Genomic DNA, 141,488 nt, shown 5'->3' on the forward strand with positions numbered 1-141,488 from the left:
ATTGTACTCAATACGCCACCAGATTTGGAAAACTCAGCAATGGCCACAGGACTGAAAAAGATCAGTTTTCATTCCAATCCCAGAGAAAGGCAATGCCAAAGAATTCAAACTACTGCACAATTGTGCTCATTTCACGTCCTAGCAAGGTAATGCTCAAAAATTCTTCCAGCTAGGCTTCAACAGTACATGCACTGAGAACTTCCAGATACACAACCTGGATTTAGAAAAGGCAGAGGAACCAGAGATCAAATTGCCAACATCTACTGGATCATAGAAACAGCAAGGGAATTCCAGCAAAACATCTATTTCTGCTTCACTGACTATGCTAAAGCCTTTGTGCGGATCACAACAAACTGTGGGAAATTCTTAAAGAGATGGGAGTACCAGACCACCTGACCTGCTTCCTGAGAAACCAGTTTGCAGGTCCAGAAGCAACAGTGAGAACCGGACATGGAACGATGGGCTGGTTCAAAATTGGGAAAGGAGTACGTCAAGGCTGTATGTTGTCACTCTGCTTATTTAACTTCTATGCAGAGTACATCACGTGAAATGCTGGGCTGGATGAAGCAGAAGCTGGAATCAAGATTGCCGGGAGAAATATCAACAACCTCAGATACACAGATGACACCACCCTTATGGCAGAAAGTGAACAGGAACAAAAGAGCCTCTTGAAGTAGGTGAAAGAGGAGAGTGAAAAACCTGGCTTAAAACTCAACATTCAAAAATGAAGATCATGGCATCCGGTCCCATCACTTCATGGCAAATAGACGGCGAAACAATGGAAACAATGTCAGATTTAATTTTCTTGGGCTCCAAAGTCACTGTGGATGGTGACTGAAGCCATGAAATTAAAAGACACTTGCTCCTTGGAAGAAAAGCTATGACAAACCAAGACAGTGTATTAAAAAGCAGTCATTACTTTGCCAACAAAGGTTCATATAGTCAAAGCTATGGTTTTTCCAGTAGTCATGTATGGATGTGAGAGTTGAACCATAGAAAAGGTTGAATGCCAAAGAACTGATGCCTTTGAACTGTGGTGTTGGAGAAGGCTCATGAGAATCCCTTGGACGGCAAGGAGATCAAACCAGTCAATCCTAAAGGAGCTCAACCCTGAATATTGCATTGGAAGGACTGATGCTGAAGCTGAAGCTCCAATAATTTAGTCACCTGATGTGAAGAGTTGGCTCTTTGGAACAGACCTTGATGCTGGGAAAGATTGAGGGCAGGAGAAGGGGCGGCAGAAGATGAGATGGTTGGATAGCATCACTGACTCAAAGGACATGAATTTGAGCAAACTCCTGGAGACAGCAGAGGACAGAGGAGCCTGGTGTGCTGTGGTCCATGGGGTTACAAAGAGTTGGACATGACTTAGTGACTGAACAATGAGTGTGGACTTCCTGGTGGCTCAGCAGTAAAAAATCCATCAGCAATGCAGGAGATGAAGGTTTGATCCCTGAGTTGGGAAGATCCCCTGGAGGAGAAAATGGCAACCCACTTCAGTATTCTTGCCTGAAGAATCCCATGGACAAAGGAGCCTGGGGGGGCGACAGTCTACGGAGTCGCGAAGAGTCAGACATAGCATATGCGCGCGCGCGCGCGCACACACACACACACACAGTGTGTGTATGTTAATTCCACATTCCTCATTTTATCCCTCCCCCCCCTTTCCCTTTTGGTAACCATCTTTGTTTTCTATGTCTATGAGTCGGTCTCTGTTTAGTAAATCAGGTTATTAGTATCACTCTTTTAGATTCCACATATGATATTTGCTAAATGCTTTTCATATGTATCGGCTCAGGTATCCTAAAACCAAAACCAAAACTCCCCTTCCCAAAGAAAAACTCACAAGGAGGGAGCAGCAATGGCACCACTGAGATGGGGAGAATGAAACAGAGAAAGGTTACGTAACTGGCTTGAGCACAGCGAGTGGCCATCTTGGGGTTCAGAGCCAGTCCACCTGGCAGGGGAGCTGCATTCCTCCCAGCTAACCACACTCCACTGCCGGTTCACCGGGTTATTCATTCTGTCCTCGCAGAGCCCGACACACAGGTGTCACTTTCCATCCACTCACTTTTCTCCAGCGAGATGAGACAGACGCTCAGAAAGTTCAAGCAGCTTGCTAAGGCCATGCAGGGAGCTGGTGGCAGCCCAGCTAGGGATCCAAGTGCCGGGGCGCACTGTTCACGCCCCTGGGCCTCGGTGCTCGGTCCGAGCTCGCCCTGGACCACAGAGCATGCGGGCGCCCTGGACCACAGAGCATCCTGGCGCCCCGGGCGCACCTCACCTGCGGCGCCCCCGGCCCGCCAGCCCGACACCGCCCCCTAGCGCCAGGTGGGTGCCAGCGCAGCGCTCGCCCGGGCGGGCGCGGCGCGCTGATTGGCCGGCGCGGATTCGGGCTCCCGGGGGCGCGGGTCGGGGGCGCGGCGGGCAGCCTCGCTCCGCCTGGGCTCGGGACCGCGGGCGCGCTCTCCAGGGGCTTCCCCTTCCGTCCCGTGCGTCCTGGTTCTGAGTCCCAGGGGCCAGGATGACTATCCGACACAAAGGCCAGCAGTGCAGGCCGAGGATGGCGTTTCTGCGGAAGGTGAGCGCAGTGCCATCCGCCGGGCCCGGGAGGGGCGCGGGGACCACCTCGGGGAAGTGCCGGCGGGGACGTGGGCTGGGCTGGGGGCGGGCCTCGTGGGGTGGGGGGAGTCCTTTGTAGTCTTAGTAACCTCAGTTATCTAAGCTTCCACGCCGCCTCTTGGTCCATGTTGGAGTACACGGGCCCGACTGTCCTGAGGATGTCTGCACGCCACACTTGCTCCGAGAAGCTTCCAGTGACCCAGGGGGGGAACCTGCATAGGAATGCACCTGGCATTGCGCTCCTTTCTTTCCCTGGATCGGGCCCCCAGCCCTTACGGCCACTTCTGCGCATCAGACTGCCCACCGGACACTATAAAGATAGGTGTGACTAGTGTCCCCATTTTACAGGGAAGGCGACTGAGGCGAGTGAGGACCAACACTGGAAGAACTGTCGGTGTGACACAACAGTCTCCTTACAACGGTAGGAACATGATGCAGTGTCTGCTGGGAAGGGGCTTCCGGTTCTACTCCAGGAGCCGGGGAGCGCCGCGGAGAAGCGTGCCTTGAATGTGAGACCCAAGCATGCTACATCGGGCTCTGCTGGGCCCAGGAGAGGCAGAATGAAGACCCAGGGGATGCGTCTTGTCTGTAGGGAGCCCTCTCGGGTTGGTGGGAGCTCCCCCTAGCTAAGATCTCTGTGGAGAGTGTCAGCCACCTAATGTGAGAAGCATTGTGAGCAGTGGGGGGTGGGCGGGATGTTGAAGCCACCCCTTCTGATACTTTTGGTGACTGTCTGGATTCCTTGAAACATTTGCGGTCACACCTCGGTGAGCCGGAATCAGGGAGTGGTAGTGCCAGGGCTGCCTGAGGGGTCAGACAGGCCAATGATGACGTCTCGTTACAGCTGGGAAGCTGTGGTCCGGTCATCTCTGTGTGTCTGCCTGTCTGTATGTTGTGGAAGGGGTCTTCAGGAGGGATGGCACAGGGCACAAAGGTGATGGGGGGGCCCGGAGAAAGGCCGCAGCAGCAGCCCCTGTGGAGAGCTTTAAGTCTAGGCGGGTTTTCTGTTGTTGGTGGACAGTTTCTGTTTAAGAAAAGATCAAGATGGCTCTGAGATCCTAGGCGTCAGTCATATATATGTATAATTTTTTTTTGCGCTTCGGATTGATAACTTTTTTATATGTTTTTGTTTATTTCCAGGTCTTAGTTGTGGCATGCAGAATCTTCTAGTTTGCATAGGAACTCTCTAGTGGAGGCATGTGGGATCTAGCTCCCTGATCAGGAGTGGAACGCAGGCCCCTGCATTGGGAGTGCAGAGTCTTAGCCACTGGACCACCTGGGAAGTCTCTGACTAGAACTTTTTAAAGGGAACCATTTAAGTGGTTCCTTTAGAGTTTGGTTGGCATGGGTGTGTCCTCTGGAGCCAGGTTATCTCTGTGGGAACTGTGTAGGTTTCTGGCCGTACAGGATGGAGGGGCAGACAAAGGAACAAGGACACAGTCATGTCTTGTTACTGTCGTCCTTTGACAGGTCTTGCTTGAAAGTGCAAGTTTAGTAACGTACTATTAATAGTAAGTCACTTCAAAGCTCCCCTTGATAGAGGTTTGGGCCAAAACTGCCTCATTGATTCTGTTGTTATTTCAGTATCTACATCATCGTGAATAAAGCTGAAGAGGTTCCTTGTACCCAATTTTATTCTATAACGTTAGGGCAAGTTTCCAGTGAAAGTTACTTCATGCACACATACAACAGTTCTTGAGTGTTTCTTAGCAACCTTCTATTTATCAGAGGAAATGTTAATCATGTTTTACTAAAGTAGGTCCTTGAACAAATTTCCGAGGTTTGTCATTAAGAAGCCCTGAATTGTTGAATTTCCACTTGGAACAATTTGTATTTTTTCCATGTAATTGTTTCTATATTTTATAAATAATTCATTGATAACACTGGCTCAATGATGTTGAGACGGTATCTATTCATGATACATGTAGGAGGAAGGGCAAGGAGGGTCCACTTCCTTCTCCAAATGCTAACGGCTCGTAGTACTTCATTATTTATGGACTGATTTCTCAATCGTCTGTAAAACTGAAACCATCCTACGGAAATCCAGTCAGATGATTTTCAAAACAGGGGTTTCAAAATGTCGTTTGAGAAGTGAGAGTGACTCTTGCACAGGTCTGTACTCAGGTGAATGATTTATGTCAGTGTCCCCAAAAGTGTGTTCTGGGAAAAAAACACCAGTTGGTGGTGGGGAGAGAGGTGGCTATTAACAGGGTGTTACCCCAAAGTCTCTGAGGTCAAATGCTTGAAAACCACTCAGCTAAACAAAGTCAGCTGAGCTCCATTACTGCAGAGCTTCTCAGAACAGTTTAATATTCTATCAGTAACTGTGGCAAGAGACTGGAGCTCAGATCCCAAACTTACTTGTCCATCTTTTATTGTCCCCTCAGGAACACACTGTGTGAAAGCTTCTTTATGTGAAATATTCCCCAATGCAGCCTGACAGTGTCAGAGAAGGTGAATCTGGTTCACTGAAGAATGCATGCCGCAGTAGTCACACGCAGCACGACAGGGTCCCATACAGGAGGCCAGGGTCACACAGGACAGGGTCAGAGTAGGACAGGGTCTCATAGGAGGACAGGGTCTCACAGTAGGGCAGGGTCACATACAGGAGAGGGGCACATACAGGACAGGGTCACACAGTAGGACAGGGTCCCATACAGGAGGCCAGGATGACACAGTAGGACAGGGTCACACACAGGGCAGGGTCAGAGTAGGGTAGGGTCTCACAGTAGGGCAGGGTCTCACAGTAGGACAGGGTCTCACAGTAGGACAGGGTCACACACAGGACAGTGTCACACAGTAGGTCAGGGTCACACAGTAGGTCAGGGTCACACACAGGACAGGGTCACACACAGGACAGTGTCACACAGTAGGTCAGGGTCACACACAGGACAGTGTCACACAGTAGGTCAGGGTCACACAGTAGGTCAGGGTCACACACAGGACAGGGTCACACACAGGACAGGGTCTCACAGTAGGGCAGGGTCACATACAGGAGAGGGGCACATACAGGACAGGGTCACACAGTAGGACAGGGTCCCATACAGGAGGCCAGGATGACACAGTAGGACAGGGTCACACACAGGGCAGGGTCAGAGTAGGGTAGGGTCTCACAGTAGGGCAGGGTCTCACAGTAGGACAGGGTCACACACAGGACAGTGTCACACAGTAGGTCAGGGTCACACACAGGACAGGGTCACACACAGGACAGTGTCACACAGTAGGTCAGGGTCACACACAGGACAGGGTCAGAGGAGGGCAGGGTCTCACAGGAGGACAGGGTCACATACAGGAGGCCAGGATGACACAGTAGGACAGGGTCACACACAGGGCAGGGTCAGAGTAGGGCAGGGTCTCACAGTAGGACAGGGTCACACACAGGACAGGGTCACATACAGGACAGTGTCACACAGTAGGTCAGGGTCACACACAGGACAGGGTCACATACGGGACAGTGTCACACAGTAGGTCAGGGTCACACACAGGACAGGGTCAGAGGAGGGCAGGGCCTCACAGTAGGACAGGGTCAGAGGAGGGCAGGGTCTCACAGTAGGTCAGGGTCACACACAAGGCAGGGTCACATACAGGACAAGGTCAGAGTCGGGCAGGGTCTCACAGGTGGACAGGGTCACATACAGGAGGCCAGGATGACACAGGAGGACAGGGTCCCACACAGGACAGGGTCTCACAGTAGGACAGGGTCACACAGTACGTCAGGGTCACACACAGGGCAGGGTCAGAGTAGGACAGGGTCTCACAGTAGGTCAGGGTCACATACAGGACAGGGTCAGAGGAGGGCAGGGTCACACAGGAGGTCAGGATCACATACAGGGCAGGGTCCCACACAGGACAGGGTCAGAGTAGGACAGGGTCTCACAGTAGATCAGAGTCACACAGTAGGTCAGGGTCACATACAGGACAGGGTCAGAGTAGGGCAGGGTCTCACAGGAGGACAGGGTCTCACAGTAGGACAGGGTCACACACAGGACAGTGTCACACAGTAGGTCAGGGTCACACACAGGGCAGGGTCACATACTGGACAAGGTCAGAGTCGGGCAGGGTCTCACAGGAGGACAGGGTCACACAGTAGGTCAGGGTCACACACAGGACAGGGTCAGAGGAGGGCAGGGTCACATACAGGAGGCCAGGATGACACAGTAGGACAGGGTCACACACAGGGCAGGATCAGAGTAGGGCAGGGTCTCACAGGAGGACAGGGTCTCACAGTAGTTCAGGGTCACACACACAGGACAGGGTCACATACAGGACAGGGTCAAAGTAGGGCAGGGTCTCACAGGAGGACAGGGTCTCACAGGAGGACAGGGTCTCACAGTAGGTCAGGATCACACACAGGACAGGGTCAGAGGAGGGCAGGGTCTCACAGGCGGACAGGGTCACATACAGGAGGCCAGGATGACACAGGAGGACAGCGTCTCACAGTAGGACAGGGTCACACAGTACGTCAGGGTCACACACAGGGCAGGGTCAGAGGAGGGCAGGGTCACACAGGTCAGGGTCACACACAGGGCAGGGTCAGAGGAGGGCAGGGTCAGAGGAGAGCAGGGTCACACAGGAGGACAGGACGATAAGACTGCAGGAGGAGGCCACACACAGGAGGCCAGGATGGCTACGCCCACGCTCCTCACAGCTGAGGGCACTCAGCCCGGGCGGTCAGCGGTGCCGGCGGCCAGCCGCTACCCGGAGGAGGAAGAAGCTGGGTTCCGAACGGGTCTCCCCGCCAGGCCCACTTCCGGGCGGGGGCTCGGTTCTGAGCGCCAGCCCGCGCCGAGCGGGGGGCCCTTCCGGGGCGCCGGCAGGGCCTTCCCCCGACACCTGCACGCGTGTGTCTGTTACTTGATGCGTTTTACACGCGCGGCCGGTCCGACACAGCACGACGAGCCCTAGCTCGCGTCCTTTTAGGTCGGGTTTTCACCCTTCTTGTCCACAAACCAGTCGCCTCGAGGGGCTGAAACGAGGAGACAAGTCCACAGCGCTGGGGGTCGACGGGCCGACCCCGAGCCAGGCCCTCGGGAAGGGCCGCGGGAGCTGGGGGGCAGACCCACCCTCTCTAGCGCGCCCCCCAGGCTCCGGCAGGCGCAGGGAGGGGCCGGGCCGGAAGTGGCTGCCGCCGGAAGTGGCCGCCGCCGGAAGCCCGCCCTTCCTCTCTAGGCGTGGGGCGGTACCCGCGTCTCTGTGGTCCGGGCGCGGCGGGCGGCGGAAGCGGACGCGGCGCGGGGCTCTGCGTGGGGCCCTTCCCTGCCCTTTGGCACCTGTGCGCGCCTGGCGGCGCAGCTGGCAAGAGTCGGGAATTGCCCTCATCACGGCGTTAAATGTGGAGCTGCGGGAACGCGCCAGGGCCCCGTTTCTCACAGCGCGGCCATAGGGGCTCTATCGAAGTGAAGTCTGGCGCCCATTCGCTCACACTTGACTTGTTTTTTTTTAAAGCGGTCTCACCCTTGAAGTAAGTTTTGGGCCTGAAGCCCGGCCTGGCCGCTGGACCCGCGGCTCCTGTGTCCCTCCGGGTTCGGCCCTCCGGCGCCCTGGGTCTGCGGGGCCCACAGACGGACCTTCCTTCTCTTCCCCTCGGGCCCGCTGGTTCGCCTGGGTTCAGAGGCTCCTGTTAGTACCCTCTTACTTGGATTTTCTGGTCCAAGAAGAGAACAGAAACGATACAAATACAGAAGCTAGGAAAAGTAGAATCGTCTAGGTTTAAAAAACTTCACAGCATCCAACACAAACATCCAACATCTGTGGAGGATTCATCCTGGGCAGACAAGCAGAGAAGTGGAGGGGAGAGGAAAACCTGCGTTTCTGAAGTGATCCTCCCACGAACGTCTGTTGGGTTTGCTCGCCCAACACCCAGTTTTGTTTGTTGCAGTTTTAAAGTGATGATTTTTCTGTGGAAACCAGCTAGCTCTCAGTCGTCTGAGGTGGGCGCGGCACCCAGGCGTGCCGGGTGGGAGCGCCCCAGCACGTCAGGGGGGCGAGGTTTGAGGTCAGAGGCTGGGCTGCCCAGGTCCCAGTCCTGGGTGCTACCTCATAGGGGTACTAAGAACCTCAGCTTATTATTTGTCCTCTACTCGTTTTTTAAGAAAAACCTTGTTTTAAATTGTAGTACAGTTGGTGTGCAATGTTGTGTTCATCTCAGGTGTACATCAAAGTGAATCAGCTAAACACATGCATATACCCACTCTTCCTCGGAGTCCTTCCCCAGGTAGGCCGTTGCAGTGTTAGAGTTCCCTGTACTATACGGTAGGCCTGTGGTCATCTATTGTGTTGCTTTTATTTTGAATTGGAGTATAGCCACTTAACAGTGTTGTGATAGTTTCAGGCAGCAAAGGGACTCAGCCGTACACGTACATGCGTCCATTCTCCCCCAAACTCCCCTCCTGACCAGGCGGCCACAGAACACTGAGCAGAGTCCCTTGTGCGGTACAGCAGGTCCTTGCTGGTTATCTGTTTTATATGTAGTGGTGTGTGCATGTTACTCCCAACCTCCTAGTTTACCCCCCATTTTCCACTCTGTTTACCCATTTGTTCACTGGGGGTATTTTGTTTTATTGGAGTATGATTGCTTTACCACACTGGGGGCATTCATAACAGGCATCTACTCCGATACTGTACCACACACTTGGGGGATAGGGCAGGTGTGCTAAGGCCTGTTAGTACAGACCATGATGAGTTCATCTCAGCGCGCTGTCTTCAGCTTTCTGTTTTTTCCTTTTCGTTTTTGCCTCCCACGATCCCACATCATCCACTGCATTGCCCCAGAAGTTTATTTTTCGTCTTTTTTTACCTACGGGAGACACCCTCAAGACAGAACCATGTCTTCTGTGCATGCTCAGTCGTACCCATCTCTTCCCGACCCCATGGCTGGTAGCCCACCAGGCTCCTCTGTCCGTTGGATTTTTTTTCCCAGGCAAGAATCCTGGAGTGGGTTGCCATTTCCTTCTCCAGGGGATCTTCCTGACCTAGGGATCGAACCCTCGTCTCCTACTTGGCAGGCAGGTTCTTTACCACTGAGCCCCCTGGGAAGCCAGGACCGTGTCTTACTCACCATTATACCATGCGCTTGACACAGTTCCCACCCCAGAAATGGTGCTCGGTCAAGTCTGTCGAACAAAACTGAATACTCCCTGACACAGAGCGGAGAGCACTGGACCAACGAGTGAAAGTGTAGTGAATCCTAGAGGAGGGACAGCGGGGAGATGGTGACAACCTCATGAAACTGGGGCCACTTTCTTACCGAAAACGCCACGATCCCTGGAGACTGCAGACTCCATTTCTTCGTGCTCTGGACTTGCTCTCGTATGGAGGGCAGGTGCTGGTGATCAGCAATCTACTGGTACCCAAGCCTGGCTTTCTGAACGACTGCTGCTTTTTTTCTGCCTTAGAACCCATTTCTTCTCTTGGGGACTGGCAGGGAAAATGACCACTGCCTTCAAAGAAATCAAATCTACCCTCAAGATATCAGATATTGCCCTGTGAGCCCAATAATCAGGTGTGAACGTTTGTTCACACACATGATGCAGAGTGGGGAGAGAGCCTCCTTAGGCACGGACGAGATGGATCCGGGCAGCCAGAAAACCCCTTTTAAAAAAAAATTAGTTTTCTTTATTTGTATTTGTTTTGGGCTGTGCTGGGTCTTCGTTGCTGTGCAGGCTTGTCTCTGGTTGCAGAGAACCGGGGCTGCTTTCTGGTTGCAGGGTGCAGGCTTCTCGCTGCGGTGACTTCTCTTGTGGAGCGCGGGCTCAGTGGCTCCACAGCATGTGGGCTCTTCCTGGATCAGGGATCAAACCCGTGTTTCCTGCATTGGCAGGTGGAATTTTTTTTTTTTTCTTTTTTACCACTGAGCCACCAGGGAAGTCCCCAGAAAACCCTTTCTCACGGATGATTGCCCAGCCTCCAGTGGTGATGCTGGGTGAGTGATATCACCATCTGTTTCTCTGTTGAACAAGACTCACGTGGAGCCACATGGTCTGAGACTCAGTAATTCTTAGAGTCAGAACAGACGCAAGCTCTGAGTGTAGATCTCATTCACAACATCCAGTACCATGGCCACTTAAGCTGTGAATATTCCCGTGACTCCCGGTTCCCTGGTCCATGAAATAACCTATGTAGTTTATGGAATATTCTAGTTGCTAGAAAGTTTTTCAAATCTTTGGTGAAAGATTTCACCAAATCTTTATGCAATGGTGCCCTAATTCAGATTTTGCTAGTTCTTAGCAAGCTTCGGTGCTGCAAAATGAATCCAGCAAATACAAAGGACCTTCACCTCCCGTCCAGTAGCCCTGTGGTCACTGATGGCACAACAGTAGGGTATTGATACCACGGGAATCGGCGATGCCACAATCAGATCTGCCTCCTGCCAGAACCAAAGCCCAGAACCCGCTGCTCACAAGCTGCAGGCTGACCGTGTCCTCGGCGAAACTCAGAATACGAGGCGGTGTAAGGTGTGCAGCAGTTATCTCCCCCAGATCTGCAAGGAAAAAGTGCCACATGGGTGGCACCTACTCCGTGCTGAGGGAGGAGGGTGGAGGGAGACGTGAGCAGAACATGCGACAGGGGAGAAGATTTGGAGGGGAGAAAACCCACCACGTGCTGGAGAAAAAGTAAATTTCAGGGCTGGTGAGAGGGAGAGACTCCATGTCGAGGGGCAGTGAAACTACAGCTGACAATTCAGATCAGGCCAGACTGAGGGAGGATGAGCCTTTTCAGGGAGCTGATGGAGCCACTGATGATTTTTAAGGAAGGGAGGGGGCCTTATAAGAGCAGGACCTGGGGAAAACTTTCTCTGACCTTGCACTTTAAAAATTGAGATATAACTCACATACTATAAACTTCACCCTTTTAAAGCACACCGTTCAGTCATTTTGTCTACTCACAAGGTGGTGCGACTATTAACTTCTGTCTAGTTCCAGGACATTGTCATCAGCCCCGAGAGGAAACTCAATACTCATTAGTGGCCACTCTCTCCTCCACTAAATATGTGTACTTTTTACAAAACACCAAATTTGGTAACCTGTGAAGTGACTTGAATTTTGAACCCAGGAGGATTTATGTGTTCCAAACATAAAGAGGAAAAGGGACAGTGGCTTTTCTGAAAAAAGTGGCTTTTCCAAGGTTGTGTTGATATAACCAGAAATTATCTATCTATCCAATCATCCAACCATCCGTCTGTGCCATCAATGTTCTATCTAACTAGTCTATCTTTCCATCCATCCATCCATCCATCTATCCATCCATCCATCCATCTATCCATCCATCCGTCCACCTACCCAGAAAGAGCAGAGAGAGTGAGAGAGAAGGCAGTATTAGATCCACATATGGGAGCAAAGAGCGTGGGTGGAGCTGATCCTCAAAACCAGCATATGGGAGACATGGCAGCTCTGGATGTTAGAAAACAAGTCTTGCAGGGATCATGTTTTTACCTGCAGGCATCTCCCGTATCAGCTGTCTTCCTGTACGCTTCCAGACACTGCCATTCCTGGGGAATCCAAGAGAGAGCAGAAGGCGCAGAAACTTGGAAAATCCCTTGCTCTGGAAAGCCCTAAGGAAGACCCTTGCTTTCCGTGGCCCTCTGGGCTCTTCTTTGATGACAGAGGTGGCGGCTGGGGCCCAGGCCTGTGGAGCCTGAGCGACCCCACAGTCAGGGGTGGCATCTGAGCGTCAGGAGTGGGGCTCCCTCTTGCCCCACCCCCCATCCCATGTGGCAGGAATGGTTGGGGCATGTCCACGATGGCATCCGCTCTTCAGCCACGTGGAACCTTGGGCTGGCTGGTCTGAGGGCAGCAGGGCCTCGATTTGTAGGGAGTGCTAAATCCCACCCTGTCAGCCTTCGGGCTGATTGAGCTGTGTATTTTCCTTCACATGTTAGAGTCTCGAGACTTCAAGACTGGAGAGTAATTCTGAGTTCATTGAGCCCGACTCTTTCTTATTACTCCTGAGAAAACAGAGACTCAGAGAGATTATGTAACTTGATCAAATCCACCTCTCCCACTAATCGAAGTGTCAGAAAAGCGGGCTGGGGGTGGGTGGGGGGTGTCAGCGAGAGGGACAAAGGCCACAAGGAGATTTTGGGGGGTAACGTGCTCCCTGACTTGACTGTGGGTGTAGTTTCCTGGGTGGATACATACACTGAAGCCCATCAGGTTGCTCACTTTAAATTCCTGCACTAATGTATGTCAGTTCTCACTCAGTAAGGCTGCTGGAAAAGAGTCACCCATCCGGGGAGGGGCACAGCAGGGGCTAGCCAGGAGGTTCACGCTTCCCTGAAACCCAGCGCTGTCTAAAAAGCAAAGCCTATTTGAAGTCGTGAAAATGCCTTTTCCCATAAAGTAATTTTTCCCTTTTTTAAAATTAAAAAAAAAATTTAAAAATTGAAGTGTAGTTGCTGAACAATATTATATAAGTTACAGGTTGCAGTATAGTGACACAATTTTAAAGATTACACTCCAATGGTAGTTACTATAAAATATTGGCTATATTCCCCGTGCTGTGCATACATCCTTGTTTTACACCTAATACTTCGTACCTCTTACGCCCCCCTTCTCCCTCTTCCTCCTCGCCCCCCGCCGCCCTCCGCCCCCCGCCCCCCACCCCGCCACCCGCCCCTTGTTTTACCTCCCAGCGAAGTCCCATCCTGCCTAAGGGCTCGCCCCGGACCACAGAGCATCCCGGCGCCCCGGGCGCACCTCACCTGCGGCGCCCCCGGCCCGCCGGCCCGACACCGCCCCCTGGCGCCAGGTGGCCGCCAGCGCAGCGCTCGCCCGGGCGGGCGCGGCTCGCTGATTGGCCGGCGCGGATTCGGGCTCCCGGGGGCGCGGGTCGAGGGCGAGGCGGGCAGCCTAGCTCCTCTCGGGCTCAGGGCCGCGGGCGCGCTCTCCGGGGGCTTCCCCTTCCGTCCCGTGCGTTCCGGTTCTGAGTCCCAGAGCCAGGATGACCATCCGACACCAAGGCCAGCAGTACAGGCCGAGGATGGCGTTTCTGCGGAAGGTGAGCGCGGTGCCATCCGCCGGGCCCGGGAGGAGCGCGGGGACCACCTCGGGGAAGTGCCGGTGGGGACGTGGGCTGGGCTGGGGGCGGCCCGGTGGTCGGTTATCGCTCCTTGATGTTATTGAGTGACGGTTTGCCGTGTCTGTGTGTGTGTGTGTGTGTGTGTGTGTCTGTCTGTCTGTGTGTCTTAGTCTGTATTGGTTAGGTTTCCTTGTAACCTGTTTATAGTGGAGAGTGCAGCGGGGCGGTGATCAGCTGGAGGCTGAAAACAACCTGTTACTCGGGAGAGGAGGCGCGGCTGGGTCATTTCTGAGACAGTCTCCAGACGTTGTTGGAAGGCGCCCAGAGAGTAAATGAACATGTTTACAGTTTTCTGATTCAAAGCGGCAGTATTTAAAGTGTGTGTGTGTTTGTGTGTGTGGTTAATGTGTACATACAGAAATGGTGTGATTTGTAAGCTAGAGAGACACCCTGCTTCCAGCATCCCTGGGTTGCTCGTTCAAGTGCATGTATTCGTGGCTCTCGGCTCTCTAGGCCGGCCGCAGAAGTCAGGACCCTCCTGTTGCAAGGGCTTTCTCAAACCAGGTGGCCAGGCACTGGGTGTCCGTCCTGGGGACTTGTGCCAGGTGGAGCGCATCTTGTGGGGTGATATATTTGGGGATGAAGTGGCTCATTTTGTTCTGGGCTCTTAGATAAATGGTATTGGAGGAGGTTGGCAGAGGCTTCTGTCCTGGGTCACTCGCCCGCACCCGCTCCCATCTGCAGTGAAGTGTCCTCTGTCTTAGGCTTATCCTGAGGAGAATTAGCTGAATCCTTTGTGACGGTAAGAGCTGCCCTGAACCCTTGGAGCTCAGCAAGCTATTGTTGTCAAAACTGCCCTGATCTGTCTTGCAGTGTTAAAAGCTGGGCAGTTTGGGCTACGCTGGGCCACTGGTCACCCCTGGTCCACTTAGTTCAGTAAGCTGTGCGTCTGCCAGGTGTAGAGGTGTGAGGGTATACAGCAGAGGTGCAGCGTCGTCTCCCTGGGGAAGATCATACGTTAGAGAGTTGTTTAGTCAGTGGCTCAGTCGTGTCTGACTCCTTGCGACCCCATGGTCTGCAGCATGCCAGGCTCCTCTGTCCTTCACTGTCTCCTGAAGTTTGCTCAAACTCAAGTCCGTTGAGTCGGTGGTGCTATCTGGATCCCCAGGTGGTGCAGTAGTCAAGAATCCCCCTATGAATGAAGGAAACCAGGGTTCCATCCCTGGGTCAGGAAGATCCCTTGGAGAAGGACGTGACTACCCACTCCACAGTTCCTGCCTGGGAAAGCCCGTGGACAGAGGAGCCTGGCGGGTTGCAGTCCATGGGGTCCAAGAGTTGAGCACCACTGAGCACACACACGCTGAAGAACGGCATTTAGGGAAACCCAGGGCTTGGATGTGGGAATTGTGCGGGGACGTGGGGGAGCCCTCAGGGAGTGCGGAACTAGCTTGGGCGGCGAGAAGTTGATGATGGAAGGGCTGGTGGTGAAGGACGGCTCAGGGTCCGCACACGTCTTGCGGAGGTTGGGGGTTTGATGCTTTCTGTGTTCAGTGAGGAGCTGCTCGACAGTTTAAAGTTGGGGAGGAATAAAACCCGTTGGTTCCCATGTTAGAAAAACGATTCTGGTTAGAGGGGAGGAGGGCCTCTCTACTCTGGTGGCACTTTCAAAACTATGGCCATCAGATCACCAGCCTTAGAGTTTCTGATTTACTTAGGAGGTAATTAAGTCGTTAAATCTGTGGAGCCCAAACATCGGTGTTTCTGAAAAAAAAAAAAAGAAGAAGAAGAAGCTTCCCGGGTGATTTGAATGTTCGGTGAAGAGAAAAGGCCACAGGACATTGAGTGACATCTGGGGACGTTGTGGGGAAGGGGCTGCTCCTGGCATCTCTGGGGGGAGGCAAGTGCTGCCAGACCCCCAGGCGCACAGGGCCTCTGGCCCCGCATGTCAGCAGCAGCAGCGCTGGAGGGCGCCCTGGAGGCGGGGGACCTGCCAGGCGCAGGCAGAGACAGGCGGCCAAGCCTGGGGGTCGGCGGAGGTTACACGTTTCCCGGAGGCCAGGTCCACTGGGAGAGTGGGAGACTCGGCAGAAACAAATGCAGAGCCCGCAGCAGCTGGCGGGGCCCTGGGGGTGCCTCCCAGGTGTCTGTCAGGTGGGCAGAGCAGGTTTTGGGGAGGGGCCTGTCTGGGAGTGGTGCCCCCAGGGGTTGGAGAGCCGTAGGCGACGTGATCCAGTGTCTACTGGCCCCTGGCGGGAGGGCTCCTTCGTCCCCTGTTGGCAGACAACTCCGCGGTGCCGCTGACTTGCCCGTTGTCTGTGCAGAAAAGGGCTGATGATTATCGTCCCCTGGGGAACCTTCTCGGGCTCCGAGGAAAATTCCAGCTCGTGATCTTGCCCTGTGAATGACAGCTCCCTCCTGCAGGAGTGGCGTGGGTGTGGGAGGTGGGCTGCCATTCCTGCCCCTGGTGACACTGGAGTTCCCTGTCACGCCTGCAGTCACGCCCAGCACGTGGCCTCCAACTCCCCCATCCTGCCTCCAGCTTGGGGTCACCCGGGGTCAGGCGAGGCCCGGGTCCCCCTCCAACTTCTTGCTCCCCAGGATCGTGGGGGGCTGAGTCTGGGGGGCTTGAAGGGGGCTGATGTCTGGGGTGCGGGTGGCCATCCCCTCTGGCCTCTGGGCTCCCAGGCATAGGGAGGAGCAGAGGGGAGTTGGCAGCAGTTGAAGCTGAAAGGTGGGGCCTCTCACCTGCTGAGGACCTGGGGTGTGGCTCAGATGGCCCCATCTGTGATGGGCACGGGGCCTTCTTGCCGGAGGCAGAGCTGGAAGCCGGGTCTGCACGGCTGTGCTGGGCCACGACAGCAGAGGCGCGGCCCGGAGTGCACGCCCCGGCTGAGGTGTGCGCAGTGGTCTCTGGGTGGCTCTGCGGGGCCCGTGGGGCCGTGCTCTGCTGGCGTCCTCACGTGGCGCCCCGTCCCCCCGGCCGGTGTGTGTGTGTGTGTCAGTCGCTCGGTCGCGTCCGACTCTTTGCAACCCCGTGGACTGTAGCCCACCAGGCTCCTCTGCCCCTGGGGTTTCCCAGGCAAGAATACAGGAGTGGGTTGCTGTTCTCCTTCTGAGAAGATCCTTCTCCAGGGGATCTTCCCGACCCAGGGATTGAACTTGTGTTTCTTGAGCATCTCCTGCATTGCAGGCGGATTCGTTACCGCCTGAGCCACCAGGGAAGCCCCTCTGTGTGTGTCTGAGTCCTTACCTCGTCTCTTCAGTGGACACCAGCCAGGCCCGCCCTAATGACCTCCTTTTAACTTGGTCACCTTTGCAAAGACCCTGTCTGCTGATCCAGTCACATTCTGAGGTCCTGGGGGACAGGACCTCAACCTATGAATTTGAGGAGTGGTGCCATAAGAGAGTCTCTTGGAGATGAGACCACCAGCCAGAGTCCTGTGGTTTCCTCCCTGGAGAGACCCCGGGGGGACTTCCCTGGAGAACATCTGAGGACGGTGGACCCAAACCCCAAATGTTCTCGAGGTCCCTTTGCTGCTCCCCCTCCCACCAGCCCCCCTTTCTGAGAAGTGTGACACCTGCCAGGGAGAAATCTGACTCCCCTCATTGTGTTTTTAAAATAACTCTCATTATTCCTCCTCGGAAGGTTATTTTCAAACCTTTTGTAACTAGGTTTTTTTTTTTTTTTTTGATGCAAAGAGAAGGAATCAAACCCCCTGACTTTCTGCTGGAGAAACTCAGGTTTCTAACTCATACTTTGGGTTTCTATTCTCCAATGCTTGGGCGCCTGGACTCCATGAAATGTTGCTGTTTCATCTCATACAAGTTTTGGGATAAATGTGGACTTTCTTCTGGGAGCTAACGTGGGAAATGGGGCCCCGGGCTCTCACGTCTGAATAGCAGGCAGCCCTGGAAGGAGCAGGTGTGTCCCAGGCTAACGGGCGGGTGTGAATGCAGAAGTGGTGCCTCCTGCAGCCCGAGGCCCCTCGGTCCCCACCCGTGTCCAAGAGAAGCACCCCCTCCACCCCCATCCCGGGGCGTATCCTCGCTCCCCTCTACTGTGAGCCTCTCGGCTGGCCCAGTGGCCTGAGACAGCAGTGGGCTCCTGGTTGTAAGCTCCCCATGTTCCTCTTGGCATCTTTTGCTCCCTCGGTGCCACTCAGCTGAGCCGGGCTGTTCTGTCTTGCAGATCGAGGCCCTTGTGAAGGACATGCAGGACCCGGACACAGGGGTCAGGGTGCAGAACCAGAAGGTCACGGTCGTCAGCATCCCTCACGCCATGACGGGTAAGGTGTCTGGCTATTTGGTCTTGGCTTGAACAGACCACACACAGGTGTTGGCAAACTAGAGCCCACGGGCCAGAAGCAGCCCCTGTTCTGTATTTGCGAATAAAGTTTTATTGGAACAGATCCACGTCCCCATTTATGTATTACCGGTGGCTGCTTTTGCACTGCAGTGGTAAACACACACTCTCCCCCTCCATACACACACGAGTCCAGTGTCCAGCCTCTCATCCCTTGTCTAGGTGTGTGAGACACACTGTCCTTCCTGGCACCTGGGGCCCCCTCGGTTCCCGGATTTGGGGCACTGCCCACTCAGCCACGGTCCCCCTCGTTTCTCCTACATGGGTGAATCCCAACTGCAGTCGGAGCCCCTGTCGTGTAGCATCGGCACTGATCAAAGCAGACTGGGTCAGCGCTGCTGCCCCCTCGGAGGGCAGGTGACCGGGACTTAGGGGACGACGGGGCTGACGTGCGAGCTGAGATCAGCACAGATCATGTGGTAGATGCCCTGGGAGCCCCTAATCCCATCTGGTCTATTTCAGGAAGTGCCCAAGTGGATGCGAAAGTCCTTGGCTCCGTGGCGGGGAGCGCTAACCCGTCTTTTGCTGGGGGCGGGGGGACTCCTTGGTGTGCACACCTCTGTGTAGAGACGTGGGGTGGACTGTCTAATAACACACCCAGTCCTGGGATTTTAAGTTGGGTTTTAGGTGAAGAAGTCTGCTTTTGAATAAGCAAGGGGCTGAATAAAGACGAGAGCGACAGGGGCCCCCCCGGGACCGTCACGGTGGGCACGTGGACGTGGGTGGTTGGACATGCGTGCTCCCAGGACGTGTGTACGAAGGGGCGGGTACGGGCCGTCCCCCCTCAGCCGTGCTGTGCCCCCCACCCGAGGGCACAGGCAGTGGGGTTTAGACCCTGGCTCCCCCCCTGTGGTGTGTTTCATGGGCCAGTTTCCACTCAGGCAGGGCACCTAGCTCAGCCCTTGGGAAGCAGGCTGGGGTTGCTAGAAAGAGTGGTGCTTGGCATTTGCACGATGGCTTCGGAGCTGGGGTGCATCTTTGTTCTGAGATGATGCTGCCGCCTCTGACGAGGAGCATGTCCTGCTGAGGGGCCGGGGACCTGGCCGAGCAGGAGACACGCAGCTTCCTTGAGGTCCCATGTCCACTCTCAGCTGGCTGGTGGGGCTCAGCTTGTCCTGGCCCTTGGATCAATGTGAATCCTTGGGAGGGGCTCCCCGTGCCCTGATCTTGTCCCCGTCTGCCTCCCCTGCCTTCTTGCTCACTGGCCTCCCATCTGCGTTGCCCCCGGGGCCAGCCCTCAGATGTGCAGGGCTCAAGGGCAGGCAGAGCCCACGTTCCACGGTCTAAAGTTGTAAACAAGACTACAGAGTGTTCCTAAGAAAGTGTCTCGTCCTTCTGCTTTGACAGAAGCCTTTATGATGACCTGAAAAGCCAGGCTTGGATGTACCACTGGCCATCAGAGTTTTGCTGGGGAATGTAGGGGCGTCAGAGACCCAGCACCCCGACCCCCTTGCACCCCCTTCCCCTCCCATCCGGGTTCTCATTACTGCCAGGACTGAGCTCCATCCAGAGCTCCATGGACAGCTTGCTTTGGGGCTGTTTTTTTTCCAATGGTCAAGACTTAGTCTGTTTACTTCCCTCTTGATGGATGACAGTCCAGGCACCCATTATTGTATCAATAAGAAAAGAGAGTCAGTACCTCTGAGAGGTGAAGGCTGAGGGGGTGGCGGGGACATGGGGTGGAAGTCTGGCTGGACTTACATCATGGGTGGCCCTGAATCATGGGCTGGGGGTTCAGACTGGACATAGTTGGGGGGTGGGGTGCAGGGAGGTCCCTGGAAGATCTGAGCAGCAGGACGAGATCACGGCTGGACAGGGAGGCGGCCAGTTGGGTGGCAGCATGTGGGTGGGTGTTGGGGAGGCTCTGACGTTGGCCAGACCCTTCTGCTTTGCAGGAAGTGACGTCCTCCAGTGGATCAGCCAGCGCCTGTGGATCTCTGGACTGGGTGAGAGTGCCTTCTGTCCTCAGCCCGACTGAGGGCTGCTGTGGGCATCACCCTGGGGCGTATCTGGGTGCAGCTGGGTGGGGCTCAACCCGTGTCTCTGAGAAACTGACCTTTTAATTGGCGAGTTGAAGCCTTTGTGAGTAAAACAGCCAGATTCAACATGGAAGTGGTGATAACCGGGGGGACACAGTTGTTTTTTCGTACAAAATACTGAGATGTGTAAGTCACAGGCTTCCCTGGTGGCTCAGATGGTAAGAATCTGCCTACAAGGCGAGAGACCCAAGTTTGATTACTGGGTCAGGATGATCCCCTGAAGAAGGGAATGGCAACCCACTCCATTCTTGGCTGGAAGAATCCCATGGACAGGGGAGCCTGGCGGGCTAGGGGGCTAGTCCATGGGGTTGCAAAGAGTCAGACATGACTGAAGCGACTAATATGACGACTGCTACTACTAAGTCGAAGGAGTAACTGGGGAGGAGTCAGTCAAGAAGGACTTCCTGGAGGGGGTGATGCACACGTACCCTTGGTCTGGAAGGACATGATGCCTGTGAAGTGTGCAGGGGAGCTCGGAGGGCCTGGACCCTGGGGGCAGGCAGAGTCCAGCTTGGGGCAGAAGTCGGCTGTGAACTGGGGGCAGAAGTTGACCGCCCCTTCCTGCCTCTCACGGGGTGAAGAAGGGTCTGTTGGTCAGAGACACTCTCCCTGCTCCTGGGTTTCTCCAGACTCAACGGTGTTCCTCCAGGAAGTCCCCATCTATCACCCCAAACCTGGCCCCCGTCAGCCCTGGGATTCACTGGCTCCCCTCCAGACGCACTGAGTTGTCTCTGGGGCGACCAGGCTGGGGGACACTCTGGGACCGTCTCCCCAGCTGGTACTTGTCCACAGCGAAGGTCAGGAACCGTGCTCCCACTTCTTGGCGAAAGTGCCGTGAGGATGGGGGTGCCCGTCCTGGCGTTTGGGGTGCTGTGTGGGGGCGGGCGGTGAGCTTCTGCTCTTGGCCCCTGCTCTTAACTTCCTTGTCTCACCTGCTCCTCCCCAGAGGCCCAGAACTTGGGCAACTTCATTGTCAAGTATGGCTACATTTATCCCCTGCAAGACCCCAGGAACCTCACTCTGAAGCCCGACAGCAGCCTCTATCGATTCCAGGTGAGCCTCGGCCTTGACCTGGGGTCAGTGGGGCAGGATGTCATCTGGAGGTTTAACGGTCAGCTTCACATCCTCCCAGAGCTTTAGAAACGGTGGCAGAGGCCGAGGCATGTTTCAGGCTACGGGGCGGGGGGCCCGGGGCGCACAGCCTGTGTCAGCCTGGCCGCCTGGTTTCTCTCGCAGACGCCGTACTTCTGGCCCACCCAGCAGTGGCCGGCTGAAGACGTCGACTACGGTAAACCGCGCCCGCCCCCGGCCTGGCGAGGGCTCCCCATGCTGCCCAGCTGCACGCTGCGTCTTGGCGGCGTCTGTGGCCGTCACGACCTTGTCTGTGTTAGGAGTGGCTCCTGGGGGCGGGAGCGGGTCCCGGAGTGTCCTGTCTGCTACGCTGAGCATGGCAGCCTAGCTCATAGGGGGGTTTCGACAAGCGATGAGGGTGGAAAACGGTGTCGTTTTCTTTTCTAGCCATCTATCTGGCCAAGCGAAATATCAAGAAGAAAGGGATTTTAGAGGAATACGAGAAGGTATGGAGACGCTTTCACGTATAGGTCCTTGTCATTGAGTGCAGTGCAGGCTTGAGCTGCTCCCCCCGTCCCCCCGTTACTCCATTCACACATGCGCTCGTCACCCCTCCCTCCCCCATCCTGTGCCCATCCATCATCCGCCCTTATATTAATATTTGGAAGCAGCTGGTTGGAGTAGTCTCCCCCATGTTGTGCTTCGGTTTCTCCTGCTATAGTTTAAGCCTTTGTCTCATAACTCCTGGGCTCACAGTAGCGACTGCTTTCCTTTCTGTCCCCAAATAAGAGGAGTTAACATGTGTGACGATGCACATTATAGGAGGGACAGATTTTTTTAAAAACACTTTTTATTTTGTGGTGGAGTATAGCAGATTAATGCTCTTGTAACAGTGCCAGGTGGACTGCAAAGGGACCCAGCCACACATACACATGTGTCCATTCTCCCCCAAACTCCTCTGCCGTCCAGGCTGGTACACAATGCTGAGCAGAGTTCCATGTGCTGGACAGGAGATCCTTGCTTATCCACTTTAAATAGAGCCGTGTGCACAGGTCCATCCCAGACTCCCTGACCAGCCCTTCCCGGCATCCTCCCCACCTGCAACCATAAGCTCCTTCTCTAAGTCTGCAAGTCTCTTTCTGTTTTGTAAACAAGTTACATTGTATCATTTCTTTTTAGCTTCTGCATATAAGGGGTGCCATACGCTATTTCTCCTTCTCTGTCTGATTTACATCACTCAGTATGACTATCTCTAGGTCCAGGATGGAGAGATTTGAACCTGAGTGTGAGATGGGAAAACAGCAGTGCAGGCTTTTGTTTTGGGCAGAATAAGTCAGATTTCTCAGAGAACACACCCTAATCCTCAAAAGGCTAGGTTTCTGGGCAGATGGCAACAATCTTGCTGTGTTTACTTTTTGAAAGTGAGAGTGTTAGTTGCTCAGTTGTATCCAACTCTTTGCGACTCCATGGACTGTAGCCCTCCAGGCTCCTCTGTCCATTGAATTCTCCAGGCAAGATACTGGAGTGGCTTGCCGTTCCCTTCTTCAGGGGATCTTCCCGACCCAGGCCACATTGCAGATTCTTTACTGTCTGAGCCACCAGGGAAGCCCCAAACACGTTTTTAGAAGGGCCAGCATCACACACAGTGTTAGGTTGTAGCTCTGTGGGTTTGTGGTGCTCTGCTGTTGACTGTTAAGTTTCCACATTCTTCTCCACACAACTCCCATTTTCGTAATCAGACTAGGATACATTTATTAAAAAAAAAAAATCCAAGCCCACCTGTGGCTTCTGTTGTGAAAGCTTGTTGAGGATTCGGCATCACCCTGTGAATGAAGCCTTTGCACAGCAAGTGGGGAGGGGGCGTTTGGCTAGGTCTCCTGGTTGACTAGGGCTCCCTGCCCACTGCACACAGCAAAGCTCCTGAGGCTCAGTGTTCTCATTTTGTCTTCCTCCTCTAGGAAAACTACAATTTCTTGAACAAAAAAATTAACTACAAGTGGGACTTTGTCATCATGCAGGCCAGAGAGCAGTACCGGTAAGTCGGCGCTCACCCTGGTCCTCTGGTATCCCTCTGCCCTCCCCTCCTTCCTTGTTTCTTTAAAAAAAAATGAGCTTTTATCAGGTGTCTGTGTGTTAAACAGCGGGCTAGGCCTAGGCGTGGGAAAAGGAGAGGCATTGTCCGGGGAGCTGGAGGCAGCGGAGAGGGGTGTCCGGAGGGGGCGGGGTGGGAGGACGGTGGCGGGGCAGGGAGGGAGAGGAGTGGGGTTGGGGGGACGGTGCGGGGGGGTGCCCACCTGAAGCGGAGCTGGCACAGAGAGTGGCAGGAGTGAGGCTGGAGGTGTCGCATCCAGACTGGGAGAGGGTACTCTGCTCAGCACTGCCGGATGGTGAGCCGCCTCAGTTCACGTGTCATGAGCTCAAAGAAGTTTATCTTTTTTAAAAAAAATGTTATCAGAGTGTAGTTAGAGAAGGAAATGGCAACCCACTCCAGTATTCTTGCCTGGGAAATTCCATGGCCAGAGGAGCCTGGTGGGCTACAGTCCACGGGGTCACACAGAGTCAGACGCGACTGGGCGGCTACACAACAGCAGCAGTTGGAGTGCAGTGCTGTGTTGGTTTTGGGTGTCTGGCAAAGTGGATCACCAGTCACACATACACACACGCCCTCTCTTTTTAGATTCTTTTCTCACGTGGGTCACTACAGAGTACTGAATCGAGTTCCCTGTGTATACAGTAGGTTCTTATTAATTACCTAGTTTATACACGGTAGCGTGTGTCTGTCTGTCCCAATCAAAGAAGCTTTTCTGATTAGCAGTTATTACTGCACACAGATCACCCCGAAGCTTCATGCTCCGAATGGCAACAGTTGTTTTCCGCTCACGGAAGTTTCCGCAGCTCTGGAGTCGGGGACGGCTTGGTTGGAGGTTGTGGATCAGAGCCTCTCGTGTGGCTGCAGCCATGAAACAGTCACACAAGTAGTCAGGAAGTAAATATAAAATGACATGTTGGGTCATGAACTTTAAGGACATGGCCTGTGCACTCGTGCAGAACCCAGGATGGCCCCTGTGGTGCTTTTAAATCTGTCTGCAGTTCTGAGGGCTTCCCAGGTGGCTCAGTGGTAAAGAATTCACCTGGAGTACAGGAGACCCAGGTTTGATCCCTGGGTCGGGAAGGGCCCCTGGAGAAGGGCATGGCAACCCACCCCAGTATTCTTGCCTGGAGAACCCCATGGACAGCGGAGCCTGGTGGACCACAGTCCATGGGGTCACAGAGAGTTGGACACTGAGCGCCTGAGCACACACGCCCGGTTCTGTGACCCCTGTCCACCATGAGGGGGACGGCTTGGCATTCACCCCTTCCTCCCCTCGGGGTCTCTCCAGGAGGTCACTTGGCCTTCCTCACAGCATGAAGCATCTCACCGCCTACAGGTGGTCCGAAGCTCTGAGGGCAAATACCACAGGGAAGGAGGGTGGCAGCTGCCCACTCTGATGGCCCAGCCTCAGAAGCTGCACAGGGCCGTCTTCCTGACGTGCTCTGTTGGTCAAAACAGCCGGAAACCCCACCCGGTCTCTGAGGGGGAGGACACAGACCCTCCTTACAGCAGGGGGAACCGTAGACAGATTTATAAAGCGCCACAATGGCCACCCCTGATCCTGCATGCAGTATACGGAATGTGTCCTAGAGCACACAGCGAAACTTGTGATTTTGTATTTATTGCTTGACTCTTTCTGTAACATTTAGACCAGAAGCTGTTCAAGGGCAAGACACATGTTTGTGTGTCATGCCGGTGACTTAAACAGCAGACGTTCATTTTCTCACAGGCCTGGAGGCGGGGAAGTCAGAGTTCACAGTTCCGCCAGGGTTTGGTTTCTGATGGTGCCTCTCTTCTCGGCTTGCAGATGGCTGGTGGCCTTTTTGTTGGGGGAGGGTGGTGGGGAGAGGAGAGAGGCTGTCCAGTGTCTTCTGTACCCAGGGCACGAATCCTATCCTAAAGGCCCCACCCACATGACCTCATCTAACTGCTTCTAAACTCTTAAGTGCTTCTTAAAGAGCCTACCTCCAGGTACTGTCACACCGGGAGCTAGGGCTGCAGCACATGAATTCTGGGGGAGAGTTGCTAACGTTCAGACCTCCACAGTCTGGTTCTCCCAGTGCTTGGATCAGAGTGGAGATCAATAAATACAACATCAAATGACTGTGGGAATGAGTGCATAATTGATCAATTAAGGGATACTTTTGCTTTAAAGATCATAAAGTGACAAACTAAGATAATTCCTTGCTCAGGGTTCTCTTGAAGCCCATTCCTCACGACTCTCCTCCAATAAGCTCCGTCGCAGACAAGCAAAGCCAGAGAGGACACAGCAGTAAATTAGCCCTCGACTGTATTTCCAGGGCTGCCAGCATTATGGAAAGTCCCCAGTGCCCCAGGCCATCTGTGGCCTGTCTGCCTGGCTCGTTTACCCAGTAGAAGATCCACTTAGGTTGGCAAGGGGACAGTGTTTATAGTTAACTTCCAGAGGAGGTTGCAGAGCGCCCCACGGGAAGGGCCCTCCCCGCCTACCTTGCTTGCTGGGTGTCCTGAAGTTACTCAAACACGTGAGCTGGCACACAACCCCGCCGACCGAGTCTTGAGAGGGTGTGTGCGTCATCCTGCGTTGCCTAGGAGAACGAGCCTCCCCGAGCAGAGCTCAGGTCGCCGTGGAAACAGCGCTGACGGGTCCACGGTGGGATAATGAGCACAGCCTCGTTTCCTACCTGTGATGGAGGGGGAGACTGGGATGGGAAGGAACACAAGTAACCTTTCCCAGGAATCAGCTGGGGGGCTCAGGAAAACTCTGACTTGGCACAAATTCTCTGAAGCCGCAGAGTGGAAGTGACACTGGAGAGAAGCCGGGACTCCCCATGCAGGCTCTGGAGTTGCTTGCCACGCCCTCCCTCAGATGTTGATGATTTCGTTTATCAGAGCAGGGAAAGTTCGGAAGCCGGGTGGGTGGATGTCAGCCCCGCAAGTCCTCCGTACTTCTGCAGGGGTGACGTGGGTGGGGATGGTCAGACCCTCAGCTGGTCATGGGGCCTACATCGCCTTGCAGCCCGTGCTCCTGTGGGGAGCTGGACTCTGGGACCCGTCCCCAGTTCAGCTCCCGCCGCTGCCCCCTGGTGGCCCCGTGACCCTCAGCGGGGGCTCAGCCTCTCTCTGCTTCAGTCCCTGGGCTGCAAGGTGAGGCTCGCTCACCGGGAGGATTCGATGAGTCAATATGTGTAGAAGTTCTGAGCAGGGTACTCAGTGTGTAAGTGTGGTGTTAGGGTTCGCTACTTTCATCATCGTCATTATTATTATGGCAAGTACAGCTTATCTGGGCAGATCCGGAGAGTGGTCCGGAATGGGGTCCATCAGGAAGGGGGGCCATCAGTGAGCAAAGCATGCAGCATCTTCCTGGCCTCCAACGTGGCTTGTGGCTTTTCAGGGCCGGGAAGGAGCGGAACAAGGTGGACAGGTGCGCGCTGGACTGCCAGGAGAAGGCGTACTGGCTGGTGCACAGGTGCCCTGTGAGTGCCCTCCTGGCCCACCCGCCTCCTCTCACACCTGCCCGCCCCACCATGCTCCCCACCCCCGTGCGGCACAGGTGCCCTGTGAGTGCCCTCCTGGCCCACCCGCCTCCTCTCACGCCTGCCCGCCCCACCATACTCCCCACCCCCATGCGGCAGAGGTGCCCTGTGAGTCCCCTCCTGGCCCACCCGCCTCCTCTCACGCCTGCCCGCCCCACCCATGCTCCCCACCCCCGTGCGGCACAGGTGCCCTGTGAGTCCCCTCCTGGCCCACCCGCCTCCTCTCACGCCTGCCCGCCCCACCATACTCCCCACCCCCGTGCGGCTCATCTGTCTGGGGCTGGAACTGAATCTGCAGGAGCTCAGTGTGGGCTCGCGTCCAGGGTCCTCTGGCTGGAAGAGGAAATGGACTGACTGGATGGAGTCTGCCCGCCGCCCGTCTGTTGGTGTCAGGATGGAGCGAAGTTCCCTAACGGAGGGACCGGAATGAGTCTGCCTTGTGTGAGGGCTGAGACTCGATGCCTTGGAAAAAGAATATGAGAAGAAAAAACTGTACTTCTCTGGGGGTCCAGTGGTTAAGACTCTGCTCCCGGTGCAGGGGCTTAGGTGCAGTCTCTTGTCGGGGAACTAAGATGCCACGCATTGCATGGTGCGGCCAAAAAATTAAAAGAAGAAGAAAGAACTAGAGCCCAGGCCGCACGGCAGAAGCAACCCCGTGTTGCGGAACGGGAGTCGCCTCGCGGTGGCCACGCCCCGGCGTCCCCGCGCCGCCTCTCCCTTCCTCGTCTGCGTCCCGCTGGCGGGGGCGGGAGGAGGGGGTGAGCGTGTGCTCAGCCTGGGGCTTTGAGCGTGGGGCTCGAGGGCGCTAAGAGGCCGAGAGAGACCAGCCGTGCCGGCCACGTGCCCTGTCACTCATTCCCGGGAAGGCTGCCCTCGCCCCCAGCGCAGCAGAGGCGGTGTCTGTTCACGCCTGCTTCGGACCCGATCGCTGCAGGCGAAGGGATTCGGAGAAGTCAGCTATTCAGAACCGAGCTCCTCCTCTGGCGGGAACCAAGTTCTCAGAACCAGAGTGACCTGCGTCCCCCACGGTGTCCAAGCTTCCGGATTCTTTGAACTTGAAGGCATCAGGGTTTGGCCGTTTCGCTCATTTTCTTTCTGGATTCAGAACAGACAGCCCATAGGCGTTCCCTCTGTGAAGGCGTTGGTGTGGACGCCATGCTGGCCTGGGCTCCGCGCTAGGCCTCATGGTGCGATTTCTTTCTCCTTCAGAAAAAGCTTCTTCCTCTCTTTGGCCGTCTCAGGTCCTCGATGCGGCATGCGGGGTCTTTGGTTGTGGTGTGTGGGATCCAGTTCCCCGACCGGGGACTGAAGCCGGCCCGTGCGTTGGGAGCACGGAGTCTTGGCCAGGGGAGCACCAGGGACTTCCCTGCGTGGACGTTCTTACGTCACTCTCGGCCCGTGTGGGAGGCACAGTCAGGGCTGGTGCTGACTCCCTGTGGGAGCTGGCGCCCGGCTCTCCTGGAGAGCTCTTCTGCCTCCCACGACAGCGTCACGTGGTGTCACTGGGCGTGTAAGGCCTTTGTCACCTCCTCAGTCATCAGAGCATCACGTGATTGCTGCTCAGAGTTACCTGCCCCCTCATGGGTGGCCCTGGGGAGCTGTGTTCAGAACACGGCCTGATGTGAAAGAGCAGCCGTGAGCAGATGTGAACAGACGTGAGCAGATGTGAGCAGACGTGAACAGATATGAACACATGTGAACAGACGCGAGCACACGGGAACAGATGTGAACACATGTGAACAGACCTGAGCACACGGGAACAGATGTGAACAGACACGAGCACATGTGAACAGACATGAGCAGACGTGAGCACATGTGAAAGATGCAAGCAGACGTGAACACACGCAGACATGAACAAACGTGAGCAGACATGAACAGCATGAGCACATGTGAACAGACATGAGCAGATGTGAACAGATGTGAGCAGATGTGAACAGACGTGAACAGCGTGAGCACATGCGAACAGACGCGAGCAGACATGAACGGATGTGAACAGACACGAGCACACGTGAAAGACACCAGCAGACGTGAACAGACGTGAGCAGATGTGAACAGATATGAGCACATGTGAAAGACACGAGCAGATGTGAGCAGACGTGAGCACACGTGAAAGATATGAGCAGACCCGAGCAGATGTGAACGGATGTGAGCAGACATGAGCACACGTGAAAGACACGAGCAGACGTGAGCAGACGTGAACAGACGTGAGCAGACATGAAGCCGCTCTCACACCCTGGCCCCCTCCTGGCTGCCTCTCTCCATCGGAACTGAACTGGGAGTTGGGGACGAGACCAGGGTGTCCCTGAGTCTCCGCTCCCTGAGTTTTTTTTAAAACTCTCAGCCTCTCGGTGGCCTGGAGTGTAGGGATGAGGGCCGTGTCTTGTCTGAGGAGCATCCGCTTTAAAGTCTGTCTTGGGTGGGGATGGAGCGATCCAAGTGACAGGCCAGCAGCCCAGGCCGTCAGATGGTCTCCGGGAGCACTCATCCAGAGCGTCCGCCCTGGGCTGCACGCAGCTGCGCGGCTCCCCGTCTGCTGACGGCCACCGCCGCCCTTGTTTCCTGTGCCCTGACGTCAGCTCTGAGGGGTCTCCATTCCAGCTGCCTCTGGGGTCCCAGAAACTGCATCAGAGTGTGGGTCAAGTGTGTATGTATGTGTGTGTGTGTGAGAGAGAGAGAGTGTAAGACTGTTTTCCATCTCCCTGGGATGGGAGGTCCCAGATGGTTGCCTGCACCAAACAGAGGAAGTGAAAGACCTCAATTGCTGGCCCGAAGGAGTTCAGAGCTGGAGCAGGACTGGCCGGGGAGGCGGCCTGGTGGAGGCGGCAGAGCCGAGACCAGCTCTGGGCCAGGCCTCTCCACCGTGATCTTAGGGTGAACCGAGGCCTTGCCTGGTGACAGCGACCCTCCGTTGTGAGCTTCCATCGTGCTAAATCCTCACAAGAACCAGACAGACAGGAGGGGTCATCTCTGGTTCTCAGCACAGAGAGAAGTCTTTTCCAAGATCCTCCCCCCAGCTGGGAGATGGCAGAATCTGGATCAGAACTTCTGGGTGCTTGACTGAAGCCCGGACTCTCCAGAGCAGTGAACCGTGGAGCGCAGCAGTTGGAAGGCCCCTGTGCCAATCCCATGAGCTCCGATCCAGTCTGCATGTTTATCCATCTACCCACCCACCCACCCATGCATCCATCCACCCACCCATTCATCCACCCACCCACCCATCCATTTATTTATCCATCTATCCACCCAGTCCCTTGGAGTGCAAGGAGATCAAACCAGTCCATCCTAAAGGAAATCAACCCTGAATATTCATTGGAAGGACTGATGCTGAAGCTCCAATGTTTTGGCCACCTGATACAAAGAGGCCGACTCACTAGAAAAGACCCTGATGATGGGAAAGATGGAAGGCAAAAGGAGAAGAGGGTGGCCGAGGATGAGATGGTTAGACAGCGTCACTCAGTGGACATGCAGATGCAAACTCCAGGGGCCTGGAGTGCTGCAGTCCATGCTGCAAGAGAGTCCGACCTGACTTAGTGACTGAACAACCACCACCACCACCCACCCACCCACCCACCCACCCATCCACCCTCCCTCCCTTCCTCTGGGGATGCTATGGTGGTGGAAGACGCCCCCACCTGAGGAACCTTACACACCCCTGTAGCTCCCCACAGATGGGCCACAATCCTCAGCTTGGTCTCATGATGGGCAGCTTGGCCAGAATCCAGAGGTAATCAGAAACCGGAGACTCTCCCGGTCCTTACACTGAGTTTTTCCTCATTCAGCCAGGGGCGAACAACGTGCTGGACTACGGCCTGGACCGAGTGACTAACCCAAATGAAGACCAGGTAAACCAGGTCAGTCTGCTGCGTACGTTGGGCGGGGCCTGGGCCAGGGGGGTCTTAGGCTGGGCAGGTGTCTGCGTGCCGTTGTCTGTCTGTGTCTGTAGGGCAGTGGAGCCTCTGCTCTGAGACGGCCAGGGAGAGGAGGCCTGTGCACGCTGTGGTGTCAGAGAGGGGAGACCAGGGCAGGGGTTCTGGTTAGGAGAGTGGGTGAGGGCAGGCCAGGGCAATGGGATCTAATGGTTGGTTTTCAGACTCCTGAATCACTTCCCTCTTTGAAAATCTGATGAAACTTATCAACCCGTGTCAGCCAGAGAGGCACAGAAAGGCCTTTTGCACGCCGCTTCCACCAGTTCCCTTCCCCCTCAAAGACAGTAGGCCCCAGGCTCACAACCCCTGAGTCAACTTTGGGTTCAAACCTTAATCCACATGACAGGACCTGGTCCCTCCACTTTCTTTTGCATCTCAGTCGGCTGGGATCTTTGCTTTTTTTTTTTTTTTTAAAGGACCCCTTTCCTTAATAGGCCACCGCTGATGATGAACTGTTTCCTATAATAGATTTTTATTTAAGGAAATGTGGTTCAGAAGCTGCTGAAACACAGGGCACCCCGATTAGGGTTTCCCAGGCATGGCACAGTTATTTGGGGCAGATAGTTCTGTGGGGCTATCCCGTGCCTTGTGGGGTGATCTGAAGCACCCCTGGCCTCCCCAACTGGATATCTGTAGCTCCAAGCATCTCCCTGATGTCTCCCAGTCCTGACGATCAGAAGTGTCTCCAGACATCATCTGGTGGTCTTGGGGACCAAGACTGTCCAGGCTGAGAACACGGGTCCCAGTAAACCAGCCTGTCCCCACTTAAACTAGCTGTGGACGGCTCCCTTGCTTTCTGTCCACCGCTGTATCTGGCAGCAAGCAGCCAGGGGCCTCGTTAGCCCCGTGTATCACCTGTAAGCCTCGGCGGTGCCTGGAAATGCTGGCAGGAAGTCTGACTTGTTTTCTTAGCCCACGGGGACCCGGAGCTCCGCATTACTGTGGGGACCCCCACCAGTGCCTACACGTTTTGGGTGGGGTCCACATGGAGGGTGTCCATACACAGAGGACACCCTGGGGACTCCGCTGGGCTCTCTGCCCCTAAATCAGAGCCCCCCTCCCTTGATACATGTTTGGCACCGTCAGCGGCCTTTTCCACATTCCCTGCGTCAGATGACAGGTAATTGCCCAGGCCTTGGCGGCTTGGTTGCCATGGATACAGCATCCTCAAGGAAAATACTGAACAGGGCTGGAGATTTGCTTTTTTGTGGATGCTGGCAGCTCTGGGACCTGTGTGGCCTGGAGGAGGGGGTGTGGAGGGGAGGCCCCCACTCAGCCTGACCAGCCACACACCGCACATGTGTGTGTGCATGTGTGCATGTGTGTACCTGTGTATCGTGTGTGTATCTTTCTGTGTGTATGGTGTGTGGATATGCATGTCTCTCTGTATATATTGTGTGTGTTTTATGTATCATGCATGTGTGTGTATGTTTGCATCGTATGTGTGTATGTGTCTGTATGTATTGTGTGTGTACATGTATATGTGTGTGACTCTGTATGTGTGCGTGTATGTGCACGTGTGTGTTATGTGTACATGTGTGTGTGTTGGGTGTGGATTGTGTGGATGTGTATTTGTGTACATGTGTACGTGTGTATTGTATGGCCACCCCCTGATGCACATACACACATACACACACACAGACACGTACACACACATGTACATACACACTGTGTGTGTGTGGTGTGTGTGTCTGTGTGTAGTGTATGTCTCTGTGTGCTCTGTGTATGTGTGTCTGTGTGCATGTGTGTGCATGTGTATGTGTTATGTTTGTGTGTTTGTGTGTGCATATGTGCGTGTGGTGTGTATATGTGTCTCTGTGTGTTATGTGTGTCTCTCTGTGTGTGTATATGTATGTGTGTCTGTTTGTACTTGTGTGCTGTATGCATGTGTGCATGCATGTGTATTGTGTGTATGTGTGTCTCTGTATTGTGTGTATGTATGTATGTGTGTCTCTGTATTGTGTATTGTGTGTATGTATTACGTGTGTGTGTGTGTGTGGTGTGTATATGTCTCTGTGTGTATGTGTGTGTGTATGTATGTGTATCGTGTGTATGTGTGTGTGTGTGGCAGAGGCGGGCCCTCTGGCTCCGGCCTTGGCAGGATGGCTGAGATGCTGAGTGAGCGGCTTCACGGGGGTGCTCTGTGGGGTGACTCCCCAGGGGGTGGCCAGCCCCTTCTGGCTGAGGCAGGGTCCTCAGGGCCCCTTTCTGGGCAAAGGCAGGCAATGCGCCCCTCCAGGAGCCCAAGCCGAGGCTGGGGAGGCTGCGGCCACGGTGCCAGCAGCGGGGGCATAGGGGGTGGTGGGGGGGTGGGGGGCGCCGGGGGGCAGGGGTGACCGGTGGGCCGGGGGCGCCGGTGGGTGTCACAGCCGGGTACCCACTGTCTTTCTGTTTCTCTCCCACCAGCTCCCCTCCTCCGTCTGCACTCGGGCTGCCCTGGTGCCTTAAGAAGAACAAAAACGTGTAACTCTGCTCGCGGGCCCGCCCCCAGCCCTCACCCAGCCCTCCCCCTGGACCTGGGGCCCCCAGCCCTCCGCCTGGGCCCAGGGCGGGTGTGTGTGTGCCCTCTCCCGCAGCTGGACCCAGTGTCCCTGCTTGTCTGGCCCGAGCGCAGGGTGCAGGGAGCGGGCAGCGTGTCCCGGGGGCTGGGTGTCCGGAGGTGTCGGATTTCTGCGCAGTGCTGGTTTGAAGAGGGCTCGTTTCTGACAGTTTGTAAATTCTTGGAAAGACCTCTTTTCCTTAAACAGAGGCAGATGACCCGGAAACTGTAAACACCATGGAGAGAGGGCAGAGGCTGGGGTTTGGCAGGTGCCCGGGGCCCTGGGGGACCCTGTGCCTCAGGCTGGTGGCCGCGGGGGCTGCCCAGCCCGGGGAGGAGCCGGCCGGAGTGGGGTGGCCCAGGAAGCGGGTCCTCTTGGTCCTGCCACCCCGGCAGGTGGGGCGCCCTAATCTCAGAGGGCACCTGTCCCCACGGGGAGCAAGCTGAGTGGCGGCCAGCCCCAGCCTGGCTGTAGGCAGTGGTGCCAGGGCCGTGCCCCTCCCCTGGACTCCAGCAGGGTCTCCAGGTGGTTCTGTGACAAGGGCTGGTGGGAGCTCTGACATCAAGGTGAGGCCTTGCTCCCCGCTTCTGCAGTTGTGTCATCTCGGACAAGCTGTGGCTCAGGCAAGCTCTTGAGCTCAAAGCCTCAGTTTCCTCGTCTGTAAAATGGGAATAAGGAGAGTGCCTCCAGGGGCTGAGTGAGGTCATTTATGCCAAGCGTCTGGAGTGGGATTGGTGTGTGCGCACACTGGCCACAGCAGTGCTCACTGTTGTCATGACCATCTCTTTGCTGCCAGAGAGGGAATCTCTGGGGCCTGGAGACCCTCTGCCCTATCTGGGGGGGCTCTCCCTCACCCCAAGTGTCCCCCTTCATCCTCCTTTCTTCTCATCCTTCTGCCCTGACTGTTGGTGGCAGAGGCAGGTACACGGCAACGCCACCACCCTGCCTGGCCCTGTGGACGGCTGCGGAGAACAGCGCCGTCCACACCGGTGGCCACTCCAGCCTTTGGGGGAAGGGCAGACACATGGCTCCACGGTCAGGGGCTGTGCCCTGTGGAGCTCCGGCCAGGAGCCCTCCATGAGCAACACCCCTCACCCCATGTGTCCCTGCCACCTGGGGGCAGACAGCTGTCTTCCTCTGGCTCCTGTGCGACCGGCGGGCGGCCGGGGCTCCATGCGGGCTCAGCAAGCGGCTCGTGACGCGGAAGCTCTGGCGTCTGTGTTCACAGCTGGGGACACAGGCGCTGGGGGTGGGCTGCCCGTCCCGGACACACTCGGGGCTGGTGAAGCCGGGTGAGAGCTGACGGGCCCGAGCCCCCTCGGGGCCGTGTTGACATGTCCCGATGTCCGCTGCGCGGCCTCTGGAGGCTTTGCTGGAGTTTATTCTCTTCTCCCAGCAGCGTGGTGAGAGAGGTCACACCAGTTCCGTTTTGCGGAGAGACTGAGCCGTCTGTCTGCTCAGGCCGGGCCAGCCGGCGGGCGTGTGGGTCCTCACGGTTCTGTAGCCGCTGCCTCTCCGGGTACCGCCTCCCCAGCCCCAGCCGCACCCTGCGGTCCTGCGCCCGGCGCCCCCTTCATGGCAGGGTCTGTGCTCAGGCCCCGAGCTCTACGCTCAGCAGGCCCGCGCTTGCCTTGATGTTCTGCTGATCTAGAACCTTCTCCAGGTCCCTGGTCCCCTGAAAGCTGTGCGGTCAGTCCCGCCCTCATCGGGACAAGGACTCCTTCCGATGCTCACAGCCTCGGACTCGCGTCTCCTTGGACCGCTGACCGCACCCCTCTCTTTTCCGGTCAGCTTTGCCAGAACTGCTTCCGCTCTCGGATTTCCGGTTTCCGGCGTTTGACTCCTCTCTGCTCTCGCGGCCCGTGTTCCCGGCGTCCCTGGGGTCCTCCCCACCTTACGTTTCACTCCACGGCTTGCCCGGCCCTCACCTGTTTCTGCACAGAAACCTGCCTGATCGCCTGACCCCAGGGTCGCTGCTCTTCCCTCCCCGGGGTTGCCCAGCCTCTGCCCCCGTCACCCCAGGGCACAACCTTGAGCCCTCCTGCCCTGGACCATCGCCTGCAGCCTGCGTCTGGATCTCAGGGCTGGCACGCGGGCCACAGGGCTGTGTGTAAACAGGCTCTGGACGTGTCCCTATTTGGGCAACTCTGGAAAAATCCCAAGCCAGAATCCTGGGAATGCAGAGAATGCTAAGATTCCTTGAGTGGAGTGCTCCTCCTATAACAGCGTCTTCTTCCCTGGGCTGCGGGATAAAGAGGTGACTTCACCCCAGGAGGACTAGCTGTGGAGACAGTGGGGTTTGTGCGTGCCTTCCAGGGTGCAGGACGTGTTTTAGCCTTACCATGAGACGGCTTTCTCAGAATTGCTTAGAAATATGTGTGTGTGTACTTTTTAAGGGATTTCCTGGTGGCTCAGATGGTAAAGAGTCTGCCTGCAATGCCGGGGTCCCAGGTTCAATCCCTGGATTGGAACAATCCCCTGGAGAAGGAAATGGCAACCCACTCCAGTACTTTTGAATAACTGAACTTTGATTAAATATTTCTTATGACCTTTTCTGCTTCCCTGGTGGCTCAGAGGTAAAGAACCCACTTGCCAATGCAGGAGACTTGCAGGAGATGCGGATTTGATCCCTGGGTTGGGAAGATCCCCTGAAGGAGGGAATGACAACCCACTCCAGTATTCTTGCCTGGAGAATCCCACGGACAGAGGAGCCTGGTGGGCTACAGTCCACAGAGTTGTAAAGAGTTGGACACGACTGAGCGACTGAGCACACACACGCGTGGCCTTTTCTGTATTGATAGTAATAATCATATTGATAGGTTTGTGAGGCTTTGAAGCCCAGTTAAGTTTATTTTATTTTATTTTATTTTTCCCAGTTAAGTTTAAATTTCACGTAAGCAGCAGATGACTGTGTCCCCAGTATTGCCTGGGCATCCTGATCTGCCTCCTGACTGGGGCTAAAGCGGTACCTGCGTGTTCTTGGCAGAAGCATCTGAGCCCTCGTCAGCAGCCAGTGCTTAGGGTCCCGCCCCACGCCAGTCACTCCAGCTTATGTCCCTCTTTACGGATGAGAAGGCAGAGGCTTTCAGCTGCCGGGTAACTTATCCAGAGTCAGGGAGCCAAGAGGTGACAGACCGGGATTTTGACCTCTCTGACCCAGAAGGTCGATACTCTTTTAGTGACCCCCATCCTGTCAAATTCTCTCTCTGTCTTTTCAGAGAAGTCCAGAACCCTCTCCCTACTGCCAAGATACACACTCTCCAGACAGGAGAGAGACTCCCTGTATGTTAACCTAGAGGAGGCAGGTCCCATGGACAGAGGGTTGTTTTTTTTTAAATGATATATATATATATATCATTATTAAATGATATATATAGATATATCATTATTAAATGATATATATAGATATAAATCATTATTAAATATATATATATATTTAATAGTTGGGCTTCCCAGGTGGCGCTAATGGTAAAGAACCTGCCTGCTAATGCAGGAGACATAGGAGACGTGGTTTCTACCCTTGGGTCGGGAAGATCCCCTGGAGAAGGAAATGACCACCCATTCCAGTATTCTTGCTCAGAGCTTCCCACGGACAGAGGAGCCTGGTGGGCTACAGTCCATGGTGTCACAAAGAGTCAGACACGACTGAAGTGACTTAGCATGTATGCAGTGGCTTTACAGTGTTGCATTTGTGCTGTACAACGAAGTGACCAGGGTACCTGTATCCCCTCCCTCTTGGACCTCCCACCACCCCACACTGGACATCAGTATTTAAAGTTAGAAATAAACGCTGAAGTCCATGTGGGTGATCCAGGGTGGAGGTGGACAAGCTCTTAGACCCCAAGGAACCCACTGCAGTCCGATTCCCAGGAGATCGCTGGTAGTTTGGGGGAACCAGAAAGCCCACAGCAAGCCCAGCGTCCTGAAAGGATAGTAAAGTGAAGAAGGGAATTAAAATATAAAAAAGTTTAACACCCTGAAGACCGAGATAGTGGCCCCAGAAACAGCAGTATTAGGCCGGAGACCATGCCGAGTAGACTAGAGGTGGGAGTGCTGGTGGCCGGGGCTGTGCGAGGACGGCCCCCGGGGGCCCAGAGACGGTGGACAGGCTGGGCTGCGTGCCCACACAGGGCGCAGGGCCGGGGACACCGAGTAGACTAGAGGTGGGAATGCTGGTGGCTGGAGGCCTGCGAGGACGGCCCCCGGGGGCCCAGAGGCGGTGGACAGGCTGGGCTGCGTGTCCACACAGGGTGCAGGGCCGGGGACAGCGGCTCATCCTGGGGCCTGGGCACCGAGGGAGGGTGTCTGAGACCCTGCCCACCGGGCACCCCGAGCACAGTTGCAGTCGTTACCACCGTCAGCGTGTCCACGCTCCAGCCTTGCTGAGGTATTGGCGTTATTACGTGTGCAGGTTTCAGGGGTATAGTGGGTGGTTAGATGCGAACAGATATGGCAAAGTGAGTTCCACCAATGAGTTCACACCTCCACCCTTGACTTTGTGGTGTAACAGTTAAGATCTGTGCTCTGAACAGCTTCTAAGCATGTAATACAGCATCGTTAACTATGGTCACCGGGCTGTGTCAGGTCCCAGGTCCTACTTCTCTTCCAGCTGTGAGTGTTTTATCGTCGTTAGTGTTAATTAAAGAGTCAGTCAGGTGTGTGCTTCCTCTTGGACTGGGGCTCTTGCGTTCTTTCGTGCTTCTTGGTTTGTTTTTGTTTTTAATTTTTATTGGAGTGTAGTTGATTTACAGTGTTAGCCTCAGGTTTACAGCGAAGTGAATCAGTTAAATATACACATGTCTCCTCTTTTCTGGATTCTTTTACCACTGCAGACTGCTGAGCAGAGGTCCCTGTCCCGTGCAGCAGGCCCTCATTCTTTATCTGCTTTATACGAAGTAGTGTCTCATGGCCAAACAGGGGCATTCCATTCAGCACTAGCCTCAGCCTCGGGGCAAGCGAGGAACAGGTGAAGAGAACACACCATTTTCCAATTCTCCTGGATCACTGCTCGGAATTTTTGTTTTTGAACAGCCTTTTTTGAGCCTTTCTTGCTATGATTCTTGTTTTTTCTGGCCCGCACTGTGCTTCCTGTGGGATCTTAGCTCTCTGACCGGGGATGGAGCCCGAGCCCCCTGCAATGGAAGCACAGTCTTAGCCACTGGACCACCAGGGAAGCCCCACTTCTCCGCTTGCCAAGGTCACATCTGGGTTTGGATCCTGGTTCAGCCAGTTACCAACCAGGAGATGTCAGAGCCTTGGTTTCCTCAGCCGGAAATTAGAATAATAAAACCTCCCTCCCTTAAACTTTCTAAGGGCTCAGAGAGGTGTAAATTGCTTTGTATATAGCTAGGTGATTATTTTCACACAAAAGTCCAGCTTCTCTTTTGAGCAGAAGGCATAAACCAGTAGATACTCTTCTTAATCCACTTCCGCATGACTTGAACTGAAGCCTCTGATTATATTAGATTTGAATGCAAATCCACCCTGGCCCTGGGGTCCTTTCCCACCTGAAATGTGTGTCTTCTCACACAGCCCGGTGTTAGGAGAACATAGGAACAGATAATTAGCGTAACTGCCAAAATGTTTGGGTCATTTGGAGAGTGTTCTCAGTTTTTTAAGAGAAAAATATTCTCTTAACCTTAAAATGCATCTCCTTTTTTTTCAGCCTCCAGGCACACAGTGGTCATCATTTGTCTGGTATTTAGCGAGCATCTGCTCTGTGCCACAGGTTATGCTCCGGAAGATTAACGTGGTCTTCCTGCTCCTAGTAGCGCCTGATGGGTGCTGCATAGATTAAACAGAGAGGTGCACAAACAGTGTCCAATTATGGTTGTGATGAGTGTGACGAAGGCGGAAGCATGTGTGGGGATGAGGGTCAAATCAGAGAGCTGTGCCTGAGCGTTCCCTTCCTTGGTTAAAAGTATGTACTTTTCATCTTTGACTGTGTCTGGTCTCAGTTTGGCGCGTGGCCCCCGGAGCGCACGGACTCTCTAGCTGTGGCGCGGGTACTCGGTTGCCTTGTGGGGTGTGGGATCTCAGTTCCCTGAGCAGGGCAAGCCACGTCCCCTGCACTGGAAGCTGGATTCCTAACCCCTGAACCACCAGGGAAGTCGCACGTTGCCTTTCTGAGATCACTTGTCTTAGCTTCCCGCCGCCCCTCCCCCGCCCCCGCCCCCGCCTGAGAAAAGCAATCACATAAAAACAATTCCTGATGCAAAGTTAAAAAAATGCCGCAAAGTTAAAAAAATGCCGCAAAGTAGAAAGGAGACTCACATATGACGTTCCAGATCAGACCCTCCTTCCTTCCTTGTCACTGGGCTCTGGCCCAGGACTTAGCTCACTAGCTGGCCAAAGGAGATCGTGTCGTCCTTGGGCTTTCCCAGGGATGCAAACCCGGTGGGACTCAGCAGCACGGGTGTTAGCCGCCAGGAATGGTGCTCAGCTTGACGCGTAAGAGGCACACCAGGCGGTCCTTGACACAAGCAAACCTCGGAAAACTGGTTTGGGAAGCACCAGCTGTACCCAGCCTCCCAGAGTTGGATGGGGCAGACAAATGGTACCAGGGGCGCGTGTCAGGTGGTAGGAAGGTTCAGGAGGAGGCAGGTCTGAGTGGTTTCCGGGAGCTTCCAGGATCCTAGACATGGGGCTCCTCTCCAAGTCGCCCTTCCTCTGCTGTGAAAGTCCAGACCGAGGAGGGAGCCCGAGGTGAGAGCGTCCGTGTTACGGCTCCGCTCTGGGGCTCAGCTTGCAGTGGAGGCTGCTCTCGAGTCTTTGAAGCATGTGCTTTATTTTCGCTGGCATGGCTTTTCCCTGAAACATCGGGTACTGGTCAAGTGGCTAGTTCCCCCAGTGGATGTTATGTGGGCGCTGTGGTGGATTGGGAGCAGTCCTGAAATAGTGGCAAAGCAGCCCCTTCTGTCACCAAACCTCCCAGCTGATCTAATTCTCCAGTAGTTGTAGAGAATAGGGTGGAACAAGTAATGGGGAAATTCTGTCTTTTAAGTAAAAAAAAAAAAAATGGGCAGTGTTCTCTTGGGGAAGGGTTTTTATGTTTCAAATGGATATTTGGACTCTAATGATTTCATGACTTCTGTTTAATGGTTTTGCTTCTTTGTTTTTACAGAAACAGACCGTGGTTTCTGTCAGGAAAGAGGTAATTAGCCTCCCAGTTTCAGGGAAGTTTGATTTTTAATCCTCTAACAAATTATATGTGCTTTGGCTTCCTGCTCTGCACTCAGCGATGAAATGAAAACCAGGTGTAGGGTTCAGACAGTTGTCTACAAAGTAACGGACGGCACAGACGCCAAAGCGTCTCTTGTAAGATGTGCCTGGGGTGAGCTGCTATGCGGGACATGAAGCACCCACCAAAGGCGGGATCTGCGGGGTGTGGGGTGGGTCCCGCACCCTGGATCCCGCTCACAGTCAGAGGAGCTCAGCGTCTGTCCGGGGTGACGGGCTAACTGTCCGGGCAGATCTTCTATCCAGGGCCCAGGACAGAGGCCTGGGTCATGATGGCCGTGAGGTTAGATCTGCTTCTGTGCGTCAGAGGCGTCTGGGGAAATGCTGAGCCTTTGTCTCGGTTTAGAACTTTCATTTTTCCCAGGTGGTGTCTTTTCTGAGATGAACACACGATGAGTTAAGGCTGCTCATTTGGAGTTGGGGTCCTCTGTGTGCTACAGACCTGAGCCCTGGGGTCCTGGGGGGCCGGCTTGAGGGGGCGGGATGGGGTGCTTTGATGGGGAAGCAGCTTCTGGTTCAGAGTCGCGTGTAGGCATTGGTGTTGGCGACACCCCAGGCGGGGCGGTCTAACCACTGTGTCTTTTCCAGATCATGTATTACCGACAGGCCTTGATGAGGTCCACGGTGAAGTCGTCCGTGTCTCTTGGAGGGTAGGTCTCTAACCTGTTGCTCTTGCTGAGGTTGGCACAGCAGGTCATCAGGCAGGAGAACTTCTGCCTCAAGGAGGACTTGACAAGTCATGGTTGGCTTGAGATTCCCAAGGACTTAAAGGGACAAAAGCAGTCTCACGGGGATTAAGTTGGGTTGGTCTCTGGGTCGGGTGAGGAATAATCAGAGAGGGGTGAGGCGCTGGACAGTCTGTGGATGGGAAAGTGGGAAGCGTTCACGGCCTAGATGGTATGGTTCAGCGGTACTCATAAACATCCGTTGTTAACCTTTGATTAAAATCCAGTTGGGAGAAACTGAAAATTAATGTTTGATTTCTCAAACATTCAGGCTGTCTTGATCCAGTCTCCCAGAGGGCATTACTACTCTGACCTGTTCCAGAAAGTCAGTTTTGAAACCAAATGGACAGTCCATTATAGGAGGCTCAAAGGCTGTTGGATACTTTTAGACTCACTGTCTCGGAGCCTCATTACCATAATTTCCACACCATTAGTGTCTGGACCTGTGGGCACCTGTTTTCCCCCTTTCTTCCCGCTGTTCCATGGTGAAGGTCTGGTGGGAATAAGAAGGTCTTGTGAGAAGTGGAGCCCGGGGCCTTGAGTTCCACCCGGGACTGAGGACGGGGGGCTCTGCCGTGTCCCTGGGGCACGGGTCCTGCTCCGCAGTCCCTCGTGGCGGTGGGCAGCCTTCGTGGCGGGCACCTCGTGTGTATATTATGGATGCAATATGCCCACCCTTAGGGTGAGGACATGGCAGATTTTTTTCCCAAACTAGCGGACACCAGGACACATGTTGGTTCAGGAGGTCTAACCCAGCTAGAAGGGATTAGCGCTTGCCTGCGTTTGTCTCGGGGAGACCACAGTGTTGAATAATGGGTCTGAATTCCCAAACGCCGGCATCTTTGACAGAGGGTGGGCCCCAGGGTGGAGACAGAGCCTCACTGAGTCTCCACGGACCTCATGCCTCCAAGATGGTGCCGAGACCCCTGTTTGAATGCGTGCAGAATCAGCTTTGCACTGTGAAGACTCATGATCAAGGCTGAAGAGGCCGTGTTCTATGAACCAAGCACAGGGAAGTCACAGAGGAGCCGGATTGGGAGACGCCGTTCCATTTCACGACGAGAATAGGACAGATCTTGTTAAGCACCTGCCAATCCTGAGAGTTGTTAGTGTTTTTCTGAGAAGACAGTGATGAGTATGTAACCACACGGACAGAGTTGAAGGAGGTCAGGCCGGTCAACCGACCTGAGTGTTGACTTATTTGGTCTCTGGGGTGTTGAACTTCCAGGAAATCACTTTTTTTTATTTTTATTTTTACTTTTGAGGATCGTTAAGTATAGCGAGCAGTTTTCATCCAATGACGCCATCATGTCAGGCTGCCTCCCCAGCAATCCGTGGATAACGGACGACACCCAGTTCTGGGATTTAAATGCCAAACTGTACGTATTCTAGATGTCTGTGTTCTTTAGAAGGAACTTTTCACGTTACAATTTTCACGTCATAGAATTCACCACTTAAAGTGTATGTTTCAGTGATTTTGACTATGCTCCTAGGCTCATGCAACTGCCACAGGTCAACTTTTAAAATATCACCCCAGTAAGAAACCCCCTACCCTTTAGATTCCACCTGCAATGCAGGAGACCCAGGTTTGATCCCTGGGTTGGGAAGATCCCCTGAGAAGGAAATGGCAATCCACTCCAGTCTTCTTGCCTGGAGGATCCCATGGTCAGAGGAGCCTGGCGGGCTACCGTCCATGGGGCCACAGAGAGTCAGACAAGACTGAGCGACTAATGCACACACCCTTTAGCTATCACCCCAAGTCCCCATCCGCTAAACCCCTCCAGCCCTCCTCAGCCACTAAACTGCCTGTCTCTCCAGGTTTGCCTCTTCTGGGTGTTCATATAAATGGAATCGTACAATATGAGGTCTTTTGTGATTAGCTTTTTACCCTTAGCATGATGCCTTCAAAGTTTATCCATGTTGAAGCAGATATTAGTACTCAATTTCAAATTATGGATGAAGAATATAATTCTATGGATGGACCACATCTTGTTCATCCGCTCATCAGCTGGCAGACGTCCAGGTCGTCTCTGCCTCCTAGCGCATGTGAGTCTGCTGCTGTGAACGTTCACGCGCTCGTCTTCCTGTGGACGTGTATTTTTCATTTCTCGGGGTGTGTGCCTAGGAATGGAGCTGCTGGGTCAAAGGGTAACTCTGTTTTAACAATACAGAGATTGTTTTTGAAAAGAAAACAGTCATCTCTATGGCTTTCCATTCTCGATTTCTAATTAGAGTAAAAATAAGTTCTGGGAAGGCAGAGCCCTTAACCTGCCTTGAGGAATTACACCACTCATTCCTTCGCTGTTTGTGAAATTTGAGGGGTTGTTGCTGCATAATTCTGCTGTTTGGAAGAGGAGGCAAAGGCTGAACTACAGACGAGAAAGCCAAGCTGACACAGAAAGAAAGAAGGGGAGGGGGAGGAGGGGCAGGGCCGGGGCGTGGGTGCAAACCATGGGCAGGTCGGCGACACGGCCGCCGCCTCCCGAGGCCTGTGGAGCACCCCGGGCTGACCCAACCTGGTGAGCAGGCCTGGGGGGGCGCCCTTTCCCCTCCTCCATGTAGCCCTGTGGTCAGCTGATGGGTCAAGGAGGGCGCCCGTGGGAGGCGGGGGTCAGCTGCAGGGCCCAGGACTCTGGAGCCATCTGGTTATGAGGATGGTTTCCTTCAGCCTGTGTGTCTCTCACAGTGTATCGAATAAGAGTTGTTGTTGGGGTTCAGTCGCTCAGTCGTGTCCGACTCTGAGACCCCGTGGACGCAGCACGCCAGGCTTCCCTGCCCTCCATCTCCCGGAGCTTGTTCAAACTCATATCCATCGAGTCAGTGATGCCATCCAACCATCTCATCCTCTGTTGTCCCCTTCTCCTCCTGCCTTCAATCTTTCCCAGCTTCAGGGTCTTATCCAAGGGGTAAGTTCTTTGCATCAGGTGGCCAAAGTATTGGAGCTTCAGCATCAGTCCTCCCAGTGAACATTCAGGGTTGATTCCTTTAGGATGGCCTGGTTTGGATAAGAGAGGCCCCCCTGAATTTGGGCCTGGCGTAGTGGCCGGCCCTCGCCTCCGCAGGCCTTGGAGGGGCTGTGCGTGTCCCTCTGTCCTGGAGGGTTAGCGGGGCGTCCCCCCCACAGACCCGCCCGGGCCGCCAGCTCCCGACCCCAGGCCCAGGGGATGTGTCTGAGGCTGCATTTTCCGAGCAGGGGGTTACTTGGCTTGTCTGTGCAGGGATGGGGGAGGAAACGCGTGGAGGTTAGTGGGGCCGAAGCCCCTCGCCCCACACAGGTCGCCCCCTGGCACAGCCCAGGTGTCTGGGGCACTTACACACGGTGGTCCTTGCAGGGTGGACATCCCAACCAAGATGCGGGTGGAGCGCTGGGCCTTCAACTTCAGCGAGCTGATCCGGGACCCCAAGGGTCGGCAGAGCTTCCAGCACTTTCTCAGGAAGGAGTTCAGTGGTGGGTCTTTGATTTTTTTTCTTACTAGAAGCATTTGCTTTTGGAGACACTCCTGGACATCTAGCCTGGGGCCGGAGGATGCTGGCAGGTGTGTTCAGGGCTCTGCTCCGGCCAACTCTTGGTGGGAGCTTTCCAGACTTGCCCCTTCTTGGGCTCCCTGGTAGGGGGGTCGCTTTGCTCACGGAAGCTGTGTGAGCTGTGACTCTCCTCCCCAGCACCCCGTCCCCTTTGGCTGCTGGCACCTGCTCACCCTGAGCCCCAGGGTCACCCAGCCACGAGCTCCCAAGTCTGCCGCCGCCATGCGCCTGGCTTTCTTCAGCGCAGGGCGCCCTGGCTGCCGATTCAGCTCGCCTGGACCCCGTCCCCAGTGGGTCCTTCCCAATTGGTTTGGGGTGGACTCTCTCAAGTTTTGATAACTCCCTGAGTGACTGTAACGTGTGGCCCCGATCAAGGACCACATCTCAGCTCCCAGTCTGCTTCCTTAGAAGGTGCAGCTTCAGTGGAGTGGGGGGGCTGGGGGGTCTAACGCCTGATGACCTGAGGTGGAGCTGACACAGTAACGATGGACATAAAGGGAAAGTGTTGGTCACTCAGTCGTGTCCGACTCTTCGCGACCCCGTGGACTGTAGCCCACCAGGCTCCTCTGTCCATGGAATTCTCCAGGCGAGAATACTGGAGTGGGTTGCCATTTCTTTCTCCTGGGGATCTTCCTGGCCCAGAGATGGAACCTACGTCTCCTGCATTGCAGGTGGATCCTTTACCATCTGAGCCGCTGGGGACATATGGACATAAAGTGCACCCTTGAATCGTCCTGAAACCGTCCCTCCCCCTCCTGCCCCCAGTCCATGAAAAAGCTGTCTTCCGTGAGGTGGGTCCCTGGTAGTGAAAGGCTGGGGGCCACTGGTAGGCCCGCGCTTCATGTCCCGGCCTTGGGGGCCCTGCAACCTCACAGATACGGCGTGCAGGGAGGCACCCGGGAAAAGCGGAGGCCAGACTGGGGCCACGTCCCGCCGGTGGAGCATTCCGTGGGCTTCACCGCCTGCCCTGAAATCCTGGCTTTCCCGCCAAGTCCCCAGCCCCGGGGCACCCCTGCCCCTCCCTTGCTCCCCGAGACCCGCTGGCCTGTGAGTTGCATCTGAAACTACCCACCAGGACGTGCCATGAGCCTGTTTGCCTGCCTGATGTGGCAACTTACGTTCTAATAGGGATTCTGGAAAAGCCTTTTCTCTGACTAAGCCTGATTGCCAGGATGTAATAAACCCAGAGATGGGGAGGGGGCTGCTTCAGGCCAGAAGCACCGGGTGAGGAAGTGGGCTGGGCGCCATCTCGTGGCCCCCTGACGAACCACAGCCTGAGTTTATCCCATCAGTGAGAATTCGTCTCTATGATTCCCTGGCTGTTATTTTGAAAAAGAGCGCTATTGATGATCTCTGGATGACATTGCCACGGCTTCTGATACAGGCAGAACAAGTAATCAGTCCATTTCATGAAAATTTTAAAAATCGAGACATGCTGCTCATGTTGTAAATTTGGACCATATAATCCACCTGCCCTTTCACAGTGTGCAGGTCAGCGCTCTGTATTAGACTCACAGACGTGCACAACAGCACCACCGTGTTAACTCTAGAACGTTGTCAGCGCCCCCCAAAAGGAACCCCAACCCATGGGAGCCGTTCCCTATTCCTCTGTCTGCCTCTCCCCCCACAGCCCCCTGCCCAGTCCTGGGCAACCACTGATGTTCTTTCCATTTTCATGGATTTGCCTGTTTGGGACATTTTCTGTACATGGAATCATACGGTATGTGGCTCGCTGTCTTCTTTCACTCGGGAGAGTATTTTGCAAGTCGTTCTGTGTTGGAGCCTGTAATCATGCTTCATCCTTTTTAATGGCCGAATAGTATTCCATTCGGGCTTCCTTGGTGGCTCAGCAGCAAAAATCTGCCTGCCAATACAGGAGACGTGGGTTTGATCCCTGGGTCAGAAGATCCCCTGAAGAAGGAAATGGCCATGAACTCCATCTAGTATTCTTGCCTGGAAAATCCCATGGACAGAGGAGGCTGGTGGGCTACCGTCCGTGGGGTTGCAAAGGAGTTGGACACGACTGAGCGACTGAACGACAGCAGTGTTCCGTTCTGTGCAGGCACCCAGCCTCAGGTGGTAGACGTTCAGGTCGTTTCCGCTTTTTGGCTGTTACGAGTAGTACTGCTGTGAATATCCATGTACACACTTCCGTGTGCCATTTATTTACACTGGTAAAATATCCATAAGGCTGCCATTGTAACCATTCTCAGTGTCGAGTTCAGTGACACTGTCACACCACCCGTCTCCAGAACCTTATAATCTTTCCAAACTGAAAATGTCCCCTTTAAACACGAACTCCCATCCCCTGGAAGCCGTTCTGCTTCCTCTGGGCCTGAGTGCTTGGGGGCCTCGAATACATGGAATTGTATGGTATTTGTTCCTTTGTGTCTGGCTGGTTTCACTTGGCACCACTTTCTTCAGGGTTCACGCCGCTGTGACCTGTGCCAGGATCCCCTCCCTCTCTGGGCTGAGTGGCGCTCATTGCGCGCGTGCATCACGTGTGTTTGCTCTTGTGCTGGCGAACATTTGGGTGGTTTCCACCTTTTGACTTTTGTGAACAATTGTGCATTTAATTTTACTCCTAAGCAATGAACTGTCTTTTGCTGTGGGCAAGGTGGTGTCCAGGGCCCTTGATGTAAAGCCAGTGGCTGTCACTCAAGAGCATCCTGGCCTGTCTGCTCCTGCGGGTGGTCTTGGTCCTAAGGACTCCCTGGATTTTATGCCAAAGAGGAAGGGTATAACTCTATAGAATTCTAATCCTATAGAATTAGGGGACAGAGTCAACTCGCTTAGGCTCCTACAGCCTTCTCTGGTCTGAAATGCCCGGGAGGCTTCCAGGGAACGAGGAAACGGAGCAGAGGGATGGGGTGGTACATTTCCCTACGTGGTGGTGTTCCGTGACTCACCCCCCCACACACGCACACCCGTGCCCACACGCACACACGCAGGCTCCTGCTTCCCGCTGCTGTGCCTCCTGTATTCTCTCAGGCGACACTGCCACCTGGGGCGATGCACCCGGTGTCACACTCCCGGGCGCGGGGGCACCGGGTGGAGAGCGTCGAGCTGGAAGGACACAGGGGGCGACGCCCGGCTTTCCTTCTGGGCCCAGAGGGGCAGGGTCTCTGGCTCAGGCGGCCCGGCGTTTGGTCCCCCGCGGCCAGGCCTTCCCGGAGGGTCAGTCCTTCAGGGTCGCGGCTTCAACAGAGCATCTGTGAGGGGCTCTGGCGGCAACACGCGCTGCAAGGCTCTCAGAAGCGGGTCTCTGTGCACCAAGGGGGCACCGTCAGCATGCTCCCTGGCCTCGTGCCCTCTCCCGGGCCCTGGCCGGAGCACCCAGGAGCCTGCGGTCCCACCTCCACCCCCGCGCCCGCGGCCCAGGGCGGGAGCTATGCCCACTGACTGCTTCTCTTCTTTCCCTCTCTCCGCCTCCCATCCGGGTTCCCGTCTGGGTGTCCACGGCGTCTACCATCTGCCCCTCGCAGGGGAGAACCTGGGCTTCTGGGAAGCCTGTGAGGACCTGAAGTACGGCGATCAGTCCAAAGTCAAGGAGAAGGCGGAGGAGATTTACAAGTAAGCACGAGCCGTGCGGGTGCAGAGGCCCCCCACCTGGCTGGTCCCTGCCCTGCACTCGAGGTCACACTGGACGGAGGCCCCGCACGCCCCGTGTCGTGCCGTCAGTGCACCTCGTGTGTGGACACCTCACCCCTGCTCTGGGGGGCTGGGGGTCACCCCACCCACTGTTTGCTCTCTAAGAGGTTGGGAATTCCTAAGTTAAGCATATTTCACATTCCCAGTGCTGGCAGGGAAGTCTTCTTGCTTCTAGGAAATGCTGCTTGACAACCTATTCAGATGCTTGAGTATTCTGGAAAAGGACCCCTTTCACCCCAGGGTCGGTGAGGGGTGAGTTATGTCTGCCAGCCCCTCTCTCCCGAGCAGCTGGGAAGATTCCATCCACTGACTTGGTTTGGCTACTTTCATTTTAAATTTAGTTTTGGCTGCACTACACAGCCTGTAGGATCTTAGTTCCCTGACCAGGGATGGAATTCACACCCCCTGCCGTCTTGCGGTCGCACAGAGTCGGACACAACTGAAGCAACTTAGCGGCGGCAGCAGCAGCAGAAGTAGGGAGTCTTCACCACTGGACCGCCACCGGGGAACTCCCTGTCTGGCTACTTTGGCTAACATTCTTCTCCCGGTCTCAGGCTGTTCCTGGCCCCCGGGGCGAGACGGTGGATAAACATAGACGGCAAGACCATGGACATCACGGTCAAGGGGCTGAAGCACCCCCACCGTTATGTGCTGGACGCGGCGCAGACCCACATCTACATGCTCATGAAGAAGGTAGGCAGGGTTGGCCAAGAGCGCCAGGAAGTCCTCCAGTCTCTGGGTCCCCAGATGCGGGGGAAGGGGGCGTGTGTGGTCATGGCCTTGCTGCTGTTGGGTGTAGATCTGTCAGCTGTGTCTCCCACCTGCAGCAGGGCTGGCCCCTCCCTGTGCTCCCGAGCCCTCTGGCCAGGGAGGAGCAGCTGCTGAGGCTCAAGCCCTCTCAGGTCTTCTCACTCTGCAGTTGAAGGGCTGTCCTGACATAGTGATGGCACCAACTTCGATTCCCACCTCGCGTGCGGGAGGGTTCCCTTCTCTCCACATCCTCTCCAGCGGTTTTTGCTTGCAGACTTCTTCATGGTGGCCGTTCTGACCGGTGTGAAGTGGCACCGCATTGGGGTTTTGCTTTGCATTGCTCTGATAATTAGTGATGTTGAGCATCTTTTCCTGTGACTGTTTGGCCATCTGTCCGTTATGTCTTCTGCCCACAGTTCTCATGACTTTTGCTGTCACTGCTTAGTCTTTAGAATGGTACCATTTCAAGAAATTAAAATCAGTTCCCCATTGGTTGCTGAGAAATTCCCCCAGTTGTTGCTCTGGGCTTTCTCCTGTATTTGTTGGGACTGAAGTTGGCAGTTGGTTTGGGTGAGGCAGCATTCAGGAAGTGACTTCTCTGAACCTGCCCAGGGTCCCAGGAAATAGCCACACAAAGGAATCCGGGCTTCCCTGGTGGCTCAGACGGTAAAGAACCTGCCTGCAGTGCAGGAAACCCAGGTTTGATCCCTGGGTCAAGAAGATCCCCTGGAGAAGGAAATGGCAACCCACTCTAGTATTCTTGCTTGGAGAATCCCATGGACAGAGGAGCCTAGTGGGTTACAGTCCACGGGGTCACAAAGAGTCAGATACGACTGAGTGAGTCAGCACAGCACTGTAAGTGATCAGGTGAAATGGATGCCGCCGGCCTGGGGACCACACTTGAGAACCGTGGCTTTCGATGCAGATCTGAATGCCTTGAGCACAAGGAAACAAATCCTTTCAACTCCCGTCTTGCTTCTGGGAGGAAGCTGGGAAAAAGGCAAGTGTATTCTTTTGACTGGACCCTTTCCTTCTTATAATTTTCGTTTTTCTCTTGTTCCTGCCAGGACTCTTATGCTCGCTACTTAAAATCCCCAATCTATAAGGAGATGCTGGCCAAAGCGATTGAACCCCAGGGAACTACGAGGAAAAGGCAAGTAGAATGGGCTGAAATCGCTCACGGCCTGCTGTTTTGTTTACAGGGAAAGGAGGATCTTTTTCAGCCAAATGGCTATTATCAAGATATTTTCTGGATGAAAATATTGAGACTGGGAGGCATTCTTAGGGTCTGATCGCCTTATTGGCTTCATCACGCTCTGAAAGCATGCTGGCGAGACGCACATGGTCATTACTGCCAGTCAGTTTTGTTTTCCTAATGCTGGTTTGAAAGAGTTTTGATTATCAAATGGAATAATGACCTTTATTACAGATGGAAGCATTGCATTGGCCTTTTAACTGGCACACTTCTCCACTCCAAACTGGTGTTTAGGAATTAATTTAGCTACGTCCTGGTAACATCCTTTGTGATGGCTCAAGACTGTGGCGAAAGGGGCAGATTGCTCCCAAAGAAAAATGCTGGACTTTCAGGGAAACGAACAGGGGAACTATTCTTGCTGACCACAGGGGACTGCTTTTCATCAAGTCCCTCTGTTCCTTTATCCATGCTCACCTTCCTCACTGGAGATGCGAATGTCCCTCTGGCAGCCCTTGGGCAAAGGATAAAACGTCCTGAGGAGCAGTTTGAACTCTCTGGGGGCGAAAAAGAAAACGCTAGAGGGATTTAAGATTCAGAAGAGTAACCAAACAACAGCTTGAACAAAGATTTGGGACTTTGGCAGAGTTTCCCCAGCCCCAGGGCCTGTCCTCCCCGCACCCCCCCCCACCCCACCCCCACCCCCACCCCCGCCTCCCATAGATGCTTCCCATTTGTCAGCTCAGCCCCAGGCCAGGCGCTTTTTCAGCGTCTCCAGTCAATCCAAAGGAGGGGGTGGTTGGACCAGAGCCTTCATCAGAGGAGCTTTAAAAGACCCCAAGTTGATTTCATTTTTGAGGATAACGGCCTTGCTATGAAAAGGAGAGAAAGGAGGTCTTGGTGGTGGGTAAGGACGGGAGTTCAGTGTCCCTGGGAATCGGAAAGCTTCTTTAAGCCACAAGAAACGGCCACAATAGCTCCAGACGTCCTGCCAGAAAGCAGTGGGGGAGGGAGGGGAGCGTCTTGTGCCTCTGTCCAGATGTTTCTAGGTTGGCACAGACCTGAGAAATCAGCTGGCGTCTCTTGTGGGGTGCCTGGGCTCTTGTCTGGGGTGGCGCTGGACCGCGGGTGCAGCGCTCGGCTTCAGGGTCGAGGACCGCGGTCTGGTGATGCTGTCGGCGCTCTGGGTAGTAAGCGCACCCTGGGGACCCGGGAAGCCCGGCCGGTAGCTGTGCGGGGATGACAGGGGCTGTGAGTGTGTCCCATGACTGTCAGGCGTGAGACAGTGCACGAAACGGAAGTTTTCCAGAGCAAGTTAAGTGGAGCTCTAAGCAGGCAGGGCTGGGGGTGGAGACCGAGCCTCAGGCACGGCTCACAGGTGGGGGCGTGGTTCCTCCCCCGGCGGATACGGAAGTTCCAGGGATTACATGCTCCCGACATTTGGAGAGCTCCTAGGCCTGAAGTCGCCCTTTGCGGCTGAAATGCTTCCCCAAGCCTGCTCACGGTCGCCTCCATCACATACCCGGAGCTGTGTCCGGGCCCCCGAGGTGATGGTGGACAGTGCGGTCTTGGCGATGCGTGGGTGGAGTTGGTGGAAGAGGCGGACGGGTCGGCGCATGCGCACATAGCCGCCAGCGCATCCCTGGTCCTCCAGCCCCTTCCCCTTCCTCTGCCGGTCCGGCCTCGCTCTGCGATGGCCTAGCACTTTCCTTCCTTACCAGAACCTTGACTTTTGAAAACAAACGCTCCAGTTCTCCCTGGGGGGCGAGAGCCCTTGGGCTTCCAGTACCCAGGCCCCCTTGTCCCTTTCTTTCCCGAAGAACCTCTAGGAAGCTAAGGGGACACGTTGGTTTCCAGACACTGTGGCGGGTGGTCTGCGCTTGGCGCTGCCCAAGCCCTCTGGCGGCCTCTAAGAGCTGATGGCAGCTGGGGCTCACTCAGGCCCCATCCTCCCGCGGCTGGGGGGCCTCCGAGGGTCCCCCTTAAGGTTCTCCGGGAGGATGAGGGGCCGCCAGAGGCCGGCCTCGCCCCGCCAGGTGTCCAGTGCTGCGCTCCGCCGACCACCCCCTTCTCCCTTCCAGCTCGAGCCTCCCGTTCATGCGGCGGCACCTGCGCTCCAGCCCCAGCCCCGTCATCCTCCGGCAGCTGGAAGAGGAAGCCAAGGCGCGGGAGGCGGCCACCACGGTGGACATCACCCAGGTCATGAGCAAGCTGGACCGCAGGAGCCAACTCAGAAAAGAGCCGCCTCCCAAATAAATCCACACTTGCTTCCTCCCGGGGTGGGGGAGGCAGGGCTGGAGGAGTCCTTTCTGCGTTCGTGGGGCGGTGGGCCGCTCGGGTTCACGCTGATTCCTCAGACCCCCGACCTGGGCTTCCCCCTGCCCCTCCAGCTCGCCAGCGGCCTCAGGTGGGCAAAGGCAGGGGCCTGGGCACCTGACTTCATAGCTGTGACGTCTGCCTGCTTCCCTCCGGAGCACTTGGGGTGAGAGCCAGAGAGAAAAGCCGCCTCCTGAACCGCCACTGGCTTTAGGACGTTCAGAAGGGCCCTCCCCACCCCTCTGCGTAGTTCTTTCAGGCAGGTTTGCTGTTTGTTTCCAGTGGCTTCAGGAAGCTCCTCCTCTAGTCTCTCCAAGTTAGACTTTGTCTCTAAAGCAGTTGGAGACCCGCCCCCCGCCCTCCCCCCAAGGGGCTGCTTCAAGGTTCCTCGTCAAACCAGCCCAGAGCAGCTCTGCTGACACAGTTCTGTTGAGCTTGTTCTCAGTCCTGAGTTTTGAAGGCTGGCCGGGTCTCTCCTTCGTTTTTGCCTCCTCTCCCCCTGTTACACGATGCCAGGGGAAATTAGTAGCTTGTAGGAATGAAGGACTCAGGCTGGAGGCCTCAGGATGGGTCCAGGTAACACGGAGCATCTTTCTGGACAAAGGATGAAGGTGCTGATGTCTTCATTAGTAGAAGGAGGGATGGTTGGAGGTCTGTGACATTTTCAAAGTGAGTCAGAGTCAAAGATAGTTCTCTTCGGGTTATTTTCTAGATGTTGGTGCTTCCCTTCTTTGTAGCTTTAGATTAGGTGAGCCTGTGGCGGGGCGGTACTCTCTGTTGTTCCCAGTCAGAGACTCTGAAAGAGCAACTAGACGCGCTTTGTTCCTCTCTCCTTTGAAGAATGCTGGAGTCTCCTATGGGAGGGGCACCTCAAGGAGAAATTCCAGGTGATGAACCTTTTGTAAACTGACCTGAGTGGGGGACAATACCTCACCATGTGGAGTCTAATGCTTTAGATCTAATTAGTTCTGCATCAATGCATTATGTGAATGGATGGATGGATGAATTGATGAGTGGGTGGATGGATGGATGGATGGAGGGATAAGTCGATGGATGAGTGGGCAGAGCCTTGGGTTTGGAGAAGGCCTCCTAGGCTTTGGTCCTCATTCTCCTGCTAGCCAGGTAGTCTTCAGCAAGTCTCACCTCTATGCTTTGTGATTTGTGAACTGAGGCGTTAGGGCCAGATCCATGCTTCTTAGACCAGACTCAGTGAATTCCAGGAGGATACCCAGCCTGGGGCATCAGTTTTACTTGAAGATTTGGAATGGGAGGAAAGATAGATAATTTTTAAAATTTCACATTAAAATAATCATGAATATATTATGAATTAGACTGCAAGATGTACATGAATTTTTAAGATGAAATTTGAGACATCAAAGCCATCTCATGCCTGGCTGTGGCAGATTCAGGCTCTGCCCTCAGACTCCTGGGACAGCGTGGCTCCCCGGCTCTCCTGCTGTTTGTCCTACTTTAACGGGAAAGTTTGCGGAGCATGATCTGGAGGTATTTGCCACCCCTCGTAGTTACCGTGTGTGAGCTGAGTTTGTGCACCCAGCAGAGTGGGGGTGGCTGGTGGGCGTGTTGAGGTGCACCTTGAACCTTCAGGTCATGGAGTGTGTCTTGTTCATCTGTGACTCAACTGTTCACCTGCCCATTCCTCACTTGTGAGACATGTCTGCTTCACACGACTCTCGTCCTCCAGCAGAGTACTGGGTGCTCCAGGTCAGACACGTAGTAGGTCTGGCACAGATGCTGCTGGAAACCTCATGTCAGATACACAAGGACCCCACAATCCAAGCAGAGGCGTAGGCCTGTCAACAAAGTAGGTTATCGTTCTTTATTGGACACGTGAGCCCCATCTGAAGGAAGGCGGATGACAAATGTCTTCTGGATGGCAGCAGTTACACTCCACACGTCTTTGATTCTATGATTATTAGAGTAGAGTTAGGTTACATATTATGTTGGCTTCGTGTGTACGGCATAGTGATTCAGTGTTTTTATGGGTTGTACTCTTGTCTAAAGTTATTGTGAAGCCTTGGCCGTGCCCCCGTGCTGTGCATTATGCCCTGGCACCCGGCTTATTTTATACCCAGTAGTTTGTGCCTCTTAATCCACACCCACCGATGGATTTTAAACGCCTGCTTTGTGTGCGGGCCTGTGGTGGGGGCTCTGGCCCAGCTGCAAACGTGGACAGATGTCTTCTGCCCTCACGGGGCTGACGAGGGTGCGAGCACATCCAGACTGGGCAGTGCGCAACACCGACGTGCTGGAAGAACCTGGGGATGGAGAACTGTCTGGCCTGGGGACTCAAGGGGTCCACCGGGAAATTCTCATGTTCCGAAGGAAGAAACCACAGGTCCCTCCCCAGTTTTGAGGTTTTGGAAGCGTGTCTGCTTCTGGACTCCAGCCACGGGCCCCGCCCCTGCCGGCTTAGTCTCTGCTCTCCATCCCTGTTAGCCCCACAGGGCCTCTTTGACTCTCAATGATATAAAAACAGTATTTATCTGGACAATATTGTTGCTACATTTAAATTAGTGTCATACTCCTTATTATGCCCTGTACTCAGGTACCTTCTCGATTCTGTTATTATCATATTTTAAACAGTCTGAGTTTCTCTACCCATATGGGGTGTATCTGATGCTAGAAGATAAGTTGTGCTACAGAGTGCCAGGGATGTCTCTGTAGAATTCCAGTGTGAAGCTTGGCTTTTAGAGAAGAGACTGCTTTTGTTGTGAGCGTTGAGTGGAAATACACGGGCTAGAGAGTCGAGTAGAGTGCTTTGGGAAATGCCCGGCGTGAGTGCTCAGCAGATGCTGGCTGCTGTGAGCGGCGTCACATCCACTGTTATTATTACTGTCCTCACTGTCATTCTCACCACCTCCACCAGCATCATCACCACCAGCATCCCCTCCACCAGTGTCACCATCGTCGTCCTCCCTGTCACCGCCATCCCTAGCAGCTTCACACTCTTGAAGCGCATGCTCCCTTGCATGTCCGTGTTGCCCAGTACAGTGACCTACCATTCTTTATTATTTAGGGCATTTAAAGCCCTGTTGACCCACACCGTCTTGCCTCTGTCCTCGCTGAGAATCCGGCCCTCCAGGGACCACTAGGATATATCCGAGGGGAGGAGAGCAGGGCGTCACAGTCCTGTGGCCTGTCTGCAGTTCCTGGGTGAGGGCTGACCAGCAGCAGGCAGTGACTGATCAGGCTGTGGTGGGAAGGCTGACGCTGGGGTGGGCAGAGGAGATGACGGACAGAAGAAACAGGGAGTTGGCTCGTGTGGATTTTCCACCGTGGGGTCGAGTGTGCTCACTTGCTTTGGGAGACAGCGGAGATGGGGAGAGTGAGAGGGGGCGGGAAGGGGGGACTGGTGCAGAGCATGCAGCCCCGGAAGGTGGCCCCCTCCTCCCGCCTGCTCCCAGGAAGTGGCTGCAGGGTCTCCTCCAAATTCCCAGCTGGCTTCTGGACGGGATGTGAATGGCATCCCTGTACCATCTGCTTTGCCTTTCATGAAAGCCTGAGCTCGTGCTCTCATGTCAGCGGCCTGCTCCACGCCATCGCATTCTCCTGGGAAAATAAACAGCACAAAGCGAAGCTGAGCTCGCCATCACTGTGTCTCTGTCGCATCATTTCTCTGCCATGTGCCTTGCACGCGCTGCTTTGCCATTTCACGCCCGCGGTGGGTGTGGCCTGGGCTGCCAGGGCTGTGGCGAGCGGGGATCGTGGTGGAAGCGGGCGGAAGAGGCATCTTGCTCGAGTGTCCAGGGCCTGTTGGGCTGTGTCCAGGGCTGCTCACCCAGAAGGAAGGACCTTCTCAGGACAGGTGAGTGAAGCCGGATGGGAGCTGCCTCTTTACCTGTCCTGTCATTCACCCCGGGGAGGAGCAGGTGCTGGGGGAGGGGGGTGGGCTGCGGGAGAGCCCGGAGTCAGGTGGGGGTGCGTGCCGTCAAGTCCCCTGGGTCAGGCTGCCTCATCTCCGTGGGCCTCAGTGTTTTAATCTGTGAAGTGGGGTCATAACAGGAATTGATCACAGGCTTAATGAGTGAGGTTTAAGGTGATGCCCTGAGGTGCGGGTGTCCTCGGTGAACTGGAGGAAGGAGAACCTTGCTGCCCCACCCCCCGTCTCTCTGAACAAAGCCTGGTCTCAGTTTGGCGTATTGGCTCAGCACCCCAAGTCCTGCCCAAACCCTGTAGGCAACAGGCTGGCAATGTGGATCAGTAGGCAAGCAAGGGCTTTGAGGGTTACACGGACCTGGGGTCAGAGTCTCATTTGGTCACGGTAAGAGTTAACAATCGCCGAGTAGCAAGTTCGCACCAACGGCCACCATTTATGAGCTCGCGGTTGGCTGGGTGAGGCTTTGCAGGATTTCTGGGCACACCGTCAAGGTGTCTCGGGCCGTGTGAGTTCTCACTGGGGGCTCAGGAAGAGTCTGCTTCCAGGTTGTTGGAAGGATCCCAGCTCTTGTTGCAGGACCCAGGGCCCCATTTTTTGCTGGCTGCTCTCAGCTTCCAGAAGCCGCCCAAACTCCTTGCCACCTGCTCCCCACTCTCCATCTTCAAAACCAACCATGGAGAACCCCGGCTTGTTGGATTTTTATCACGAGCCTCTGACTTCTGTCTCTGGCGTCTAGACTCAGGATTGAAGGGTTCAGGTGAAGAGCTCAGTGTCACCAGAACGATTCAGTCACCTATGCCATATCTCACGGCATGATCATGGGGGTGGCCGCCCAGCACGTTCACAGCTCACACCCATCCTGAGGTCTTAGTGGCCACCTTAAAGTTCTACATTCTGTAGTCACCGGCTTGCAGTGGGAGCCTGGGGATGGTCCCAATCCGCTCCGTCCTCAACATTCTGGTCACTAAAACGGGGCAGTTGTAGATTCACAGGGAACTGGCACAGAGTAGGTCTTCATAACCCGCAGGGCCACATACCTGACAGTCACCTCCCAAACCCTCCATCACGGCCATTCCCTGCAGACTGTCCTGCGGGGGAGACGTGAGTCCCTGTAGGAGGCGGCGTCAGAAGCACAGGGCTCAGCTTCTCACACGACCTGGCTCTTGCTTACTTGCAAAGCAGTGCCCTCGGTGTTTGTGAGGCTTTGCCCCCCAACTCAGGTTCCCCTCCAGTGAGTCTGGGGTCTGCATTTATAACGGACACCCCGTGTGATGCTGACCTGTAAGCATCCATTGGGCATCACACATGTAAAATGTGGAGCCAGTGAGCCCAGTTGCAAAGCCTGCTGACCATCCCTGCGTTCCTGGGCTTGGCTCCTGGAAGCCTTAGCTTTCTCATCTGTAAAATGGGCATAGTAAGTGTTAGTTGCTCTGGAGGTACCTGCAATAATTCACATCAAGTTTGCAGCCCAGAAACTCAAATTTCTGAGCTTCTCAAGCATGTTAATAATAATCACGATGGTGATTAGTAGGCATAGTAACCCGGTGGCCCTGGGTCAGGGCCTTGGCTCTGGTTGGTAGGCCTGTCTGAGCAGTGGATCAGCATCGGTGGCTGCGAGCTGCTGTTTCAGAATCTTGCTTGAGCTTCAGGGAGCAAGTGGGAGAGGGTGGGGCCCCCACCCCCCCCAAGGGCTGAGCCCCGGTAGTCTCCAGGCCTTGCTTTTCTTCTGAGGGCTGCTGGGAGTCTGCCCGCCCGCCCTTCCCTCTTCAGGCTGGGGCCCGCAGCCACCTTCCTTCGGGCCCAGGCGACGCCCCTTCTGGGCCGTGGGGCTGTGATGGTTTCACAGAGGGCTTGTCCTCTCTTGGAGGCAGATTTGGTCCACCTCTCCCGGGCACAGCCCAGGACCGGCCCAGCCCCCAGCCCAGACCGCACCGGGCTGCCGAGTGCTGCACGGCTGCGGCGGCAGGCCCTGGGGGACACAAACCTGGCGGGGGAGAGGCGAGACAAGCGAGCTTCCCTGCCCAGGACTTGGATCCTGACGCCCCCATCTACTTGCACGGAGCTCTCGGGCTCCTTCAGCTGACCGGCCCCGGTTCCCCGCTCCTGCCCCGCTGGTCGGGGACCCAGGGCCAAAGCCGCCCAGGGCGGTTGCCTCAAGGAGCCGCCTTATCTGTATTTCCAGTCTCCTCCTCCCCCGGGGGCCCAGGCCCTGCTGCGGTGCCCGTGGGAGGCGCAGGAGAGGGTGGCGGTGGATGAGAGTCGGGGCTCAGGACGTGGCGGCAGGTCTCAGGCCTGGAAGGGTCCGCACAAGCCAGGGCTCCTTGCCCCACCTCCAGTGCTCTGTGGAAAGGGTTTTACGTGCCTGCAGACCACAGGTGGCACCAAGGCAGGGCAGAGATAGGATGATGCTCGGTGGGTGGAGCCCGTGCTCCTGGAGAGTGGAGTTGATGGTCGAGGGGAAACCCCAGCCCGCAGCCAGCTCCCAGGCCTGGAGGAGCCTCCAGCTGTGCCCTGGGGAGGCGGCCAGGGCTTGGGGAAGCCTGTTCGAGGCTGTGCCATTCTCTCAGGGGGCTCGGGGCACCCCTCCCCGGTCCCCAGGGGCAACCAGACGGGCCTGGGCTCCAGCCTGGAGGGGGCAGCCCACGGCGGGGCCAGCTGTGCCCTCACTCCCCGTCTCTCTCCTTCTCTGCAGCCCGGCCAGTGGCTGGCTCCCAGCCCCCATCTGGCTGTGTACACCGGAACCTGCGCGCCCCCCTCTCCCTCCAGCCCCTTCTCCCAAAGCTGCCGCTCCCCTGGAAGGCCCTTCCGCTCGCCCAGCCGCTTCATCCGGAGGCCCAGCAGCACCGTCTGTCCCTCACCCATCAGCGTGGCCCTGGAGGGCTCCCCGGGGTCCGAGCAGAGGCGGGAGACCGATGTGTCAGGGGCGGTCGGCGGGGCCTCCATGGATCAGCTCCGGCCCCGGGCCCAGCCCAAGGCGCGTGTGCGCCTGTCCCTCGGGCGGTTCCTGAGACGAGGCTGTTTGGCGTCCCCGGTCTTCGCCCGGCTCTCCCCAAAGTGTCCCGCTGTGTCCCACGGCAAGGTGCAGCCCCTGGGGGATGCCAGCCGGCAGCTATCACGACCGAGGCCCCGGAGAGCAGCCAAGTAAGGATGGAGGGGGTAGTGTGTGTGTGTGTGCACGCGTGCTCATGGGGAGTGTGTGCACGCACATGGGGATTGTGTGTGTGCACATGAATTGTGTGTGTGTGCACATGAATTGTGTGTGTGCGCACACAGATTGTGTGTGCGTGCATGGGAGTGTGTGTGTGCACACGGGATTGTGTGTGTGCACACATGGGGAGTGTTTGTGTACACATGGGGATTGTGTGTACACGGGGATTGTGTGTGTGTGCACGAGATTGTGTGTGTGTGCACATGGGGATTCTGTGTGCACACATGGAGAATGTGTGTGTACACGGGGATTGTGTGCATGTGTGCACATGGGGATTGTGTGTATGTGCACATGGGGATTGTGTGTATGTGCACACGGGATTGTGTGTGTGTGCACATGGGGATTCTGTGTGCACACATGGAGAATGTGTGTGTACACGGGGATTGTGTGCATGTGTGCACACGGGGATTGTGTGTATGTGCACACGGGGATTGTGTGTGTGTGCACACGGGGATTTTGTGTGTGTGAACATGGGGAGTGTGTGTGTGAACCTGGGGAGTGTGTGCGTGCACATGGGATTGTGTGTGCACACGGGGATTATGTGTGCACACGGGGATTGTGTGTGCACATGGGGATTGTGTGTGTGTGCACATGGGATTGTGTGTGTGTGTGTGCACATGGGGAGTGTGTGTGTGTGCACGGATTGTGTGTGTGTGCACATGGGGAGTGTGTGTGTGCACATGGGATTGTGTGTGTGCACACGGGGATTATGTGTGCACATGGGGAGTGTGTGTGTGTGCACAGATTGTGTGTGTGTGCACATTGGGATTGTGTGTGTGTGTGTGCACATGAGGAGTGTGTGTGTGTGCGCGCGCACAGGATTGTGTGTATGTGTGCACACGGGTGTCTGGTGAGGACCCAGGTTCTGTGGTCTGGGGTCTAGGGCCTGGGGGCTGGGCAGATGGAGGGTGGAGAGTGCCGGGTGAGGAGGAGGATTCTGGAAAGCAGACCCCATGGACAAACCTTTGACCTCCAGACCCTTTCCAGACTCAGCGCTGCCCTCTGCGGTCTTTCTAGGGGAAAGGAAAGTGAAGTGACGTTTAAGTAATTCAGCTGAGTCCGACTCTTCATCCCCTTGGACTATACAGTCCATGGGATTGTTTTTCTTTTCCATCTTTCCCCCTTTCTATTAACATGCTCTTCCAGGCTTCTCTGGTGGCTCAGTGGTAAAGAATCCACCCGCAATGCAGGAGACCCAGGTTCGATCCCTGGAGGAGGGAATGGATACCTGCTCCAGTATTCCAGCCTGGAGAATTCCATGGACTGAGGGGCCTTGTGGGCTACAGTCCATGGAGTCTCAAAGAGTCAGAAATGACTTAGTAACTAAACAACAACACAATCCTCTTCCACTCACCCTGCCCAACTAAAACCTTGGCCTAATGAGTTTGTTGCATTTTTAAAAGGTCCGGAAATTTCAGTGGCAGTGCTGGGACCCACAGGTGGTGCTGGGCCCCGGTCCCCTCCCCTGCCTTGGGGGTCCTCTCCTCCCCCACCCGCTCCTGCACACATCTGCCCTGGGGAGCACTCAGGGGGGCTACAGGGTGCTGACAGTGTGCAGCCTCCATTCAGGGCTGGCCCCTGTTATCCCCACTATGGGCGGCAAAGCAAGACGGACCTCTGAGAGCCCCCTGCCCGAGGCAGCTCTCTGGTGAAGAACAGGGGCTCCGGGGTGCACTTGAGGGCTCCGGGCTCCTGGGCAGAAAGAAGAGTTATGGACAGTGCAACACAAAGGCAGCCCCGCCTTTGTTTGGTCTTGGGGGAGACAGCGCGGAGCACCCCTCCACCCTCTGCTATGCTCCTGCGTTTTGGCCATGCGTGGTCTTGGAGACGGCGGCTCCATGCTGAGGCCGTAGGTTGCCATGGATACCCAAGTCTCCAGCCTTGGCTGTGCTCTGTGCATCTGGGGTGGGGGGATTCAGGGGGAAAGAACTTGTCCGTTGATTCCTCCTGATGGGCTCTGCTGAGGGAACGCTCTAGTTTGTGGCCACAGCGGTCTTGGGGCTTTTGAAAACCTCTGTGCTCCATGGCCACCACTTCATTAGAAGGCAGTTTAAAGGGGCTGAGGCCTGGGTCCCGGTATGTTCTACAGGAATATCTGGAATTCATCAAAACCGAAAAAACTGAAGCCCCTTGAAAAGGGAAATAAAGCGTTCCCTGAATTATCCTTCGTTCAGCAGGAAAACAGAGCCTCCCTCGACACCCAGTGAACGGGGTACCCCCCCCCAGCCCCGAGCGGGTCACCGCACACACAGCTTCCAGAAAGGCGCCTGGGTCTGTGCCTCCTTGGGGGGTTGGGTGAGCTGGGTGTGGTGACCTTCTGTCTCCACACACTGCTCTGCTCATGTGTCTGAAGCTTTTTCCAGATCAAGATGGACGTGCCCATGGGAAGCGGGGCCTGTCTGATGGACTCGGAGGACCCGGGCCCCGGAGCACGAGGTGACCAGGCCACAGAAAAGGAGGTCATCTGCCCCTGGGAGAGCCCCGCAGAGGGCCACGCTGGCTGAGCCTGGGGCCTTGGGCCAGGAAGTTGCTCCCACAGACTCTGCAGGATGGGGCCACGGGACCCGCTGTCTCTGGGACCAGAGTGCACGAAGATCACACGTGGGGGCCGGAGGGACAAGATGGGTGGACTCTGCAGAAGAGCGCTCCGGGTGGGTGCCCCGTGGCCAGCCTTTCCCTTGCCCCCATCTTTCCTCTTGTCATCAGAAGAAAGGCATGTGGACCAGAGGACTTGACTTGCTGCCTTAAAACCAATAAAAGGTTACCTTGTCTAAGTGTTTTTGGATCGGAATGCTAGCATACATCTCATTTTATAAGCTATCTGTGAGCTCTCGCCTGCTAAGTCCCTCCAGTCGTGTCCAACTCTTTTGCAACCCCATGGACTATAGCCCCCCAGGTTCCTCTGTCCAGGGGATTCTCCAGGCAAGACTTCTGGAGTGGGTTGCCATGCTCTCCTCCAGGGGATCTTCCTGATCCAGGGATCAAACCCTGGATCTCCTGCATCTTCTGCATTGGCAGGTGGGTTCTTTACCACTGGTGCCACCTGGGAGAAGGAAATGGCAACCCACTCCAGGGTTCTTGCCTGGAGAATTCCAGGAACAGGGGAGCCTGGTGGGCTGCCGTCTCTGGGGTTGCACAGAGTCGGACACGACTGAAGAGACTTAGCAGCAGCAGCCACCTGGGAAGCTCTTTATGAGATCTTATTTATGTGATAAACTCAGGTCTTGGTTTTCCACACCAAGGGAACTGAATCGCCTCCAAGAGCTCCCTGCTTGTATAATTGGTTTGTGCTTGATGCCCTCATCAACTGAGCTCCTCAGGGGGAGCTTGGGGCTGGGCCACCACACAGGAAGAGGGGGCTGGGAAAGACATCCTCCTGGAGTGCCAGGCTTGCTCAGATCCACCCAGAAGCAGAGGGCAAGGTGGGATGAGGTGGACCAGGGAACTGCTAGGGGAATTGCTGGAGAAAGGGGTGGGGCTCTCGGACCGCAGCGCAGGGCCGACCTTTGGGGAGGCGGGGGGCGGGGGCCCTGGATGGCGGAGCAGTGCCAGGACCGTCTTGGCGAGTTTGCCGGGGTGTCCTTGAGCCTGTGTCTTTCGAGGGTGGCTGCGCATTTGGACCCCGCTGTAAGGGCGTTGGCTGGGAGCCTCCACAGGCGGCCTGACCGTGGCGTGGACACGCTGGGGCCGCTCCCAGAGGTTTGTGCCCCGGTCGCCCTTCGCTCCCAGCTCTTCTCCAGTTGTGAACTCAGCATGCTGGACAGAGCGCCCCCACGGTGAGTCTCTGCAGGGCCCTGGGCAGCCAGCCGGACATCTCACTTGGTGGAATTCCTCTAGAGCCCTGGTTCTCAACCAGGGCCCAACTTGTCACAGGGGACGTTGAGCAGTGTCCGGAGACATCTTCAGTTGCCATGGCTGGGGTGGGCCTGTGCTGGATGGGGGTGGGGGTTTCCTGAAGTCCAGTAGGCAGAGATCAAAGTGAAAGTGAAAGTCGCTCAGTCGTGTCCGACTCTTTGCGACCCCATGGACTGACTATACAGTCCGTGGAATTCTCTAGGCCAGAATACTGGAGTGGGTAGCTGTTCCCTTCTCCAGCGGATCTTCCAGACCCAGGGATCGAACCGGGGTCTCCTGCATTGCAGGCGGATTCTTTACCAACTGAGCCACCAGGGAAGGTGCTGCTAAGTGAACTATAATGTGGGACTGCCCCCACCCGCTCCTCGACAGAGGACGATGGGCTCTGAAGTCTCAGCCGCAGTGGAGGAAGCCGGAACAGAGGTCACAGGTCACTGCTTGTGTGCTGGACGCTGCTGGTTTCTGCCCAAAGCCCTGAAGTGTTGCCCTAAAGGGTCCACTGGGATCATGCTTGAACTGGGCGGTGGGTTGAAATTAAGGGTTACGTGGTGAATAAAACATTTCTTAAAAGTTGCCTGGAGCCTTCCCTGGTGGGCCAGAGGTTAAGGCTTCACCTCCCAATGCAGGGGCTTCAGGTTCGATCCCTGGTCAGGGAGCGAGGATCCCACAGGCCTTGCAGCTCAAAAACCAAAACATAAAACAGAAGCAATACTGTAACAAATTCAATAAAGACTATAAGAATGGTCACATTAAAAAAAAAAAAAAACTTAAAAAAAAGATCCTGGAAGGTCCTTGTAGAAAAAAAGGTAAGTGGTTTGCCAAACCACTTATTATGTTCTTCACCTTTAATCCTCAGAATTCAAGAGCCTCTCACTTTTAACCTCAGACACTTACTTTATTTAGCCCACAAACACTGGGGCTGAGCCATCGCTCTGCACACATCAGGAGACGAGTGGGGGCGGGTAGCTGTGTCCCCCAAACCTGGATCTACTGCCCTGAGGGAAACTCAGAGGCTTCAGCTCTGAAATAGCATCTCATTTCAGATTCTACAGAGTCCCCTCTCTTGGGCTCACAGGAGTCCCTCAGGAAGGGGAAGGGAAACTTTCTCCGAGAGAGTGAGCAGTCAGCCACGTTTCTTGGAAGGTGAGCAGGCCAATCCATTGAAATGGCCTTCCCCGGTGGCTCAGACAGTAAAGAATCTGCCTGCCATGCAAGAGACCTGTGTTTGGGCCCTGGGTCGGAAAGATCCCCTGGAGGAGGGCACAGTATCCCAGTCCTGTGTTCCTGCCTGGAGAGTCCCATGGACAGAGGAGCCTGGCGGGCTGCAGTCCACAGGGTCACGGCTGGATGTGTTTCATTGCAAAGCTGGTCTGAAAGGAGATGAGGGGCAAATCCACGCCCTCCCGGCAGCCAGTGTGTCTGGAGACGAGGAGAATCTCAGCACCGGGCTCGCACACTCGTGCCCCCGGGCACCCGGGGTCCTGCAGGGAACCCCGCCCAGCATCTGGTGATGGATGATGGACTCTGGTTGCCTGAGCTGAGCACGTGTGCGTGCCAAGTGGCTTCAGCTGCGTCCGACTCTTTGCGACCCTAGGGACGGTTGCCTCCAGGGCCCTCTTCTGTCTCCTGAGTTGGCAGGTGGGCTTTTTACCACTAGTGCCACCTGGGCAAGCCCCGCGCTAGGGGGAAGTGCAGTCACAGAGAACCCCAGGAGGAAGGAAGGCAGTGGTCCACACGGGAAGGAATTTCTGTCTCCACCACATGCTGTTCAAAGGCAGGGAAGGCCCAGGGTGAGTGGCCTCCAGGGAAGAGAGACAGTCAAGGGACTGGTATGGCTTTGTGCCAGCCCAGGGCGCCGGGGCCCTCAGGAGCCTACAGGCCGACCAGGGTAGGGGCGAGGGGACACAGGTCTCGGGCTCCTCGGCCTCAGAGGCCCTGCCCTGCACTCTGGGGACGGTCCCCTCCCAAGGCTTCACCAGAAGGGGGAGTCCCAGGCTCATGGATCCCCAGAGAGGCAGCTTTTCCTCCTGGGGACTTGAGACTGGAGTGAGAAGGAAGCGGGCCAGGAGGAAGGTCCTCTCCTGGTTGGAAAGCCAGAGAGGGGGATGCGGGGAGCGGAAGGGACCGGGCCTCCCCCTGTGCTCGGAGCCTCCGGAGCCGCTGAGCTGCAGGCTGATGGTGGCCTGTGGGGGTCTCCTGGCTGCTGCGTCCTGGGGGCTACCGGGGGGCTGGGCCATTTCTAGTGGCTTTGGTGAGTGTTGAGACTCTGCAGAAAAACTCCCGCAGGAAGAAAACTCCCTCCTCAGCCTGTGGACCATGGCCAAGAGAATCCCTCACGTGGAAGGTCATCTCTGCGTGTCCACCCCCGACTTCCGGACGCAAACTGATTAACTCGCTTCCTCTGTCCCTGCAGGTTGCCCAGATGGCGCTGGTGATCAAGAACCCACCTGCCAAGCAGGAGAGGTGAGAGACAGGTCCGATCCTGGGTCGGGAAGATCCCCTGGAGAAGGAAGTGGCAGCCCACTCCAGGATTCTTGCCTGGAGAATCCCGTGGACAGAGGAGCCTGGTGGGCTACAGCCCATGGGGTCACAAGAGTCGGACACGACTGAGCGCACCCACACGCGTCTTTCCCTGCTCAGCCTGAGCGGCTCGTCAGCTCCCTCGTCGGGCAGGTGAGGCTGGAGGCTGGGCCAGGCTGAGGCACCTGGACGGGGGCTGATGCACCGGGCAGTTAGCAGAGTCGGGGCTCTTGGCATCTTTGCGTGGACGCAGAAGACAGAAAGGTCCAGGTTCCTGGAGAACAGAGAAGTGAGGAGCTGCTTCCCTCCTTCTCTGGGGGTTCGGCCCTGAGGCTGCTGATGCCCCCACGCCCTCCCTGAGAGTGAAGTCTGACTGGAGACGTGCATGTGGTCCAAGCATCACACCCATCAGGTCTCAGCGTGTCAGCTGCCAGGTCGGGTCATCCTGACTGCAGAGAATGATTCAGGCCCCTCAGGTCCACCGGGACCCTTGTGGTGGGAAGACCCACCCAGGAGAGGCTGGCTCCAGGGTTGCCGAAATCGAAGAAGCGGGTTCTGCCGATGACTGCTTAAAATTCATGTTGCCATGGCAGCGTGGCATTAGGCCACGGGTGATCCGGCTGCAGGGAGCTTTCATCTCGGGGAAGGCAGGGTTTCTTTTGCACTTGAGCTGGCTCCAAGGGGACACTGCCTTGGGGTCAAGCTTTGCTTTGCTCCTGCGCCTGGGGATTGTCCCAGCAGTGGACAGCTGGGAACGGGGAGACAAAGAAGGAGGCTCTCAGAAGTCGGCTAAGCCCAGACACTGTGATTCTGGTCGGGGGGAGTGGGCTTGAAACCCTCCGGGCAAGAGATTTGAGTCTGAAGAGAGAGCAGTGGAACGGTCTGTAACGAGGGACGCATCTGCACTGCTCTGCTTGAGAGGGAAGCACCAGTGAGGAGGTTTGTGTGTATTTAGCAGCAGAGCCAAGGAAGAGCGTGGTTTATCTCCAGATGTGGCCTGGCTCAGCTAGTCCTAACAACCTGAGTAATTTAAGGGTTCGTTGAACAGCCGTCATGAGGACTTACTGTGTGGTTGGCGCGGGAAGATGCAAGAATGAGTCACGTGGCTTAAACCCTTAAGGACTCGCTGGGTAGTCAGGTCACTAAAGACAGTGAAAGCGTTAGCTGCTCAGTCGTGTCCGAGACTCTGCGACCCCGTGGACCGTAGCCCACCAGACTCCTCTGTCCGTGGGATTTCCCAGGCAGGATACTGGAGTGGATTGCCATTCTCTTCTCCAGGGATCTTCCTGACCCAGGGGTTGAACCTGGGTCTCCTGCATTGCTGGCAGATTCTTTACGGTCTAACCCCCCGGGGAAGGCCCAGGGCACTGAAATCTGTGTTAAAATGGTGTACGCTGCTGTCTACAGACCAGATAGCTAGTGAGAGCCTGCTGTATGGCACAGGGGACTCTCCTCAACACTGTGGTGACCTCAGTGGGAAGGAAATCCAAGAAAAGAGAGGATACGTGTACAGCCAATGCACTTTGCTGTACGGCGGAAATAAACACGACATTGTAAAGCAACTCTACTCCAATAAAGATTTTTTAAATGAGGCAAAGCAGCATGTGCTCGATTGCCTAGAGACTTCAGAGAAGGGAGAGTCACCCCATCGGTGCCCTCGGGGTTTTCACAGGTGAGTCTAGGTTGAGCCTCAGTTGATGGGAGGAAGAGGAGGAGAGCATCCCAGTTGGAAGGACCACAAGGACAAGCGGGCGGCCGCAGGATAGAGGGGGCAGCGTCTGGGAGTGACCAAGGGTCCGGTTCACTAAAGGGCCAGGAGGAGGTGGTGCTGCGACATAGGCTGACCCCAGAGCTGTGCTCAGGAGGATGGGCTTAACTCAATGGGCAACAGGGGGTCATAGAGCCTGAGCACGTCTGATCAGAGTCACACTTTGGAAGAATATGTCTGGGGACAGAGTTTGGGATGATGGAGCCACAGCGAGCTTGTGAGACCTCCATAGGGCTCGAGGGGTAAGGGGACCTCATGAGGCTGACAGCAAGGGGGTTTGAAGGGACAGAACAGCCAGAGGTCAAACAGGCCTGGGCACGTCGAAAGGGGCCAGAAGACGTTGGGGGCGAAGGCGGCTGAGACGGGGAGCCCGGTGCATCAGAGAGCGCAGCTGCTCTCCAATGGGCCAGGAGACCAAGAGGAGGAGGCGGGTGGGGGAGATAATGCATGACGCTGAGTCTGAAGATTCCCGAGGGGCACTAGCAGAGGAGCTGGAAGGGCCAGGTAGCCCTCGTGGGCATCCTTAGACACAACAGGGGCGCTGAAGACCTGGTGTTTGAGAGCAGATTGGCAGGCAGGGCAGGGGGAGATGGGAGGGAGGTTCAGGAGCAGAGCCCGGGGTTGGGGGAGTGAGTGAGGAGGAGCTGGAGGAGCGTGGGGGGCCAGCTGGAGACCACGGGTGCAGGCTGGCGGTGTCAGGGTGGCTGTGAGCTGATGTCCTCTCGGGCAAATGCCTCAGCCCCCCCACTTACTTCTGTGTCTGTGTGTCTGACCGTGGGGGAGAAAGATGGTGGGGTGATCTGAGAGAGTAGCTTGAAACACACATATAGCACATGTAAAGTAGAAAGCTGGGGAAATCTGCTGTCTGACACAGGAGCCCGCAGCCGGGGCTCTGTGACGGCCTCGAGAGTGGGGAGGGGAGGGAGGTGGGGGAGGCTTGGAGGGGGAACACGTGTGTGCCTAGGCTGACTCATGGTGATGTGTGCAGAAACCATCACAGTATTGGAAAGTGATTATTCTCCAGCTAAGAATAAAATTAAACAAAACAAAAATGTGTCCTTTGGTCCTGGAGGCTGACTCTACATATCTGGCCTCCTAAGTCACATTTCTGGTGACTTTCAACCCTTTCTTCTTTTCCCTAAGACACAGTTGAAATTCCCTGGTATTATTACTCTGTACAGTCATAGAAAAAATGCTCAGTCCTCAAACTGAGGACTGAGCATTTCTCCTCACCCACCTGACTCACACTGTGTGACCGGTTACTGCTGTCGCTCAGCCCTGCCTGACTCTGTGGCCCCATGGATGGCAGCACGCCGGGCTTCCCTGTCCTTCACTATCTCACAGAGTTTGCTCAAATTCATTTTTTTAATCCCATAGATGCCGTGAATCATGTGACCAATCCAGGCTGTCTCAGCCCTGGCTTCTGGGGAAATCAGAGCCACGTCTTCTGTAAAAATGCAGTGTGTCTGAGCCGTACAGCGTGTGCTGTGTGAACAGAGAAAAAAGGGAAGGAGACGAGCTGGCGCGTCAACAGCAACAACACTGCTGTGTTTCCTAAAAGCAGACCCTGAGATGAAGACGCGCGTGCCGGTCACACCTGATGAGCGCTTCCGGGAGGGCCTGGTCAGGGATGGGGAGGCCGGGTGGGGGGGCGGAAGAAGCCACGCCAGAACGTGCTCTCGGGACACAGCCTCTGCCCGCAGGGGACTCTGGCGTGAATCTGGCGTGTATGTTGCGCCTCGGCACGTTTTCTATGACTTCACGTACAGTCTGCCCACCTGCCTCTCCCTTTCTGCACATTTGGGCGAAGCAGCTCCAGGACCTGAGAGGAGCCCTTCAGGGGCGTCACAGGTGCTGGTGGTTAGGAGCACAACCACACTGAGCCCGGAAGAGGAGCTGCAGAAACAGCCGCAGGGGTCCGTGGGGCCTCGCTGCTGCTCCAGGGCCCACTGCCCAGCGGTCGTTTCTGAGAAGCAAGCTGACGTGTGATGATGACGCCTTTTGTACACTTCGGCAATGTTCATTTCTGCGTGTTAAGGATACATTATTTTAGAACTGGAATAAAGACTAAAGTAAAATGTTAAACCATCTCGTCACTATTCTCCTCTATCCATTAGCCTGTTTTCTTTCCCTCTTTGATAAACTCCCTTTAAAGAACATTTAAGAGAAATTTAAGATAAGTTTTATTTATCTTTCTTATTAAAAGTGGTACAGGGACTTCCCTGGTGGCCCAGTGGTCATGGCTTTGTCTTCCAAAGCAGGAGTTGCAGCTTTGACTCCTGGTCAGGGTGTTAACATCCCACATGCCTCGAAGCCAAAAAACCAAAACATGAAACTGAAGCAAAAATGTAACAAATTCAATAAAAAGATTTTTAAATGGTCCACATTTTAAAAAGTCTCTAAAAATGTTTTACAAAATAAAAGCACTACAAAAGCACTACCTGTTCATTGTAGAAAATGCAGAAAATACAGGTGAGTAAAAAGAAGGCAATAAAAGCCCCCAGTCTTACCATAAAGAATACCCACTGTGATCACCTTCAAATATATTCTTTTATGAGTGTATGTCAAATTCAAATAAGACAGTGCTGTAAATATCTGGTTTTTAAGATGTTTAGACAAACTGTTACATCTGAAAATAGTTTTAGATTTACAGAAACGTTGGAAAGTAGTGCAGGGAATTCCCGTATACCTTTCACCCAGTTTAATACTGGCTTTTTTCACTTAATTTGTCACGAACAATAAATATTGTTCTCAACAATCTTCATCTCAACATCATTTAAAATAATCAGATCATGTTCAATTGTAAGGACATAGCATATTTACTGAACTAATCCCACTTAGTTGGATATTTGGGATATTTCTAATTTTTCACTTTTACAGGTGTTTCTTACCACACACAAAAAAAAAATTCCTAGAAGTATTGCTTGAAAATGAGAGGAAAAATCTGAATGCTTTTGGTACCTGTTGGTCACTTGACTTCCAGGAATATGCCTTCAGCAGAATATCTGAGCCCCCACTTCACCTACTGTGGTACAATTTAAAAGTATATTTTTAAAAAACACCACTCACTTACATGTTCATCTACTCCTCAGCCATCTTCACAGAAACATTTAGGATGAAGTTTAGAATTTAGAAGGGATTTAGAACAATGACCGAGCACCTGAGCCCTGCGGCCCTACCCACCACGCGGGGCAGGTCCCACGTCCCGACTCGGTCTTTCCCTGGCTGCCTGACGCTTTCCGGGGCTTCCAGGTGGCACAACTGGTAAAGAGCCCAGCTGCAGTGCAAGAGACGTGGAGACACAGGTTCGACCGGGAAGACCCCCTGGAGAGGGCCTGGCAACCCGCTCCAGTGTTCCGGCCTGGAGAATCCCATGGACTGAGGAGCCTGGCGGGCCACGGTCCATGGGGTCGCGCAGAGCAGGCACGACTGAGCGACTCAGCATGCACGCCTGATGCTCTTAACCTGGTGTGTTTTGCTTGGCTTTGTCTTCCCTTCGGGTCATCAGTACCTCCAGGTCCTGACGGCCCACAGTACCAAGTGCCACACTGAGAAATCAGTGGGTGCTCAGTGATCCCGCTGTGGTTCACAGACTGGTTTAAAGTTCCCTCATCTGGGGGAAGCGTCTGTATAGGGCAGGGAGCTCAGCCTGGTGCTCTGGGACAACCTGGAGGGCGGATGGGGAGGGAGGGGGTTCAAGCAGGAGGGGACGTGTGTACCGATGGCTGACTCATGTGGATGTGTGGCAGAAACCAACACAGTATTTTAAAGTAATTATCCTTCAATTAAAAATAAATAAATTGCGAAGAGCTTCCCTCATTTTGGGTGGGACAACTCAGAACTTCCCCAGGGGGATCAGCCCCAGGGGCCCAGCAGCTTCGTCAGCAACACACAGCTCATTGGTTTTCTCGGTTCTTATCTCACTTACCCCACGGCCTCACGGAACTTTCTGGAATCACCCCCAAATAAGTGACCTCCAATGTCTCTGGCTTTCTCTGGTGAAGGAGGGGCGGCGTTGATGATATATGGTGACCGAGGGCACTCAGATCTGAAACAGGGTCTCAGAGAACAGTACTTACCCTAATACATCAAATGCATTCTGGTCTTTTTTCTTTTCTCTGTAATTCTGCCGGACCTGATCCGCTACATTGACTTGATGACCCACTCCTGGGTCTCAGCCTGCAGATGGAAAAACCGCTGTCCTAGAGGGTGGGCATTCTCAGAAGAGCTGGTCTTGATCAGAAAGGCAGTTTGATAGCTGACCTCTTCCTTGAGAGGCACAGTGAGCTGCTGAGGTCAGCCCGGGTGGCTTTTCACAGCCCGGGGACGCCTCCATTTCATCCAATTTCAAACCAACACTTCTTGTCAAGGGGCTACTGCACTGGCCTCTGCTGACCACTCTGGCACGACGCCAGATGGAAACAATGCACCCCCTTCTCTCTGCAGTCCCTCGGGTCAGCTCCGAGAGGACCAAGGCTCCGAGTGAGGGTGGGGAGAGCAATTAGGGAGGAGGAGGAAGAGACGTGAATTTTCAAAGGTCAGTTGCAGTATGATCAGCCAACGCTTGGAGGTTTATTCCAAAGGCCTTTCCTGATTAGAAAAACAACAATAAAAGAAAAAAAAAAAAGCCCCCAACCCACAAGTGGGGTAGGAAGTCGAAGAACACTTCAATTCATAAGGAAAAGGACTTGAATAATTGATGCTGCCTCCATGCCAAAGATAATTTCAGCTCGTGCTCTATCTCACAAAGACATTTAGCATTGATTGAGATCAAAGCCTCCAGAACCCCTGCTGCTGGGCTGAAAGGCAGAACTCGCAGTGGCCTTTCTCGGCTCTGATAATGTCGTCTTTATGTAGTTAATAAACTGCACACTTCAGTCAAACTATATCATTACAGAAGACTTAGGGAGCTAATAATTTAAAAGCAAAGAATTGCCTCTGTTCTTCACTTTGAACTAAACAACATTCTGTTGAATGAGGAGCACATCAAAGTCTTGTCAGTATTACCAGTGTGGATTGAGAGAAGGCCGCACAGAGTGGGTGCTTCAGCCGTCAGGGAGAGGGAGAGGGAGAGGGAGAGGGAGGCATTGGCTGGTCCACCCAAAGGCAGTGCTGGGTGCGTTATTATTCTTTTTCCGACTGTGCACGCGTCAGGTGGTCTGCTCATCTGGTGGGCATCCTTGTTGCACAACGTACTTGAACGAGATCACGACGTCCGCTTTTCACCTTGGCCTCGTTCTGAACTTCATCTCAGTTACCTTCAGCCTGCCCACCCCTCTGGCCACTCCTGGACTACCAGGTTAGATCCCTGGGTCGGAAAGATCTGCTGGAGGAGGTAATGGCAACTCACTCCAGTAACCTTGCCTGGAGAACCCCACGGACCTAGGAGCCTGGTGGGATGCGGTCCATGGGGTTGCAAAGAGTCTTACACACACACACACACACACACACACACATCACATCTTTCATTTACTCTCTCATTCGATTCTTCTGGCCATTCTGTGAGGTAGTGCCAGTGTTTTATGAATCGAGATGCTGAGGCTTCGAGAAGTGACGACGCTTGTCTTGGAACCCACAGCTGGGAGTGGCATGCCCATGGGGAGTGTGTAGCAACGTCAAATACAGGTATAAACATTTGGAGGGTCAAACCGTCGCCTACTTACAATGATTTAACTTAAGATTCCTCCACTGCAAGCTGGTGCGGAAGTGACGCTCATTCAGTAGAAACTGTGCTTCGAGTCTGGAATTTGGATTTCTTCCTGGCCCATGACGTGTGGTCCGGTCTCCCCTTCTGCTGGGCACGGGCAGCCCCTGTGTTGCCTGGGCAGCCAGGGGGTCACGAGGGTAAAGAGCCGACGCACCAACGGCCACCCGGGACCTAGACAGTCACCCTGGCCTCTCCTTTCAGTCCAGGGTTAGTTCAATAACTCACATGAGATATCCAACGCTTCACTCTAACATAGGCTTGTCGTTAGGTGATTGTGCCCAACTGCCGGCTAACGGAGGTGTTCTGAGCACGTTTGAGGTGGGCTGGGCTAAGCTGTGATGCTTCCTGTTGTTTAGTCGCTAAGCTCTGTCCAACTCTTTGTGGCCCCTTGGACTGTGGCCTGCTAGGCTTCTCTGTCCACAGGGTTCCCCAGACGAGCATACCGGAGTGGGCTCCCATTTCCTTTTCCTGGGGCTCTTCCCGACCCAGGTATCAAACCCATGTCTCCTGCATTGGCAGGTGGATTCTTTGCCCCTGAGCCACCCGAGAAGCTGTGATGTTTGGTAGAAGAGGTGTGTTAAACGCGTTTTTGACTTAAGAGGTTTCAGCTTACTCAGACTTTGTTGGTCTGTAAACCAATAAGTCAAGGAAGACATGCCGTGTGTTTCTCAACACTGGGGGCTGTCAGATAAGTGACTGCACCCCAAACAACGGCACAGCTCATAGAAACGCCATCAGGGTGCAGGGATGGGTCCCTATGTGCCATTAAGTGGAAAAATGAGGTCACGAAGTTGCATCCCGCAGGCGTGCGTGCGTGCGTGCAAGCTCGTGTGTGTGGACAGTATCTCTTAAACATCAAGGGCTGTTCTGCACCTGCATTTCCTTTGCTGAGCCTCCCCCGAGCCCACTATCTCCGAATTAAAGTTCGGCTCTTTGGTGCTCGTTGCCTCGGGGAGGGGATTTGGAAGAGAAGGAGCGATGTCAGGGTTTGGGCTTGAAAATAACAAAGTCTTCAGAGTGGAAATAAGGAGGCAGGATGGATAAACTCCACACCCCCTCTCCCTGCTCCACCCCAGGATAAAAAGGTCCTCTGTGGTTAAGGAGGGGGCGGGATGGAGGGGGAGGGGAAAGGGAGAGAGGCTGAGGGGCTGGGGGTTCCCGAGATCAAATGCTGAGCTGGGCCCATCACTTGGGCCGAACCTGCTGGGAGCTGTGTGGAGGCTCCTCCAAAGGTTCTGAGAACCAAGAGCATCTGAGGCTATTGCTCAGAGCCCTCTGACCCCAGCGGGGTACCACGTGGAGAGGACCCGAGACGGGCCCCAGCCCGCCCTGTGGCCCACCCGGCCTTTCCCCAGCACTGGGGGCCTCGCAGGGCCTGCTGAGGGGCAGCGCACGTGTCGAAGGCTGCCAAGACCTACAGACCAGATGCCCGACCCCCAGTTCCTCCCCTTCTCTTCTCCACCCGTGGTGAGAATTTGGCTGCTAATCCAGGGGAAAGGAGGGGACTGAACGGATGGCAGTGAATTCCTGCCTGCGGGGGGTCGGGTTCACGAGGAGCTGAACTACAGGAAATCAACATCTCTTTCTTGCCCACCTGAAGCCGTGGACCCAGGGCTTATGGACAGGAGAGCAGTATGATCAGTGGTTATTGCTGAGCGATTTCTGTTTTCTTCTGGATGCTTTCCTGGTTTTTCACGTGTTTGGCGATAGAACACTCATTAATATTGAAATTAGAAAAAAAAAACAAACGTGCTTCAGGTCCTCCTCCAAAAGCCAGAACGAGAGTTCACCTTCGCCGAGGAGGCTCGGGGCGCCGGCCTACGTGCCACCCCTTCCTTGCTCACACCCCTCCATGGCCACGGCCTCAGAGCAGAACCCGGAGGCTCAGGAGGTGGTGCAGCTTGCCTACAGCCGCAGAAGGGCACTCGCCGCACAGATCTGACTCCAAGTCCTGGACTCTTTCCGCCTCACCCCATTGTCTACCAGACAAAGTGTTTTTTTCCTTGTGAAATGAGAAGTTAGCCAGAGCATCTGGGTTGGGGCTACAGATTCCAAGAGAACACAGGTGCTGAGCCGCGCTGGCCTCGCCAGTAAACAGACGAGTCTGTACAAAGGGCGGGCCAGCGTGGGGCCCGGGACACAGCTGTCTGTACAGTGTGAAAGGAAGGCTTGCCACGATGAATTATACTGATGCAACAATGGGAGAACCGTTTTTGAAAGAATTGAGCTGTTTTTAAGAGACAAAGGCACATGAATCCCACCAACATTGATCCACTTGGTGTAATTTTTGAACCTTTTTCTAGGGTACGTCCTCACTGAAGTCTGACATAAATAGAGATGCTCACACAGCGAACCAGGGTGCAGCCTGATGGATTTTCACAGGCGTTTCAAGGCCCCCAGGAGCCCGCCGGGTACCCTCTTTCAGATTCCTTCTCCTCGACAAAGATAATAACGCCCCTGACTTCTAACACCTGAGCTTAGTTTTGCCTGATTTAAACTTTCTGTGAATGGAACCTTTTGAACATTATATAAATGGATCATAAAGGATGTTTATGAGATTTGCCTGTGATGTTGATTCACCTTTTTTCAAGCTCACTGACATACAACACCCACTGTGTGTGCTCAGTCACCTCAGCCGTGTCCGACTCGGCGACCCCAGAGACTGTAGCCCGCCAGGCCCTTCTCCCCACGGGAATCTCCAGGCAAGAACACTGGAGTGGGCTGCTACTTTATCCGCCGAATGACTATATTTATCAAATGCGAGTCTACACAGAAGGTCTTAGCCATCCTCCTGCTGATGGGCGTTTGATTGTTTCTACTTTTTTTTCATGTTGTTTGGTGAATGTGTTTCTCTGGGGCAGATCCCCAGGAGTGGAATTGCTGGGTCACGGAGACTACGCGTGCTCTGCTTTGGTAGATTCCACCAGACAGCATTCCCAAGCGGCTGGACCAGGTTGCGTCCGAGCTCCGAGTGTCTCATAGACTCCCATCCCCAGCCTCTTTGCCAGCAGCTGGTGCTTTCTGCTTCGATGGGCGTGCAGGGGTGTGTTGTTGCCTCACTGAAGCTGAGTACCTGAATGCCTCCTTGTGTGTTTATTGGCCATTTGGATATCCTTTTGTGGTGAAGTCCTGTTCAAGTCTTTTGTAGAGATTTTAAAGAATAATTACTATAATTCTTTGTGGCATAATTCTGATTCTATTGGAGTGATTGTACACGTGGTCTCTGTGGTATGATTTTTTTTAACTGCACGCTTTAAAAAATATTTATTTATCTGACTGCTCTTGGGTTTAGTTTTGACACAAAAGATCTCCATTCTTCGTTGCAGCCCATGCGTGCTATAGTTGCAGCATGCAGACTCTTAGCTGTGGCATGTGTGGGATCTAGTTCCCTGACCAGGGATGGAACCCAGGCCCCCGGATTGGAGTGTGGAGTGTTAGCCCCTGGAAAGTCCCTATGGTATGATTTTTTATGTTTCCTTACTGAAAACACATGTTCCCACTAGTCTTTTCACTGATGCCTGAGATGTCTACATCACACTTTCTTTTGAGGGAAGACCTGGACATGTAGGTGGAGAGGAGGGTCTGACAGGTGCGTTGAAGTTGTGGGGAACGGGGGCATGTCCAGATTGCCGTGGTTAGCTCGGTCTATGATAAAGGACCCAGGGAAGCTAGAGAGATGGCAGACATCTTAGCAGCCACACGGCCACGGCCCACAAGGAACAAGAACCTCTCATCATAATGAAAGTTATGGTATTTCAACAGCCAGGCTTTTTCAGTAGGGTGGTTCAAGAGCTAGGTGGTCTCCATAGCAACGCAGGTCATCCCACTGAGAAGCTTGGTCCTGCGGCTGCCCTCGGAGTGGAAGGCGTCTGTTACTGCCTGGCCGTTTGTCCCTGCTGCTGCTGACAAAGCAGTGTCAGATTTCCTTCTTCCTGCGTCCCTGATGACGCCCCGTTAAGGCTTCTAAGTCTCAAGTCATCCACTGCATCTCCAGTCTTCTCTCTGTTGTCTTTCAATGGTTGCCCCCTATTTATCATACTTCTCTCTCTCTCTTTCTCTACAAGCCTCATTTTCCAATGAGAGACTCTGATCAGATGGCCACTGTGGGGCACTCCTGATGAGCAGAGCTCTTCCACTAAACCAGAGAAACTGAGAACGTAGTGGGAACCACTGGGCGAGCCCTACTCTTCACTGTGGTCTTTGGCTCTAAAGACCGAGCCAACTTTCACCTACTTGGTGTACAGCATCTTTCTGAGGTTCCACTGTGGGAGCCTGAGAGATCAAGAGAGAGAAAGATTTCTGATCATGTTGTTATGGACCTGGTTTCAGCTCTGTTGTTGTTATTTAGTTGCTAAGTCATGTCTGACTCTCTGCGATGCCACGGACCGCAGCACGCCAGGTCTCCCTGTCCATCACCAACTCCCGGAGTTCACTCAAACTCACGTGCATCGAGTCGGTGATGCCATCCAGCCATCTCATCCTCTGTCATCCCCTTCTCCTCCTGCCCCCAATTCCTCCCAGCATCAGGGTCTTTTCCAATGAGTCAAGTCTTCACATGAGGTGGCCAAAGTACTGGAGTTTCAGCTTTAGCATCAGTCCTTCCAATGAACACCCAGGACTGATCTCCTTCAGAATGGACTGGTTGGATCTCCTTGCAGTCCAAGGGACTCTCAAGAGTCTTCTCCAACACCACAGTTCAAAAGCATCAATTCTTCGGCGCTCAGCTTTCTTCACAGTCCAACTCTCACATCCATACATGACCACTGGAAAAACCATAGCCTTGACTAGACGGACTTTGTTGGCAAAGTAATGTCTCTGCTTCTCAATATGCTATCTAGGTTGGTCATAACTTTCCTTCCAAGGAGTAAGCATCTTTTAATTTCATGGCTGCAATCACCATGTGCAGTGATTTTGGAGCCCCCAAAAATAAAGTCAGCACTGTTTCCACTGTTTCCCCATCTATTTGCCATGAAGTGATGGGACCAGATGCCATGATCTTTGTTTTCGGAATGTTGAGCTTTAAGCCAACTTTTTCACTTTCCTCTTTCACTGTCATCAAGAGGTTCTTGAGTTCCTCTTCACTTTCTGCCATAAGGGTGGTGTCATCTGCATATCTGAGGTTATTGATATTTCTCCCAGCAATCTTGATTCCAGCTTGTGCTTCTTCCAGCCCAGCGTTTCTCATGATGTACTCTGCATAGAAGTTAGATAAGCAGGGTGACAATATACAGCCTTGACGTACTCCTTTTCCTATTTGGAACCAGTCTGTTCTTCCATGTCCAGTTCTAACTGTTGCTTCCTGACCTGCATACGGATTTCTCAAGAGGCAGGTCAGGTGGTCTGGTATTCCCATCTCTTTCAGAATTTTCCACTGGTCTAGGCAGAGGCAAATCCATCTTTGGAATTTTGTTTACATGCACCAGTAAACTCCCTTCTGGCCTCAAGCTGGGTTGGGTTGAGTTTCTGGCCCTTGTAACACAAAGTGTTCAATGAATGTAGTGAGCTTCCTACATAAATACTAGCATGAAGAAACTGGATCAGAAGTTTGAAAGATGCTCTTAGAAAAAAGACTCACAGTTCCAAGGACATCAAATCACAGAAGAAAACTCTGTCTTGTCATCCTCCTCCGGAACACATGAAACAGAAGCAAGTTTGAGCCTTAAAGAATCGAACCTACAGCAACTGGAACTCGGGCGGACTGGCTCTGCTGCGTTTCTGAATCCGCTTCTGACCATTATTATTGTGCTGCTGAGCCCTGGGAAAGCGAGAAACCACCTGTCAGCCCTGAAATTTCCCTAGTGGCCCAGCGGTTAGGATGCAGCACTTCTGACGCAGGGGGTGCTGGTTCGATCCCTGGTCGGGGAACTAAGATCCCACACGCCTCGCGGCACAGCCAAAAAGTAAGAACTTAATAACTCTTTAAGTTTGATAGCATCTCCTTCCATCCACTCCTCTATTCATCCATCCATCTCTATATTTACCCACTAATTAAACAAATATCAACAGAGTTTAAATAACGGACACAAAGAAGTGAGTCAGAGAAGGACAAAGACGGTATAACACGTGGAATCTAAAAAAATGATACAAATGGACTTGTTTACGAAACAGATTCACAGACTTAAAAAGTGTTTTTATTTGGTGTGGACCATTTTTAATAATCTTTATTGAATTTGTTACAATATTGCTTCTGCTTTATGTCCTGGTGTTTTGGCTGTAGACTTGTGGGATCGGAGCTCCCTGAGCAGGGATCAAACCTGCACCCTGTGCATTAGATGGTGAAGTTGTAACCACTGGACCGCCAGGAAGTCCCGGACTCACAGACTTTGGAAACAAACTTACAGTTACCAAAGGGGAAAGGCGGATGGGAAAGGGGTAAATTAGGAGTTTGGGGTTAGCAGATACACACTACTATATGTTGGAGAAGGAAATGGCAACCCACTCCAGTATCCTTGCCTGGAGAATCCCATGGACAGAGGAGCCTGATGGGCTACAGTGCATGAGGTCACAAAGAGTCAGACACCACTGAGCGACTTAACTCACTACTATAACAGGTGATCAACAAGGACCTACTGTATAGGGCAGGGGACTCTACTTAATGTTCTGTGATAGTCTATGTGGGGAAAGAGTCTGAAAAGGAATAAATACATGTATATGTATAACTGAATCTACTCAATATTCTGCAATAATCTATGTGGGGAAAGAATCTGAAAAGGAATAAATACCTGTATATGTATAACTGAATCACTTCGCTGTATATCTGCAGCCAACACGACACTGCAAATCAACCATACACCAATAAAAAAATGAAAATTAAATAAGAAAGCAACTATCACAAGGCCTAAGGAGGGAGATGACTTGAAACACTAGGTCATGATCAGATTAGCAAGACTTTTCTGCGCCTGGAGGCTGGGGCCTTCTTTTGCATTAAAAAAAAATGAGAAAATCTAGTTAGATACTTGCTCACGTCCCTTTGAGGCTGTTCCGTGATGATTCAGACGGTTTTCAGAATGGATGATAACTTAGAGGGTTATACGGTCCGATTTTATCATGTCTGGGACGAGAACACTCAAACTTTCGGTACCCAGAGCCCGACACCCACTCCGCCCCCCATGACGTCATCACTTGCCTGTGGGGTCGGGCAGCAGGGCCCGGAAAGGACGCGGAGCAGCTGCCGTGGTGATGGTGGTATCTGGGGCACCCACCCAGAAACGAAAAGTGGAAGAAAAGAGCTGGGGGCCCCAGAAAAGCTGCCTTGGGGTTCTCCTCCAACAACTGAAATTCAGAGCGTGTCTGCACACACAGGGAGAGGAAAGGGTTCTGAGTGCTGGCCCCGGGAGCAGGGAAACGCCAGCTCCGGGCAGGCTCACAGGGGCGCCGGGCGGCTCTGCCCAAGAGCTGTTTCCCCGACTCCCTCCTCCAAAAAGGAAATTGCAGGCTTGTTACAGCTTCGCTCAGGACCGGGGATTATGGAGCTTAAACTCTCTCCTTCAAGCCATGTTCAAGTTTTTGACTTAAAAGGGAAATGTTTCATTTTGGGCCAAACGCATCCTCCCCCTTCCCCCCTTCCTGGACGGAGAACAAAGCAATTCAAATCAGAAAACAGAGGGGACTCCGCGAGCAGTGTTCACAGGGACCCGGCTCCCAACTGGATCCGACGGAATTTGATTGAAGTACAGCTGAACCCCTCCGCGTTTGTTCAAATGTCATTTCAATAGAAACGTTTCAAATCTCTGCCAAGGAGCTGCCCAGGGGGTGGCGGGCAGCTTGGGCCGGAGACCACAGGGGCGGACCCGGGAGAAACTGACTCAGCCCGGCTGGGGGGGGGGTGGGTGGAGGGGGGCGTAGTGGGAAAGGGAGGGGGAGAGGGCGGAGGTGGACTTTCTGGGCCGCTCTCACACTACAGATGCGAGATGTAAACGAGACAAGGAGGCCTGGATTTTGGCATCATATTTTCCTTTTTTTTTTTTTTTCAGACGCAGATAAATGCAAAGCCTGGGAGGATTCATGATCGAAAGAGTGACGAGACTGCAAGATCCATGGTGCTCTAACACGAATGCGCCGCGTTGTCCGTTTGGAAAGGGGACGTGCGTCTGGCTGGCCTGGGCTTTGTCAAGGCAACTGCACAGGATTTGGTTTGAGGTTGGGGCTGAGGAGGTGGGTCTTGATTTCCTTACCCTTCATGGTGAAGGTGGCCATGAGGTTAGTGGTTCAATAGCCAAAACAGTCTTGAAAAGGAAGACCCAAGTTGGAAGACTCGTACTTTTTCAACTTCAAAACAGTCAGCTGTGGAAATCAAAGATGTATACAGAGAGCTACAGGCATCAGGACTGTGTGGTCCTAGTAAAGGACAGACCAGGGGTCCACGGAATAGAACTGAGAGTCAGAACAGGACCACAGCACTATATTTAATGTGGAAAACCAAGGACTTCCTGTACAGCACAGGGAACTCGGCTCAGTGTGCGGCCGCCTGGACGGGAGGGGAGTTTGGGGGAGAGTGGACACGTGTGTGTCCACTCAGCGAAGGCTGAGTCCTTCGCTGTCCACCTGAAGCTGTCACAACATTGTTGATTGGCTGTATTCCAACGTACAATAAAAAGGTTTTGAGAGGAAGCGGGAGCCTAGGAATAAATCCGTATACTTACGATCGATTGATTTTAGACAAATACATCAAGACAATTCAGTGGAGAATGAATACTTTTCAACAAGCAGTGCTGGAACTATGGGACATGCACACAAAAAATGATGAAGTTGGATCCCTACCTTATACCATAGACGCAAACTACCTCAGCGCGGCCAAAGACCTAAATGTAAGGGCTAAAGCTTTTAGAAGAAAACCTGGGTGTAAGTCTTCAGGGCCTTGACTCGGGCAATGGCTTTTTGGATATAACGCCAAAGGGAAAGCAACCTCCTGAAAAGTGATAAATTAAACTTCGTCAAAATTAAGCGCTGCAAAGGACATGATCAAGAAAGTGAAAACACAACTCACAGAATGGGAGAAAATATTTGCAAATCTAGTGTCTCATAAAGGCCTCATAGACAGGCAACCTAATTTTAAAAATGGACACAGGGACTTCTCTGGTGGTCCAGTGGTTAAGAATCTGTCCGTCAATTCAGGGGACATGGGTTCGATCCCTGGTCAGGAAGACTCCACTTGCCACGGAGCAGCTAAGCCCGTTCACCCTAGAGCCGGTGCTTTGAAACAAGAAGCCACCGCAATGCAAAGCTTGTGTGCTGCAATGAGGGAGTAGCCCGCATGAAGCAACGAAGACCCAGCTCAGCCAAAATAAATAATTATTTTAAAATGCACAAAGGATTTGAATAGACATTCTCCAGAGAAGATGTGCAAATAAGCAATAGGCATAAAATAAGCTTGACATCATTAACCTTTAGAGAAATGCAAGTCAAAAACCACAGTAAGGCATCACCTCACACCCACTAGGGCGGCTGTGATCAAAACGTCAGCAACAGACGCTGGCAAAGGTGTGGACAGATTGGAAATCCCCTACATTGCCGAGGGGAATCTGAAATTGTGTAGCCATTTCGGAAAACAGCAATTCCTCAAAAAGTTAAATTTAGAGTTAGCCTATGACTCAGCAGCTCCACTTTGAGGTCCATCCCAGGAGAACTGAAAACAAGTGTCTACACAAAAGCTTGTACATGACTGCTCAGAACAGGATTACTCACAGTGGTCAAAGAGGCAGAAAGAGCCCACGTGCCCATCGACTGATGACAACAAATTGTTCCTACAAGGGAATATTTTTCAGCCTTGAAAAGGAAGGAAATACTGATACATGGGGGAACATGCGTGAACTTTGAAAACGTTATGCTGCTGGAGAGAAGCCAGACACAACAGGCCACGCTTTATGTGCACACTGCAGGTCCAGGTGACTCAGCGGTTAAGAACCTGCCCGCCGGTGCAGGAGACCTAAGAGACTAGGGTTCGATCCCTGGGTCGGGAAGATCCCCTGGAGAAGGAAATGGCAACCTGATCCAGTATTCTTGCCTGGGAAATCCCATGGACAGAGGCACCTGGCAGGCTGCAGTCCGGGGTCACAGAGAGGCAGACAGGACTGAGCATGAACACGTCAAGAGCGCTGAGCAGAGAGGGACCCACGCTTCTGCCGCCTCCTCGCCTCCCTTGGAAACATCCAGATTACTTGCCAGGTGGCCGGCTGCCGGCCCCGCTGGACTGGCGTCCCCTCGAGACGTCCCCGCCACCTCCCCCTTAACCCCCTAAGAGCCCTTGGCGGACTTGGAAACTGAGTCACACGGTCCCTTCCGGAAGCCCACTCCTCCTCTCCCCACCCCCGCCCTCCCACCCGTGACCCGCAGGCTGGTTTTCATTCTCTGTCTCTCTCAAGCTGTGAGGGGTATGTCTTCCTAACACTTGTCAAAAATTAAAGTGAGACCCGCTTTCAAATGTTCTGTCTGTACTCACGGCCAGGAAGGCACGTCTGTCTCCAAAGAATTTGCATTTACAATTCCAAATATGCACTTGCGCTTGGGCGAAAGAATGTCTTCCTGCTTTCAAGCTGGGCTTGGCATGACCTCTAGGTTTTAATATTTTCAACAAAGTGTCATTGGACGATGTCACCGCATGCAGAAAGCGGGGGAGGGAGACGGGCCTTTCGCGGATGTGCCGCCTGGTCCGAGAGTCAGCTGAGACTTGGCCCAGAGCCACCTACCTGGTTTTACCTTTTGCTCTCACCCTTTATTTAATTTTAAAAACCTCCACGGAAGCGTTATTGTTTTCATTTCTAGGTTTTAATTACTTGAGGGTTAACACGCGTTTTCTGAAGACTGAAGTGTTGGCCAATGCTACCCAAGAGCGTCATGGTGGGCCTCCTTCCTCGGTCACCATCCCTTGCCTCCAGCCCTTGCCCCCACGCACCCTGTCCCCCGAGGCTAATCACAGCCACACTCCTAGGTCTAGATTTTGCCCACAGACTCACTGGAAAAACCCTGATGCTGGGAAAGATTGAGGGCTGGAGGAGAGCGGGTGACAAAGGATGAGATGGTTGGATGGCATCACCGACTCAACGGACAGGAGTTTGAACAAACTCCAGGAGACTGTGAAGGACAGAGGAGCCTGGCAGGCTGCAGCCCTGGGGTCGCAGAGTCGGATGCAACTTAGCAACTGAACAGCAACATCATCCAACAACAAGTCCTGTAAGAATCCAGCTGAGGGTGCTCTCTCTAGGGCTGCCCCAGAGGGTGATGAGCGGTGGGATTCTGGCTCAGAGTGGTGGGGCCTGGCTGCCCCCAGTCAGGGAGCCCCGCTGGGTCTGCGGCAGGTGCAGTCCTGTGGGTGGCCAGGAGGAGGTGTCTTGTGCTTCACAAGGTCCTGCTTCTGGGCCACGGTCTGAGCTCTGCCATTCCTCCTCCTCTCTGCACACAGAAGGCTCTGTCTTGACAAAGCAGTGGCGGGCACCCCACGACTCTGCCTGTCCATCACCCTGTCACAACAGTCAGCGCTGCCCCAGGCTTCACCACCCAGCTCTGTGTGACTTAGACGTTGGCCCGACGGCGGGATTCTGAAGCTTCATTCAACAGCCCACCAGGCGGGGGGCCCCGGATAGGCAGGTTTGCTCAGAAGTGAGTGTCCCTGGCATCCAGAGCAGGTGTCTGACGCCCTCACTCACCACCACCCCGGGAGGAGCCCCCTTGGGCTGGACGGAGCAGAGGCCGTCTGCGAGCAGACTCAGGGGGCATCACCCCCGGCCGTGGGCTGGCTGGGCAGGGAGGACTTGGCTGATGCTGGGGGCTGTGACTCCAGGTCCATTTTCAAGGAGCACGTGTGGATTTTCACAGCCCTTCCTGGATTCATTGGGGTCGCCCCCAGAGCCGACCCTTTTCCCACCTACGCCCCGGAAAACAGGCTCAGATCTGCCAAGCGCTTCATCAGCCCCACAAAACCGGAGGTCTCGGAGAAGGCCGATTGGAGCCCTCCGAGCTCCGCTCCAGGCTGCCCCGCTGCAGCACGTGTCCAAACAGACGCGACCCCTAAGGGGCAGAGGACACAGCCAGCCATCATCACCTGCTTTCAACTCCTGAAAGCCTTTCCACTTCCACCTCTGTTATCTTGCCTCCTGTTCCCGGGAGGTCTTGGAGCCTGTGGTTGGGGTGGACACGGGACCTGCATGGTCTCTCCTCCCTGCCGACCTCACCCCCAAGGGACCCCCCACCCACTGTGTCCTGCAGGCTGCCTCCTGGGATGTGTGGGCGCCACCCTCCCCTGAGAAGCCCGCCTGGGCTCAGTCGCCTTTGCAGCCCCGTGAGCTGAGGGGACCCGCCTGGACCTGCCTGGACCAGAGAGAACGTTGCTCAGAGGCCTGGAGCGGCGGGCACGAGGCCTGGACCCGCAGCTCCGGGACAGCTCCCGCCCTCCTGTGTGTCCTGAACCCCAGGGGATGGAGGAAGCCCAGAAGTTCCATTTATCCAAAGAAAAAGCTTCCTGGAAAATTACCTTCTACTTCATCACCTATCTGTTTCTCTCTCTTTTTAACAATTGTAATAAAATACGCACAACATAAAATCGACCGTGTTAACCATTTTTAAGTTCAGTGGCGTGAAGTGCGCTCACCTTGTCGGGCAACCACGGCCGTCGCCCACCTCCAGAACTTTCTCATCTTCCCACACTGAGACTCTGTCCCCATTAAGCACCAACTCGCCGCCCCCCCAGGTCCTGACAGTCACTGTGCTACATCTGTCCCTGTGAACGGGAGGGAGTACCTCACCTCAGTGGAGTAATCCTTCGGTGCCCTTTTGTTTGTTTATTTATTTTCTACCTTTTGGCCGTGATTCGCAGCATGTGGGCCTCAGCCCCTGCACTGGAAGCACAGAGTCCTGACCACTGGACCGCCAGGGAAGTCCCCGGTGTACGACCTTTTGTGACTGACTTTTTCATTTACTGTAATGTCCGCAAAGTTCATGCTGTAGCGTGTGTCAGAATTTCCTTCTTTTCAAAAGCTGAATAATATCCCAGCGTGTGTGTATATGTATGTGTGTGTACATGTGCGTGTGTGTGCGTGCGTGTATAAATGTGTGCATATGTGTACGTGTGTGTGTGTGTGTGTGTACCCACTATAATTTAAATGTTCATCTGGTGTCTGTTTCTTTTAAATCAAATGTCTTAAAATTACTTCCTGGTTAAGCAGACTATTTATACCAAAATAAACCCTGATAAATAGGTCCAGGGGTCTGCAGACTTCTTAATGGGCCAGATAGTAAATATTTTAGGCTTTATGGTGATTATGGTCTCTAATGAGCCCTGGTGGCTCAGTTGGTAAAGAATCTGCCTACAATGAAGGAGACCTAGGTTCAATCCCTGGGTGGGGAAGATCCCCTGGAGAAGGAAATGGCAGCCCCCTCCAGTGTTTTTGCCTGGGACATCCCATGGACAGGGGAACCTGGTGGGCTACAGTCCATGGGGTCACAAAGACTCAGACAAGAATTACTGACTAAACCACCACCACCAGCATCAGAGTGATATAGTAACACAATCACAATGAAGCCCATATTGGATGCTTGACTTGGTCTCACCAATCTTAGCTGCCGTGAGAGCCAGTACTTAGTGGGGGGCGAATTGCTCTCACCCTTGGCGGCCCTGATGGGCTGTGCCCGGCGCCAAGCTTCCTTCCCATGCTTCTCCACTGGGAGGGCTTAATGGAAGCCAGATCCAGGGTGGGGTTTGGTTAGGCTTGGGGGTCCAGGACTCAGAGTTTCTTGGTTTATCACTGAGCACAACCCCCAGCGTGATGACAGATGAAGACCCAGGGGTGGCGAGGAGGTCATGGTGACCCTGTCTAGACTCTGAACTTATTTTTAAGAGGCAATTTTGTTGGAACCGGGTCCCAGGCGGTTCCATGTGTTCTGAGATGGTGCTAAAAGGATCTTCTGTACAGGGGCAATGTCCTAGGTTTATGGTTTCCTGGCTAATTCCACCATAAACTTAATTGCCTTTTCTTTGGCTTTGAAGCCCTAAGACTCCCCTTGGCACAGGACTCCCTTCCCTACACACACCCAGGCTCCTGGCAGGAAGGATTGGCTGAAGATCCAAGTGCCAGGGCTCCCTGACTCATTCTGCAAACGGTTACTTCTGCCTGGACCCTCCCTCTGCAGGAGGTGACGTCAGCGAGAAGCCACGTCGCCAACAGCTTGCCGAAGCCCTTGGAAGCAAGCTCCTGGGAGCTGCTGCTTCCAGGCCCGGCCCGAGCACCGGGGAGTCCAGCTCACTGCCTCCCCTCCCTGGCCGACCCCTCCACGATTTAGGAGCTCTGTCCAGCCTGCTGGGTCTAACCTGAGTGGTCTTAGCTCTCACTTCATTCCCACTACAACGCTAGAAGCCTGTGTCCGCGTACCCATTCTACAGAGGAAAATACTGAGGCCAGGGTAAAAATGAAGGAGCTGAGTGAAGACCGGCCGGGAGGTGTTGAGCGAGAGCTCAAACTGAGGTCATCTGGCTCTCAATTCAGGGTTTGTTCCATCATGTTGCACACACCGGTGTTCACTACTTACGGCCACCATGATAAATGATCTCCAACCTGGTGGCTGAAAACAATAAGAATTTATTCTTTCTACAGTCCTGGAAGCCAGAATTCTAAAGTCAGTGTCGGTGGGTGGGTTCCTTCCAGAAGGAGAGTCTGTTCCTTGTCTTGCTCCAAGCGCCTGGCATTCGAGAACCTGTGGGTGCCTCGCTTCCGTCTGTGTTTGTCTTCTCACAGGTCTTGGCAAGACGCTCTTCTCTGGATAAAAAGGGAATGAGGTAGAGAGTTGGAGACCTGGTGGCAAAGATAATCCAAGACAGAAGGAGGGTGTAGAGTCAGGGACTCCTTGGCTGAGTCCTGGGCAATGACTGGGGCTTCCCACGTCTAAGCCTCCTTGTCACCTATGACTTGGGGCTCGTGACCACACCCCACGGGGTTCTCTAAGAACTAATTGTATGCACAGCAGCGCTCAGCCCCAGGCCTGGCACCAGGGAAGAGCCCGATGAACATGGAAGAAACAGGATTGATAAGGAGGCTCCCATCCCGCTGTGGATAAAACCCAAGGTCTTTGTGACAAGGCCTTGCCTGACGCGGGTCTCGTCCTTTCCGGTCTCCCTTCTGCCCGCTGCCCGCTCTGCTCTGGGCATCTCGGCTGCTGCACTGTCCCCTGTCCCCTGCTGCCCCCGCCTCTGCTCAGGGCCTTTGCAGCTGTAGCTACTTTGGCCTGGCCTGATTCTGCTCCCTCTTCAAAGGTCATCTGACCTGAGGCCTGTCCGGGTGTCCTATTTAAAACCCTCCCGATCAGTCCAGTTCCACCCAGGTCCTCCTTGGTGCCCCGGTTCTGCCCTTCTGCCCCCGTGGACTGCGGTCTTCTCAGCGCTTATCACTCTTGTCATTGTTCAGCTGCTCAGTCGTGTCCGACTCTGCGATGTCATGGACTGCAGCACGCCAGCTTTCCCTGTCCTTCACTATGTCCTGGAGTTTTCTCAAACTCGTGTCCGTTGAGTTGGTTCAGTTCAGTTCAGTCTCTCAGTCGTGTCTGACTCTTTGTGACTCCATGGACTGCAGCTCGCCAGGCCTCCCTGTCCATCACCAGCTCCCGGAGTTCACCCAGACTCACGTCCATTGAGTCGGTGATGCCATCCAGCCATCTCATCCTCTGTCGTCCCCTTCTCCTCCTGCCCTCAATCTTTCCCAGCAACAGGGTCTTTTTAAATGAGTCAGATCTTCGCATAAGGTGGCCAAAGTATTGGAATTTCAGCTTCAACATCAGTCCTTCCATTGAGTTGCTGATGCTCTCCATACAGTAAAGCTGTGGTTTTTCCAGTAGTCACGTACCAATGTGAGAGCTGGACCTTTAAGACGCTGAGCGCTGAAGAGCTGATGCTTTCAAATTGTGGTGCTGGAGAAGACTCTTGAGAGCCCCTTGGACTGCAAGGAGATCCAACCAGTCACTCCTAAAGGAAATCAACCCTGAATATTCATTGGAAGGACTGATGCTGAAGCTGAAGTTCCAATACTTTAGCCACCTGGTGCGGAGAAATGACTCATTAGAAAAAACCCTGCTGCTGAAAGATGAAGGGCAGGAGGAAAAGAGGGTGACAGAGGATGAGATGGCTGGATGGCATCACCAACGCATTGGACAGCTTATCATGAACTGATGTGGTAAATACTCTTGACCCTTGAACAATGCGGGGTGTGGGGTGCCACTGTATTTAACTTTACAGTCAAACCACTATAACCAGGTTCCATATTAGAGGATTCAACCAAGTGCAATTGTATCACACTGGAGTACTTACTGAAAAAGTATCTGCTTGCAAGTGGACCCACACAGTTCAAGCCTGGGTTGTTCAGGGTCGACTGTATTTCCTGATCTGATCGTTTGCTTCTGTCTTCTTCCAGCCAAGCATGAGTGTTTAAGGCCTTGTTTGTTCACTGCAAATCCTCAGTGTCCGTGGCAGAGGCTGCAGGCAGTAACTCTCCGCACGTATGTTACACTCATGCACGAAGTCTGCCCGGCGGCCCTGGCTAGCAGCGGCTCACGTGTGCAGTCTCGCCCCGTCAGCCATCTTTTGACTTTGCACGTCCACCAGCTGCACTCTGCGCCTCAACTCACTTCACGTCTGCGTTTATAGGTGGAGAAACAGGCTCAGAGAGGCCAAGTCAGTGGCCTAAGACCACACAGCTCATCGGCAGAGGCGTGGAACTCGTATCCCTGTCCGCCTCGTCTCCCCTCCTACGCTGGGGTCTCTCTCAGCTTCTGACTCTAGAGGCGGAAAATGAGGAAAGATGGAATCTGCCCCCATCAGGGGGCTCCCTGGGAAACTCTGCAAGCTCGGCTCCCAGAAGAGGGTCCTGGCCTCCGGAATTCTTGGCAAGAGGCAGGAGATGTGCCTGGACCTTCTGTCGCTGACCTTGAAGAAGCTTCTTCAGAAACTCTCTTAATTTAAACTCCCCGGCAGCTTCCAGCCACCCACATCTGAAGTCGTGTCAGCAGGGCCCGCTCAGGCCTGGCTTTCTTTCCAGAGTTCCTGACCCCGCAGCCTCCAGCACCGCTCTATGCTGCTCCCCCGTCTGTGGTGACGGGGGCGTCGAGGAGGGTGGGGCGGAGGAGGGCAGGGACCAGGCTTCCACCCCCGCCTTCCCAGGGGCCGAGGGGCCGCTGTCCTCTGCCGCTTCGTCTCAGAAAGTCCACCTCCAGGAAGCACTGCAGAAGCTGCCGTGAAGAGCCGGGGGTGCCCAGGGGCTGTCTGGGGTCAGGGGCCCCACTTGGGGCCGAGCACCTTCTAGCTGGCACGTCGCCTGGTCAGGCCACGGGACCCTGCGCCCTGGGTCTCTGAGTCCATCCTGGACGGCTCCCTTCCTGCCACGGCATCTCCATCAAACTGAATCGAAAATGTGTATGGAGCCAATGTATAGCCTGTTTGGGGCCCTGGGCCCTCTGGGCCCATCTGGGGTGTCCCTCCCATCCGTGGGGTGGTCAAGACCTAGCTCACAGCTCAGAACCTTCCTGAGGTCTTCCCAGCTTAACCTGCTCCAGACTTTGACACCGATTAAAATTCACAGGGGCTTCCCACCACCTTCACCACCGTGCGACCCTCTGCAACGCCAGCTGGGAGTCCTACTGCCCAGCTCAGCCTTGAACTGTCCACCTGGAAACAGCGTCACACAGCGTAAGTGAAGGGCTCTGTCCTATGAGAAGACCTCTGCCCTGCGGACGCCACTCAAAAGTCCAAATTGTCACCGGTGAGTCTGACCGACCTGCTGCAGTTCAAGGGTCTAACAACCCCTTCCTTGGGTTAAATTAATTTGCTAGAGAGACTTGCAGGACTCAGAGAGACAATGTACTCAGTAGACCACCGGTCTATTGTAGAAGGATATGACGTAGGAACAGACCGATGCAAGAGACGCAGGGTGCGGGGCATGGGGAAAGCTTTCGTTCCCGCTTCAGCGAGAGCCTACCCACATCTCCACCTGTTCACCAACCAGCTCCTCAAACCCGCCTCTTTGGGGTTTTTATGGAGGTTGCATTACCTAGGCATGATTGCTCAGTCAGTAAGTTACGTCCGAGTCTTCGAGACCCCACGGACTGTAGCCTGCCAGACTCCTCTGCCCGTGGGGTTTCCCAGGCAGGAATACTGGAGCAGGCTGCATTTGCATCACCTGGGCAGGATTGGCGGAATCACTGATCCAGCCCCTCTCCTCCTGGGGTGGGGGTGGGAGCATGGCATGCACCCTGCTGGTTCTCCCGGCAGCCAGCCCCCGTCCTTCAGGTGCAAGTCCAAAGTCATTTCATTAACACAGCGAAAGACACCTTGGTTGCGCTCACCACTAGGAAATTGAGAGAGTTTTAGGAGCTCTGTGCCAGGTGCAGGACAAAGACCGAACGTGCGTTTCTGATTATAAACCACAGTATCACACGGCTCAATCAGATCCCTTCACACTGCCCGCCCCGTGGGGCCCAGGGTCTCTGTGGAGCAAAGACCTGTGGGAGGGCTTGCTCTTGGCTCAGGATAAGCCCAGGGTCTGCGGCTCCTGGATCCCCAGCCTCATCTCTCCAGCCCATCTCTGCTCTTCTGGATCTCTGAGCGACCTGGCCATTTTCTGTGGTCTGGCTTTCCCTGTCTTCTTTCTGCTGCCCCTCTCCGGGCTGGGGAACAGGGTTCCCTCAACACTTGAGTCCTTCCCAGAAGCACGGAATGGAGCCTATTTGGAGTAGGTTGCTGATGAGGTCATTTGTCAAGACGCAGCCATGCTGGGTCAGGAGGGCCCTGGGTCCCGTGTGGCTCTGTCCTTATGAGAAGAGACCCAGAAACACACAGAGAAGAAGCCCAGGAAGACGGAGGCAGAGACGGGGTCATGAGATACGGGCCAGGGGCCTTCCCGTCTTCCTGCCACCCCAAGAAGTTAGGATATGAGCAAGGGCGTCTCCTCCCCTCCAGCATGGCCCTGCCGACACCTCAAGTTTGAACTTCAGGCCTCCAGGACGGTGATAGAATGGATTTCTGGGATTTTCAGCCATCCGTTTGTGGTGCTTTGTGACACTGGCCCTAGGGAACTGGTCCTTCCTGTGGTGGGCACGGCTTTTCCCCTTCCACATCAGACCTCGCTTTCCAGCCTCCTCACATCAGGTGAGCGCGCCTGCTGAGCAGCCTGTGGCCACGTGGTTCCCAGGGCGCTGCGTCCTGTGACACTGCTTCGCATCTCTCCTTCCTGCCTCCCCCATCCTCACTGCCCTGGGCTGGAACCTTGCCATTAAAGCGTCAGCACTTCTCCTTTGGCTTCGTGCTCAGTTTTCCAGAGGGTGCAGTCTAAACAGTGGTCAAATAGGATTCTTGCCCGGGAAATCCCATGGACAGAGGAGCTTGGCGGACTACAGTCCTTGAGATTGAAAAAAAGTCGGACACGACTTAGTGACTAAACAACAGCAACACCAAAACCTGCTTTTTACCCAGCTCCCTGCTTCCAGAGTCATAGGCCACAGAAGCAAATCAAAGACTGAGCAATTCTGGAGTAAAAAGGAATCTGTCTTGAGAAGGACATACTGTATGACATCCCTTATATGCAGAATGTAAAAAGAAAGGATAAAAATGAGCCTATCGACAAAACAGAAACAATTTACAGTTTAGAGAAGGAACTTATGGTTGGTGGGTTGGGGGAAAGGATGAAGGGAAGGGATAGTTAGGGAGTTTGGGATGGACGTGGACACACGGCGATATTTAACATGGATAACCAGCAAGGACCTCCTGTACAGCACAGGGGATTCTGCTCAGTGTTACCTGGCAGCCTGGGTGGGAAGGGAGCTTGGGGGAGAATGGATACATGTGTATGTATGACTAAGTCAGTTCACTGTCCACCTGAAACTATCTCAACATTGTTAATTGCGTATGCTGCTGCTGCTAAGTCGCGTCATTCACATCTGATTCTGTGCGACCCCGTAGACGGAAGCCCACCAGGCTCCTCTGTCCCTGGGATTCTCCAGGCAAGAACACTACCAATGCAAAATAAAAAGTTTAAACAAATCTGCCTACCCAGCAGGCTAACATTTATTGAAAACTTCCTCTGTTGTAAACATGATTCTAAATGTCACATGCTGAAATTCCCACACCCACCCTCTGGCGGGGGTCTTAGTATCATTCTGCCTTACACTCAGGGACGAGACACGGAGAATCTGCGTAACTCGTCTAAGACAGCACGGCGAGCCAGCAGAGAAGCCTGCGCTCAGATCCATGAAGCCTGGCCCCAGAGCGTGGTCGTGGTCGGAATGCGGCACAGGCTCCGCCTTCACTCAGGACTGCCTTTGTTTTTGAATGATGGATTAAAAAAAAAAAAATTCACACCCCCTGTGGACATCACCTGAGCTGGTTCTACAGTTTACCCTGATTTCCTCCAGAGATGCTGTTGGAACCAGCAGGGAGCCTTCTGCCTCAGCCTGCGCAGAGACCCGCCCCAACTCTCTACGAGCTCACAGCTTCGCCCTGTAATAAACATTTGCAGGAAAGGAGAGGAGGAGAAAAGGGGGGAAAGTTGTCTTTATTTTAAAAAAAGCAGCATCCTTGTTGCAAGAGCAGGAACCCTGGACAGATATTCAGTGGTACTTTCCATTCTTAGCTGCGGCTCCCACATTGGAAGAGAGAGTCTTTTACTACATCATCAGTTGCTCTGCGACTCTGCGGCTTCTAAACAGGGGGATGGCCGAGAAGAAAGCAAGAAGAGGCTGCCACCCCCATGAGACAAGGTCCCTCAGCTTCTGGGAGTGGAGCTGCCACGTACAGTCGCACAGGTTGCACACTGCACAACTGCTGGGGCGGCCGTTCCCACGGTTGTCCATCGCACGGTTGCCCTGAGCGGGAACCACGCAATCCAATCCGGCAACCACAATGCTGAGGTTTGGGTGGGGTGGGTGAGGGTAATTGCAGGGCTATAATCATTCTAAATACAATCTGGCTTATCTGAGTGCCTCAGGGTGTAGTCCATGCCATATCACAAAGCCCCAGGAAGGTCTGACACTGGCGCCTGGAAGCCTGCCCAGTCTGAGGCGAGGCCCGAGCTCCAGCGGGAGTGTCTGCAGTGGCATCGCCCTGACAACCTGGCCCTGAGTGCCCACTTGCTCCCAGGGTCCCGCGGCCTCTGTCAGCAGGTTGGGCCGGATCTTTCTTTGTTGTTGGGGCGAGGCTGCTGGGTGCCCTGACGGAGGTTTAGCACGTCTTTGGTCTCTATCCTCAGATACAACAAAACTGCCCCCAGACGTTACCAGGAGTTTCCTGGGGAACAAAAGTGGCTGGGACTCGCAGAGCCGCGCTTTCGAGGTTGACTCAGTGCGGTCGAGGTGGTAGCTACTGGCACACGTGCTCTCAGGCACTTGGAGTGGGATCGGTCCAAACTGAGGTGCCCTCGTTCACAAGCGATTTCAAAGAGTACAAAGCAAAAACCAAAAAAAAGAGAGTGCCGAAGTTCTCAGTAAGAATTTTACAGCATCGATTACACACGAACATGATAATCTTCTGGATCTAAGGGGCTAATTAAAATATAACATCCACTTCCTCTTTCTTTTTTTAAAATGTGACCCCTAGAAAACTTAAAATGACCCGTGAGTCTTTTTGTAGCTTTTAGTCGGAAGGTAATGGCTTTACAGTGTTGTGTTGATTTCTGCCACATAACAATGGGAGTCAGCTGTAAGGATACTTGTGCTCGCTCTTGAGCCTCCCTCCCATCCTGCTGGGACCTATGAGTCTTCAATGCTGCTTCTGCTGAGAAGCGTGAGGTTAGCTGTCCCCCCTCTTTTCCAGGGTCTTTCCCCCATGGCTCAGTGGTGGAGAAGCCACCTGCCAATGCAGGAGACTGGGGTTCAGTCCCTGGGTCGGGAAGATCTCCTGGAGAAGGAAATGGCAACCTGATCTGGTATTCTTGCAGGGAGAATCCCACGGACAGAGGAGCCTGGTGGGCTACGGTCCAAAGGGTCTTGAAGAGTCGGATACGACTGAGCTCCACACCCTCTGTTACTGGGGCTCCAGGGACGTCAGCAGTGACCGTGCTGGGCTTGCCTCTGTCCTGCCCCTGCCGCCCTCGTCCCCATCTGGACACGTCAGGCCCACTCCACTTAGAAACACCCTGTGTTGGAAACTTCACGCTGTCACCAGCTCCGGGAAGAAGGGCCCAACAGGCCTGCTCCTCCACACCTGCTGGGCAGGCAGGGACCCCCGGCCCCGACCAGCGTCTGCATTCCCGGGTCCCCCGTCACGGGTTCTACCGTGCTGCCATTCTGGACCCATTCCACCGATTCCATAGCCCTTTTCCTCCTGCCGTCTTCCAGGTACATTGCTCTGATCCTATTATTCCCCCGTTTAAGAACCTTCTGTGGCTGCCTCACCATCCCCCAGACAGCCAGACCCCGTAGCTGAGTGCTCACAGCCTGTTGCAAGCTGGCTGCAATCCACCTTGGGGGCTGGGACTTACTGTCACAGGCTTTCCTTCCTGTTCCAAACAAATGGGTTTATTTCCTCTCAGGTCCCCTGCCCTTGGCATCATCCCCTCTGTCAAAGCCTATTCATCTTTAAGACCCTTTCCAATCCCTCCTCCTCCGAGAAGCCTTCCGTGTTTACACCATCCGTGGTCACCAGACCATGTCTGCACTGAGCACTTGGGAACAGTCATCTGACTATCCTGAGGATGTTCTGGTATCTGGTATTCTTTAGTAACTATACCACTCCTTGGATTTCCCTGAGTTTAGATCGCTTCAGTCCTGACCAACTCTCTGTGACCCCGTGGATTGTAGCCCGCCAGGCTCCTCTGTCTGTGGGGTTCTCCAGCAAGGATTACGGAGTGGGTTGCCATTTCCTTCTCCAGGGGATCTTTCCGACCCAGGGATTGAACCAGCATCTCTTGCATCTCCTGCGTTGGCAGGCATGTTCGTTACCACTAGCACCACCTGGGAAGTCCCTCTTTAAGCACAGTTTGTAAAGTTTGTGGACAAGCCTTCTAGGAATATACTCATGAGAATAACTAGTCCCAGTATCTTAAAATGAGAGCTCTCTCTCTCCCATGGGAGATGCTGGGGATCATGCCTAAGCCTCTCGCTATTTCCTAAAACCCCAGCCCTGTGCAAGACACATCTGAGGATTCACACATGCTGGTTGGAGAATAAGGCCCTCATTCAGAAGGATAAATCAGGACTTTCCTGGTGGGATAGTGGTTAAGAACCCGCCTGCCAGTGTAGGGAGCACGGGTTCAACCCCTGGTCCAGGAAGATACCATGTGTGTACTGCAACTAGAGAAAGTCTGTGCACAGACATCGAGACCCAGGGCTGTCAAAAATAAACAAAGAACTTAAAAATAAGAAGAACAAGTCAAATGGGAGGTGGGGGTCAGGCAGGAGAGACCCTGGGAGGTACTCTGGGTGCACGCGTTGCTGCCTGTGTGCCATGACTCAGGTACCCGTGGGCACTGTGCTATGTGCCCATGGGTACTTGCCCAGCCCTGGAGCTCTCCTCTGAGAGGCGAAAGGTCAGGGCGAGGAGTCCCCTGTTCTCTGGCAGAACATCTGAGGCGCCGTCTCCCCAGCTGTCTCCTAGGTTAGTGGCTTCCTAGGAAGTGGCGAATCTCTCCTCCGGCTGCTTTATAGATCAATATTTGCGCTGGTGGATTATGGCAATTATGCAGGGTGGTGGGGCTCGTTTCTCTGCCTCCCGCGGTGCCGGGCCCTGCAGGCGGGGCTGTAAACCTGACTCAGGGAGACGGGCAGCCAGGCAGGACGGTCCTTCTGAACAGCGCGCTCCATGTCCAGTAGGCCCACCTGCGAGGGGGTTGCTGCCCCTCCGTTTGTGTGGTTGGTTTGGCTCTAATGGCTCTGCCCTCTTCCTCCCAACAGCCTGAGCAGTGAGCAGGCTCTCACCATCCAGCACTGATGATTTGCCATAAAGTCACCCCTTTCCTTTGGCTTTGTTCTCAGAGCAGGATGAGATGGGGAGAGCTGGGTCCTCCTGGGCCTTCCCTGGGGCCAGTCTGGCCTGAGAAGGGGCACAGCAGACACAGCGCCTGCCCAGCGGCCGTGCCCACCAGCCCTCTCAGCCTGCGCCTGTTCTCGAGCGGCCGGTAGGTGGCTCTGTGAGCGCTGCTCACTCTGCAGGAACCTCAGCCCAAGCATCCGCCCTCTCAGCCTCGCGCACTGGGCCCCCAGGATGCTCTGGCAGCTCCTCAGGTCATGTCTTCCTGGCAGGAGGCAGCAGTGGGCATTTTAGGGGCTTGGAGAAGCCTGGGAGGGCCAGACCACATGTGGTGTGTTGGAGGGCTCAGGGAGAGTGCAGGTTTGTGCAGAGCAGAGCAGTGGTCTCTGCATGCTCACTCAATGTCCAACTCTTTGCAACCCCCTGGGCTCCTCTGTCAATGGGATTCTCCCAGCAAGAATACTGGAGTGGGTTGCCATTTTCTCCTCCAGGGGATCGTCCTGATCCAGGGATGAACCTGTATCTCTTGCATTGACAGGTGGGTTCTTTACCAGTTGAGCCACTGGGGAAGGAAGTGGGGGGAGGCTCTGTAACAGGGATTAATCACACAACCCCTGGAGGAAGGGGTGGTCCGGCTTTGCATCCTAGCTCAAACTCCTACAAGCTGCTCGGCTTTAGGCAAATGACTCAACCTCTCTGGTTCCATGGGTTTATCTGTAAATTGAAGACGTGATACCTCACAGCGTCCTTGAGATAAGAGCCCACATGAACAGGGCCCGCCACCGTAGTAAGCACTCAGTGAGTCTCAGCCCTTTCTTATTAAATGGAACAGGCAGGCTGCAGAGGCCGGTGCGAACTTACCCACCGCCGCTACCCCCATTCCCACGAAAGACGAGAAGAGGAAGCCAGGAAAACAGGGCAGCGAATAGGAAGCACCCTTCTCCTTCTGTTGTACAGAAACTGATACCAGCAGGGATTAGATGTAGTCTCCATGGTAAAGGAAGCCTCGCTTGGAGACGGGAAAGAGCACTTGGGAGCTTGGGGCTGGGGTTACCTAAACCAGCAGGGCCTGTGGGGAGGCACCGAGGGGTCTCCCAGGGGCTGGTGCGTGCCAGGACTGCTACCCTACGGTGTCACAGAGGACCAAGGTGCCCAGGGCTGGGATGTGGTGGGTGGCTGCACACCCCCAAAGAAGGAAAGGCGCAGGTAAGCCCTGATTCCCAGGGAGGAACAGGCTGGGCCTTTCCTGGGAAGATGCTAGAACCATCTGGGGTGGGGGCCCAAGGGGGTGGCTTAGTGAGGAGCAGGGGCCCTCGGTCAGACCCTAATTCCGTGCTGGTCAGTGCTCACGGGCAGCACATTAACCCCTTCAGTTCCTACTGCATGCCACGGGAGGGTCTAAGGACCAGTGAGGTCACCCACGTGAGGATGTGTGTTTCAGTGAGCGGAGGGAAAAGCCAGATGACGTCATAAAGAACACATTATCCCAGACAGATTTAATTTCAGTCATCTTCACTTTCAGGGCAGAACATGGCAGGTTGGGCATACCAGAGGAATCCAATCTCTTTGCTAAACTGAGGCTCAGACGAAAGTAATTTGTCCAAGGTCATAAGCTCATGAAAGGCAAAGCTGGGGTCTGGTCTCCTGACTTCAAGTCAAGAGCTTTTAAAAATTGTTATGACTTTTCATCCTGACATCAAGATTTAGTCAATAACAGCATTTCTACAAATAGTTTTTGAAGGAATAGTAATAGGTACTTCTAGAAACAGAGTTTCTAGCTAATTAAATTTGGGAAATGCTGAGTTAGAAAAAATTACATGGGATTTTTTTTTTTTTTTTTTTTTAAACCATGGGACTTCTCAGAGCCTTCACTATGTCTACACACTTTGAGAATCTCCTAGAGGCCAGTATATTGAAAAGCATTTCTCAAAGGAATGCACAAAGCTACCCTTGTTTTCTTAGACCGTCTCCTGGAGGTTATTCATGGAGTCCGCAGTTGACTCTTGAACAAGGCAGGTTTGAGGGGGTGCTGACCCACCAGGCAGCTGAAAATCTGAGTGTTTGTAATTCCACTTCCCTATCTGTGTCTGCTCTGTGTCTATGGCTCATCCACACTCCAGAGTCCTCCCACCCTCAGATCCCACCAACCGTGGGTCATGTAGAACTGTAACATCTACTATTGAAAATAGAATCCTTGTAGAAGTGGATCCACGCAGTTCAAACCCACGTTGTTCAAGGGTCGAGTGGTTGGGTTGCTGTGTGTGTGTGTGTGTGTGTGTACGCTATGTGTAAATGCTCTTGATTTGGAGACGTCTGTGGAGTAGTTGAGTATGGATAGTCACTAGCTCTCTGATCATGCTATGCGATCAAGTTCACAGATAAGCTCAATGGACGTCCTTTAATCCATGTTGATGAACGTATGTATATATCTGTTTAATGAGGAGGGCCCACAGCAGAAGACAGCACTCATGCCTGCACGGTGGGATTACTAGTTATTTTCATTTCCTTCTTATGCTTATCTGTGCTTTGTAAATGTTCTACAATGAACGCGTGTTCTGCGGCCAGAAAGAAAAGCCGCTCTTTATTGCGTAATCAGTGCTGTGGCATCGACTTGAAAGGACGCGGCTCCTCTGGGGATTAAGTGCCGGGCCTATCTTTACTAATGACTTACACAAAAGGATGGAGCTTGTGCTCATCAGAGCCTCACATGATGCTAAATTTGGTGGGGTGGCTCCCACTCACAAAGCCAAGAATAAAATTCAAAACAACCATGACAAATTGAAAACACGACCCTACAAAAACCGGATGAAATTCAATAGTACAATTAGAAGGTGAAATATTTAGGGCTAAAATCAGCCACCATATGTTGAGGATGAAGGCTCCAACTGCCAGGTAGGCACCTACGAGGCGCTTGATTCTGGACTAAGGACTGGGGCCAGACACGGGGTTAGGAGGAAAGTCCTGGCGGCAGCTGCTGTCCACGCGACTGTGGTTTCTGAAGGCAAATGCCTAACGGAGCCGTCCGGCATGAGGAATGGCTCCCGGTTTGCAACACGGACCGGCCTTTGAAACCTCGGGTTGCCGACGTTTCCGGTGACCTCGCTGCAGTAGGAAGTCCTCTGTCCCCCGCCGGGCTGGGCGGACACTTTAGCGTCACGTCCCCTACTAAGAGGCGCTCTGGGGTCTGCAGTGTGGAAGCAGAGAAGTCAGAACTTCTGGGACATGTTACAGGTTTATGGGGACCATCAAATAGAATCTTTGAAATCTGACACATTTCCAGAAAGCCCATCCTGGAAACTCTGGGGCATCTGGTCGCTGTCAATAGAGCGCCTTGCCTTCTTCAGGGCTGCCTGGATCCCACAGGCAGGGAAGGGCCATGAAGTGCTGGGCCTGAGAGTCATCCCCCTTCTAGGGTCCCAGTGAGTCAGCCCCTCGTTAGCCTCTGAGGTGAGTCTTGTGTCAGCCTTCTGAAAGGGTCCGGAGAGGCTGGAGGGTGTCCAGGCCGGAGCCACAGAACTGATCAAAGTAGTGGAAACAAGGGCCAGTGCAGCAGGTTAAAGGGACTGGAACCAGGTCTCCTGGAAAAAGCCAGGGAGAGTCTGAATCACCCAACGCACAAAACCCACCTTAGCGTCACCCAAGGGGCCTACTGGAAGTCATCCCGAGAGCCCCGGGTGATCGTGCTCCCACGACGCTCGGAGCCTTCTGCTCAGAGCTTCGCATAATTGTGACCTCACGTCATTACGACTGCCGTCCTCCGCCAGCCCTGCCCCAGACGAGGCCCGGCACAGGAGCTACACAGCTTGCTTGAGCTCTGGCTGGGATCTGAGCTCAGTCAGTCTCATGACCTTTCAGACAGTTTCCCAACGGTAAGTGTCCTTTCTGGAGCCTTTACAGGAGCGCTCTCATCTGGCGTTGTATGGTGTGAAGCTTGTGGATGGCAGCTAACGAGGAAAGCCGGTTAGGTGACGGATGGCACTGAGCTGTCACCAGACTCGTTTTTGACAATGCGTCTTCTGCAGTGTGGCACCCCTGCCCCCCCCGCCCAGTGTAACGCCGGGGCTCACGGGTGGACCTGTGCACCTCCCCCACGTTCATATGTTGCAGTCCTAGCCCCCAGGACCTCAGATTGTGACTGTGTTTAGAGACAGGGGCGTTTTTTATTTAAGACATTTTTTTAATTTAGTTTTGGCTGTGCTGGGTCTTGGTTGCTGAGGGCTCGGTCACCGCTTCCGGGCTCCAGAGTGTACATGCAGTAGCTGCGGTGCGCACGGGCTTAGATGCTCCACAACACGTGGGATCTTCCTGGACCATGTCCCCTGCATTGGTGGCTGATTCTGCTTTTCAGCTTATTTATATTGAACTGGAGAGTAATTGCTTTGCAGTCTTGTGTTGGATTCTACCATTTACCGACATGAACCTTCCGTAGGTATACGTGTGTCTTCTCCTTTTTGAATCTCCTTTTCACCCCAGTGCTGTGTGCTCAGTCCCTCAGTCGTGTCCAGCTCTTTGTGACCCCATGGACTACAGCCCACCAGGCTCCTCTGTCCATGGGATTCTCCAGGCAAGAATACTGGAGGGGGTTGCCATGCCCTCCCCCAGGGGATCTTCCCCACCCAGGGATCAAACCCAGGTCTCCCGCATTGCAGGCCAATTCTCTACCATCTGAGCCACCAGGGAAGCCTTCCCACCCCATGGGTGGTCACAGAGCACCAGCTTCCTGCGTTATGCAGCAATTTCCCGCTAGCCATCGATTTTACCCGCCCCAGGGTGTGTATTTCAATACTCTCTCTCAGTTCATTCCATTCCCTCTTGCTCCTGCTGGGTCTGTAACCTGTTCTCTATGTCTGAGCCTCTGTTCCTGCCCTGGCAGTCGGACTCCTATCCACTGGACCACCGGGGAGGTCCCGAGACGGGGCCTTTGAAACGGTCACTAAGGCAGCGGAGGTCAGGAGGTGCGTCCTCATCCAACACAGCCAGTGTCCTCCTGGGAAGAGGCGATGAGGACACAGACGTGGCGGGACGGCCGCGGGAGGATCTGGCGAGGCGGCCAACTGCAAGCCTCGGGGAGAGGCCTTGGAGAACCCTGGCGACACCTTGATCTTGGACTTCCAGCCTCCAGAACTGTGAGCAAATACATTTCTGCTGTTTAACGCCCCCCCCCCCACCGCCCCCGCCATGGCCCCCAGGGCCTGCGGTGCCCCGTGAGCCACCTGAGCAAACGAACATACCGAGAAACTCTCCCATCTCAGAAGAGGAACCGTGTCTTGGAGGAGCCAGTAATTCGTCCACTGTGACGGAGAGAAAGAGATTCAAGCCTCTTTCTGTGACCCCAGGACCACGGGGCGGAGACAGAACACACAGAAATGTTACTTAGCACACATCTCAGCAAACACAGTCCTTTCTGACCCTAGTGTGGATTTGCAGGGGGTTTTTTTATGAATATATTTTTTTATTGAAGTATAGTTGATTTACGATGTGGTGGTGGTTTCGTGGCTCAGTCGTGTCTGACTCTTTGCAATCCCATGGACTGTGGCCCACCAGGCTCCTCTGTCCAGGGGCTTTCCAGGCAAGAATACTGGAGTGGGTTGTCATTTCCTTCTTCAGGGGATCTTCCTGATCCAAGAATCAAACCCAAGTCTCTTGTCTCCTGCATTGGCAGGCTGCTTCTTAGCCACCAGGGAAGCCCTGATTTACAACAGACAAAGGAAAATGCTTCAGTTCACACACACACACACAGTCTCTTCCACATTCCTTCCCGTTATGGCTTGTCACACGTTACTGAACACTGTTCTCCACGCTGTAGAGCGGGACCTTGCTGTTTATCCCTCCTGTCTATGGGATGCGGTGTGCCCAGCGCCCAGAGGGATGGGAGGCCCCTGCTGCGAACTCAGCACCACTTGTGCCCACAGGTGGGATGAGGGCAGAGGAGCTGGATGGGGTTGGCAAGATGAGAGCTCACGTCACCGAGGTGCCCACGGCGCCCTGGCTGACCAGGGCGCAGGATCCCGGGAGGCTTCCCATCTCTGGGGGCTTCCCAGGGGTGGGGGCAGCCTGGGACAGCTACCCTGAGAAGCAGCACTGGGGCAAGAGAGACTGGCTTCTCTCCTGCTCCCTGAACTCGACGCATCACAGGCTGCCCTGTCCTCAACCAAGTGAGCCTGCCTGTAGGTTCCCTTCAACAGTGACTCTGGGTTCCACGACTGAGGACAGCTCTGGGGGGCTTGGAGCCCACCAGCCCGGAAGCCTGAAGGTCTGGCCCCATGGGAAGCAGGGACCACCCCCCGCCCCCACCAGCCTCCCCTTCCGCTCTCCAAAGCGAGAGCCCAATCCTGGCAGCTCACGGCCTCATGGCAGAGCCAGTTCGAAATATGTTTGTTCCATTCAAGGGCCTCTAATGGAATCAAGACCAGGCTATTTATATTTACAGATGGTGCAGACTTCAGTGGGACATCAAATGTGCCAGATGTTGTCAGAACAGGAACATAGGGGAACTTGGCTGATGGAAATCCAAGAGCCAACCCCTCCCCCCCACCCCCCACCCCCCAACAAGCCTCCCAGGACCCTGACCAGCAGACGAGGAGAAAGGCCGGGCCGCTGGGCCCTTGATCGACCCAGGCGGAGAGGGGAGCCCAGCTCCTCTCGCTGGAGGAGAAAACAAGAGTCTCGTCTCTTCCCCGCGTTCCTTCCGAGACCACGCGGGGGACCGAGCGGCGGGCGTTTCATCTCCAATTATTTTCAGCCAAGGGAAAAAGCAGATGGTAAATAGCACCGAAAAAACCTTTTTCAGAATTAATATTAATAAAAGATGTGAGGGCGGCTTTGGCTGAGTCCTGGGGAGCCAGGGCCGCCCATGCGCGGCGGGGCGTGGGGAGCGGGGGACGCAGAGGGCCCAGCGCAGGGCGCCCCTGGGTCCCTGGGGGCCAGTGTGGGTGACGGGGCACCCGCGGGAGCCCGGCCTCTGGAGGGGCTCCAGCCACACGGCGCCTGCCGAGGGCCCGAGCTCCGCGGGAGGCACGCCCGGCTCATGGGGAAGGCTGGCGCCGGCCCTGCCACCCCCCGGCCAGGATGGCTCTCCTCCGCGCACAGAGGGGCGGGCGGCGTCTTACCACCTCGGCCCACGCGGCCCTGCTCGGCCAGGCCCAGCGTCCATCTGTCAGCAAGTCCTATCGGATGTCCGCAGGCCGCCCAGCTGTCCTCTGACAGCCCGAATTCCACGTTCAAGCAGAGACACTGATCCGGCTTCTTCAGGATTTATGGGCTTCATGGGGGTGGAAAGACCGCCAGGCAGCGGGTCCTGGGTGTGGAGGCAGAAGGGCGAGTTCTGGGGACCCTCATTTATCCCCCAAAGCTCTGGAGCACGGTCAGGCGCTTTCGGTGGTTCTAGGGGACAGAGTGGATGCGAGGCCTGCCCTACAACAGCTTCTACTGGAGCTGGAGAGAAGTCATCATCCCAGGCACACTCGCATATATGTCGATGACTGTCAAGTTCAACTAATTTACAGGAAGTGACAAAGGACCACAGTGTTGTGAATGAAAGAACAAGAATACCTGGAGAGCTGCCCAGCGAGTCTGCATCATGCTGATTTACTGAGGTCCTGGAGCTCAGGGAGTTATGGGCTTGGAGGAGAGGCTGGAAGAGAGGAGGTACCACAGAGGGAGACACCGACCACACAAACCTGCTTTACGAGCCAGAAACCCCCAGCGGGGACCACCCTGCTGCCTTTGCAGCTGATCTTGTTTCTTTCTTTGCTTTGGCCACCAGGAAGCTCAAGATGGAAGCACGTTTGTCTCTGGCAACAGCCATGAAGGGTTTCACGCGATGTCTCTTCTGAAGTAATCTAGCTCCTGGTTGTGGTTTTCCTTCCCTTCTGTTTGATTTCCTTCATGGCGTATTTTTAATTTGTATTTTCTTACTTTGTACGTATGCCCCCTTTTTTGGTATGCTGTTTGGAATGCTTTCTGAACTGCACCAGAGAAAATATAAACAAAAGAGAATGGATGTTGATGGGGTTCAATTAAGACAGAAAAATCATTCTTGCTTCCCGTGATTCTGGATGAATCTGGGGCTTCCCAGGTGGTTCAGACAATAAAGGATCTGTCTGCCCATGCAGGAGACGCAGGAACTCGGGTTTGATCCCTGGTCGGGAAGATCTCCTGAAGGAGAAAATGGCAACCCACCCCAGTATTCTTGCCTCGGAAATTCCATGAACAGAGGAGCCTGGCAGGCTACAGTTCAGCGGGTTGCAAAGAGTTGGACACAACTGAGAGACTGTCCACATGAATAAGAAGTTAAACATTGCCAGAAAGGACATTATTATTTTATTTTATTTTTAAGTGGAGGATAATTACTTTACAAGAAAGGACATTATTGGGATGATTGATGAAATCAGAATACGGGCCATGGATTGTAGATTAGATAAAAGCCTGGTTTGAATGGAAATTTCCTAAATTTGGTGATTTACTGTAGTTACATAAGACAATGTCCTTGCTTTTGGGAAATGTACCCTAAAAAGGATAAAGAAGTATGCTATCTGCCGTCTCCTCTCAAATGGTTCAGAAATGGGGAGGAAAAATGTGTGTATATTTATATACATTTATATACAGAAGAATTTTTGTATGTGTGTATAAATGTATATTTATATATAATGAGAGGACAGGGAAAGAGGAAAGATTACAGTCTCACCCTTGCAGAACGAAAGCGCTTGTACGTCTAAGTGAGTTCACCTTGCAATTTTAATTACAGTGGGTGCCCTTTGAAAAAGAATCTTAAAAGGCTGATTTTTTCTTGCTTTCAACACCGCCCTCTCCCTCCGCCCTCTCCTCTGAGGACTCTCACCCCCAACCCCCAAAAGCTAAAAAAAGAGACTGCATTTTGGAGTGATTCCGGAAAGAATTGTTTTCAGATAATTAGGCATGGTCTGCATTTGCCTCTGGCATCGGTGTGGATACAAAAGTCCCATCTGGGTGATCAGCAAGTGTTTGAGCTCTGAGACGTTTTTCTTCTGGAGGTTTTTATTAATCCACTGGGGAAGCGCCTCCAGCTTCCCCTCCCAGCCCGACTTCTTGCTTGCAGTTCAGCCCAGAAGGGAGGGTCAATGCAGAGGGTGGAATGGAAGTCGGCCCTTTCCACTGGCTCAGCTGCAGGGCCTTCTCCCTCCCCCAGCCTCTCTCTCCATCTCCCTTGCACCCCAGTCAAGGTGGGCTTGGGTGCAGAGCTCTGGCAGACCCTGGGGAGCGCCCACCTCTAGCCTGTCATTCAGAAACACTCGGAGCAGGAATGCTCTAAGCCTTCTCTTCGCCCCCTGCTGCTACTACTGACCCACCAAGACTCTGGACAAGGAGACGCCCCCTCCAAGAAGCGCCTCCTGTTTTGGCCGTGGCCCACTGGGCTCTGTCTGCAGCCCACGGGGCAGACACCCAGCGCTGTGTCACTGTTTGGGTTCCACGCGTAAGTGGCACTGCGTGGTGTCTGTCCTTCACTTTCTGACGCGCTTCACTTAGCATGATAAACTCTAGGCCTACCCACGCAGTTGCAAAGGGAGGCGGGGTTGGGATGGGGCGGGAGTTTGGGATAACAGATGCAAACTCAGGCATATTCGATGGATAAACAACGTCTCTGCTAAATATTACAGGGAGCTGCAGTCAATATGCCATGATAAACCGTAATGGAAAAGAATCTGGAAAAGAACGTGTGACCCTGGTGGCCCAGTGGCTAAGAACCTGCCGTGCAAAGCGAGGGACGCCAGTTTGATCCCTGGTCCGGGAAGATCCCGCGTGCTGCAGGGCAAACTAAGCCACGCCTCACAGCTCCTGAGCCCCCGCGCCCTGGAGCCTGAGCGCCACAACGAGAGGAGCCACTGCAGTGAGAGGCCCTCGCACGGAAACTGGAGAGGAGCCCCCGGCTCGAGAAGGGCCACTGGCAGCAAGGAAGACCAGCGCAGCCAAAGAAAGGAGCAGGAAACACACACACACGACAGAGTCGCTCTGCGGCACAGAAGTGAACACAGCTTCGTAAACCAGCTTCAACAAAACTTTTTAAAAAGGTAAAAATAAAGATCACATAAAACGTGGAAAAAGAGATAAGTCAACTCAAAAATGAAAGCCCTTATAAGAGACCAGGAAAGGCCGAGCACGCTGAGACCCCGTATCGGGCTCTGTGGCTCAGCTAGCAGCATCTCCAGATGGCCTGCACGGGGACGCCCCAGGAACTGGGGAGCTGGGGCCGGCTTGTCCAGGGACCCCGGGAGCTGAGCGGCTGATACAGGAAGGCCACCCCTTCTGTGGGAAAACCAGTGATGACCGTAACTGTCTCCCCAACAACCCTATACTTAAACCCGATTAAGTCTGCTCTCTGAAAGGAAGTGCCCGATGGTTTAGCCGAGCTTGGGGTCCCTTCTCTCTCCCCAACGCTGTGATGCTGCGTTATACAGCAGACTCTGCTCCGAAGCAGGACCATGTCCATCGGGCCTGGTTCCAGCAGCCTGTGCCTCCCTGACACCAAGGGGAAGGTTCCATTTCTGGGCCACGCTCACAGCCTGGGGTGAGGCTGGGGAGACACCATGCATCCCAGTGGGTCCTTGGTGCCTCCGAGCTCTGGATGGGCCGGCCTCCCGGCAGACTTTCTCAGCCTTGGAGACACTTGGTTTCCCTTCTCCAGGCAGACACATCTGGGAGAACAGAAACTTCCTAGGTGAGAAAGAAGAAAGGGGAATGTGTCTGTCCCTCGGGTGTGTGTCTGTCCCTTGGATGGGTCTGTCCCTTGGCTGTGTCAGGCCATCAAAGTATCAGTGGGTGACTTGGTAAAATCAATCCTCTGCCCTTCACACATCCAATTCAACTCGGAAATAGAGATTATGGCTTCCAAAGTGGGCGTTTTCCTTTGCCAGTGTGGTTGCAGGCAAGGCACTTCATTCCCTTAATCCTCTGGACACCCACTCATGTATATAAACACCCGTGCACGAGATAATGCGGCTTCCCTGGTAGCTCAGACGGTAAAGAATCCACCTGCAAGGCAGGAGACGCAGGTTTGATCCCTGGGTCAGGAAGATTCCCTGGAGACGGGAATAGCAGCCCACGCCAGTGATCTTGCCTGGAGAATCCCATGGACAGAGGAGCCTGGTGGGTTACAGTCTATGGGGTCGCACAGAGTCGGAGACACCTGAGCACGTGTGCGCGCACACACACACACAGCAAGAGGTGACACACCCGCACACGTGTTTGCACACCCTCACACATCTTCTTGCACACATCTTCTTGCACACATCTTCTTGCCGTAATTAGCACCCCGTGAAGGACAAGTCCATGAATCAGAAACCCCCAGCCTCGATCCTGGGTGACTGACAAGCCAGAAAACTTAATTTCCCTCTTTGTGGGAGAGATCTTTTAAGCCACCGTTTGATTGCTTCAGCAGATTAGGCCAGTTCTGAACTGCTTTGGAGAAATGCGTTCCTTTGCCCAAGGCCCCCCCACCTTCCCAGGTGGTGATAAGGCATCTGTAAACACTCTGAAACTTTCTCTCCAGACTTCTGGGCTCTGCCACTTTGAAGTTGAACTGCAGGAAGACCTCCGTATGAGATGAAAATGTCTTGCCAACTGATAAAGAATTGCGGATCCAGCTGAAATCCACTCAGTCATAGGGATTAACCAGCCTGAGAAGGTTTGTTTGGGTGGAAGGCTGAGTTGAAAAACAGGAGGTTTGGATTCAATCAAAAACGAACAGAGAACTCTAATCACCCAGCACCCACCTCCATCTCACCCAGGGGTGCCCAGGCAGGCTGGGAGGGCACCCACCTCCCAGTTCACAAAGATCTTTGCTCTCACAGCACTTTCCCTCTACATGGCAATTCTTAAACTTCGTAGGGCATGTGTGTCTCCAAAGAGCTTGTTCCCTGCATTGCCGTGGAGTCTTATTTGCACAGGTGGGACTCGGTGAGCTGGATTTTTAGGAAGACCTGGGGCTTCTAAAACAGGTGATGTGTATCATGCATGCTAAGTTGCGTCCGACTCTTTGCAAAGCTATGGACTGTAGCCTCCAGGCTCCTGTGTCCATGGGATTCTCCAGGCAAGAACACTGGAGTGGGTTGCCATGCCCTCCTCCAGGGGATCTTCCCCACCCAGGGATGGAACCCGCATCTCTTACGTCTCCCACATTCGCAGGAGGGTTCTTTACCACTAGCATCAGCTAGGAAGCCCTAGGCAGGTTATGCTGCTGCTGCTAAGTCGCTTCAGTCGTGTCCAACTCTGTGCGACCGTATAGATGGCAGCCCACCAGGCTCCTCTGTCCCTGGGATTCTCCAGGCAAGAACACTGGAGTGGGTGGCCATTTCCTTCTCCGGTACATGAAAGTGAAAAGTGAGAGTGAAGTCGCTCAGTCGTGTCCAACTCTTCGTGATCCCATGGACTGCAGCCCACCAGGCTCCTCAGTCCAAGGGATTTCCTAGGCAAGAGTACTGGAGTGGGGCGCCATCACCTTCTCCGAGGCAGGTGATGACCAGACTCTTAAAAACACCAAAGTGGTAAATGGCACTGTCTCCGCAGGGCTAAGGCCTGTGCCAGGGCCGGGGCAGAGTGTGCGTGAGCGGCCCCCGCAGGGCTAAGGCCTGTGCCAGGGCCGGGGCAGAGTGTGCGTGAGCGGCCCCCGCAGGGCTAAGGCCTGTGCCAGGGCCGGGGCAGAGTGTGCGTGAGCGGCCCCCGCAGGGCTAAGGCCTGTGCCAGGGCCGGGGCAGAGTGTGCGTGAGCGGCCCCCGCAGGGCTAGGCCTGTGCCAGGGCCGGGGCAGAGTGTGCGTGAGCGGCCCCCGCAGGGCTAAGGCCTGTGCCAGGGCCGGGGCAGAGTGTGCGTGAGCGGCCCCCGCAGGGCTAAGGCCTGTGCCAGGGCCGGGGCAGAGTGTGGGTGAGCAGCCCCCGCAGGGCTAAGGCCTGTGCCAGGGCCGGGGCAGAGTGTGCGTGAGCAGCCCCCGCAGGGCTAAGGCCTGTGCCAGGGCCGGGGCAGAGTGTGCGTGAGCAGCCCCCGCAGGGCTAAGGCCTGTGCCAGGACCGGGGCAGAGTGTGCGTGAGCAGCCCCCGCCTGCAGACCTCCGGGTGCCACCAGCTGGTTTATTGTTCAGATCTCAGCTAAGCAGACCCTCCTAACCCTGCAGGCTCACACAGCTGCCCATCCACTCCACCGCCTGATTTTAATTCTCAGCATAGTGTTCACCACTAGCGGACATTTTAATTATTTACTTCTTCACCCAGTTGTTTATTGCCTGTCTGCCCAACTAGTCCTAGCGAGTGCTGTGCTTGGGGAGCGTGTCTGCTTCTTGGGGGCAGATCGTCGGACGCCTCTGTTTCACTGAGCGGTGTCACTCTTTGCTGAACTCAGGCTCCCGTCTCTGCCAGCCACCCTGTGGTCAGAGGTCATGATCTGGCAAAGCAGTAGGCGTGCTCACTCCAGGTGTCTGCAAAGTGGCCGTTACCCTCCGAGCCGGGCAGAGATGCTCTAAAAATGAACAGATGCCTTTGGTCCAGTGTGGTGGCTCCCACATGCTCACTGTGGGTTGATGGCATCGGAATTACCTGGGGAGTATCTGACCTGTGCAGATTCTCGCCACTCCCCTCCTGGAGGACCTGTTTGAGGAGACGTGGAGGGGGTCTGAGGACCTGTTTGAGGAGATGTGGAGGGGGTCTGAGGACCTGTTTGAGGAGATGTGGAGGGGGTCAGAGGACCTGTTTGAGGAGATGTGGAGGGGGTCTGAGGACCTGTTTCAGGATGTGGAGGGGGTCTCCTCAGACCTGTTTCAGGAGATGTGGAGGGGGTCTGAGGACCTGTGTGGAGGGGGTCTGAGGACCTGTTTCAGGAGATGTGGAGGGGGGTGTGAGGACCTCTGCTTGTCAAACATAGCCCAGTTGTGCTCACGCTCTGCAAGCTTGCCGAGCGCTAGCTTAGCGGGTCGCTATGGAGACACCTAGTTCATGGGAAGAGACCCTCACTGCCTGCTCCCAGCGCTTCTCGGCCGCGTCTCCATCGACATCTGGGGACGGAACTCTTTGCGGGGCGGGGCTGGGCTGTGTGCCCTAAGATGTTTACCACCACCCCTGGCCATCCCTCAGGACACCATGGCACCTCTCTTTCAACCGTGACAACCAAAAATGTCTCTGGGCGTTGCTTCGTTTTTTCTGGGGGGCAAACACGCCCCTGGTTTAGACCCACTGCCCCAGGGCCTCAGCCATGCTTCAGGTAGCCTGGAGGAGATCTCTGTAGTCAATGGTCTAGAAGATTCCATCACCCAAAGTCTATAACAACAGAGGTGACTCCTCAAAAGGCCAACTTTTGTTATGCTAAATAATTGCCTAAACCCATCCATGCATATGTGGTGGATACTCGTGTACCTGGAAATCAAGAACAGCTTTAAACTAATCAAAAAGAGATATCCTGGTCAAAGTGTATTTGAAGACTGCCATGTTTTAAAACTCAACACGACTTAAAACAGAATCCTATAAGTTCCTCGGCTAAAATACTTTCAGGAGGTATTAAGTATAACAATAGTTTGCTACATGAAAATGGCTTTGAAAAATCTTAAAAGTGTTTTAAAAGAAAAGGGACTTTTTTTGGTGTGAGGCATTAAATTGGATGTGAATATGACAGATTTCAAAGACTGTCAAAATAACAAATTTACATCATAAATGCATCCGCTTTCCCTTTAAAGGCTTTTCCACCATCAGGAAGGCGTTTAATGGTGAGCAGGTTCAAAATGTCGCCAACTCCCACCGGTACAGAGGGGAGGCAGTCCCCACCAGAGTCTCAGGGCTTCAGACAAATTCTCTGCCTCTTTTCAACTTAATAAACTGCACTCCTGTCAAATTGCAGATAATGAGAGACAGCGCCATTGTTTTCTCCCACATCTTGCTAAGAAAGATATCTCCCAATATTTTGGGAGGACCGCTATACCAAAAAGTAAACTTGAAAGAAATCCACCCCGCCGTGACTTTACCGGATCAAAGGCAATGGAATCTCCACAGAAGCACGGTTCTGAAGTTTGCAGCGCTTTCGTTCAGACAGAGGCTCATTAAGAAGCATCTAACGCGTTTGATTGTTTCAGAGTTAGCCATCTAAATTTTTAATCATGTGTGGGTGCAAGATAGTCCTAGGGTTGTACCCAAACACTGCAAAGCCTTTATATTCTAAAGAGTCATGTCAATACCCTCTCTTCCTGAATAGTCAGCAGGTAGGCTCGCGGAGGGGGTGGCTTCAAACGGCTCCCTTCTGTGACAGAGGGGTGGGCAATTTCTGAAGTTGCCTTTGGAAAGAGAAATAAGTCCGAGTGTTTTGAAATCTGGGTTCCTTTCTTTTTTGAGGGAGTGAGGCTGCGGCTCTCTGTGCTCCCCCCTCCTCTCTTCTTTCTGCAGAGATGAAGCTGCTCTTCTTCATAAAGAGGACAAGAGGGCTTCGCTGGGAGCCCGGCCTCTCCACCTAGACTCTCCCGGAAAAGAAGCATGTTCTCTTACTCAGCATGCTCGGGTTCAACGTCCTCCAGCCGTAACCGCACAGGCGTGTTTGTTGTACCCTCCTCTTCTGGGACAGTCTGTTTTCCTTTCTCAAGAGACTGATGGGTCTGCAGCCTGGGCCAGGGTCCCGGAGCCCTTGGCGAGGGGCTGGTGGAGGTGGGGAAGGCGGGCCGAGGAAGAGCACTTACCCTGAGCTCCTCGGCCAGAAGGGCTGTGCGTCCCGCCTTCCACACCCACTGGAAAGCCTTCATCTCCCTGCACCGCCCAGAGGCAGAGGGGCTGGAGATGCAGCGTTTGTCAGGGCAGCCCCTCCCAGACACAACCGGAGAGTAAAGGGGAAAGCGCAGGAACGGCCTGGGGGGCGGCCTGGGGGGCTCAGTGGTAAAGAACCCGCCTGCCAAGTCGGAGACGCAGGAGACGTGGGTTCCATCTCTGGCTCGGGAAGACCCCCTGCAGGAGGAAATGGCAACCCCCTCCAGTATTCTACCCTGGGAAACCCCACGGATGAAGGAGCCTGGCTGGCTACAGTCTGTAGGGTTGCAAACAGGCAGACGTGACTGAGCGAATAAGCACACAGAAGCCTGGTGGTCCTGGGCTTTCACTGCTGGGGCCTGGGTTCAATCCTTGGCTGGGGAAATAAGATGCCACAAGCTGAGTGGCATGGCTGAAAAATTTTTTAATGATAATTTTTTGAAAAGGGAAAGGGTAGATGGTTGGTGGGCCTCTCACTGTCCCTGTGACATCAGGAAAAGGGCTTTTCTTTCTTTAAGTGATGATTAGAACCGGAACGTGTTCGAAGGGGTGGACCTGAGGTTTTCAATCTAATGGCCCACTACTTACGCTGGAAAGGGAGTGAAGGCCTTCCTCTCGCTTCTCTGTCTGGATTTCTCACCCCACGTGGCCACAGTGGTTCTCCTCCGGGGATCACAGGAGGGTTTGTGACAATGAAGTTCATCACGGCCAGCCCCAGGAGCAGCTGAAACCAAAGGGGCCAGGGTGCGCCGAGCAGTCAGGGCCCGTGTGCGCCGAGCGGTCAGGGCCGGTGCGCGCCGAGCCGACGGGCTGGTGCGCGCCGAGCCCACAGGAGGGGGTGGGCCTGCTCCCAGGCTGATGACTGGCTCCTGGTGAAGTCCTGGAGAGCACTGCTGCTGTCTTAAAGGACAGCTTGTACACACTTAGGAAGGTACGCGGTGATGGCGGAAGAATTAGACCAGGTTCCCAGGACCACATGCGTCAGGCTCATCTCAAGTTCGTCTTCCATGGTCTTAATCTGGCAAACCAAGGAGATGCAGGAAACCCTGAAAACTGAGTTTTGTACAGTGTTTGGCAAGACCTCTCATAAAGTCCGAGGGGAACTCTACAGCATGGGAGACGGTACATTTAGGTGGATTTATGACTAGTTGACAAATCGTTCTCAGAGCAAGCTGAAACAGGGAGGTGGGGCTGCTACCTGAACGCCTTCAGGAGTCAGACGGTGTCACTGACGGGTAGGGCTGGCAGGGTGCTTGATGATACACAGTGATGGGGACAGAGACGAACGGAGAGCCGGTCACTGATGGCTGAGCGCCCTCCACACACCTCCAGGGGGGTGTGCAGTCCACAACACACGCAACCACCCAGAGCTGCTCTGGTCACGCCTGCCGGTTGTCAGCGTGTTGGACTGTGGACCCAGGGTTGAGCTATATTCAGTCTTTCAGGAGAAGCTGGCTGTGGACCCAGTGTTGAGATACACTCAGTCTTTCAGGAGAAGCTGGAACCCAGATGTTGGCCACTGATTCAAAGTTAAAACAAGAAAGAAAATACCATGCAGGCCAAGCAAAACATCCCACAGGCTGTGTTTGGCAGCTGGACTGTCCCTGTGTGATCTCTAACCCAGGAAAGGTTTCCGGTAGCACAGGGTTATATCGTCGGTCCCGTTCTACTCAGCAAGTTTAATCAGTGACTTGGATCAAGATCCAGAAAGCATGGCTGTTGATCCAAAGCCAGAGGGACCGTCGGACGACCGGCATGGGATTCTAAAGAAGCTCAGCAGAGTAGGACAGAGGCGCTCGTGGGCAGACATATAGACCATCGCATCCTTGGGTTCGCAAACATCAACCACACAAACACAGAAGGGATTAACAAGAGCACACGTTAGGAAAAACATGCTGTCAAGTTTCAGCTGTTTGCAGATCAGTGTGGGACGATGGGGCGATGGGGCTGCCAGAAGGCAAAGGCAACCTCAGCCCGCGTCAACTGCAGCGGAGCCCGCCCGGCTCAGCCAGCCGCAGCCGGAGCTCTGACCTGGGTTCCAGGAGACACTTGACGAGGGACGTGTGGAGCATGGAGCACACTGGGGGGCATCAGCAGGCACGGGGAGAGTACTGGAGACTCTTCAAGCGAAGGAGAGCTGAAGGTGTTAGGGCTATTTTGCTTCGAGAAGGGATGCCCTGAAGATACACAAACGCTGGGTTCCAGCATTTAGGGGGTTCGTTGTGTGTGTGGGGAATTAGCATTCTTCCTAGTGTGTAGATTAATGCCAAGGGGGAAGTGGTGCAGGGACCCAGCGTTCAAGTCAACATGCAGACACCTTTCAAACACATCTCTGGGGAGGGGAAGGGCTGTCCAGAAGGGAAATTGCCCCCACACCACCCCCCCCCACCAACAGCTCCATCCCTAAAGATGGAAAGCTGAGGGTGGGAGACCTTGGGGATGATGTAGAGGGAACTCATCAGAACAGGACTGATTCATCGGAAGGACTGATGCTGAAGCTGAAGCTCCAACACTTTGACCATCTGATGCAAAGAGCCAATTCACTGGAAAAGACCCTGATGCTGGGAAAGACTGAGAACAGGAAGAGAAGTGGATGAGATGGTTAGATAGTATCACTGACTGAATGGACATGAATTTGGGCAGACTCCCGGAGACAGTGGAGAACAGGCAAGCCTGGTGGGCTACGGTCCATGGGGTCTCAGAGTCAGACACGACTTAGCGACTGAACAACAACAAATCAGAACAGGCACACTTGAGATGGGATGCAGAGAGTCGGGGGGGTTGGAGGGCCTTCCTAGCTCCTGCCACACAATGAACTCCTGGCAGGTAGAGCTGGCAGGGAATAATGCGTCAAAGAAGGTCATCGAGGTGGTCAGGGAGGCAAGAACAGTAGGCATTCAGGAGAAGTGGAAGTGTCAGAACTGTCACGAGCCATAGTCTCAGGAAGATAAATCCTGGTACTGTTGACTGAAGATGGTATGTCAGTCCTGTAGGAAGATGCAGGGACTGAAGTTCAAGGTTCATGAAAATACTTGGTCTCTTCTCGGTGGGTGCCATATTTTAGAGATTGAACCACAAGTTCTAGAGCAAAGGCAACTTGGATTCTTAAGCCAGAACCCTTTGGAATGAACTGGCTCAGTCTCTTTGTTGCAGGAATTAGGGAACTGACTCTCACAAGAAGGAAGTGACTTGTCTAGGGTCATATAGCTGGGAAACAACAGAATCGGAACGTGACTGGGGTTTCCTGACCTAAGATGTTGCGGTGATGGTCATGCTCTGGGTGGATACTCTGTGGAAAGCTTAACCTCAGTATTATCTTTATCCTCAGACTCACCAGCTGCTCCCATTTAGTGGCTTAAAAAATGGTCTTGGTAGTGACTGCAGTGGTCTCCAGACACAGAGGCCGCTACAGCTTGAGACTTGATCTTGACACACTCCTTCGGTTCCCTACTTTTTCCCCCAAGGTAGGTTGGTTCCAGGATTCACCACATTCTTTCTATATCATCGCTCACTGTTTTTTAAAATTTACATATTTTTAATTGGAGGATAACTGCTTTACAATGTTGTGTTGGCTTCTGCCGTACATCAACGTGACTCAGTCATAGGTGTACACATGTCGTCTCCCCGTTTAACCTCCCTCCCCCCCCCACCCCTCTTCTTGTTACTGGTGGAGCTCCCTGTGCTGTGCAGCAGCTTCCAATTCCCACAGCTGTCTGTTTTACATGTGGTGACGTATATGCTTCAGTGCTCCCCTCTCAGTTCGCCCCTTGCTCTCCTTCCCCCGCTGCATCCACAGTCTGTTCTCTAGGTCTGTCTCTATTGCTGCCCTGCAAATAGGTTCATCAGGGCCATTTTTCTAGATTCCATATATATGTGTTAATATGCAATATTTGTTTTTCTCTTCCTGACTTACTTCACTTTGTATGACAGGCTCGAGGTTCATCCACCTTGCTAGAACTGACTCAAATTTGCTCCTTTTTATGGCTGAGTACTATTCCATTGTATAAATGTACCACAACTTCTTCATCCATTCATCTGTTGATGGACATTGAGGTTGCTCACTCTTATCTGTGGTTCCGATGACATCTTGCCAAAATGCAGGTCCAACAGGATCCCTGGGGGACACTGGAGCTTTATCACTCTGCCTGTAAAGACCAGTTTCCAGATCCCTTTTGCATTTTGTCTCTGAAGCGCAGCAGGCAGGACAGGGCAGGTGAAGGCTGCCAATGGCCACCCACCAGGCTGCGCCTGAACACAGCCCAGTGGTACAGACTTCCCTCAGCCCATGGCTGGACCAGCCACATCCTTTGAGCTCCTCAGAAAGGCTGAGTGAGAGACGCAGAGGAGGGCATTACTCAGATCAGCTTTGTCCTTATCCAGGAGCCCTCATGGCTCAGCAATGCCCAGTCAGTGTCCCCCACCCGGGGCAGGCTGGTGATGGAGCCGATGGCGGCAGACTCTCCCGCTGGAGGGCCTGTGTGCTGCGGACTGAGGCCTGCTGGATAGAACCCTACCTCGGGTCTTGGAGCCCCGGCCGCTTCCCTGTGGGGGCGCGGCTTACGGCCTGGGCCTGAAGCGTGGTCTGCAGGCCCTCCTCCCCGCGGTCCGTGCGCGCTCATCCGTCAGCGCGGCTCTGTCCACCACGCTGCCGCTCTGGGCTTCACCGGAGACAGCTGTGGTGCTCCCAACGGGTTCTTACGAGAACTCTCTCTCCCCACTTCTGGAATACAGAAGGTCAGCTGCCTCCCCAGGACAGGCTTGGTCTGGAGGCGGGGGCCTCTTGAGCCTACCGGGCAGGCCTGAACCAAACCACACACCCCGAGGGATCAGCGGCCTTCTAGAGACGCAAGGAGATGGACTGAAGTTCCACTGTTGCCAGAGGAGGAAGAGAACCCCCAACAGCACTCTGCGCTCCCTCCTGCAGATCTGAGGCTGCGCTGGGACACTTCACAGGCACCTCCCGGAGCAAGAAGCGAGCTGGGCTCTCGATGAGGTCAGGAGCCTGGGCTTCAGACCAGCACCTGCATCTCTTCTGTGGCCCCTCTCTTCACACCAGCTGTGTTGTGATGCGCTGTTAGCTGAAAAAGGAAAACTGCTTACCCAACAGCAAGCACGTTCCAGCGAATAGATTTTGTAATATTTAGTATCACTTATATTATGAATATGTGTTGTACAGCTGTATGCGTACATTTATCAATAATAAAACCCATTCCCATGTCAACTTCGCTGCAAAGACATTGAGAGAGAAAGAAGAGAGTACGCATAAAATGCTGCGCATTCTCCTCTGGGTGAGGCGTCGTCAGTAATTTTCACCTTAATTTTTGTGTGCTAAGTCACTCTGTCTGGGCTTCCCTGGTGGCTCAGACGGTAAAGCGTCTGTCTGCAATGCAGGAGACCCGGGTTCCATCCCTGGGTTGGGAAGATCCCCTGGAGAAGGAAATGGCAGCCCACTCCAGTATTCTTGCCTGGAAAATCCCATGGACCGTGGAGCCTGGTAGGCTGCCGTCCATGGGGTCGCAAAGAGCAGGACACGGCTGAGCCACTCTGTAACCCCATAGACCGTAGCCCACCAGGGCTCTGTCCACGGGATTCTCCAAGCAAGAGTACTGGAGTGGGTGGCCATGCCCTCCTCCAAGGGATCTTCTTGACCCAGGGATCGAACCCGTTTACTTCTTAAATGTTCTGTATTCTCCATGTTTCTTGTGCATCACTCATGATTAGAAAAAAAATGAGGTTTTTTAATTCCCTACGGGAGGGAAGAGGGCACAGCTGGCTTAGAACGGCTTCCTCCAGCTTGGGGGAGGGGGGCTCGAAGAACAAAGAGACCCCAGCGCCCACGGGTCCGTGGGGACCTCCTGAGGCCACCGGGTCTGGCTGGATTGGGATTTCGGGCCTGGCCAGGCTCCCACCAGCTTGAGGAGCCAGGAGCCGCCCAGGGGTCACCATCTGGGCTGGAAGGTCAGCGTCTTCCCCTCCCAACCCAGCGGGAGTGGGGAGAAGGGGCTGTTGGGAGAGAGGCCCGAGGAGCGAGGAGGAGAACGTGGGCAGTCAGGAAATCGGGAAATAAACAACGTGTTCCTGCGAGGTGGGGGTGGGCTCGCTTTGATCCCAGGCCGGGAATGGGAAGCACCAACTCTGGGAAGATGAGCCGCTTCCCGAGACCTCCTCAGCCCACCTGGGGCGGACACAGTGAGAGTCTTAGCCCGGCACAGGTGGATGGGGCAAGGGCCCGCCGGCACCCCGAGGCCCCCTGAGGCCCCGCATCCCCGTGGCCGCATCACAGGCTGGCCCTCTGCCCAGACGTTTCTGTCTCTTAGAGTTCGCTTTTTGAAGAAAGGTTCCGCTCCCCACTCTCGGGAGCATTCTCAGCCCTCCCCGCCCTGACCACCACACACTGTCATGCCGTGGTTTGCCTTGACGTCTCCCTTATCCGCTTCCTGTCCCTGGCACCCAGTGGGCACCCTGTGTGGCATCCATGCCTCCTGCACTGAGTGAATGAGAGATGGACGGCTCCAGGGAGGGAGCACACAGCTTGCCTGGATATCTCTCCTAAGACCTCGGTCAGCCCGACCTTGCTCGGTGTTCGGAGTGACTTGTCTGGGGAGTCCCGGTCACCCTGACCATCGCGGCATTTCCCCCGGGCTGGGCACCCCTGCTCACGGCGGCGCACCCTGCTGGCCTGCTGCTGATGTGTATCTCAGGCACGGAAATCCATGACTTGACTTTGTATGAAAGTCCCCCTTCCCCGATGCACCTTGCGATGGTTCATTTTACGTATCAACTCGACTGTGTTAGGAGATGCCCAGAGACCTGGGAAAACATTAGCTGTGTGTGTGAGGGCGTTTCCAGAAGAGATGAGCATTTGAACCCCTCACCAAGGCGGGTGGATGTCACCCAATCCACTGAGGTCCCCGATAGAACCAAATGGAGGAGGAAGGCGAATTCTCCTTCTCTCTTACTGAGCTGGGACAGCCGTCTTCTCCTGCCCTCAGACACAGGCTTTCAGGCTCACATCGCACCATCTGTCGGCCCCGCCCCAGTTCTCAGCACCTTTGGACGTGGGTTGCATCACACCACTAGCTTTCCTGGTTCTCCAGCTTGCAGCTGGCAGACCGTCGGACTTGTAGGCCTCCACAAATGTGTGAGCTAATTCCTATCATAAACCCCCATCTATTGATCTGGGCTTCCCTGGTGGCTCAGCAGTCAAGAATCTGCCTGCGATGCAAGAGACCCAAGTTCGATCCCTGGGTCAGGAAGATCCCCTGGAGAAGGGAATGGCAACCCACTCTAGTACTCTTGCCTGGGAAATCCCCTGGACAGAGGAGCCTGGTGGGCTACAGTCCATGGGGTTGCAAAAGAGACAGAACTGAGCGACTGAACAACAACAATAATCAAACTATCTATGGGTCTCCTTATCTATCTATCATCTGTCTCTCTGTCCATCTATCTGTCTTATCTGTCTGCCTTCTATCTACCTATTCTATCTTTCTATCTACCTTTCTATCTATCCACCCTCTTGGTTCCATTTCTCTGGAGAACCCTGACTAATGCACACTTCTATCCCAAAGATGTACCCGTTAGACCCAAGAGGCTGGAAACATGTAGGCTCTAAATGCATAGCATCACAACTATTTTTAAGGAAGAAATCCAGAAAACAAAAGCCGAAGCAACTGCCCTTGTCCACCATGACTCCCCAGACTTGGATTGACAAATAACAAAATTGAGAATAATAAGCTTTCAAACTCCCCTTTTCCTTCTGAGACTCACTAAACACAAACATCTGGGTTGATTCTGGGGACCGGCAGAGTAGAATTCCCCTGGACTTGGGAGAGAAGGAAAAGAAGGGGCTTTGAAATCAGGCAGACCCAGGCCCCAATTCCCTCTGTGGCTTTGGGCTAAGCCTCCAGGTTCCCCTCTGCCGAGGGGGCGATGCTATTTCTGCCCCGTGGTGTCAGGAGGGCGTGAGTCGCTGCCAACTGTCGGGCAGAGAGCATAGCACCACAGACGGCTCCAGCGCGCGTGGAGGCGACTGTTGTTGGAAGTCCATCGGCTTGATTCTAGTCTGAGCTCAAGCGGACTAATTTCTGGCTCTCAGTTGCTTTGTCCATAAAATGGGAGAGGAATGGACTCGACTCTGCCCTCTAGTCGCATTGATCTCCTTTTCGTTCCTTCTACATGTGTTGCTCCCTCGTTTCGGGGATTCTGCACTCATAGCTCACATTACTTAGCATTAGACTCAGCTGCATGGAGAGAAAACCCACAGGAACAGCGAGTTAATGAGATAGATAGCTTATTTCTCTCCTGTACAAGCCCCAGTGGGTGCTTTAAGATAGTCAGGTCTCTTTGTTTTATCGTTCACCATCCTCAACAGGTAGTTTTACTTCATGGTTAAAACGGCTGCTGAGTCTCTGCCATCACGTCCATCCTCAGCCGGCAGAGAGCTGAAAAGACAAAGGGAAAGGCACATCCTCTCCCTTGAAAACTTTTCTTGGAATTTGCGCAGGGCTCTTCCATGTGCATCAGAGGGTGGAGGCTGTTACACTCATTTTCTGGAACCTTCTGGAACCTGTGACAGGATGCCACAGACTGAGTGGCTTGCATGCACGTGTGCTAAGGTGCTTCAGCTGTGTCTGACTCTCTGCAACCCTGTGGGCTGTAGCCTGCCGGGCTCCTCTGTCCATGGGATTCTTGAGGTAAGAACACTGGAGTGGGTTGCCATGCTCTCCTCCAGGGGATCTTCCTGATCCCGGGATGGAACTGCGTCAGTATGTTTGCTGCCTTGGCAGGTGGGTTCTGTACCACTGGTGCCACCTGGGAAGCCCCGAGTGGCTTAAGCAATGCTGGTGGTGGTTTAGTCACCCAGTCGTGTCCAACTATTGCGACCCCAGGGGCTGTAGCCCGCCAGGCTCCTCTGCCCATGGGATTTTCAGGCAAGAACACTGGAGTGGGTTGCCATTCCCTTCTCCAGGGGATCTTCCTGACCCAGGGATCTTCCCGACCCAGGGATCGAACCCAGGTCTCCTGCATTGCAGGCAGATTCTTTGCCGACTGAGCTACGAGGGAAGCTCACATCTCTGGAGGCTGGAAGTCCAAGATCAAGGATTGGTTTCTCCTGGGACCTCTCTCCCTGCCTTCTGACTGCGTCTTCACTTGCTCTTTTCTCTGTGTGCGTGTATGTCACGTCCGAATGTCCTCTGCTTGCAAGGACACCAGTTTTATGAGATTAAGGCCCACCCCGAGGACCTGATTTTTACTAAATCGACTCTTTAAAGACCTCATCTCCAAATACAGTTATATGCTGAAGTACTATAGGTTAGGGCCTCAACACAGAACTTTTGGGAGAACATATGTGACCCTTAACAGCTATGTTTAGGGACCTACTTCCAACGACTAGATTATGAGGACCGAGAAGAAAAGGTAACTGCATGGTAGCAACACCCGGCAAACTCTCCTCCGGCCAGGGTCCCAAGGTCAACGTCATCAGTGCCAACTCATGTTGATGGTACAGCCTTTGGTATGACCGCACTTTAAACCCATGGTCTTCCTTCCAAAACTCTTCACCCCTGTCTCACCAAGAGAGAAATGTCAGGTAAACCCACACGGAGGGACCAGCACGCCCCAGAACGGTCAAGGTCACCGAGACCCAGGAAAGTCCGAGAAAGGATGCCTCGTGGCTAAATGCAACGTGGGACCCTGGATGGATCCCTGGAACAGAGGCCAGATGTTTGCAGAAATTAGTGAAATCTGGATAAAATCTGCAGTTTCGTTAATAGCAAAGCACCACTGTTTCCTTAGTTGTGGTAAAAGTACGTAGCTATGTAAGACGTTGCCGGTAGGAGACACTGGGTGTGGTTGTGCAGGGCCTTTTGGTATGAGCTTTGCAGCTTCACTGTGAATCTAACACTGTTCTAAAATTAAAGCTGCCTTTGAAAAAATAGCCCACCCTCGTGGACTTACATTCTTTTATTTATCTATTGATTGTTTGATTGGGGTATAATTGTGTTACAATATTGTGTTAGTTTCTGCTGTACAATGAAGTATATTTATTCATTTTTATTAAAGTATAAGGGCTTCCCTGGTGGCTCAGATGTCAAAGAAACTGCCTGCAATGCTAGATACCTGGGTTCGATCCCTGGGCCGGAAAGATCCCCTGGAGGAGGAAATGGCAACCCACTCCGGAGAATCCCATGGACAGAGGAGCCTGGCGGGCTACAGCCCATGGGGTTGCAATGAGTTGGACACAGCTCAGTGACTAAACCACTACCACACAGTTGATCACAGTGTTGTGTTAGTCTCTGCTGTACAGCAAAGTGATTGAGTTATACATGCACTGCATTCTTTCTTAAAAGCATCCTTCCCCTTTATGGTGTATCCCAGGATAGTGAATGTATATATAGTTCCCTGTACCACACAGCAGGACCTTGTTGCTCTTCCATCCTATAAATTAAAGCTCACATCTGCTGATCCCAAACTCTCAGTCCGCCCCTCCTCTCTCCTCACCCCCTCCCTCTTGGCAACCACAAGTCTGTTCCGTGTGTGGTGAGCTTACATTCTGATTGCGACTGGGGGGGGAGGGAACAACCGACACTGAACAATCAACAACTACATTAAGTAAGTTAGGTGGTGTGTTTGGAGGAAATAAACACCCTCAATAAAAGAGCAGGGTGTGGGTGGGAAGAAAGACCAGGAATGCTGCTGCAAGGTTAAATCCTAAATACAGTGAAAGCGTAGAAAGCGCTGGCCCAGGGCTGGCGCACAGCAGATGCTCAGGAAGCCAGGGCAGCCCCGTCTTGCAAGCACTTTTGTTAGGACGATGTTCAGATGAGTTGCATTATATAAAGTATGAATGAAGAGGGATGGTTCTGAAGTTCTCTGGGTGTCAAGAGGAAGCCAGATGAGGGGCTTCCCTGGGGGTTCACTGGTTACGTCTCCACCTTCCGATGCAGGGGCTGCAGGTTCGATCCCTGGTCGGGGACCTAAGACCCCGTATACCAAAAAACACCCCATGAAACAGAAGCAATATTGTAACAAATTCAATAAAGACTTTGAATTTGTTACACACAACAGCAACAAGAAAAAAATCTTTCTTTAAAGAGGAAGTCAGATTGAAATATTTGCCACAGACAATCCTCACAGGGAGAAAGCAGAATTCAGCAGCACACCCGAGACCCAAGGCTGTCTATCCCACGAAGAACCTGGGAAGCAGACTTAGAAGAGCCCGTTCCGTTAGCTCAGAGGCCCAAGAATTGAGAGGATCGATTTTAACATTCCCATTATCAGTGCTAAATAATCGCAGGGGAAAAGAGTGAAAACGACTTCGGGAGCCCCTCTGAGGAGCAGGCTGAGTGTCATCACTGTCAGAACACTTCTGCAAAGGAGCTGATTTTATCCCGGTTTTGTAGGTAAAGACACCGCGGCGCAGCGTGCTTAAGGAAATTGCCCAAAGCCCTGGGGGTTAGCACTAGCTAAACCCGCGCTGGTTTTCTTCGACGTCCGAGGCAGCGCAGATCCGCCTGGTACGCTCTCCGCGGCTCCCTTGAAACGGGCTGGCCGGCGCCTCCAGCCCGCCCCGCCCCAGCAGAGGCCAAAGAACCAGAAAGGCCCCATTCATGTGGTCCCGCAGGAAGCCGGCGTTGAAGGCAAACACACACGGAGCCGAGGACGGTGACTCACAGCGCCTGAGCCTCCTTCTCACCGGTTGCACACACTTTTCCAGCGCATTGAAGTCTGGTAGAAATCGTGCTTCCTGGGAAGGTATCAAGGAAAATATGCCAGGAACCAAGCGGCAGGCCCTACTCTGAGTCCTCGCCCCTTTTTTTGAGGTTTTTCTTTTTTTTTCCTGGGCCATTCCTTTGAAAAAAATTTTTTTTTCCTTTCCCCATTGACCTTGTTCGCGGAGCTGGTCCCGCCCCCGGACAGCGAGCACTTCTGTGCTGGGTCTGTTCTTTCTGCCACTTCCTGGCTCTTTGAGCGCGGCTGTGATGTCTGAGCAGCGGGCCCTTCTGATCCAATTGCCGCTCGCCGGCTCATCCTCTCCCCAGGTATCAAGAATGAGGGCAGCGGGGCCTGGGGGTCCTCATTAGAGGGGGCGGTCAGCTCTCCCACCGGTCAGAGCAGGGAGGGCAGCCCCGACTCCACGAATGACGGGTGTTGAAAGAAAGCCCCAGGGGTGAGTGAGAGACACTGACAGGCGGAGTCAGAAGCAGAAGGTTAAAAAAGACAAGAAACGCAAAAAAACCCAACAAAAACCACCCCACAAAAGCCTTCTTTCTGACTAAGTGGCTCCCTTTCGGGACCTGAGGCTTTCCAGAAAAACGTCCTGCGAAAAGTAGACCATTTGGGGCTGTAGCATCTTCCCTCCGAGGGCAACGCCTCGGGCCGTCGGGTGTCCGCCCTGGAGCTCTCGGCCCAGCCCAGCCGTCACTCAGGAGGGAGGGAGGCCTTATCTCCGTAAGCGTGGCCATGGCCATCCGAGCAGAGGGCGGTGGGCAGCTCCGACCACAGCGGAGTCCGGAAGCTTCCCTGGATGCGGATGGGTCAGCCTCACTGGAGGGAGGACGGCAGCGGGAGAGGGGCCCTGGAGAGCCGCCACGGTGGCGGCAGGTAGCGCAGCGCAGGGCCGGCCGGGTGGTCCTGGGGGCGCCGGCCCTCCGCGAGGGGCAGCGCGCACCCTGCCGGTGGAGGCGGCGCTGGCCGTGGGCGTCGGGGGGCCTGGCTCTGAGCCCGGCTGACCCGGGCCGACCTGCGCGGGCTGTCTCAGCTCTCTGAGCTTTGTTTCCTTTTCTTGGAAACGGTGATGATTCTGCATCTTCATGCAGCGTCGAGCGCGTTTCCTTGAGCACCTACTGTGCGCTGGCTGCTGGAGATAGATATCAAGATGATAAGAAGACCGCAGGCAAAGACCGCTTGCTCTGCTGGGAGAGATAGACACATGGACCAAAGACTAAAATCCAGGGCGATGAGTGCAGTGTTAGGAGTGGGCACCCCGTGGGGGCTGACAGGGAGTCCTTCTTGCACGGGAGACCATGGAAGCTGCCTTTAAGCTTTGAAAGATAACTTCTGAGTGTGATGGGCAGAAGGGAGGCAAAGAGAAAGTGGCGTCACGGGTAGAGACACAGTGATGCTGTCCTCACACTAGAATCATCTCAATGGAAGCTGGATGGAGGTGAGGCCATGTTGCTGATGGTCCCAGGCATCTTGTGGATGAAAATGAGACTGCTCTCCAGAAGAAGATAACCACCCAAACACAAAAGGAAAGGAAGTTCATGGCAAGTGACAATCTTCCAGTCCTAACCTCCACTATTCTAGAAAATATAGTGATGATTTGTGTGCAAAGGTTTGAAATTTAAAAGTACTGAGTTCCTGAAATTCAATAAAATATTTTTATTATTGTACTAATATTTATGTGATATTTAATATTTATTAATATTTATGGGAGGTGGAAGGGAGGTTCAAGAGAGAGGGGACATGTGTATACCTATGGATGATTCATGTTGTATGGCAGAAACCAACACAATATTGTAAAGCAATTATCCTCCAATTAAAAATAAATAAATAAAAAAGACAGCTCATATGACTATATTAAAACAAGGTGGGTGTTAAGGGGAAAAGAGCATCACCAGAGAGACAGTTGTTGAAAATACTAAAAGTTTCCATTCATAACCAAATTGTATAAGAACTCTAAATTATCATGCCACAGATAACTTCAAAATACAGAAAGCAACAATTTTCAGAACTGTAAGAAAAAATGAATAATTTCATAGCCATAGAGGGATATTTTCAGTTCAGTTCGGTTCAGTCGCTCAGTCGTGTCCAACTCTTTGTGACCCCATGAATTGCAGCATGCCAGGCCTCCCTGTCCATCACCAACTCCCAGAGTTCACCCAAACTTATGTCCATCGAGTCGGTGATGCCATCCAGCCATCTCATCCTCTGTCGTCCCCTTCTTCTCCTGCTCCCAATCCCTCCCAGCACCAGGGTCTTTTCCAATGAGTCAGCTCTTCAAATGAGGTGGCCAAAGTATTGGAATTTCAGCTTTAGCATCAGTCCTTCCAAAGAAATCCCAGGGCTGATCTCCTTTAGAATGGACTGACTGGATCTCCTTGCAGTCCAAGGGACTCTCAAGAGTCTTCTCCAACACCACAGTTCAAAAGCATCAATTCTTTGGCACTCAGCTTTCTTCACAGTCCAACTCTCACATCCATACATGACCACAGGAAAAACCATAGCCTTGACTAGACGGACCTTTGTTGGCAAAGTAATGTCTCTGCTTTTGAATATGCTATTTAGGTTGGTCATAAGTTTCCTTCCAAGGAGTAAGCATCTTTTAATTTCATGGCTGCAATCACCATCTGCAGTGATTTTGGAGCCCCAAAAAATAAAGTCTGACACTGTTTCCACTGTTTCTCCATCTATTTCCCATGAAGTGATGGGACCAGATGCCATGATCTGCGTTTTCTGAATGCTGAGCTTTAAGCCAACTTTTTCACTCTCCACTTTCACTTTCATCAAGAGGCTTTTTAGTTCCTCTTCACTTTCTGCCATAAGGGTGGTGTCATCTGCATATCTGAGGTTCTTGATATTTTTCCCAGAAATCTTGATTCCAGCTTGTGCTTCTTCCAGCCCAGCATTTCTCATGAGGTACTCTGCATATAAGTTAAATAAGCAGGGTGACAATATACAGCCTTGGCGTACTCCTTTTCCTATTTGGAACCAGTCTGTTGTTTCATGTCCAGTTCTAACTGTTGCTTCCTGACCTGCATATAGGTTTCTCAAGAGGCAGGTCAGGTGGTCTGGTATTCCCATCTCTTTCAGAATTTTCCACAATTTATTGTGATTCACACAGTCAAAGTTTTTGGCATAGTCAATAAAGCAGAAATAGATGTTTTTCTGGAACTGTCTTGCTTTTTCCATGATCCAGCGAATGTTGGCAATTTGATCTCTGGTTCCTCTGCCTTTTCTAAAACCAGCTTGAATATCTGGAAGTTCACGGTTCACGTATTGCTGAAGCCTGGCTTGGAGAATTTTGAGCATTACTTTACTAGCGTGTGAGATGAGTGCAATTGTGCGGTAGTTTGAGCATTCTTTAGCATTGCCTTTCTTTGGGATTGGAATGAAAACTGACCTTTTCCAGTCCTGTGGCCACTGCTGAGTTTTCCAAACTTGCTGGCATACTGAGTGCAGCACTTTCACAGCATTATCTTCCAGGATTTGAAATAGCTCAACTGGAATTCCATCACCTCCACTAGCTTTGTTCGTAGTGATGCTTTCTAAGGCCTACTTGACTTCACATTCCAGGATGTCTGGCTCTAGGTGAGTGATCACACCATTGTGATTATCTGGGTCATGAAGATCTTTTTTGTACGGTTCTTCTGTGTATCTTGCCACCTCTTCTTAATATCTTCTGCTTCTGTTAGGTCCATACCATTTCTGTCCTTTAATGAGCCCATATTTGCATGAAATGTTCCCTTCGTATCTCTAATTTTCTTGAAGAGATCTCTAGTCTTTCCCATTCTGTTGTTTTCCTCTATTTCTTTGCACTGATCACTGAGGAAGGCTTTCTTATCTCTCCTTGCTATTCTTTGGAACTCTGCATTCAGATGCTTATATTTTTCCTTTTCTCCTTGGCTTTTCACTTCTCTTCTTTTCACAGCTATTTGTAAGGCCTCCCCAGACAACCATTTTGCTTTTTTGCGTTTCTTTTCCATGGGGATGGTCTTGATCCCTGTCTCCTGTACAATGTCACAAACCTCCATCCATAGTTCATCAGGCACTCTATCTATCAGATCTAGTCCCTTAAATCTATTTCTCTCTTCCACTGTATAATCATAAGGAATTTGATTTGGGTCATACCTGAATGGTCTAGTGGTTTTCCCTACTTTCCTCAATTTAACGGAGAAGGCAATGGCACCCCACTCCAGTACTCTTGCTTGGAAAACTCCATGGATGGAGGAGCCTGGTGGGCTACAGTCCATGGGATTGTTTAGAGTTGGACACGACTGAGGGACTTCACTTTCACTTTTCAGTGTCATGCATTGGAGAAGGAAATGGCAACCCACTCCAGTGTTCTTGCCTTGAGAATTCCAGGGACGGGGGAGCCTGGTGGGCTGCCGTCTGTGGGGTCGCACAGAGTCGGACACGACTGAAGTGACTTAGCAGCAGCAGCAGCAGCAGAAGCTTCAATTTAATCTGAATTTGGCAATAAGGAGTTCATGATCTGAGCCACAGTCAGCTCCCAGTCTTGTTTTTGCTGACTGTATAGAGCTTCTCCATCTTTGGCTGCAAAGAATATAATCAATCTGATTTCAGTGTTGACAATCTGGTGATGTCCATGTGTAGAGTCTTCTCTTGTGTTGTTGGAAGAGGATGTTTGTTATGACCAGTGCGTTCTCTTGGCAAAACTCTATTAGTCTTTGCCCTGCTTCATTCTGTACTCCAAGGCCAAATTTGCCTGTTACTCCAGGTGTTTCTTGACTTCCTACTTTTGCATTCCAGTCCCCTATAATGAAAAGGACATCTTTTTTGGGTGTTAGTTCTAAAAGGTCTTGTAGGTCTTCATAGAACCATTCAACTTCAGCTTCTTCAGCGTTACTGGTTGGGGCATAGACTTGGATTACTGTGACGTTGAATGGTTTGCCTTGGAAATGAACAGAGATCATTCTGTCGTTTTTGAGGTTGCATCCAAGTACTGCATTTTGGACTCTTTTGTTGACCGTGATGGCTACTCCATTTCTTCTAAGGGATTCCTGCCCGCAGTAGGAGATATAATGGTCATCTGAGTTAAATTCACCCATTCCAGTCCATTTTACTTCGCTGATTTCCTAGAATGTCAATGTTCACTCTTGCCATCTCCTGTTTGACCACTTCCAATTTGCCTTGATTCATGGACCTGACATTCCAGGTTCCTATGCAATACTGCTCCTTACAGCTTCGGACCTTGCTTCTATCACCAGTCACATCCACAATTGGGTATTCTTTTTGCTTTGGCTCCATCCCTTCGTTCTTTCTGGAGTTATTTCTCCACTGATCTCCAGTAGCATATTGGGCACCTACTGACTTGGGGAGTTCCTCTTTCAGTATCCTATCATTTTGCCTTTTCATACTGTTCATGGGGTTCTCAAGGCAAGAATACTGAAGTGGTTTGCCATTCCCTTCTCCAGTGGACCACGTTCTGTCAGACGTCTCCACCATGACCCACTCGTCTTGGGTGGCCCCACACGGCATGGCTTAGTTTCATTGAGTTAGACAAGGCTGTGGTCTGTGTAATTAGACTGACTAGTTTTCTGTGATTATGGTTTGTGTGTCTGCCCTCTGATGCCTCTTGCAACACCTACCTTTGGAGAGGGAGGTTTTAATATGTCTCAAATAAAACAGAGAAATAATCAGAAAGAATATGATAGATTTGAGCAACATGAGTAGCAAACTTGACTTAATGAAATGTTAGAATCAGCAACTTGAAGCACATTCTTTTCAAGCAGTTGTGAAAAAAAGGATTTAAAAATGACTATATGCTGGGCCATAAAACAAGTTTAAAACTATTGAAATCATGCATAGTAAATCCACTGACTACAATGCAATTAAGCTAGAAATCAGTAACAAGACAATAAGTAGAAAATCCCCATGTGTTCATAAATTAAACAAAATATATTGCTACTAACCCACAAGTAAAAAAATAAATCACAATGGAAATAATAAAAAAGTATTTAAAATGAATGATAATGAAATATAACAAAATTTGTGTGATGCAGCTCAAGTGGTGCTTAAAGGAAAGTACACAGCTTTAGTTTCATACATTTGGAAACTAAATACCTGAAAATCAGTGATCTAAGTACCAAACTTAAGAAGTTAGAAAAAAGAACAGTAGATAAGCCCCCACAAAGTGGAACAAAGCAAGAAATAAAGCTATTTTCAGAAATTAATGAAACAGAAGGGCTTCCCTGATGGCTCAGTGGTAAAGAACCCACCTGCCAATGCAGGAGACCCGGGTTCAATCCCTGGGTGGGGAAGATCCCCTAGAGAAGGAAAGGGCAACCCACTCCAGTATTCTTGCCTGGGAAATCCCATGGACAGAGGAGCCTGGCAAGCTTCAGTCCCTGGGGTCGCAAAAGGGTCAGACACAAGTTAGGGTCTAAACAACAAGGAAGTAGAAACCAAACAAAACAGACTCGATAAAGCCAAAGATGATTCTTTAAAAGAATGTTGTTGTTCAGTCGCTCAGTCGTGTCCCCGTGGACTGCAGCACACCAGGCTTCCCTGTCCTTCTCCACCTCCCAGAGCTTGCTCAAATTTATGTCTATCGAGTCGGTGTTGCCATCCAACCATCTCGTTCTCTGTCGTTCCCATCTAAGAGTAATTCCCTGGTAAAGTTTATCAAATAAAATAGAGAAGGGACAAATATCGGGCAGTATCAGAAAGTAAATTTAAAGAAAGACGTCACTGCATGTTTAACAAGAGGAGCTATTATAAAGAATTTTATGCCAATAAATTCAAATGTAATGGACAAGATTTTAGAAAAATTTAACTTACCAAAATAGACACTAGAAGAATTGAAAAACGTGAACAGTCCTAAATTAACTTTAAAAAAGTAATCTGTGATCTAGAAGTTTTCACAATGAAAGATCTGGGTTGAGGAGGCTTCACTAGCAAACTCATTCAAACATTTGAGGGAGGAATAACATCAATTTTACATAAATTCCTTCAGTAAATGAGAAAAATATAATGTTTTTCAACTCAGTTTATGAGGACAGCATATCCTTGACACCAAAACCTGAAAGGAAAATTACAGGTCTATGTATCTAATGAATAAAGATGCAAATTCTGGACAGAAGGTTGGAAAGCCAAATGCTGAGATATAAAAAAAGCTAGCGTATGACACCAGGTTGAATTAATTCCAGTAGGGTTAGGTTCATTTGATATTAGAAAATTAATCACTGTGATTTAAATACTAGCAAAATAAATGGGAAAAAATTACTATTGTCTCAATAGATGCAGAAAATTTATTTGATGGCTACCTAACTCCAGTGTTCTTGTCTGGGAAATCTCATGGACAGAGGAGCCTGGTGGGCTACAGTCCATGGGGCCACAAAGAGTCAGACACGACTGAGCCACTGAGCAGACACACACATGCGTGTAACCATTTATGGTTAACAACATAAAAGTCTTCATAAACTAGGGATGGAAGAGAACTTCCTTAACCTGGTAAAAGGGGTATTTTACGAAAATCAAATTAAAAAAAAAAATTCACAACTTGTCACAAATATAATCCTTAACAGTGAAATATTAAAATCACCAACTGAGATCAGGAAAGAGACATCAGTAAGTAGTACCAACGTCCTATTCAGCATTATACTGGAAAAACTTGTAACAGGCCAGAAAAAGAAGTAACGGGGGGACTCCCCTGGTGGTCCTGACGAAGTCTCAGCGCTCCCAATGCAGGGGGCCCAGGGTCCGTCCCTGCTCAGGGAACTGGATCCCACAAGCTGCGGTGAAGATGGAAGATCTGGCAACTTGGACCCAGGGCAGCCATAAACAAATAAACAATAAAATACTAGAAAAGAAACAGTGGTATAAGCATGAATATGTACAAACAGTAAATAAAAGTATGTATGCAGGAAATCTTGAAAAATATTGACAAACTATTAACAAAATATTAACAACAAAATATCAATAAATAATACGGGAATTGGGGACATATTTGAATATATGAAATCAATATACAAAATCAATTATATTTCTATAACAACTGGAACTTCTAACAACTGGAAAATAAAAGTCTTAATTTAAAAAACAAAAATTTTAGTTTATTAAAAATGTAATAGAAAATTTAATTGCACTTACAACAAAATTTAAAATCATTAAATATTTTGTTAGAGCTAAAACTAGTAAAAGTATTCAAGACAACTTAAAAAGTTACAAAAGGGTTATTGAGGGAAATTGAAGAGGACTTAATATATGGAGAAATATGCTAGTTCCTTGGACTGCAAAGAGATCAAACCAGTCAATCCTAAAGGAGATCAGTCCTGAATATTCATTGGAAGGACTGAGACTGAAGCTGAAACTCCAATACTTTTGCCATCTGATGTGAAGAACTGACTCATTGGAAAAGACCCTGATGCTGGGAAAGATTGAAGGTGGGAGGAGAAGAGGGTGACAGAGAATAAGATGGTTGGATGGCATCACTGACTCAATGACATGAGTTTGAGCAAGCTCCAAGAGTTGGTGATGGACAGGGAAGCCTGGCATGTTGCAGTCCACGGGGTCACAAAGAGTTGGACACGACTGAGCAACTGAACTGACTGATGCTATATTCATATATTGAAGAGTCAATACTATAAAAATGTCAATTCTCCCAAAATTAAGCTCTAGATTCAATGAAATCCCAAACTAAACCTCAACAGATATTTTATGTGTGTGTGTGTGTATTGACAAGATGATCCTCAAATTTATATTGAAATACAAATAGCCATGAATAGTCAAGACTACCTTAGAAAAGAATGACAAAGAGAAAGCCCTTGCTCTACCAAACATGGAGACATTATTCGCTATAATTAAGACACTGTGGTGATGGTGAGATTGTAGGCAAACAGAGCAAATGAACAACAGAGAGTCCAGGAACAGATGCCCACATCTCTGAAAACCTGATTGCCCATCGGGGTGGCACCACAAAGCAGTGCCGAGGGATACCATTCTCACACAGTGCTGGGTCAACTGGACAAACATATAGACCAAGATTCGGAGGAGGCGATGGCAGCCACTCCAGTGCTCTCGCCTGGAAAATCCCATGGAGAGTCCCGGTGGGCTGCAGTCCATGGGGTGACACAGAGTCAGACACGACTGAGCGACTTCACTTTCACTTTTCACTTTCATGCACTGGAGAAGGAAATGGCCACCCACTCCAGTGTTCTTGCCTGGAGAATCCCAGGGACAGGGGAGCCTGGGCTGCCGTTTATGGGGTCGCACAGAGTCGGACACGACTGAAGCGACTTAGCAGCTGCAGCATGTGTGTGTGTGTCAGTCGCTCAGTCATATCTGACTCTTGCGACCCCGTGGACTGTAGCCCACCAGGCTCCTTTGTCCAAGGGATTCTCCAGGCAAGAGTACTAGAACAAGATTAACCTTGATATTTTTCATACAATTTACAAAAACCAACTCTGTAAAGTTGGGCTCTCACCTGACACCATATTTGTGCTATTCCTGGAAACCTGGGTTTGGGGAGCCCCTGTGTGTGTCTGTGAGAGAAAGAGAAAGAAAGTGAGTGTGTCAAGTGTGGGTCTATTGAGTGAAAGTTGCTCAGTCGTGTCCAACTCTTTGCGACCCCATGGACTGTAGCCCGCCAGGCTCCTCTGTCCATGGGTTTCTCCAGACAAGAATACTGCAGTGGGTTGCCATGCCCTTCTCCAGGAGATCTTCCTGACCCAAGGATCAAACCCACGTCTCCTGCATTGGCAGGCAGGTTCTTCTACCGCTGAGCCACCAGGGAAGCTTCCATAGTCTGGCCTTTTCCAGAACGTCATGGAGTTGGAATCATACAGTGGGCAGCAGTTTCAGACTGGCTTCTTTGCCTTGGCAATCTGCATTTGTTAATATGTCTCCTCTGTCTTTTTGGAACCTGCTAAGCTCTGTTCTTTCAAGCACTGACCCTGTGACCGAGGTGGAGCAGGAGATGCTGCAGGCTGAGCCAAGGTCTTCTCAGAGCCTGGCGGTGCTGCGGTCCACTGAGCGGGCGAGGAGTTACCAACGGGAACAGGGAAAGTGGGGGAGGCTTTGCTAAGGCCCACCTTAGACGTGTGGACGGGGTTCCTGGGGAGCCCTGTAGACGGGCACTGCCCACTCAGATGCATCCCGCCCTCCCCTCCCTGGGGGAGCACAGAACAAAGGATGCTGGGTGGTGAAAAGGGACCCCGAGCCACCTCACCCCACACCCTGCTGGGCAAGGAAAGAGCACTCTGGGAGGAAAATGCCCACCCCCTAATCCACCTTGCCCTGAGCCCGGAAGGCCACTGGGGTCTCCTGCCCCCTCCACAGGCGGAGGGCTTTGCAGGGAGCAGACGGCCTCCTGAACCTCCCCACCAGATGCGAACCGGCTGGGGGTCATCTGTCCGCCTCCCTCCCGGGCCGAGACAGAAGTGTCCCTCCGCGTCTGATGCCGGCCTGGATGGCTCTCACCCTCCGGGTCCCCAGCAATTGCTCCCAACCTCCTAGGCCTCCCTCCTGGCTTCCTCCTTGGCTTGGCATCATTCATGCCCACAAAATGAACAGAGGAACAAGCTTTTCACTCGGGGTCAGCCCTCGACCGGAAGAATTCATGCGAAGTTTTGCAAAATTCGGCCACCGTCAAGGTCTGGCCTCCTGAATCTCGGCGGGCTTGGGGAGGGTGAGGGCTCAAGGCGCCTCTGCAGGATGGACGGGGCGGGGAGGTGCAGGGGCTGGAGAAGAAACAGACGATATGGACCAGCCTCTTCTGGACCAGAAGAAAAAGCCCTGTAAACGGCATCAGACACCTCCTCCCTATAGAGCTTCGAGGAGCTGTTTCTAGGGTCCGCCTCTCACAACACGGGGTACCCCAGACTGTGCATCTCAGCCATCGCGTCTGAGGCCCAAACTACAGAGTCTCTGATGTTTCTTCTTGCGGACGTTTTTTCCCCCACAATCTGAACTTTTTTTCCCCAAGGTCCCCCAGTCTCCAGTGAACCCTCTCCCGTCTCTTTTTCTTGCTGAAGCTGCAGATGTACACGACGGTGGTGTGAAAAAAGCTAATTAAACTGCAGCGACTCTGCGGGGGGCAGGCAAGCCCCCACCGCGCGCAGGGCGTGATTGATCCGCGCTGTCACTCCGCGCCGCTGGGTGTCAGAACTTAGTGACAAACCGGGGATTACAGAGGCCCGGAGTCACTCTCCCGCTTTGTCGTTCGGCAGACATCAAAGCGGCGGGGAGTTTTAGTGTTTTTCGTAAGTAGTTAGGCCAGGAGTCGCTCACAGTTTAGAATCCGTGTACAACTCAAGGTGGGGGTGGGGGAGGGGACGCAGAAACCACCCCAAAATGATTCGTTGGATTAAAAAAAAAAGAAGAAGGAAAAGAAAACCAAAGCCGAGCAAAGCAAATGAAACGGAGGCCGGTGGCAGAAGCACGCTCTTGGCAGGGGTTGCTGGAGATTTTGCATTATTTGTCTAAGCCACATGGAGGCCTGCTGGGGCGAGGCACGCCGTCTGAAAATTAGGTTTTCTAGGGGAAAAAAATGACTCTAAACGCTACAGTGCTGATGGCTTCCTAAGCAAGGGGGTTTATTTTAATCAGTGCAGGAGGAAGCTGGGGGGGGGGGGGTGGGGGGTGGTCACAGGGATGTGTTTGAGGGTGAATACCAACAATTAGTATCACAGAAACGATTGGAGACTCACCTTATCTTGAAGGTACACAGATTCCCAGAGACAGTGCAGTTGAAGCTGGGCTTTCTCAGGATATTTACCTTCAGCAGCAGAGCAGAGAGCTGAAATCAGAACAAGGTGGGGAAGCTGCAATCATGTCACCCTTGGGATGCGAATGGTTTTCCCGGAAGTAGCACTGAGCCCCTTGAGGACACTGTTGGGGTCAGGCCTCTGATAAGGCTGGGGGGCATCACGCTCTGTGGGGTGCCAGTTCTGCCCATCACTTTGAGCAGAGGCAGACCCTGGACAGGGAGCAGCTCTGCGGTGGCCACACGTGGACTCTGAAGGTGCACGGGTGGACATCAAAGACGGGGTGACCCAGCCCACGTGGTGTGGGAGGGGAGCAAAGGCTCTGCTGTGTGACTCTGGGTAAGTCTGTCGACCTCTCCGGGCTTCGGTTTCTTCATCCTCCATAGAGGGAAATAATTCTTTCTTCCTCGCTCAGTGGGTTGTGCAAATGTATTAAGCAGCGCTAATGACCGTGTTTCACAAATTAACTGTTAGGTGCATCCGTCAGGAAATGGAAGCAGGGAAAGAGCATCTTCTACATGTGCTGGGCAGGTGACACGCGTGAAGAAAGCCATCATAGCAGCACCCACGTGAGCACTTGACACCCACGTGGGTCTCCTACAGCACTTTCACCGAGACTCACTCTGGTTTACGTTGCGTCTAAAACCCACTCAGAACAAACAATGGCCTTGATTCTCTTCTGTGTGTATGCAGGAATCTAGGCATGCCTATTTGTATCCTGACGAGCAAAAACAAGAAACATAAAAATCACGATGGTAGATTCAGGTGTTACTGCTATGGATAAACGATGGAATGGGCCATCTGCAGGAGGAAGGCGGACGTGGGGGAGGAGGAAGGCCTGTGCTCAGGAGGAGGTCCCGGCAGGTGGCTGGTAGAGCATCGCCCACCCGTGGAACAATACCCCACGGCCCCCACGGCTGGGCTCCAAAGTGGACTTTGGAGGGGTCTGATGGCCCCTCGAGCAAATTCATGCTGACTGAGCTGCCAGGGCGCCCATCCAATGTGTAGACCCATCCATCTGCAAACTGGGCCCCAGCTCTTGCTTAGTGAGTAGGCCACCCAAGGACAGCCAGCAAGGCAGATTCTTAACCACCGGACCACAGGGAAGCCCCTGACTTTCTTTTCAGGTCATAGACTCGTGCTTCACTTCTCGACGTTATCTCTGACACATTGCAATTGAGTGCATCACAGTTGATTCTCATTGGGGTATTCTAGTCTTTCCTAGAAATACCTGTATTAATAAATACAACCTGTAAACTGAGCTCCTTCTATATACACCCAAGGGCATCTTATTATAGGGATTCCTATTTATTAAGGTTGCAGAATTACTTTGAAGAAACCAGTGACTTTCTTTGTAAGACTACAGAGGACATGAGTCTACCAGAGCTGGGTTCTGCTTCTCCAACCACAGAGAGGTTTCCTTAGATGAAATCTCTGTGGAATAGAGTTCTGTCTTCTCTAACAAAGTTGAGTCTGGTCCCAGCCCTCTGAGCCAGTGATGCCACGCCTCCGTATATATCGGAGAGTCACTCCCACTCGGGCCCCAGGAGACAAGGCCAGGAATGGTTGTTGCATTTTTCCCCAAGAGTCAAAAGATGAAAAACAGGCTTAGTGTCTCTTGGCGGCAGGAGAGACAAATCACGGTGTATTCCTATCAAGATATGCTATTGATTGGAGAAAATGCCTGCACCACAGAGGAGGGCGTGAATGCAAATAAATCTCAAAAACAAAAAATGAACAAAGAAATGCAAGTCACAGAGGACAACACGGTAGGATTTTGTTAATAAAGAAACTGGCAACAATCAGTACACTGATCGGGGACGCATACAGAAGTGGAGACTCTGCGAAAGAAGAGAGAAGGAAGGAGGAAGTGGGGGGATGGGGAGGACAGGAAGTGGGGGGAGGAAGAGGATGGTCTTCTTTCTGGAGTGAGGCTGTGTCCTCCCAGCTCAAGGAGACTCGGGCAGGCAGTGTGTTGGGTATAGGGGTAAACCACTGAGATCACTGAGATCTCAGAGTTCCTGTATTAGAGGATATTTAGATACGCAGCAAGTAGGTAGCGGGGGTTTTCCAGGTGGTGCTTGTGGTGAAGAACCCGCCTGCAATGCAGGAGACATAAGAGACACGGGTTCAATTCCTGGGCCGGGAAGATCCCCTGGAGAAGGAAATGGCAACCCACTCCAGTTTTCTTGCCTGGAGAACCCCATGGACAGAGGAGCCTGGTGGGCTACAGTCCATGGGGTCCCAAAGAGTCGGACGCCACTGAAGCAACTTAGCATGCAGTCACACAGTACGTAGCAAGGTTTGCAAACTAGAATGCTCAAGTCATGGACAGAGTTTCTTCCACGGTGTTCTAGAGGAACACAAGAAGCAGAGGTAGTTCATAGCAGGGATGTCTTAAAACAATAGCTTCCCGTATGTCTTCTTTTCATGAGGCATCTGTTCAGCTCTCTTGCCCACTTTTAAATTGGGTTGTTTATTTCCTTATGGCTAAGTTTTAAGAGGTTTTTTGTATCTTTTATGTATAACTTCTAGATCAGATATTTTTGCAAACACTTCCCCCTAATCTGTGGTTAGTTTTTTCATTCTCTTATCACTGACTAGAGATTTTAATTTTGATAAACTCTATAACATCTAGAATGGTTGAAGAAAAACAATGGAATATTAGTCACCATAGAAAAGAATGAATAATGCTAAAGGCAGCAACTGTCATACTAAGTTAGTGAAATCAGTCAGACGGAAAGACAAAATGTTTTATAATATCAGTTATATGTGGAGTCTGAAAAAATAATACAAGTGAATTTATTTACAAAACAACTAGACTCATAAATGTGGAAATCAAATTTATGGTTATTACCAAAGGTGGAAGAAAGGACAATAAATTAGGAGTATGGGATTAGGAGACACGAGCTGCTATACATAAAGTAGATAAGCAACAGGGACCTGTATTCAGTATCTTGTAATAAACGATAAGGGGAAAGAATCAGAGAAATAGACGTGTATCACTGGCTCACTTTCTATACATCTGAAATGTAAATCAGCTTCGCCAACAATCAGAGAAACACACGGCTTCTAGAAGAAGGCTTAGGGCCAGCACGAGCCGGGGTTGCTCTCCTCCACCTTCCAGATCCCCAGCTCACGTCACACACCTTGTGTAGTGAACACACTGCTCGGGAGCTCCTCAGACGGCAGGGCAGGGTGGAGCGGGGCTGGCCTGAGGGAGTCTTAGTTCTGACACAGGGAAGGGCGGCGACAGGAGGCTGTGCCCGGAGGGAGAGCGACCGAGTCTGCCCCCTTGGCTGCATGTGTGAAGGTCAGTGTGTGACCGCGGACATGAGAGGAGAAGCACATCGGGGTCAGGGCAGCGCTCAAGATCAGCGCCGAGATATGGCATCAGGCCAACCAAGACGGAAGAGGCTGACGAGCTGCTGCTGGCATCACCGCAGGAGCCACCTCCTCAGAAAGACGGGGGAGACCCCGCGGCCGCTCCCCAACGCTTCTGTTCACTTTCGTCCTTGCAGAACACTTTGCAGCATCTCCTAAATTTGCAGGTTTTAGGGTGTGTTGCTGTGTTTGCTTATTGCTGGTCCTCCACCCTCTTCCCTCCCTGGAGTCTCTGCCCCTGGGGAGTCAGCTTTGTCCCCTTAACTTCTGAGTCAGAGGAGCATCCTGTGAAGGCTGCCTCCAAGAGTACAGCATTCAGACATCCAACAACACACCCTCAAACAGAGCTGCAAGAAACAGCTTTTTCTAGTTACGCAGGAAGGACAGCTAAGACACTGGGAGCTGTAATCTCTCTGTCTGTCTGTCTCTCCAGCCTGCTCCTAATTACTCAGAATAGGCAAAAGTTTCAAACTGCCTCCTTAAAAGTTCCTTGGTCCTGATTAATAATGTTTCAAGACTTCACCTCCAAGCCTCTCCTGTCCATTTGGAATTTAGACAAAACATGCGGATATCTTCTTGGTGTTTAGAAGAATTCCCTTCTCCTCCCTGGAGGAGTCAGGAGACATTTCCAGAGGCGTCTTGGGAAATGATCTGCTAGTCCAGACCCTGGCACGAGTGACGTGGGCTTTCTGAAGCACTTGCTTGCTGGGACAGTGGGGCTGGTTCCCACAGGACGAACACAAGCTTCCTCCCCACACCTGCCGGGCACCTGGGCCAGGCACCCCGACAGCCCCTGCAGAGGGTGTCAGTGCCCCACCGCCCCTCTGATCCAGAGGAGGAACAGGCAGGAGCAGCGGCCCAGCCCCCGGGCCGGCAGGCTGAGTTCCTCTTGCCGCTAAACCAGGAAGCTCATAAAAAGACTTATCTCTGGGTAACCCATGCCTCCCCAGTTTCCACCCGCCTGGCGCCTGGGAAAGGACAACAGAGGGGCGTAGAGAACAATGCCCGTCTGTGAGGCCGGGCCTGCCGCCGAGTCATGGGAACCCCAGGGGCTCCGTCCCGCCATGCCTTGGCCCCGTGCCCGGGGGGCCAGGCGTGCTCCTCGGTAGACCAGATGGCCCTGGTGGCCAGTGGTGCTCCTGACCTGCCACGTTCTTTCTTAAATGGTAAAACCCTTCTAAGAGAGCCTAGTGGGTATCCTGGTTTTCTCCTTTTATTTCTTAGAACATTCCTGATATCATGACTCTGGAATAAATGTGCCACCTCCTCCCTGGATGGGGCTGAAGACAAGGCCCGTGGTAGGTCACTCCCTTCCCCTCACCTCCATCCTGCCTTCCGCCCCCCACCCCCAGGTGGAATTCTCCATCCAAAAGAGCACTGCCCGAGGGTCAGGAGGTGGCGATGGGCCCCTTTGGTTTGCTTGAGCCTCAGCAACAATCCATGGAGTC

At 53.3% G+C, this 141,488-nt stretch overlaps 1 protein-coding gene and 1 long non-coding RNA gene across 12 annotated transcripts; one reads left to right on the plus strand and one right to left on the minus strand.

Annotated features, from left to right (window-relative positions):
- The first annotated feature begins 2,387 nt into the window (after positions 1 to 2,387).
- On the plus strand, positions 2,388 to 62,462 carry RGS9 (regulator of G protein signaling 9). 11 transcript variants are annotated; one of them, XM_061393016.1, is made up of 21 exons: positions 2,388 to 2,581; positions 2,971 to 3,043; positions 17,828 to 17,924; positions 19,897 to 19,947; positions 20,987 to 21,093; positions 21,277 to 21,328; positions 21,559 to 21,617; positions 23,070 to 23,146; positions 26,577 to 26,658; positions 30,498 to 30,560; positions 40,308 to 40,337; positions 41,012 to 41,073; positions 42,414 to 42,527; positions 44,481 to 44,596; positions 48,159 to 48,246; positions 48,879 to 49,017; positions 50,142 to 50,227; positions 52,348 to 52,465; positions 59,173 to 59,621; positions 61,863 to 61,959; positions 62,052 to 62,462. In XM_061393016.1, the coding sequence occupies exons 3-21, from the start codon at positions 17,849 to 17,851 to the stop codon at positions 62,190 to 62,192; spliced, it is 2,007 nt and encodes a 668-aa protein (XP_061249000.1). In that variant the 5' UTR covers positions 2,388 to 2,581; positions 2,971 to 3,043; positions 17,828 to 17,848; the 3' UTR covers positions 62,193 to 62,462. The 11 variants fall into 11 exon arrangements, 7 of the variants coding, with proteins under 7 accessions (XP_061249000.1, XP_061249001.1, XP_061248999.1 ...); XM_061393017.1 differs by lacking the exon at positions 2,388 to 2,581 and having other exon boundaries at positions 2,681 to 3,043; XM_061393015.1 differs by lacking the exons at positions 2,388 to 2,581; positions 2,971 to 3,043 and adding an exon at positions 12,651 to 13,617.
- Positions 23,141 to 26,583, minus strand: LOC133232983 (uncharacterized). The gene is made up of 3 exons (XR_009731554.1): positions 25,673 to 26,583; positions 23,864 to 24,061; positions 23,141 to 23,542 (listed from the first exon to the last, which is right to left on the minus strand). It is a non-coding gene; the product is annotated as an uncharacterized LOC133232983 (long non-coding RNA).
- Positions 62,463 to 141,488: the final 79,026 nt, after the last annotated feature.

This window comes from Bos javanicus, chromosome 19, assembly GCF_032452875.1.
Source record: "Bos javanicus breed banteng chromosome 19, ARS-OSU_banteng_1.0, whole genome shotgun sequence".
Lineage (NCBI taxonomy): Eukaryota > Metazoa > Chordata > Mammalia > Artiodactyla > Bovidae > Bos > Bos javanicus.

Bases quoted from the DNA above. Each gene is read 5' to 3' on its own strand.
- RGS9 (XM_061393015.1), top strand. From the start codon at position 13,561: ATGACCATCCGACACCAAGGCCAGCAGTACAGGCCGAGGATGGCGTTT. The intron at 21,618-23,069 runs GTATGGAGACGC...TTCCTCCTCTAG, and splicing joins TTTTAGAGGAATACGAGAAG to GAAAACTACAATTTCTTGAA. The intron at 59,622-61,862 runs GTAAGGATGGAG...TCCTTCGTTCAG, and splicing joins AGGCCCCGGAGAGCAGCCAA to CAGGAAAACAGAGCCTCCCT.